Source organism: Gracilinanus agilis, chromosome 4 (assembly GCF_016433145.1).
Source record: "Gracilinanus agilis isolate LMUSP501 chromosome 4, AgileGrace, whole genome shotgun sequence".
Classification (NCBI taxonomy): domain Eukaryota; kingdom Metazoa; phylum Chordata; class Mammalia; order Didelphimorphia; family Didelphidae; genus Gracilinanus; species Gracilinanus agilis.
This window is the reverse complement of record NC_058133.1, coordinates 324,579,304-324,723,482: the sequence shown is the minus strand read 5'-3', so window position 1 is coordinate 324,723,482 and position 144,179 is coordinate 324,579,304. Positions and strand designations below refer to the sequence as shown.

At 35.1% G+C, this 144,179-nt stretch overlaps 1 protein-coding gene across 3 annotated transcripts; it reads left to right on the top strand.

Moving 5' to 3' along the window:
- The first annotated feature begins 40,722 nt into the window (after positions 1-40,722).
- On the top strand, positions 40,723-113,854 carry IBTK (inhibitor of Bruton tyrosine kinase). Of its 3 annotated transcripts, XM_044676289.1 has the most exons (29): positions 40,723-41,094; positions 45,699-45,795; positions 46,866-46,990; positions 47,937-48,047; positions 49,177-49,347; positions 50,004-50,121; positions 50,224-50,404; positions 54,997-55,120; positions 65,273-65,450; positions 70,714-70,888; positions 72,914-73,522; positions 75,954-76,040; positions 76,889-76,971; positions 77,056-77,093; positions 78,057-78,153; positions 80,062-80,163; positions 80,890-81,007; positions 82,344-82,404; positions 83,498-83,619; positions 84,883-84,995; positions 85,212-85,271; positions 85,995-86,143; positions 87,218-87,384; positions 91,119-91,211; positions 93,198-93,353; positions 102,635-102,781; positions 110,766-110,837; positions 111,995-112,127; positions 112,526-113,854. In XM_044676289.1, the coding sequence occupies exons 1-29, from the start codon at positions 40,771-40,773 to the stop codon at positions 112,655-112,657; spliced, it is 4,143 nt and encodes a 1,380-aa protein (XP_044532224.1). In that variant the 5' UTR covers positions 40,723-40,770; the 3' UTR covers positions 112,658-113,854. The 3 variants fall into 3 exon arrangements, with proteins under 3 accessions (XP_044532224.1, XP_044532226.1, XP_044532225.1); XM_044676291.1 differs by lacking the exon at positions 85,212-85,271 and having other exon boundaries at positions 86,040-86,143; XM_044676290.1 differs by lacking the exon at positions 85,212-85,271.
- Positions 113,855-144,179: the final 30,325 nt, after the last annotated feature.

The following is a 144,179-nucleotide window of genomic DNA, read 5'->3' as shown; positions in this document are numbered from 1 at the left end:
GAATATGATATTTGAATGTAATAGATTATATTGTTATTAGAAATGCTAAATATTGGAATTATAAAGAAAATTAGGGGAAAATATAAAGAGAAGAGAATTAGAATAACACACCCCATAACAGCCACGATCAAGAGAAAAAAGTATTCAAGTAAAAGAAATCAAAAAAGAACTCAAAAGCAGAGGATGTTTATAATGGTATAAGTATATATTTCACAATTTTTCTAAATTGTAAACAATGAGGAGTTTGTAGTTTTGCACAAATTTTTTTATGCATTTGTTTAGCTTAATGTTTTTGGTGGTGGTAGTTACTAATTATATAATAAAAATAAATTAAAATCAAAATTTCTAAAAATGAGTGTGCTATTAGGAATTATTTTGCTCACTCATATAAAACAAATTTAACAATATAAAGAAATGGAAGAATACTTATAAAAACAATAAACTGCCTAGCCTATCAGAGCAAGAAATAAAATATTTAAATAAATTTATTTTAGAAAAAGAATTGAACAAGCCATAAATAAACTTCCTAAGCAAAAAGCCTCAAGTCCAGATGTATTTACAAATGAATTCTACCAAAAGTTTAAAGATCAATTAATTCCTATATTTAATAAATTTTCTGAAATAATAGGTAAGAGTTTTACCAGACTCCTTTATGAAAAAAATATGATTCTGATACCTGAACCAGGAAGAGAAAAACAGAGAAAGAAAATTACAAACTAATCTCATTAATGAATATGGTTGCAAAAATTCTAAATAAAGTATTAGCTAGGAAACTACAATGATATGTCACAAAGACAACACATAGTGACCAAGAATTTATTTATACCAGGAATGCAAGGACGTTTTAATATAAGGAAAATCATCAACATAATTGATAATATCAATAACAAAAGTAACAAAAATCATATGATTATATCAGTAGATAAAAAAAAAAAACAGAAAAAGTCTCTGAAAAATACAATATCCATTCCTATTAAAAACACTGGAAAGCATAGGTATAAACGTATTTTTTTCTTAAAATGATAGGAAGCATATAAATAAAACCATTAACAAGTTTTCTTTGTAATGGGGAGAAGCTAGATACCTTCCCAGTAAGATTGGAGTGAAACAAGGATGCCCATTATCACAAATATCATTTATCATAGTATTAGAAATGCTAAAAAGAACAATGAGAAGAAAAAAAAATTGAAAAAATCAGAATAAGCAAAGAAGTAATAAAACTATCTCTATTTGCAGATGACATGAGGTATACTTGGAAAATCCTAGACATTCAACTAAAAATTTGTTGAAACTATCAATAATTTTAGCAAAGCAATAGGATATAAAATAAACCCACATAAATCATCAGCATTTTTATATTTTACTAACAAAATCCTGCAAAAAGAGATATAAAGAGATGCTCCACTTAAAATGACCACAGATAAATAAAATATCTGGGAGTATGCTTGTCAAAACATACCCAGAATCTACATGAACATAAATAAAAATTACTTTTTATACAAATAAAATCATATGTAAATAACTGAAGAAATAATAATTGTGCATGGATGGGCAAAGCTAATATAACTGAAATTACAATCCTACCTAAACTAATCTATTTATTTAATGCTATCCCAATCAAATTGTCAAAAATTATTCTATTGAGTTAGAAAAAATAATAACAAAATTCATTTGGAACAACAAAAGATCAAGAATATCAAAAGAATTAATGAAAAAAAACCACAAAGGATGGAGGGCAACAGCACCCGATTTTCAATTGTATTATAAAGCAGTCATTATCAAAACTATCTGGTATTGTCTAAGAAATAGAAAGGTAGATTAATAGAACAGAACAGACATATAACAAATAGAGGAAAAGATTATATTGACCTAGCATCTGACAAAAGCATAGATCCAGTTTTTTGGGATAAGAAATCACTATTTGGTTAAAATTGCCAGGGCAACTTGAAGGTAATCTGACAGAAACTAAGTATAGAACAATATCTTATCTCATTCATTAAGTTAAGATCAAAATAGATACAAGATCTAGACATGAAAGGAAATATAAGTAAAATAGAAGAAAATGAACATATCATCTATCAAATTTATGGATAAGAATTAATTTTTGAGTCATCAAGAGATGGAGAACATTATGAAATATAAAATTTATAACTGAGTATATTAAATTGAAAAGTTTTATGCAAATAAAACAATTGTTAAGATTAGAAGAAAAGCAGAAAATTGTGGGGAGAGGAGGGAATTTTATAGATAACCTTTCAGATAGAAGTCTCATATTTAAAATATATAAAAAACTTTCTCAAATTTATCAGAATAAGAGTCATACTCTAATTGATAAATGGGCAAAAGATATGAACAGACAATTTCTGGATAAAAAAATCAGTCATATATAGGTATTTGAAAAAATACTGTAAATCACTACTGAATAGGCAAATAAAAAACAAAATAATCTGGGCTACCATCCCACACCCATCAGGCTGGCTAAAATGACAAAAGAACAAATTGATAAATGTTGGAGGGGATGTAGAAAAATAAGTACACTAGTACACTGCTGATGGAGATGTGAATTGATCCAACCATTTTGGAGAGCACTTTGGAATTATATACCCAGTTATAAAACTCTGTGTACCATTTCCCAGGGAGATCAGAAAAGAACCCTTATGTTCCAAAAGATTTGTAATACCTCTTTGTGGTGCCAAATAATTTGAAACTTAGAAGATGTCAATCAATAGAAGACTATTTAAACAAATTGTGGTATATGATTGTAATGAATTATTACAGGTTATTGATGAGCAGGTTAATTAAAAACTTGGAAAGAATTTCATGGGATAATTAATAGTGAAATAAGTAGAACCAAGAGAACATTATACACAGCTATAGAATTAATACTGAAGAATAAATTGTATTACCTCCAGACAATGAATTGAGAGATGAAAACATGAAAGATTTCATTTGCATGAACATGTCTGTCTTCCAGATGATTCCTTCTGTGATATGGGGAGGATGGGGCTGGAATATTTGTGGAAGGGATTTATTATGTAGATATGAAGAAAAGTAAGTTAAACAAACAAAAGATTTGTATTTCACTTACATACAATCTTTTCCTTTGTATGTGGAAATGATTATTTCATTTGGTTTTTCAAAATTTGGGATTAAATATTAAAAAAAAAAAAAGAAACACACTTGAAATGGAAAGATACAAATAGAGTTAAAATAAGAGCCTGGAGCAGAATCTATTATATGTTAGCTGAAGTAAAAATAAAGGCAGAAGTAGCAATCATGATCTCAGACAAAGCAAAAGCAAAAATAGACCTATTTTAAAAAAGGTAAACAGGGAAACAACATTTTGTTAAAAGGTATCATAGACAATAAAGTAATATCTATTATATATATGTACCAAATAGCATAGTATGTAAATTACTAAAGGAAAATTTAAATGAAGAAGGAAATAGACAATACAACTCTAATAGTGAGGGCCTTCCATTTACTCCCTCTTTAACCTAAATTAATCTAACTATAAAATATACAAGAAAGAAGTTAAGGAGATATATTGAGTTTTAGAAACATTAGCTATAATAGACCTCTCTGGGCTACTGAATGGCAATTGAAAGCACTATACTTATTTCACATTTATGCAAGTCATCTTCACAAAAAACAGATTACCAGTATCAAAAATGAAAAAAAAGGGAATTTACAATGAATAAAAGCAATTATTATAAGCCATTTTGCCCAACTATATGCCAATAAGACTAACAATTTAAATAAAATGAATGAATATTTACAAGAATATAAATTGCCCAGATTAACAGAATAGGAAATAGAATACTTAAATGATTCTATTTTTTAAAATTAAATAAGTCATAAACTCCCTAAGTATAAAACACTAACTGTAATAATACAATTAAGTATTAACAAGTGAATCTAACTAAGCATAGAAAAGATAATTAATTCTAATAGTATATATATGTTATTTGAAAAAATAAGGATTCCTGCCAAATTCTTCCTATGATATAAATATCATCCTGATATCTAAACCAGAGAATCAAAATTGAAAAAGAAAATCATAAAACAATTTCCCATATTGATACTGATGCAACATTTAAATATATATATATATTATGAAGGACTTGATAGTTGTTATATGTCACAAAGATCTCATACTAATAACTAAGCTGAATTTATGTCAAAAATTCAGAGTTGGCTCAATATTAGGGAAACTATATACTTAATGGACCATATTAACAACAAAAACAACAATAATGTGATTTTTTTTCAATAAGTGCCTAAGAATTTTCAGATAAAATACAATATTAACTACTTAAAACCAAAACCAAGTTTAATAGTATTTGTAATGGGGATAAGGTAGAAGCCTTTCAAATGAGATCAGGGTAAAGGCAGGGATGTCTTTTATCCCCATTACTATAAATATTGTACTAAAATGCTAACATAGCAATAAAATAAGAAAAATTAATTGGAGTAACAAGCAATGAAAAAAAGAAAATTACCACTTTTGTAGATGATGTAACAACTTAGAAAATCTAGGAATTCAACAAAATAACTAATCGTGATGATTAAGTACTTCAGCAAAGGTTCAGGATATAAAATCAATTCATAAATATCATCAGCATTTCTATTACCAACAAAAGCCAGTAGGAAGCAATAAAAAGAGAAATTCAACTTAAAATAACTAGACAGTCTAAAATGGGAATTATATGAACATAATTTTAAAACTTCCAAAGAACAAATATTACTAGTGCCACAAAAATAATCTCAAAAATAGGAAAATAAACATCCTATGAGATTCCTTTCATTAGAAAAAATATATTCCTAATACCTATACCAAGAAAGGGCAAAGCATAGAAGGAGAACCAACATCATTCATGAATATTGATTGGAAATTTTTAAATAAAATCCTGTTCATCCAAGAAAGCATTCATCATAACCAAGTTATATTTATTCTAGGGATGCATAGGTAGCTCTATAGTAGGAATACAATCAACATAATTAATCGTGTTTTTTTAAAAGCAAGGAAAAATTCAATTCTAGTGGGGGTAGTGGTGGTGATAGAGTGAATGAGTACTGTTATAAACAAAAAAAGGGGTCCTAAGGAGATAAAGAGATATAATGATGTTGAATGTGTCTATCTGTATTCTCCTCAGCTGCAGATGATGGAGGAACACCAACTCCAATCACCCTTGATAGTTGTTATAGTTTTCCCTTTTCTCTCTAACAGTAGCCCAGGGAGGACCCTTGAGAGGTTAGATAGATGGATAACGTTTCCAGGTCCAACCTGGGGTTGGATAAATTAATATAGGGATGTTGATTTGTGTTGGATTTCGTTTGATATCTGACTGCGTTGACTCCCTCCCCAAGGGTCATGATATAAGGACCACTCAGGAAGGTACTTGTTAAACTCTCTCTATCTATAATCAGGTAAAGGTTATAAACAGGACAAGTATTGGGGATTGGAGACCCTATCAATCTATTATCTATAACTAGTTGACAAATAGGACTGGAGGCCATTGATCAAGTGGAAGCTGGAGATTTACTCTCTCCACTACCTCTGGCTCAGCCTGGCCACAGCCAAGCCAGAGAATAGGGAATGCTATTGATGCAGCTGTGTTGGTGATCTTATTCTCTCAGCTTTCTCACTACCAGTGTTTGGTGATGCACTAGCTCTCACAGTCTTTCAGGAAATATTCAGATCTATTCCTACCCTGTTCTTCATATACCTCCCTCCCTCCCTTCACCACCCACTCAGAGATTTCCCAGTCCAGAGTCTCTTGTCCAAAGACCTCCAGAGCCCAGAGAGACCTTGAGAGACCTCCTCCAAGTGGCTGTCAGGGGTATTTTTACTGTCAGGCCAACCAACGTTTGCCCTAGCTCATGGCACCTGGGAACATTCTCTGACTTCCAACTGCCTTCCCTGTCATTCAAGGTGGCATCCATCATTTCCCAGATTATGAATATAACAGTATATTCAGAAATGACTGCTATATAAATGTTACAAAAGTATCTGTAAAGGGGGCCATGCCATGAAACATGTAAGAGTTGCCTCTTTTCAGCAACCATATGTGATTCAGCATTAGGGAATACAGGAGATGATAAACTTCTTGGCTACTGCTAACCATGTGCTGAATCAGCACTGAGAGGACTTGGTCTTCTGGTATGATCTGGCAAACACTGAGGAGACCACTGAGTGGCCTTCCCTCTTCTCTATGTTAGTGGCAGGAAGAATGGGTAGATGATGGTGCTACATCCATTAGAAAGAAGATACAGCTTTAATTGTGCTCCTGCTTTGACTTTCTCTTGTGGCAAATGATTCTCTCTCACCACTAAATTCTCCATGACAAGATGGAAGGATGGAGAGTGCTCTTCCCTCCCACCCTTTGGCTCTTGCCAGGTGGAAAGTGGACTCAACTAAGTGAGCTTTAGCCTGGGTCCCTCGCTGTCTTTTTCACTTTGTTTCCTTGGATGAGCAGGTCATTTTGTTTATTATTCTGGAGGTCCAGACTTAGAAGTGACCAAATGAATTCAAGAAGTGGAGAAGGTTCTGGGGCCAAAGAATGGAGCTGACTGGTGGCAGGGTAAGCTGCTGCCTGTAAGACGTCAACCATCAACCAAAAGACAGTATTTTTCTGTTCCAGTTTGCCAAGAGACATGGAACATGTAGAGCATATTTCATGCTAGATTCCTCTAGGACTGAATCCTTTTGACCCACATGCAAGATTCCAAAGCAGGTTGATTCCTTAGGGAGAGGGAGTGGGTACAGCTTCCAGTCTCTTGAGCCTCAAAATGATGATGATGATTACTAGACAGCTAGGTGGTACAATAGAAAGATCTGAGTTCAAATACTGGATCAGATATTTACCAAGAATGTGACCCTAAGCACATCTCAGTCTCAGTTTCATTATCTCCAAAAAGTTATAGGGATAATAATTCAAAGCACTGTTGATGAGTCAAGGAATTAATACATATAAAAAGGCTTTGCAAACTTTCAAATTCTAGTTAATATTAAACATTTTCTTTTAAAGGAAAAGAAAACAGTTCATTCAAAGCAGTTTCCCCATCTACTTGAACTATATTTTTCCCCTTCTAGAGTAATAGAACTGTCAACTAGAGTTGGCTGCTGTTCTGTACCCAGGCTTGGCTTGGCTTTTTTAGAATTCTCTCTCAGTGGCTGCTTATCAGTCAGGAGAAGAAACTACCATATGGCATCTGAGCTCTGTGGAAAGTGCCTGACTGCATCTGGGAATGGGAGTCATGGACGTGCATCCCCTTTAAATTAGAAAGAGGCTCCTTGGGTAGAAGAGGCAGGTGACCTAGGTTACTTCTGTGCACCAGCAGTCACAAAGACTACATTTGGTCTGGATAAGACCAGATGTACTCTATTCCCCTAGTTTGAATATGCTTAAATTTGGTTCTTGAAACTCTGGCATTCCCTGCTCCCCTCCCCCATTATCTCTTCCCTTTTTTCTTTTTAATTTACAAAAACGATTCCACATGCAGCAATTACTACATCTCTTCATCCTAATTTTGCATCCCTTTTTTACTTATATATTTTTTCCCTTTCTCCTCACTTATTTTTCTTGTACATTTTGTGTGTGTGCAAATCCACCAAATATTTCTCTGTTACTTAATAGGAACATCCTAAGATAAAACCTCCTCCTGAGACACAAGACCTTCTTGGTTATTTGCGTATATAATCTCCTTCTGTGCTTGCCCAGCGTGGGTCTTCTCTCTTTTTAACACTCACAATGTCACAACAGAATAAATTACAGCGTTACTGAAAGAATCTTAAAATGGCATTCTATTGATTCACCAAGGGATTTAATGGAAATAAAAAGGTGACTTAAAAGAAAATTCATTTATTTCCTCTATCTGTCATTTATATATTACAAATACATCTTTCTCTGTCATCACTAAATTACTTGTACAAAACAAGACAGCTATTGCTAACAGTTTTGCATTATCCCTTTTGGACTTTGTCTGTACAACCATAAGGATAACAACATAACATAACCTGTGTTGATACCCACATTGTGACAACACTTTAGCAAACCCAGTTCTTGACAGAATCTAGGTCCTTTGATCTAAGGATAGGAGACATTTCAAAGTGACAACAGCAACAGAAATGTACCAAATCAGCCTCTTTACCTAATACTTTCTTCCTAGATAATTTCTTTGGAGAAACTTTGGAAAAGTGAAGATAACTGTTTATATAGTGTCATCTAGTGGCAAAAGCTTTTAAAAGCTGGACCAGCAGAGAAAATGTTCATGACCGTACAAGTGCAATTGTTAATGAGGCCCAACTTTGAAAGCCGAGTTAACACTCCTTCTGTTTTGACCCCTGCAGTGTTTATCTGAGTCCAGAGCTGCTTTTGATGTCAGCAAGATTTTTATGCTTCGATGAGCTCTGTGGGGAGTGAAGAAAGATGAAAAACTAACTCCTTCAATATAGAGGGATTACAGACTTGGAACCATGTTTTAATTTTCTTTGGACTTTCCTCTCCTTCCCCCAACCACCTGCCTCTCTAAAACAAAACACAATTTAAAAAAACAAGTTCCTAGTTTTGTTAACATGAGTAAGATATATTAATAATCAAAATGAACTGGACTGTACATTGTTGTTGTTCAGTTGTGTCCAACTCTTTGTGACTCCATTTGGGATTTTCTTGGCAAAGAAATTGGAGTGTTTTGTCATTTCCTTCTCCAGTTCATTTTTACAGATGAGGAAATTGAGGCAAATAGGATTAAGTGATTTGCTCGGTCACATTATTAGTAAGTATCTGAAGCTGGATTTAAAATCACATCTTTCTGACTCTAGGCCTAGCATCCTAACCTCTGTGCCACCTACCTGCCATGATTGGGCATACTACTATAAATATAACCAAGTCTTAAACCAAATTTCTTCTAAATCTGTCCATTAAATTATCAAGGAATGTTTTAAACTCAATAGTTTAACTACAATTATATGTTAGAACTATAAATGCAGGCATTTGGCTAATAGCCAGAGTTTTAGTAGGTGGCCCATATTCAGTAAAGACAAGAAAAGGTAATTAAATAAATCAGAAAACATTGATTTGCTTTAATTATAAAATTTCCCAGGAGCTAGTCTCCAAACTGGCTGCTGCTTACCAACTGGTTTCTGTCCCCCATGGCCTTCATTGTTTCTTTGTAGCATTCTTATCCTATAAGTGTTGAAAAGCAATAACCGAATTGATTTAGTAATTCTGCTCACTAACTTGCATTTGAGGTTGGTCCTTAAAATCTTAGTCCTCTTTGCTTAGCACTTCTTTCTAACCTTCAGTTCCCTATCCTGTTATGATTTTGAAAAAAAAAATTAACATGATAGTATTTTGAAAGTTTAAAAGCACTATGCAAGAGAAAGTTATTATGATTCCTAAAAAATATTTTTAAAAACCCATAGTCTACTGGTGTTGTTGAAAGATTTTAAGTCATGGACCATTATAATCTTTAATGAATTAAAAGAAGTAAAGCTTATCATCCAGAAGACAACTGAGAGGCCCATGGTAGATGGGCAAGGTGCCACATATAACCCAAAAAAGGGTATAGAACTAGAATGAAGGGTATAAAAAGCCATGTGTGAGTGAACATGAAGAAGAGCTGGTCATGTTTTAAAGCTGAGGGACAGACATTGGTTTCTTCTCAATGCAGGAAGAAACTAAATAGTTCTCCAAGCATTCTGAGTGAAGCTCCCTCTTGTTAAGACCTTTATTGGAGAACTTGGATAAAAGTTTCCTAGAAAGCATAGGCCAGAGTGAATCGTAATCATCATCAGTTGAGGAGAATGCCACAGATCCATTTGAGTATTAAAGGTAAACGATGATGAAGGATATAGAACGTCTCATTTCAATTATGTTTCATGAAGTATCAATTTTCTATTAAAGATTAGTCACAATCCTGAATTCTAGGCCTATTTCATTGATCTCTGAATACAAAAACAACCAAAAAAACCCCACTAAATTAAGTATTTATTAAGTATCTCCTATGGGCTGGGGACACTCTGATACTTTCGAGGAATGCCAGAATCCGACCTCAAGAACCATGCTTCAATCAATTGATAAATCTATATGTATTAAATGCTTATATGCAAAAGGGGTATTCAGGGAAAACTAATATCTTGGGTGTCAGGACCTGCTAAGCTCTTTTCAGGGTTACTTTCCTCCTTTGGTGTCCACCTACCACCCAGGATTTCCCTGTGGCTCCAAGAAGCTATAGCATAAACAGTGGCCACATCCCAGTAAGCTGTCTTGCAGGCAGTTTACACCAGGTTGAAGGTAACCAATGGCTCTCAAATCTGTTGTTGAGGTAGAGCGGTGTCTACTGTAGGCATTCAAAGACCTCCCCTGGTGGAAGGTGTAAGAGTTAAATTAATGTCCAATACTTAATCTCCTCACAGAACTTCTTGCCTCTTTTTAAAGACCATTCCTTTCATCACTTCCTGTGCCTTTCTCCCACTTTACATGGACCAATTACAGCTAAAGTTTTGCTTAGGTCTGCCCAAAGGGCAGTCAGTCAATTCTGATTCATCATCCACTATCACACATGTGGGTCACAGACCTCCCCATACTTAAAGATAAGTGGGGTGTATATGCTTCTGGTGATTAAATCTAAAAATGGGCAGAGGAGAGTTAATCCCATCTTCACAATGGGGTGGATAAGAACAATTGCTTCAATGACCAGAAAGGTAGATGAAGCAGGAGTGCTTAGAGCAGTGATTCCCAAAGTGGGCGCTACCACCCCCCCGGTGGGTGCTGCAGTGATCCAGGGGAGGTGATGGCCACAGGTGCATCTATCTTTCCTATTAATTACTATTAAAATTGTTTAAAAATTAATTTCCAGGGCACTAAGTAATATTTTTTCTGGAAAGGGGGCAGTAGGCCAAAAAAGTTTGAGAACCACTGGCTTAGAGCTTGGCCAGATTTCAAAGAAGCCACAGTAATTTACTGCATCCTGAGCCCTCACCAGCCATTTGGACGTTTATCTTGCCATTGGACTTACATGACTCTGGAAGAGAAAGTGAGGCTGATGACCTCGTGTAACTCTGCCTCACTTAAATCCAATTTATGCTTGTCCAAAGACATCAGGGATGCAACTTTGGTTTTCTTTGAGTATGAAGGACAACAAACAAACAACCATTAAGTGCTCACTGATGCTAAGCACTATGCTTGAGCTGAGAAAATAAAGGTAAAAACTCTAAAACAGTCCCTGTCCTCAAGGAGCTTACATTCTAATGGGAGTATATGTTGTAGAAAGTATCCCTTGATTCTCTTTCTTTGGGGTCAGAATACCTAAGGATATAACCCAGGCTATTCTAGTCTAAAGATGGAGAAACATTTTAGGACAAAGGTTACACGGCTCTTGGACCATAAATGATATTTTAAAGATACTTTCTCATTTTTCTTGAAATCTCCTGCCTGCCTTGGCTTACTCTGTGTTGTTAATACTCCCATTTTTACAAGATCATCATAGTATATTATGTAGTAGAGTGGATAAAGGAATCAGAATAGCCAAGGACAACAGTCCCTCATTCCCTATTGGAAAAACAGTATTTGGTGAAGTGGAGATTGTACTTATTATACATTATAAAGGGCTGTCTGAATATTATTGATTAAATATTGGGGATTCTTCATTTTAAAATTTCCTGGGTCTTTTGTATAAACCACTCATGGAGAAGTCAGCATTCTTTCTTCTGAGGAAACATCCAACATCAAGGGTTGACATTTTTTCTTCTAAAGCTTTCAATTGGGAAGTAATGAAAATGTTACCTACATCCCTAAGGTCTTTATTTTCCTGCCTAGGACTTTATAATCCCTAGAAATAATTTCTATGTTCCTTCTAGTGGTATCATTTATCCTCACAAAAATCAGCAGAAGTAGTTTGACAAGTTCTTGAGAGGTCATCCGTTATAGCTGAAGCACAGTACTACTTTAGTAAGGAATCATTAACCACCAGGACTTGGCTTCTCTTCAGTGGCCAATAATAGTGACATTTGTATATACTCATCATTATTCCATGGAGGACAAGAAAATATTTTTTTCTCTTAGAGCATCTACTACTATCCTCTCTCAGAATTTCAAATATACTCTAAAGGTTTAAGGTTCCTTCTTTTCCCCTTCCCTTCCTATGTTGCATTCCTATAACCTCTCAACATAGATTTGGACTCCCTTTTTCTTCTCTAGGTTCTTCTTGTTCTTTTTTCTTAAATGACTTCTTCTAATGTTTAAAGGAATATTGGTTCTCTCTGTTAAACATCAAGAGGCACTCTCCCAACTTTTCCCTCTAAAACAGGAGTCCTTAATATTTTTTGTGTCCTGGTTCCCTTTGGCAGTCTGGTAAAGCCTCAGAATAATGCTCTTACATAAATAAAATACATACGATTAAAACGGAAACCAATTATAGTCAAAATAAAGTGGTAATTTTTTCCTACCCAAGTTCCTGGGCCTTCTGAAGTATTTCCACAGATTCATGGGCCCTAGGCTTAAAACTCTTAATCTAGAAAGAAAACTGCCATCTGATTCATATGTACATATTTTAAAATGGGTGCTAGAAGTAACACAATAATAGAATCTTTGCAGGTCATTGCAACATTTCCCTTATTCTCTGAGCCTGATTAAATAGGGATCCTTGGTTCTCTATAGCTCTTGCTTCTAACTCACGAAACTATTTTTTTGCAGTACCCTTACCAGAGCACCAGGGGCTCCTAATCAAGGATTTATTTTATGGAAGAATTTTTGTCTTTTCTTCTCATCTTTTCCTGGATGCTGCTTAATGAGATTCTTTAGATCTGCAATAAACAAATTCCTGCCAACACCCTGATTCAAATAGTATTTGCATATTATTATCTACAAGAACATCTGAAAGGAATCAAACTTCTCTCATCACTGGTGAGAAGCTATTTTATCTTTGTCTTCTGTGAAAGTTGCAAGCTTGATTAAAGATGGGAAGAGCTGATGACTTTTTGAGGTATAAGTAGGTGGGAGAGGGAAGGGGGTCAGAGGTAGGATGAAACCTATATTTAAATTACGACCCTCATGGATCCAAAATTCCAATAAAAGCTTTGTTAGGATTGCCATACTATTATTCATTTCTCATTAAAAGATCAACATGATTTTTTCAGGATGTTAGATATTATCCTTTGACCACTGAAAAATGAGACATATCTGCTGAAATGAACAATTATAACAGATTCAAAATGTCAGTTCTTAAATTCAGTGAAGCTATTACAGAATGATCCATTTTGGGGTGATGAGTGGAAGCTTTAGGATTTGCGGATCCCTATTATTTAAAAACAATCCTATCAAATCTTCTCACTTTATTAAATATGATAATTTAATAATTAGTAAAGTATTGATTTTAACATTTGGTAGTCAGTTTGCACTGCAGCAATATTGATTAAAATTACTTTAATTAAATCCCAGTTTAATATCCAGTGTTCTTTGTAAGTAACAGTCCTCCTCAGCATGAATTTTAATGGAAGAATCCAGGCAACAACAGAGCTCTATGTTTTACTTGCAGCTGTCTCCAATGAGGTTGAGCCTACGACAGAGCCAGAACTTGTTTGAGAGGTTGCTACACTCATGTAATTATTTAATTTACTATAATTTCCTGTAGATAATATTTACCAGTTTAATTATTTGGTAATTGCATAATGGGAAGATGGATACAGAGCAAAGGCTAGATGAATATCTGATTTGGTAAGCTAACATAGGACACATAATCTTAAACTAATCACATATAACTGCACAGCTAAAATAATAAACATGTTTAATGCCAGCCTTCCTTTCATGTTTTGGAAGCCCAAACCTGTGGTTTTTCCTAGGAATGGAGGAGGAGAAAACCTTTTTTTTTTTTTTTTTTTTTTTTTTTTTTTTTTTTTTTTTAGTGGATTTGGCTTCTTCCCTTTTCCTCTTCAGATTCTTGCTTCTGTGACTATTAACCCAGCACCTATGTGACTGCCACCCAAAAGCTTTTTTTTATCTGGTGTTTTAAAAGTTATGTTTAACAGATCTCTGGTGGGGAATCTGAATACATGAGAAAAATCTCCCACTGTATGGTCATGGCTATACCCTTTTCTATGCTATTCTTCTAGTCATATTATAGCTCATATTCGAGGTTTAGAATCATCAGCCTACAGAGCATTTGAGTTGGAAGAATACTTAGAAATCATCTATTACAATCATCCCTTTTCAAGAAACTATAAGAGGTGAATCAGTGTCCAAAATAACAGAGATAGGGAGGGGACTGGAACATAAACCTGAATTCTGGAACAGGGCTCTTTTATTGCATCATAAGGGGCCAAAGAGAGAAATAGAAAGAGGTGAGGGAGATAAGAGAAACAGTAAGAGGCAGACAGACAAATGGATAGACAGAAACAAAGACAGAGGTGGATGGAGACAAAGAGAGAGAGAAAAAAATTTCTTATGCATGTCTCCTGGATTATCTCAATTCTTTCCCTATAACCAACAAGCAATTTCCCATACATGTATGGGAAACCTTGGTTTTAGTAGAGTGGATAAAGGAATCAGAATAGCCAAGGACAACAGTCCCTCATTCCCTATTGGAAAAACAGTATTTGGTGAAGTGGAGATTGTACTTATTATACATTATAAAGGGCTGTCTGAATATTATTGATTAAATATTGGGGATTCTTCATTTTAAAATTTCCTGGGTCTTTTGTATAAACCACTCATGGAGAAGTCAGCATTCTTTCTTCTGAGGAAACATCCAACATCAAGGGTTGACATTTATTAATAAGTTGTAAAAGAGATATTACCAGGGGAACTAGTGCTGTGGATTTCCTTTAATTTTTTTTTCCTGTTTTTTTGTTTCTGGGTTGAATAAGGGAAAAAATAATTTACTTTTCTCAGAATTCTCATGTAGGATTTTTGTTTCCTTTGGACCTTTTCTGTCTGGCAGGCTGCTGCTTACAAATGTGTTATGAAGCTTCTCTTCCAGCAGACTGTGTGTAAAATAGAGATTCTTGTCCAGGAATTAGGTTTGGACATGTTTTTCACTGTAAATATAACTTTTTGTATTTGGAATTCTATTTGTTTTATAAAACTATAATTCTCCTTTTGCCTAGTTATTCTTTTTTCAGTGTTTCAATTTATTATTTATTTTTTTTGCATTCTTCTTAAATTTTGAGTTAAAATTTTCTCCCATCCTCCAATCCCTGTGGAGACAAAGTGATATCAATTATATAGGTAAAATTGTACAATACATATTTCCATTTTTAAAAAACAAGAAAAAGAAAATTATGACTCAATTTACACTGAGTTCAACAGTTCACCCTCTGAATGTAATGACATTTTTTTTTTCATCATTTGGAATCATCTTGGAAACTGCATCGATCAGAATAGCCAAGTCTTTCATATTATAACATTGCTGTTCCTGTGTATGATGATCTCTGGGTTTTTCTCATTTCACTTTGCATCAGTTCATATAGGCTTTGCCATATTTTTCTGAAACCACCCCCCTCATCATTTCTTATAATATAATAATATTTGATCACAGTCATATGCCACAATTTGTTCTGCCATTCTCCGATGGATGAACATCCCCTGGATTTTCAATTCTTTGCCACCACAAAAAAAGCTATCATAAACTTTTTATACATATATGTCTTTTTCTTTTTTCTTTTATCTCTTTGGGATACAGACCTAGTAATGGTATCACTGGGTCAAAGGGCATGCACAGTTTTATAATCCTTTGGGCATAGCTCCAAATTGTTCTACTGAATTTGGACCTATTCATTACTTCATAAATAGTTCCTTAGTGTACCTATTTTTCCCTCATCCCCTCTAGCATTTTTCATTTCTGATAGATATGAGGTGGTAGCTCAAAGTAATGATTTAGAGCATTTTTCATATGATTAAAACTAGCTTTGATTTTCTTCTTTTCAAAACTGTTTATATTCTTTGACCATTTATCAGTTGGGGAATGGCTCTTATTTTTATAAATTTGATTCAGTTCAATCCTCAGCACGTTTGATAAACGAAGTCTTTGTCAGAGAAACTTTATATAAAAATTTTATATTCCTTCATTGTCTATGGTAGCCTTTAGCATAATGCATTTTCCCTGGTTAACTCTTTTTAATTAGGTCTGTTCTTAAGTTGATTTGAATTTTGATTATAGAATGTCTTTAGTCATGAAATAAATCTTAGTTATGTAGGTATAGATTCCATTCTAAATTTAATTCACAAGTTGTTTGATGACTTCAAAGCCTTATATTCATTTTGCTAAAGATAAGTTGTCTGGGGTGGGGGTAGGAGGCAGATAGTGACTTAGTGGATAGAGAGCCAATCCTGGAGACTGGAGGTGCTGAGTACCCATCTGGTCTTAGGCTCTTCTTAGTTGTGTGATCCTGGGCAAGTCACTTAACCCCAATTGCCTAATCCTTACCATCTTTTGTCTTGGAACCAGTACTTAATATTGATTCTAAGACCAAAGGTAAGAGTATTTTTTTAAGTAAACAAATAAAGACAGGTTGTGGCTTGTTGAGATTTGAAATGGTCCGTGAAAGCCCCCAGATGTCTCTTTGTGATTAAAACATGTTCCTAAAATTATGCCATTAGAGCTATTGCTGCATTAAGGCATTCATTGTCCTTAGTCCTTGTCATTGTCTTTGTCACATAACTAATAAGGTTAAGACAGTTACATTTAAGGAAATAGTTGGATTGATTTATCAAGGTAGCTAGCTGTCATCTAATGGGTCTTGAGGGGAAAATCCATCCCAAAGCAGATATATTTTTATTAGGAAGAGTTGGTAGAGGAAGGGTTTAAAAAGACCAGAGACACTTGACAATGCCTAAGGAAGATGTTGCATGGTGAGGAGGGGGCATGGAAAGCTAGGACATTGCTCCATTAAGCCCAAGGGCACTCAGAAACTCAGGTGTAAAAAGAGTTAACATTTATGGACAAAGGAAAAAAAACTTTTCAAGATCATATGGAAGATATTTTGCTGCAATCTTCCAATGAAAGGAATCGGGGGACATACTATAAGGTTTTATAGCTTAGAAAATGTTTTCCCGAGAAATATAAACAAAATATTTTAAATGCTTTTGGAAAGAGTCCTTATTTGTTGAGTGGTAGGCCTTTAAATTATTATTATTATTATTTTTTTAACCCTTAACTTCTTGTGTATTGGCTCCTTGGTGGAAGAGTGGTAAAAGGTGGGCAATGGGGGGGTCAAGTGACTTGCCCAGGGTCACACAGCTGGGAAGTGTCTGAGGCTGGATTTGAACCTAGGACCTCCCATCTCTAGACCTGACTCTCAATCCACTGAGCTACCCAGCTGCCCCCTTTAAATTATTTTGAAATCATAATAGTTGATATATATATTTGGGATGATTCTACAACAAAGACTTCTTTGAATGATTGGATATGTTAACAGGAAAATGAAGTCATTTCAAGTACTATATTTAAAACTAGAAATGATTGCCTAGAGATACTAAAGCATTTGGTATCCTTGGGGGGAAAAACATTTGGCACCAATTATTCATACACTAAATAGATCTAGTACCTCACAATTAAATTATCCATAGTTTTGATTTAATTAGGTTTTGATTCAGTGCCTCCATACTTCATGACAAAGTTATATGGAGGAAAAGCTGAACATTAGAAAAGTCTTACCTAACTTTAAGATTGCCCTGAAGGGAAGCTGTGAGTCATACAGTACTTTCAATTAGCAAATAAAACTACAGTGCATATCTGCTCCCCATGGATTTTAATTTTCAGCAGTCATAAACAGCAAGTAATGAGAATTCAGGTAAATGGACAACTATAAAGTTAAAGTCAGGGCTGGCATTGCCTTAGGAGAAAAGTTGTGAATGGCATTGGTCTTATGACCTGAGGAACCCAAGAGGTACCAGAAACTTACCATTAAAAAGCCTAATTTGCCCCCCTTCCCCCAGCTATCAGTGGAGAATCTATACCTGTGTGAATCATTTACTTTGTAACTATAAACAGAATGGAATCTATCTTACTGTTGTGTCACTGGTTTAGGGAAAGGATAAAAGGATAATATTAATCAAAATTGCAAAGAAAATTTTATCTTTACCCAAGAACTTTCCTTTTTTTTGTATTTTTCCCTGCCAAACACACACTTTCTCTGCCTCCCTCCCCCTAGAAACCCAGTTCTATCATGTGACTCTCTTATATGTTCTTCCTCTTTTCCAAGGAAAAATGGCCTTTCTGCTTGAGCTTCTTAAGCTATCCCCTCTTGCTCCTTGCTTCTTTGATGATCTCTCATTTTTTATATATTCAGTTTCTCTTTTTCCACTGGCTCTTTCACCTTTGCCTACAAATTTAGTCCTTTCCTCTCTTCCCCCCCCCCCAAAAAAAAACTTTCCATAGATCTTCCCATACTAAGTTACCATCTTTCTATCAAGCAATCAGCACACTGACATGATTACCACTCTATTGTAGACTCTCATCACCTCACACCTTGATTATTGCAATAGTAATTTTCTTTTTGTGGATCTACCTTCACCCAGTCTCTCTCCATTCCAATCAAACCTCTATTCAGGCATTAATGTTCCTAAAGCACAAGTCTGACTATGTCACCACCCAACTCAAAAAAACTCCAGGAACTATATTGCCTTCATGATCACATGTACAAAATTCTCTGACACTCAAAGACCTTCAGAACCTAGCTCTATCCTCCTGCCTCATGTTTCTAATCTTCTAACACCTTATTCTAAAACAAAGGCATCCTGGCTGTTCCAGACACCAGACATTCCTTCTCTCAACTCTGGGCATCTTCTCTGGCTCCTCCAGATGTCCTCTCTCCTTCTTCTCAAGTCTTCCAGGCTTGGAATGCTCTCCCTCCTTCACTCAGCCTACTGACTTCGCAGGCTTCCTTTGTTCCCAACTAAATCTCATCTTTTACAGGAAGACTTTGCCAACACCTCAATTCTATTGCCTTCCCTCTATAATCATATTCTTGTTCATCGTGTACATAGCTTGACTATACATGTTTCCATGTTGTCATTCCTATTAGGATTGTAAGTTCCTTGTGCACAGGGACTGTTTTTTGCTTATTTTTGTAACTCTAGAACATAGTCCCTGGTACATAGTAGAAGCTCAATGTTTTACTTTGCAATAGTCACTGGACTGAGCCCCGGCACAGTACAAAGGTGAGACAAGCCTTGACATGGAGTAGCTTATTTTTTGCTTGGGAAATATAACACATCCAAGATAAGTATAAGATTTTTTTCCCCTGTAAATCAGACTTGTGATTTCCTTGGTATAAGGAGCTCATGGTGATGACCATTTTTAGATACTAATGCAGATAGGCACCTCAGCATAGACTTTAAAAATTGTCTCAAAACTTCTTTAGGGTCACACAAGTAGTATATTTCAGAGGCAGGACTTGAACTCAGGTCTTTATAACTGAATGAAGCCTGCTTCTAACTCACATTACTGCCTCTCCTGGGCCATAAATAGACAATAATGGGGGCGGAGTAATCAGGAAGGAAAGGCATTAACAACTAAAGGAATCAGGAAAGGTTGCCTGATGTGATTCTTCAGCTAATCTTTGAGGGAAGCAAATGCTTCTAAAGGAGGCAGTTAGGTGTGTTAGTGAACAGAGCCTAGAATCAAGAAGACCTGAGATGAATTCTGAATTCAGAGATACAACAGCGGTGTGACCTTGGGCAAGTCGCAACTCTGTGTGCCTTAATCCACTGGAGAAATTGCAAACCATTCCAGTATCTTTGCCAAGAAAAAGAAAGTATTGGTGTATTATGATCCATAGGATCATACAGAATCAGAATTGACTGAATAACAATGACAAGGGTGAGGAAGAAGTATAGACATTCTCTTCCTTCATCATTAAGTTTCTCAAAAGAATAATGTACATTAGCTATTTTAATTCCTCACATGGCATCCTAAAGTCTAAAGTATGAATTGCTTTTGGAACTAGTTTATAAATTCCTTAAAGGCAGAGACTCTGTTTCTTTGAGGTCCTCACAGATTCTCTTAACGTGATTGCAGAAAGTAAGCATTTCACATTTATTTTGGTTATTAGATGCAATAGTAGCAACTATAAGTGAGGGGCATATGTCTGCTTCAGGTTCTCTTTGGGAACTATATCTCCCAAAAACACATGGTTCAAAAGGTTTTAGAATGGTCAGCCAAAATCAAGGACTAGAATTTTATGGGAGGAAAACACCATAGATGATTGAAGAATGTTTGCAGACATTTGAAGAATATGAAGCCATAGTTGCTGGGGATGATGGAGGAAAGGATGGCCAGGACATGGTCCTATTATTCTGTTTGTGTTTGCTATGCCAAAGTTTAGTGCTCTCTCAAAGGTTTATGGTTTTAAGGTTCATCCAGTTCCCATGTTGCAGGTAAACAATAATCTCTCATATTGCCACTGACACCCTGCCTTGAATGTCCTAAACCTGAAGTGCCATGCTGAAAAATTCAATGAACCCCCAAACTATTTCTGTGGACACCAACCAAATATCCAATTGTAAGTGACTTGATATTTGTTTCTCCTGGAGTCAAGAAGATACGGCAATTGTGAATCCAATCCAATCCAATCCAATTGAAAAATGTTTGTTAAGTACTACAATGTTCCAGTCACTATGCCAAACACAGTGGCAGAAAAACAGTCCTTTGCCTTCAAAGATTTTACAACCTAAAAGAGAAGATAGCACACAAAAGGAAGCAGGAAAGGGGTTGGGGAGGAGGAGGGATGGGACCTCTGGAGAGTATCTTATTCTATGGAACTAAAAGGAGGGTGGCAGATGCAGGGTGGAGTCATCTGAGAGTCCAATTTCTGACCTCTATAAAGGTAGGTATTGGGAGGAGTTTGATACTTCACCTTCCAAGCCTTTCAGAGGGAAGAGGAAGCTATGGAAGATGGATTCATCCAAAGTTTGACTTAGCAGCATAATGGTGAGTTTAGAAAGTAACAAGCTTAGCCTGGAAATTATGTTTCTTGGAACTGAAACTAGGCAGGGAAACTGATGCAGAATAGGGAATAACAGAAAGTGAGAGCAGTGTATTTAAGGAAATATTTGGGGGAAGTGATTGAGGAACTTTGGAAAATGGGGGTTCAAAATAGGATCACAGGGTTTAAAGGAACCTCAGTTTATACACAGTCCAATTGCATCATTTTACAGATGAGGAACCAAAGCCCAGGGAGTTATCCAAGACCAAAAGGTGTTTAATAATAGAGTTGGAGCCCCAAACTTGTCCTATAATCCCAAATCCAGCATTTCTCCCTATTTTGTATTTAATTTAACTCCTCGTATTTTAACTTTCATTCTAACTTAAGAAAATTCCTCTTATTTTAATATGATGCCACGTAATTTGTTCTGGTTTGGTCAAGGAAGACATTAGAAATGGTGGTTCTTTAGCTATGGATTCAATAAATGATTACCTCTTCAGCACCAAGAATTTGGGAGTAGTGGGTTTAGGGTAAGTGTAGATGGGATGTTAAGAGGCCCAAATAAAACAGTAAAGAGGTTATCCTCCCTTTTTTCTTGTTTGATGGTGAGATTTACCTTTCCTAATGAATATCTTTCCTAGTAAAGCTCACTTCTAAACTTTCCTTAGCCATAATCACTTTGTGCATTTTCAAATCTACCTCCACATCGCTTTTATTTCTGCTCTTTCCCCCACTTGCACTGCCATTACCATAGTTCTGGGCCTCAGAACTTCTCACCTAGACTATTACAATAATCTCATATATCATCTCTCAGCCTCAAGTCTCTCCCTTCTGCAATTCATTCTCAAAATTGTCTATTTTCCTACCCAAGAAAGTTCAGTGGTTCCCTATTACCTCTGAAAGAAAAAAATACATCTCTGTTTGGCCCTTCATAATCTAATTCTAGCTTACATTTCTCTCTTAATGTCCTCTATGTTCCAGCCAAATTGGACTACATGCTGTTCTGGGTATAGACCTTTCTATCTCTCATCTTTGTGCTTTTGTACATGTTGTCCTCCATGCTTGAAATGCACTGCCTTTATCTCTGCCTCAAAGAATTCCTATTTTTTTTAAAAGCTCAATTCAAATGTTACTACTAAGAGAGAGGGAGTAATGGTATTGGGAGTTTGAGGAAAGACATGATTTAGAAGAGCCACTTGGTGAGTTATGATGGTCAGAGATTAAAAAAAAAGAGAGAGAGATGGCCATGCAGTCTTAAAATTCCAATTGAGTTACAACAGCATGAACGTGTAGGGTACCCTGTCTGCATTGTCTTAGAATTTGCAACCAGGAATTCTTAGCAGCTTAGGAATCAGAGCAGACAGTGATGTGAGCCAGGGTTAAGGATAAGCAGAAAATATGGTGGAGGGGAAAAGGGGCAAGTGATTTAAGGCAAGAGAGCAGTCCTTTATTGAGCTGCTCAATTATAGGGTCAACACTGTGAATGCTGGACAACCAAAGCCACAAAAGGGGCTATAGATTCAGAGAATAAAGAGAGACTGAGGGATGAGAGGATGTGATGAGGACAAAGAATACTTTTAGGCAACACAAGGCAATGGAGGAAGTCAAAGTTTAGAAGGTATTGATCAGAGAGAAGAATTTTTATAGTTCAAGATCTGAGAAGCAGAACTGCTTTATTGTTTTATTGGTGAGGCCCAAAGTGTGACTGTCTCTATTTGGGTGGCTGTTAGAATGGAGATTTTAATTGTTATACAAGTCTTCTTGCAAAGATGGTTACTACTTGTAGCCCTTGTTCCAAAGATCTAATTATATAAGACTCTCCTCATTGGTGGAGATTGGTTCCTGAATGTCCTATGCCTGCCTAAAAGGACAGATGGAATTGATAAGAGCAGGAGGAAAGACAGATCCAGGTGTAACAACTTTGTTCTTACATTTTGTTCTTCCAGCTTCAAGGGAATAAATGTATTATTTAAGTATCTCTTCAGGTTACTGAAGAAAGAAAAAGACTATGGAAAGAGGCTGGAATGTAGAAGAGTTGGCAGTCTCTATGATGACCCTATTTTCAGCTTGATACACTAGAGACGGGAATTTTTTCTTTTAGGGAAAGAGAGAGAATCTCTCTGGGATTCTCTATTAGTTGAACTGTTATCTTGCTCCCAGAGACAAAGCTTATTCACTGGTTGTGATCTCTAGTATAGAGTCTCATTTGTATACTTTCTCTGATTTGTTTTGCTACTGCCTTGGATAAATAGGCTCATTTGTTATGGTTGTGTTCATTGTAGAACTGGCATTTGGTGGGAAGGGAGTAAAGCTTTGAATACATAGAGTGGGACCTTCCTTTCCCAGTAAGGAAAAGTGATCAGGAATACAGCTTGAACCTAAAAATTACTTTCCCTACAATATTTAAGGGAGCAAATATAATTCTAACCCAGTGTCCCTTCTCAGAGAGGAATAGCCTACTTCTGATCCCAACATTTTTCTTCCCTTCCTGACAGGAATCAAAGTGTCCTTTAGAAAAGAGTCAGAGGACTAGAAGTTAGAAGTATCCATTATTACCTCTCTATCTGCTGTATCTAGACAGACCCACATGAACATTCATAACCTATATGAATCAAACAACTCTACACACTACCCCCTACGTTTTCCTTTCAGAATGTCAATCTATGAAGAAATTGTTTCATTCATATGACAAAGTATAGTGAAATTTTAGGATAAGCAAAGTAAATTTTGCTTTGATAGTTTTCTTACAACTTATTTTTACAACCTTATGTCATTTTAATCACTATATGCTCTATACAAATTAAAATTATTTTTGAAACAGACTACTAATGTATTTTCCACTACTGTTTTGTTCTTTGAAAGCTACATTTATTATTTTAGCAACTCCATAACGAGTATGTATCTACACTCTATTAGAAATCACAACTAACTCTCCCTATGCCCACTCTTCAGCCCCAAAACTACTTTGTAAATGTGGTTTACTTCTTTGAAGCTGTGGCTCAGTGGTTAAGAACACTGAGCCTGGAGTCAGGAAGTTTAAATCCAGTTTCAGACACTTTCTACCTCTATGACCATGAATAAGTCACTTAACCTCTTTATGCCTATAAGGCATCTAGATGTCTCAATGGATAGAGTGCTAGGCTTGGAGTCAGGAAGTCCTGAGTTCAAATGCAGCTTCAGACACTTCCTAACCATGTGACCCTGGGCAAGTCACTTAACCACTGATTGCCTGATGAAAGGATCCTTTGGGGAAGGAAATAGCAAACCACTCCAGTAGCCTTGCCAAGAAAACTCCATGGACAACTGTGGTCTCTGGGGCCATAAAGTCATAAACAATTGAACAACCAAAACTCTATGGAACAGTATATTCCAGCCAAATAGTGGAGTTTTTTTGCACCTAAGATTTCATCTTATGCTCATTCATTTCTACATTTATGTTGGCTGTTGTTCAGACCAATTTTCCATATTCCTCCCTGACTGTTGAAATTATTCTTCTCTTTGAAAAGAAGTATCATCTATTCCATCATGTTTTCCTGATTGCCTCCTAGCTGTGCTGTGGATTGCCTCCTAGCTGTGCTGTGCCTTCTTCTTGATCTTTCTGTCCTTATCCTATGAATACCATAGGACCCAGTACCAGACTATAGGACTTTTACCTGTGGACCAATCTAAATTCGCTCCTTCAATGGCTCATCACTGAAATCACTGATCTTTGAGGTATTTAAGTGTATAATTATCACATTTTTATTTGTATTATCATATTTAAATATAAGTCTCATTCTCTATTAGACTGTAATCCCTTGGAGAGTAGAATTTATATCCTTTTTCACCTTTATAGCACCAACTATACTGTAGCTGCACGTAGTAGGTATTTAAATACATTTTGCCAAATTAAATTGAATAATTTAGACCTATATTGGACTAGACATCAAAATATATATATATATATATATATATATATATAAATATATCAAACAGAAGAACATTTGCTGACTTGAAAATAATTATCTAAGAAGGGATGAGTAGTGGTGCTTGGACTCTCTGCTGAAAAGGAAAAGCAGTAGGATAACTTACCTGTTGTCTTTCAGGGTCATATATGCAGCCTATGATCCCGTCTCTAGTTCTTTTGTTCCATCAATGATTACTTTTGTCATATTCATAGCCACACTCTTTGTGGTGGCAACAAATTAGAAAATGAGGGGGTGTCCATCGATTAGGGAATGGCTGAACAAATTGTGGTATCTGATGGTGATGGAATACTATTGTGCTGTAAGGAATGGTGAATTGGAGGAATTCCATGTAAACTGGAACGACCTCCAGGAACTGATGCAGAGTGAAAGGAACAGAACCAGGAGAACATTGTACACAGAGACTGATACACTGTGGCACAATTGAATGTAATGGATTCCTCTACTAGCAGTAATGCAATGACCCAGGAAAATTCTGAGGGGACTTATGAGAAAGAACGCTATCCACATTCAGAGGAAGAACTATGGGAGTAGAAACCCAGATGAAAAATATATCACTGATCACATGGTTCAATGGGAATATGATTGAGGATGTTGACTTTAAATGATCACTCTATTACAACTATTAATAATATGGAAATAGGTTTTGAACAATGATACATGTAAAACTCAGTGGAACTGCTCATTGGCTTTGGAAGAGGGGAGGAATGAGGGGAGAGAAAGAATATGAATCATGTAACCATGGAAAAATATTCTAAATTCAGTAATTAAATAAAACATGAAAAATGAAAAAAAGATTACTTTTGTCTTTGAACTGATTTCTTCCTTTCTACCTAAAATATATATTCAGGTCTTCCTTCTCATTTTTAAATACATATACATATTTTTCTTTTCTCTATAATCTCAATCTTTTCATAAAATTATGGATTTACATCTCAGAGCCCACCCACGGCTAAATGTTTCAAAAGTTTGTATTCTCTACCTGTTTACTCTTCAATTATCTGCATCCTTGCCACTTTGCTAGAATTATTCTCTCAAAGGACAACAGTATCTTCTAAATGATGGAATCCATTTTTTTTCTTCTTCTTTTTAGTCCCTCCTCTTCATTTAACATTGTTAACCTTAACATAGTTTTTTTTTATGGGTTTCCATGATGCAACATTCTCATGTTTTGTCTCTTCTATCATTTTCCTTTTTTCTTGCTGGGTCTCCTTTTCCCTCCCACTCATTCCCAAAGTGTTGGCATTAAGTAGGGTTATGTGTTCTCTTTTACATTCTTCATATCTATTTTAATAGCTTGGCTATCACCTCTATTCTTAGACTTTTGAATATTTTCCAGAGTGCCTAATCCAGACCATCATACTATAGGATCTTAATAAATGTTTGTTGAGTCGAATTGAGACTATTCTTGAAAGTGTACTTTCCTCAGTTTTCCAGTATCTATAAAGAAACTATATAAAGTCAGATCTATATAACTGGAGAAATATTAATTGTTCACAGATAAACAGAACCAATATAATTAAAATGACAATTTTACCCAATCTTTCCAATGCCATCACTATCAAATTACCAAAAAATAATCTTACTGAACTAGAAAAAATAATAACAAAATTCATTTTGAAGAACAACATTTTTATCAAGAAAATCAAATGAATTAATGAAAAAATGTAAAGGAAGGAGGTTTAGCAGTACTAAATTTTAAACTGTATCATAAAGTAGTAATTATCTAAATAAACTAGTAGTGGCTAAGAAATTGGAAGGTACATCAGTGGAACAGAACAGACATACAACAAACGATAGCTAAAGATTATAGTAACTTCATATTTGACAAAGTATGGATCCAGTCTATTGGGATAAGAAATCACTATTTGGTAAAAATTGCTGGAACAACTGGAAAATAGTTTGGCAGAAACTAGGTATAGACCAATATCTTACACATTCACTAAGATAGGATCAAAATGGATAAAAGATCTAGGCAAAAAAAAGTGCTATCATGGGGCAGCTGGGTAGCTCAGTGGAGTGAGAGTCAGGCCTAGAGACAGGAGGTCCTAGGTTCAAAGCCGGCCTCAGCCACTTCCCAGCTGTGTGACCCTGGACAAGTCACTTGACCCCCATTGCCCACCCTTACCAATCTTCCACCTATGAGACAATACACCGAAGTACAAGGGTTAAAAAAAAAAAAAAAGTGCTATCATAAGCAAATTAGAAAGACAGGGTACATGTTACCTATTAGATTTATGGATATGAGAGGAATTTATGAATAAACAAGGTATGGAGAGCATTATGAGATATAAAATGGACAATTCTGAATATATTAAATTGAAAAAGTCTTGTACAAATGAAAAAATGTTGCCAAGATATGAAGGAAAGCAGAAAATTGGTAAAAAAAAAACTCATAGTCTCTCAGAGGTCTCATACCTAAAATTTATAGGGAACTTTCCCAAATTTATGGGTATAGGAGCCACTCTCCTGATAAATGGCAAAAAAAAATATGAAGTCAGTTTTTGGATGAAGAAATGCTCTAAATCACTACTGATTTGGGAAATACAAACCAAAACAATTCTGAGATATCATCTTACACTCATTGGATTAACTAAAATGACCAAAGGTCAAAATGACAAATGTTGGAAGGGATGTGGAAAGGTGGTGGGACACTAACATACTGTTGATAGAACTGTGAACTGATACGGCCATTTTAAAGAGCACTTTAGGATTATACCCAGAGAAATATAAAACTGTGTATATTCTTAGACCCAGCAATATCATTCCTGGATCAATTTTCCAAGGAGATTGAGAGGAAAAGGAAAAGAACCTATAAGTTCTAAATAATTGATAGTAGCTCTCTTTGTGGTGGCAAGGAACTTGAGATTGAGGAGATGTCTATCAATTATGGAATGGTTAAACAAATTGTGGTAAATGATTGTGATGGAATACTACTGCACAGAAAGAAATGATGAGACTAACTTTTTAAAAACTTGGAAAAACATCAGACAGTGAAAAGTGAAATGAGTAGAACTAAGACAACATTTATATACAGCTATAGAATTAGAATTTGAAGAATAACTATTGATTCTAAGACACAAAATAAAGGTTTAAAAAAAAGGTAAGTGGGAATGGCCTGGGATGTAGTGGATGACCTTGGCATCTTTGATGTCTGGCCAAGCTCTAGAGGGTCCCCAGCACCTGCTTCTGCCACCTACATAACCTAGAACAAACTGTTTTCATCCACCTTCTGTTAAGGGAGGTCTTCACATATTTGGGATAGATATCCTTCTAGGTCACTGATGATTTTGAGGCCTGTCAGTTACCTTTCACTTGATTTAGTCTGTCTGCCACTGAGATTACTTTAAGGAGGTGTGGTCCTGCACATGCTATAGCTTTTTGGAGCCACAAGGAAGAGTTGGGTGACAGCTAGACCACAAAGGTGGATAAGCAGCCCTGAAAAGGTCTTGGCAAGTCCTCAAACCAGAGATGCCAGTCTTCTCTGCACAACCCCTACAATCCAAATAGAAGAGTCAAGATTTGTTGTTGTTATAGTCATGTTTGTTTCATTATGATCTCATTTGGGGTTTTTTGGCAAAGTTACTAGAGTGGTTTGCCATTTCCTTCTCCAGCTCATTTTATAGATAAGGAAATTGAGGAAATTGAGTATCTGAGGGTAGGTTTGAATTAACTCCAGGCCTGGCACTCTTATCTACTCTTACCTCCTGACAGTTGTGGAGAAACAAAATACTAGGTCTGTTAAAAGGAAACTTAGTTTCTGGCTTTTTCTTCTTCCTTCGACCCTCCAAGTGGAATCATGTAACAGATTTCCAATTTAGGGGTGGCCTGACCCTTCTATGCCTTGGCATGAATGTAACTGTTTTTACAGAGCAACTAGAATAGTTGGACTCCACTGGGCAAGCTAGCCTTTGGGCCTTTTTATTATCCATTTTTCTCTTCTTTTCTGGGTAGGTAACTGAGCAGTAACTTCCATATGGACATGCCTATGCCTAAAGATGATGATAATGGTTTTGAGTAGTTTGAAGGTCTAGTTGACTGGTGGTAAGGGGAGTTTCTTCATCAGAGATGATTATTAGCAGTAGGAGGATGACTGGACAAGGATAAGGCAAAATGTGTTCCACAGATTGCTTTTATGTTCTAATGAGGATTAAATATCAGCCTTTTATGAGAAGGTAGGGATAGATTAAGTTATTGAATTCTTTTTTAAGTAGTTTTGCCAATGTGCAATCTTTTGTCACTTTCAGTATTTTTGTGTGTGTATAGAAAATAAATATCTCTCATACCTGATTCATATTATACATTGAGTTATCTTTTACATTCCCTGCTTTTTGAGATATAGTCTTGAATTAAAACCAAAGTTTTAAATAATTTATCCTGGAGTGTTTGGGCTGGTCAGGCTCGCCTAGGACTGAACTCAGTTGGATTGGATGTCTTTGACCAGAATTGAGAGCCCATTCCTTTGGGTATGGAGTATGAATACTGTTTCTCATTTGTTTAGGCCCATCAATAATTGCGTATTGTTACAATTATATATCCTGTATTTACATATCTGTAAATATATGTTATTCTTTCCTTTGTTATTGTCCCTCCCCCAAAAAAAGGGCTTGAGAAAGGGATTATCTCACTTTTATAACTATATACTCACTATCTCTATTATTTGATGTAATGATAGTTTCTACATCTTTTTAAAATTATATTATTTCCTCTCCCTGGAGTCCTCTATTCCTTTCTATTTCCCATGGAAGTCCAATCAGTCAAGATCCATTTCAAGTCCCATCTCCTTCCAAGTATAAATTGATAGTTCTATTTATTATACACAATTCCCCCTTCTTGACCACTTAGTTGCTTTTACCATGCATTTTGAGCTTGTGATTATCCTGAATTAGGTACTATGCTATTATTGTGAATTATATACTGTGTTGTTCTCAAGTATTTAAAATATACAAATTTTATCTCATCTAGAATAATTCAAAGAAGGAAATTTCTCCTGTAGAGCCACTTACTACTTCTGTATCATCCTTTAAACTAGTCAAGGGCTAGAAATTCAGTGAATATTTGTTGAGTTGGAATGTAATGCATATAATTTTGCTAGTCCTGCAGAATTTTTTAAAAGTAGTTACTGCATTTATCATAGTATTGTAGATTTAAGGTTAGAGTGGATAATAGGGGTTATAAGAAGGATGTACACTTCCTGAGGGTAGTAACTTAAAAAAAATTTCTAATATCTAATATGGTACCCATACATAGAAGGCACTTGAATATTTGGTTACAGTCAATAAGCTGAGTTCAAATCCAACCTCACTTTCTAATTGTACGACCTTTGAAAAAGGGTATTGAGGGAAAATATAATGAATTCTGTTCTGAACTTGAGTTTGAGATGACCAAAAGACAGTTGGTAATTTAGGACCAGAATTCAGAAGAAACACTAGTTCTGGATATAATGATCTTGGAATCATTTCCACAGGGATAATATTTAAGTCACAGGAACTGATGAGATCAGTAGGAGAGAGAGTATAGAATAGAAAGTAAAAAGAAGAATCTAAGACAGTGTAGGGGAATATTGAAGAAAGTTCCTATAGTAGGAGTTAAAACTAGGAGAGAATAATATTACAAAAAAAACCTAGAGGAAATACCTTAAAAGGAGGTGATCAACAGCACAGCAGAGATAAAAAAAAAAGGATGAGGAAAGAAAAGGCCATTGGATTTGGCAGGTGAGATTATTGGTAATTTTTGGGAAAGCAGTTTCAGTTGAATGATGAGATGAGGTTGGAAATTGATTGCAGAGGGCTTAACAGAGCGAATAACTATTCCAAACCTCTCATTTTACAGTTGAAGCATCTGAAACCTGGAAAGGTCAAGTGATTTTCCAAGGATGGTAATTAATCAGTCATATTTTCAGGTGTCTATGTGCCAGTCAACTCATAAAGTTTTCCTTTAATATCAAATTACTATTCTTAAGTCTTTCATTTCATTTCATCTCTTTCCCTAACTTAACACTCGTCCTTAACTCATTTATACATTTCTCATATATACAAATTATATATATGTATGTATGTATGTATGTGTGTATATATGTGTATGTCCCTTTCTCTTAGTCCACATGGTTACCACCCCAGCTCAGACTCTGAAATGAACAAGACAATTAGAAAAAAAGGGGCAACCAAAAAAAGGTAAGAAATGGGTGGAGGCCAGTACCATTAGCCCTAGAAGTGGAAACTAATGTTCCCAGTCATTTTCCTTCTTATCTCAAATCCTTAATATTAGATGGCATTTAGATGAAATGGAAACAAAACCCTGAATGGCAGGTGACATGACAAAATCCCATCTCTGGACGCTGGAGCTGGAGGATCTGGATTCAAATCCCACCTCTGATTTATTCTGTGTGACCTTCCGAAATTATTAAACCAACAGCCAGAAGACATTCTATATTAAGTATTATGGACAAGTCAATTAACTTCACACGGTCTCAGTTTCCTCATCTGTAAAATATGAGGGCGTTTGGCCCACATGGCTTCTGAAGTGCCTTCCAGTTCTAAGTCTAAGTTCTTATGACAGGGCACCGCAGCCAGCCAGCCCTAACGTGGCAATAGACTGGGCAGGGACGTGTCCAAAACCCGCCTTCTCGGAGGCGGTCACCACTCCAGAGAGGTCAAACCAGGGAATGACACATAGCTTAAACGGGTGGTGTTCCACAGTTCCAGGACAGGCACGGTGACAGTGCAGGAAGAGGATGTCTCTGACCCTAGGGTGACCCGAGCGCTTCTGGCCGGAGGGCTCAGGTGGTGGGACTGCCCCCGCGGGGGAGGAAGTAAAGCCCCCGCCACGTGGGCACCCGCTCCTCCCCATCCCGGGCCCGGATTCGGTTCCCCGGGACCACTCTTTGGGGTGCGGGGTGACCGACCTCGGGGGTCTGGACAACCTGGGCCGTGCAACCCCGAGTGAGCCGGTCCCTCGTGGGCAGCTTCAGCCTCGATTTCTTTGCATTACGTTCCTCTAAGTCCTTTCCACCAGCCGAGCAAAAGCTGCGTTGGGGTCAGGATCAGGGTCAGGGTCAATCAGAGGCAGCTGGGAGTCCTGCGGGGGAGGGGCGCGAGGGGGACCTGGAGGAGGCGCGGGGTAAAGGAAACGGCCGCGGCCCGGGGAACCTTGGCCTCCGTTCAGCCAATCCCCAAGAGGCATTCGCGAGCAGCAGCCAATCGGCGCCCGCCTTGTTCCAGGGTGCGGCCCCTCCCCCTTTTACACTGTCTCTCCTTTCCTCCGGTCCAGCTCCTCGTCGGCTCCGGTTGCTGTTTGAGGGTCATCGCTGTTGGCCGCAGCCGGAGTCTCCGGACAGGGCACTGGGATCTAGCTCCGCTGGCGCTCTTCAGGTTTCCTTGTTGTAGTCACTGAGGATGAGTGCCCGGTCCACTGAGTGCAGACCCCGTGGAGACCGCCGGCGCTGTTTCATCTAGCGACTGGTGAGGGGCGGCCAGGGAGCTGCTTGGGGGACGAGCCCGCCAGGGCAGGGAGGTCCACCCCGCCCCGCCAGGCCGAGCTGTGGGTGAGGGGTGTGTGGGCCTGCCTGAGAGTGTCGATCTGAGAACCTGGAGGGGTGAGGCTAGGGCTAGGCCCTCCGCAGATATATAATCGGTTGGCTTACGTGGTGGCACCACCTGCCTTCAAGGATGCTGCGCCCAGAGTCCCTGACTTTGGCCTGGGCAACCCTTCCTTTTCCCCTTCCCCGCCCTTTCCTTTTATAAGGCTCCTGTGTCCCCACAGACCCAGAAAATGATTGTCACATGATGTGGCTCTACATATTTGTTATGGTTGGGGTCCTGTAGAGTAGGTCTCTAACTTTGAAACTGGAGAATTGTTGTAATTTTTTTTTTTAAGTGACCAAGCGAACTCGGTCAGCTTGTGTTTGAATCGAGCAGATGAAATGCGGAAACGCGAACTTTACTCAAAGCTTATTTTCACACTAATCTTGTTTTAAAGTTTTTTGCTCCTTCAGCAGGGGGACAAACCTTTTTTTTCCCCTTAGGGAGCAGAGATTAAGGAATGATTTAGGTATCAATCTTTTTTTAATCCACAAATTAATGCTTTTAAAAATATAAGTGGCTTGAAAAAAGCAGGATGTGCACCAGACCACAAATCACGACTACCTTGGGATAATTCCCCTGCTCCCTGCTCGACCCCCTTCCCCTTCCCCTCTCCCCCAGCCCTCCAGTTGCTTTGTTAATTTCTTAACTTTGTTAAGTTCCCTACAGTGGAATGGAGTGCAAATTCGAATATCAAAATATTTCCTATTCTTTTCTTTTGAGGTTGAAGCCTAAATGTCTTATATTTTAATTTTAGTTATTTTAGACGACTTGGCAACTAGATCTACTTTGGGCTTTGCACTTCATTCCATAGAAGAGTAGAGAAGCTTATCACATTTATCAAGCAATTTGAAAGAAGTGTTGGTTGAAATTACTGATCTCCTGAGGCAGCTATGTGGATAGAGAGCCAGGCCTGGAGTTAGGAGGACCTGAGTTCTAATATAGCCTCAGACACTTTATAGCACTGTGATCCTAGGCCAGTCACTTAACTCTGATTGCCCAGCTATTGCTGCTTTTCTTCAACTTAGAATTAATACTAATACAAGAGATAAACATTTTAGAGGAATTACTGATTGTGTGTATATAACCATTTACATAGAGTTGTTGAAATAATTATTTTAAAAGGGGTAAGAAACTCTTAGGTTCAAAACAAATAGAATATTAGAAAATGTCAGTGTTCTCTTTTGAAAATGATTTGAATAAATGTCAAATTTTATTGCTGCTTATATGGAAGAAATTACCTGCCATAGCCAGTGAAGTTTTCCCCAAAAGTAACTTGGGAAAAATTATCCAAATTATGGCATAAATTTTCAGAGTAGTGATTATCTCATTAAATCTTAGTGAAATCTGTTTCTTTTGGGCCAATATAGTATAGTAATCAGTTAGTGCATAGGGCCTGGAGTCAGGAAGGCCCATCTTTCTGAGTTCAAATCTGACCTCAGACACATTCTGGTTATGTGACCTTAATCCTATTTGCCTCAGTTTTCTCTTTTGTAAAAGGAACTGGAGAAAGAAATAGTAAACCACTCCAGTATCTGCCAAGAAAACCCCAAATGGGGTTAATAGAAGTTGGATATGTCTGAATAACAACATTGTTCTGGTAAAGGATTGGAATAAATTTGTTACCTACAGCGCAATGAAACTTTTGATAAAATATCAGTGAAAAATCTCAGTGGCTTTTAAAAAATATAATAAAGGATTTATTTTATAACCTTATGTAAAATTAGTTTTAGTGATGGAAAAGTTATTTTGATTCTGGCTAGTTATTAAAAATCATTCAAGTATTTCATCCATGATGTGATTTTACTTAAAGAATAGAATGTTAGAACTGAAATGCTCCTTAGAAATTGTTAACTCATTTTGATTTAGAACTTGAATGGACTCTAAAAGATCATTTATTTAATCCCTTTCATTTTACATATGAGGAAATGGAAATCCTAAGAAGTTAAATGGCTTGTTTTGAGGTCACTGAGGGTGGTAATAAGTCAGAGTAGAAGTCCTCTGATTCTAAACCAAACCTTTTCCCCCAACTCCATGTTGCCTCTGTTGCAAACCTATATAACATTTTTGTAATCATTTTATCAGTTACCTAGTACCTGCTATTCATAATATATAGTCTTAGAGGCTGTTGGGGTTGAGGGAAAAACTCATGAGAGTTTCTGATCCTAAGATATTAATTTAATGTTTAAGTAGAAGGAGGGGAAAAACACATAAAACAGATACCAATGCAATTAGAACACTGGGAAGAAATAACTAATTGAACTTGGTACTGGATATGAAAATTGACAAAGTACTGACTGGTGTGGAGGGTGAGAGATGATTTTGCTGATAAAAAGCTGACTTCAGAAATTTTGAATTTTAAGTAATGGGACTAACACATGGAAATGTGTAGGCAATTTAAGAAATGGGACTGTAGTTTGAAATAGAGGACAAGGCTAAAGAAAAAGATTTATTTTCCTTATTAGTAGATGAGAGGTATCCACAGAGGAGTGTATAGAGACTATAGTAGAAGACTGTTGACTGAGCTTTGAGAGAGTTCCAGATTTAGAATATGGGAAGAAGAAGAACCAACCAAATAGAGAAGAGGATGGATCAGAAATAAGAGAACCAGAATATGTAGGGATTGACAGTAATTTGATACTCCATTACATCGATTAAACTCCATTAATTAGAGTAGGTTGACCAACTGTGGCAATTGCTGCAGAGGAATTGTAGAGAGGGAAAACCAAGGAAAAGTTCTTAATTTAGCAAATAGGAAGTTATAGCAATAATGTCACATTCAAATAGAAGATTCCCTTCTGACTTAGAAAATCACAAATTAGCATAATCTATGTAGTATTGCATTTTTATTCATTTGGTTAAATGTTTCCCAATTACATAGAACCAGACTAAGATCTGGTTCCAGCAATACTTAGGAGTTTTGCTGGCCAGGGAATTTGACACATTGACACATATTCTAGAGCAGTGATTCCCAAAGTGGGCACCACTGCCCCCTGGTGGGTGCTGTAGCGATCCAGGGAAGTGGTGATGGCCACAGATGCATTTATCTTTCCTATTAATTGCTATTAAAATTTAAAAATATTAATTTGCAGGGGGCTAAGTGATATTTTTTTCTGGAAAGGGGGTGGTAGGCCAAAAAAGTTTGGGAATCACTGTTCTAGAAAGTAGTTTCAGTAAGGCGAGTATATAGGTAGAATCTGTATTGAAAGAGTGTCAGAAAAAAAGGATCATTCAGATAAAAGCAGACCAATTTAAACACTGAGTCATGACAAGAAGATAAATAGGGTAATAGTTATACAAGACAACAGGTTAAAAAAAATTTTTTTTTCTTTAAAGACACAAGAGACAACTTAAAAGGCAAAGTAGAAAAACCTATTAAGATCTAAAAACAGATTGCTCGTGATCTAGAACTTCTTTTTATCTTCAGGGTACTAGATCTCTTTCAGTATTGCTGTTCTTTGAATCTGTGTCCAGACATTGGGACCAAGATCTATTCATTGTACCTCTAGAATTTCTCACATCTCTCACATTTACTTTCTCTTTATTTTTTTTTTTAATAATTTTTAATTTCTAGAAAAGTTATCATGGCCACATGATTCATGTTCTTACTTTCCCCTTCCCCCTGCCCCCCCCTCAACTTACTTTCAGTCAGCAAACATTTTTAAATTTGCTTCCTATGTACCAGTTTCCATGTTAGGCACTGTAAGATATAAAAACAACATAAACCACCACCAACAAAAAAACCTTACTCTTGAATTTAGATCTTGATGGGGGAGTAAATAGATATAAGTATGTAGACATTAAATATAAAGAGAATAAATACAAAGCAAAATAGTTAAATAGCAGGTTGTTTGGGTAGGAGAGTGTTGGCCTTTGAAGAAAAGGCATGTAGATAGTGATGTATGAACTGTGCCTTGAAGGAAGAGAAGTATTTGATGAGTCAGATATGAGGAGGAAATGCAATCCAAGCATAGGAAATGACCAGTAAAAAGACATGGAGTTGAGTGATAGAATATGCAAAGAATAGCAAGTAGGCCAGTATTACTAGATAATGGAGTATGTAGAAAGATCCGAAGGGTAGAAGGAGATCAGGTTGTAAAGTGCTCAAAAGATAAAGAAATTTATCTGAGGGTTCATAGGGAGCCACTAGAATTTGGGAAAGGGGAGTAATATAGTCAATCTGTGCTTAAGGAGAATTACTTTGGCAGCTATGTGGAGGATGGATTGGAATGGACTGACTTGAAGTAAAGAGTTTATCTGGGAGGCTGTTTTACTAATCTACTCCAGAAGTGATGAAAGCTTTAATGTGGTGACTGTGTGAAAAGATGTATAATTAGATATGAGAGATGTTGTAGAGACAGAAATGTCAAGATTGGGCAACTTATTGGATATATGAAGTTAAGGAGAATGAGGAGACAATAAAAATAAATATTAAAGTTACCAACCTGGGATACTGAAATGCTAATGCTTTCAACAAAAATAGGGAAATTTGGAAGGGGTAGCAGGTTAGTAGAGAAAGATAATGAGTTCTGTTTGGACCTGTTGAATTTTAGATGTTTATTGGATATCCAGTTCAATATATCCAAAAGGCTGTTTGGGATGTAGGACTGAAGCTCAGAGATTAGGGCTGTATCTGTAGATCTTTGAGTCACTTCATAGAGATGATAATTAAACCCATGGGAACTGAACAGACATTGAGATACAGTATAGAATAAGGATTTCTTAATCTAGGCTCTGTGAATTCACTAAAAAATATTTTCAAGCATAATTGGTTTTGTAATCTTATGTAGTTTATTTTATGCATTTAAAAAATTCTGAAAATGGATTCATAGCCTTCATCAGACAACCAAGAAGGGTCCATGACACAAAAAAGATTGGGAGCCATTCATGTAGAGAAAGAAAACTAAGGCCTAGAACCTTGGGGGAACACCCACAGTTGAAAGTTATCCGGATGATGCTCAAGAATAGGAGACTGACAAAGAAATCAGTTGGAATGAGAACCAAGAAAGGATAATGTCATAAAAAAAAAACAGAGAAGGTAAAGTATCTAGGAGGAAGGAGTAGCCAGCAGTATTAAATAGAGAAGAAAAGGAAAAAAAAAATCAGATTTGGAAATTAAGAGAGCATGGTCATTCACAGTCATACTACTTTAGGCCTCTATCACCTTTACCTAGACTTATTTTAGTAGCTTCCTAGTTGATCTTCCTGTCTCAAGTCTTTGATTTCCTCTATTCCTTCTTCTATATAAGTTCCCAATTGATATTCTTAGAGTACAGAGTTCATGGTACTCTTCTGCTTAAGAATTTCAGTGGTTTCCAGTTGCCTTTAGACTGAAACATAAAATCCTTTCTGGCATATAAAACATTTCAGAATATCAATTCAACCTGGCTTTCTGGAACAGCAGTTCTTAATCTGTGGTCTCCTAAGGATGCCATTTTCATCATTTTTTGTTTCTTTTGTAATATATAAACGTATTTTGTGCATTAAAAATAATTCTGAGAAATGGTCCATAGGCTTTACCATGTGCCAAAGGGGAATCATGACACAAAAAAATGTGAAATACTCCTGGTCTCATCTTGTTTACATTACTTTACTCCTCATGCATCCTATGTTTCTGCCAAACAGGCCTATATCTCCATCCTATATCCTATATGTACAATCTCCCCTAATCTCTTCTCCTTTTTGCCTCTTGGATGCCCTAGTGCCCATTTCAAGGTGAAATTTAAGTACTACCTTCTTCATAAGCACTTCTCAATTCCCTGAAACAACTTCCTCTTAACCCTGCTTTTTAGTGTTTCCTTCTGAAATTAGTTTGCATTTCCTTTGTATGTAGTTTGTATTTCTTATGTTCACATTTTTCCCTCCTTGTAGAAGGAATACACTTGGTGTGAATAGTTGTTGAACTTAATTAGAGACTAGTTAGTCTAAACTCCTTATTTTAAGAATGAGGAAACAAGGCTAAGAGAGGTTAAGGTCAGATTGGTAGTAAATAGCAGAATTGTGATTTACACCCAGGTTCTCTGACTCAGTATTTAGTGCAGTTTGTATTGCGGAGTGCTTTTGTTAATGATAAAACAGTAGTTGTTTAGGGAAGGAGGAGTTGATACAGGATTATTTAGCTTGGGTTCAAATTTGGCCTCAGACACTTCCTGGTTGTGTGACCCTGGACAAGTCACTTAACCCCCATTGCCTAGCCCTTAGAACTCTTCTGTTTTGGACTCAACACACAATATTGATTCTAAGACAAAAGATAAGGTTTTAAAAAATAAATTATGCTATCTAAATTATTCTTTTTAAAAAATTAATACTTCATTGATCTTGAAGCCTTACAAATAAAAAAAGGAAGGGCACTTATTATTGTATTGATAAATATTATCTTTCATCTATTATGTTTTTTCAACTTAATGCTTCATTATCTTTTGAATGTTTGTGTTCTCTATTAATGTAATAGGAAAATGTGCCCTGTTGGTTCTTATTACTGTAATTTACCAATGAAGCTGTAAGATTAAAATTCAATATTCAATATTGAATTTGAATTCAATATGATGAATATTCAATAACTCCAAGTATTATATTTTATAAAAATTTTTAATAATCACTTGAGGTAGGAGAAATAAAAGGACAAAAGTTAAAAGCCTAAGTAAAGAAAAGTTTTCCCAGCCAAGTTCATGGGAAAAGAGAGACAGGGACAGGGTCACACACAAATTTTTATATCCAAAATGTAAGGATGTTAAGGTGAGAACGAAAGTGGGATGCTGGGATTTAGAGCCTTGGGGAGCAGATTCTAATTACACAAAGTGATATATGAGTTAATATTAATAGTTGGAGAGTCTACACATTGAATCCACCAAAAAATTACTTTTGAAGCATTTTTTAACAACCAAAGAGAAATTAGTTTTATATGTATTTTCTAGCTAGTTACTTAAAAAATTTTAAATGGTAGTGTTAAAAATGTAACTCATTATCTGGTTACTGACACTTTTGCCACTGAAATCTACACTTTAAAGTTGAGATGAACTTTACAAATGTTTTATGCTCATAATATTAAGAAATATCCATTTCAGAAATTATACAATTATTGAATCACGGACTTAAAATTTTATCATTCAGTTATCAAGTAATTATTAAGTTTTTACTATGTGCCATATACTCCACTGGGTTTTGGAGATACAAGTACAATGAATGAAATAATCTTCACTTAAAATGAATTTGTATTCTTTTTTTTTTTTAAACCCATACCTTCTGTCTTAGAGTCAATACTGTGTATTGGCTCCAAGGCAGAAAAGTGGTAAGGGCAAGGCAATGGGGGTTAAGTGACTTGCCCAGGGCCACACAGCTGAGAAGTATCTGAGGCCAGATTTGAACCTAGGACCTCCCGTTTCTAGGCCTGGCACTCATTCCACTGAGCTACCCAGCTGCCCCCATGAATTTGTATTCTAATAGAGGAAATAGCAAGTTTTTATGTATATATATGCACAAGCATGTGTTTTGGGGTGTATATGTGTGTATGTGTAAAATTAAATACAAGATACTCTGGGAAGGAAGACATCCACACTTGGGAGTAGGATTTGACTTTGTAACAGTTCAGCTAATGAGAATTCAGCTACTAGAAGCAGGAGCACAAAAGTTTAAATTAGCAAAATGAAGGCTCCAACTCTGCATGTACTCTGGCTATTCACCTTCTACTTTGGATGAGAGCTTTCCTTATAGTAGGAGTGATCCCTTTTCTCTTTGTAAGACAAATAAACCATTAGAGAAAATAAATCTGTAACTTTCCTTGAAATTATTAACTTGAGGCTAATAATTTTATAATTTTTAACAATGCTTCTTTAATTGATAACTTAAATTTAATACCATTTAAAATTTTTATACTTTATTTCCTTATTCTTCTCTTACAGGTCACCCTTGCAATTATGGATATTTAAAGGATTTCAGGAAGTGTGGAGGGGGATTTCCCCTCCCCACTCCCCCTTGGTGCTTGACTCCTGGAATAATTTATGAACAGTGGAGAGTTTCTTTTTTATTTTAATAACATGCATTTGATATAAACTTTATAGATATTTATACTTAAAATTTTTTAAGTGCCAAAATAAATTGCACAAAGATTCATAGTTTTGTATTTTTGACCTGGGGAAATGAATTTTGAATTCTGGGAATACCATCAATCCCCAGCATAGTTCAGCCTAAATAGCATATTGGTGCTTTGGCTCATTCTTTTTAATTTAAATAAAAATAAATAAAATTAGTTTTAACAAATTGATCTTCTGAAGAAAGAATAAACAGTGTGAAAAAAAGTAGGATGAGTTCTTCCATGCCAGACTGTACTTTAAAATGTCGATCTCTGAAACATGCTTTGGATATCCTTTCTGTAGTAACAAGGGGGAATGAGGGCCAGATTAAGGCCTTTCTTTCTACTTATTGTTACAATGCTGCAACTATCAAGGATGCCTTTGGAAGGAATGTTCTTCACCTTGTTTCATCATGTGGAAAGAAAGGAGTGTTGGATTGGCTTGCAGAGACAAAAGGAGTGGATCTATTGGTGAGAGACAAGGAATCTGGATGGACAGCTTTGCATAGAAGCATTTTTTATGGACATATTGATTGTGTTTGGTCACTCTTGAAGGTTAGTGCCCTAATTTATACTAGAATTGTTTTTTAAATTGCTTGTGAGTTTATGTATCTTTGATTAATTTGCATTTTCATTAATTATAGTTCTGATATTTTAAATAACTTTTTACTTATAGGTCATTGGTTAAATGAAAAAGAATAATTATAAAATATGGAATGCATATTATTTTTGACTAGGACATTTTTATGTCAGAACAAATTATTTATGATTATATGTTAGAAAGATAACTGAAACCAGAATAGCTCTTAAATTTAAAAACTACTGTTTTTCCATAGTACTTGAGAGTAAGGCAATAAAAAGAATTGTTTAGGAATAAGACTCCATCATTTAACAGTAAACACAATTAAAGTTGGTAGTCAGAGTTTATAGGTCTTGATTGAGTGTAATACAGAAACTTTTTGCTTCTATAATTTCTAACGGTCACAAAAAGTCAGTTAAACATCTTAGAATCTTCAGAAAGTCAGTTAGAACTTGAAGCTATAAATAGAGGTGAAGTTCCAACTGACCTGGGCTTTTGCCTTCTGGCTTTCGCTGTGGCTGGAGGCTTTTGCTTTGACCTTTCCGCTTGGCTTTGCTTCAGCCTTGGCTTGTGCTTATCTTGTCTTGGGGAGATTTAAACCTATCTCATTTCTCTGGACCTCTCCCTGATCTCTCCATCTACATTCTCTTCCTATATTCTAAATTTATCTAAATAAATTTGAATTCCCTGAATTTCCTGTGGGTCCTGGTGGAAGGGAGTGCTTGGTGATTAAAAATTGTGGGTTTTAGTTTCTATAGACAAGTAGAATATCCTCAAATAAATTACCCCTAGTTTTAGTGATTTAATAAGGACTTTACTTAAAAGGCAGTCAAATCTTCCTGACTGGGAGAGCAGGCTCTCTCACTCTAAACCTCTCTGTGACCCATCCCCCACCCTCACCCCTCTCCCTAGCAGCAGTTAGAAAAATCCTAAACCCCTCTCCCCTTCTGATTGACCCTGGTATTAATAAATCCCCTTGTTACCTACACAAGCCTCTGGTGAATCATTGTATCGAAAATTGAGGCAAGGGCTAAAGAGGGAAGGAATAATTTTCTTTTATTTCTTGAGAGAACTGGGGGCATCCATCTTGGAAGGAAGTACCTTCCCAGGAGTCTTCCTCCAGCCATCAGTTTGACTGGCAGGGAGGGGCCCTCTCCACCCCTCCCTCAAGAGACTTTAGAAACTAACAAGAGAAACCCTCCAGCCAAACCTAAACATTTCTTACTGGCCCTAGTTTCCTCCCTGTATTCTCTGTCTCAAGCCTCTGGGAATAAACCTGTTTAAGCTGCCCTCTCCTACATACCCCATTTCCTTTATCTCCTGTATACCTTCCCATACCTTCTTTCCTCCTCCAATCACCTTATAATCACCTAATATCCCCTTTATCCTTCCTCACACCCAAATTGCCTTCATTGACTAACTCAGATTACCTTACTCTTGATAACATGAGTCACATTTATATAGCAGTAAAGGTATTTTAAGCTTAAAAAGATTTAGGCTATTAGTGTGTTCCTGTACTCACCTAAGTCCTTTTTTTACCTTGAAATAATTTTATTGGAATTAGCAACTGAAGAGAATTTTGTATTTTTATGTATAGCAATGTTATAGAAAAGGATGCCTCTGAATTCTAGATAGATTACAGTATATCTCCACCTGTGTGTCTCATCATTACTTAACACATCAAAAAGAGAACTCATTTTTATTAACACCCCTGCACCATAGCCACCTAAAAATGCCCCTCTTCCCAGTTTCCTAATTCTATTTGTGACATTACCTGTCACCCAGGCTTAAAAATCTTGAGTCATTTTTGACTTTTTCATGATCTTCCTTTATCTCTCATATCTTGCTTGCCAAAATCTTTTCAAGATACTTAGATTAGACCTAAAAATCATATTTGATGCTTTCGACCTTCCTTCCAATCCTGAGTATTTTAATCTTTTTCCTTCAAGGCTCAGTTCAGATTATCTTTTTTAGGTCTTCAGTTCCTCCAAAGAAACTTCTCTCACTTTTCAGAACTTTTGCTAGCTTCTGTCAATTTTGCCTCCATAGGATCTTTCCAGATCATCATCATCTTTTTACTTAAATTGCTACCACCCTATTTTATGCTTTTATCACTTCTCATCTGGTCTATTATAACATACCTAGCTTTCCTGTGCCCATGTTGTTTTCTTAGACTATGTCAAAAACTTTCACAGCTCCCTGTTGTCTCTGTTAAAAAGTAGACTCCTTAGTGGGGCATTTGAGGTCCTTCTCTTTTTTAGTTTTATTTTATACCACTTCCCTAATGAAATCTTTTGTTCCTACCAAAGTAGACTATTAAGGTGTTCACCATCTATTTTGCAAACTTTGCTCTTAATATGCATAGATTACCTCTCCCCCCATACCTGGAATGTTCATTCCACTTATCCTTGTAGAAATTTTTCTCTTTCCTTGAGGAAGTAGTATGATTGCGTCAATGAAGTCCTTCCTCATCTCCTTTTCCATCACTGTTCCTTTGGCTGAAATTGTTCTTTTCTTTAAGTTTTCTTACAGTAGTGATTTTATCTTGTTTTGGATCCACAAAACTCCAGAGTGAGGCTTTTTCCAGATTACAATGTAATTGGGGAAATATATAACTAAATAAATAAAACTGCAGTGCAATAAAGGTAATGTTAATTTGTGGTTTTCCAAGTCAGTATATGACCTTTAAGTATTCATTTATATTTGACTTTGGCACCACTGTCTTTGTCCTGTGTATTTCTCCCTTTCTCTTATCTAATTTATTTTCCACTAATTTTTTGTTCCTTTGTGCTCCCTTTCTCTGTACTCTGACTCTACCCAAGCCCCTTGAAGAAACTGTTTCATTTTTCAGCTTTTTATTTCCAATATCTTCTATATATACTTGCTTAACAAGTACTTGTTAAATTTTATTTTCAGTTTCCAACCTTTTACTTTTTTATGTTTCTGTAGTATTTATAGTTTCTTTTATACTTTTTAATAGACCAAACTTTGACTGAATTCAATAAATGGAAATTTAAAAAAACTCATAAGGTAAATCTTTTTTTAAAGCATTAACAGTGGCTATTAAATGAAATGTGTGAATTTTTGTTTACTGGTTAGACTTAAATTAAGATTAGTTAGCATTGAAAGTTGTTTTGTATAGTGTTCCATTCAATTATATCTTTATGCTAACTATTTAGGAATAGCTACTAATACTTTAGTTGATTGAGGTCAAATAGCAAACTTGATTTACAACTATACTTGGAACATTTAAATAGTAAAATAAAAAATATATTTTCAATTTGGTCTTTTTTTAAAAAAATCAGTACATTAGTCAATATATTTCTTGTCTGTCTACAAGAACATAAAATAAGTAAAAATGTGCCCATATTCTTTCTTGGGTTTTTTTTTTCTGCAGTGAAGATGTTGTATATTGCCTGTTCTTCACATTAAAGTCTGAGAGTTATCATGAACTGCAGTTAGTTTACTGTGTTGTATTATACTTATACCCTTGGGTCTTATTAGGATATGAAGAACTATTAGTACCTAAACTAAGTGATTTATTTTACTGTGCTTTCTGAATTCTTGCGTTTTTTGATTTTTAGAATTTTTTCAATATCTTCCCTTAACGTCTCCTATAGCTTCTTTTCTTTCTGCTTGCTTTCCTGGAGCAATTTTTCTAATGAGCTGATTTACTGCTTCTTATTTTTGGTGACTTCGAGCACTAGACAACTTTTGATCCTTGTTAGAATCTGTGCATATTAAGAATGAGTAGCTGCAAATTAATCGTCAGTAATCCAGGTTTCTTGAAGATTGTACTGTTTGAACTGAAGTTCTGGCAGCTTCCACCAAACTGAAAAGGCCAGTTCTGGTGATAGAGTATATGCCTATTGTAGAGAGGAGCAGCTTAGCTAAGTCATGAAATGCTCTTCACCGGGTTGGTTATTGGTGTTTCAGCTCCAGCAACTCTTCTGGTATTTAAAAGGTTGTACTTTGTAGCTGTGGTGAGAATACACTCGCTGAAAAAATTAGAGCTCCTTGGCGTATTAGCATATAGAAATTTCTGAAGCTTGATGAAGCCTCTAAGTGATGATGTACTTTTCCTTGAGTAAAGTGCATATATTTTAGGGCATGGACTTTATCAAATCTATTTTGACTAGTCAAAAGTCCTTATACTTGTGCTTTTTTACTAAGGACCAGATAGATTACTTTATATTATGCCTAGTTTTATAAATGTATTTTGAATTGTTATGTTTTATAGAAAAAATAATTGAATTTTTTTTGCTTAATAATGTATTAAATTTTGGAATAAATAACTCAATCTCTGAAAGCATGGGCTATTGTATTTTTGTTGTGTGAGCACTTACTCAAGGTAGGCACTCAATAAATTTGTATTGATTTAAGCAACTGATATTAATTACTTTAGTTTTTGTTAGGTCTTATAAATGTTACTTATTTTAAATGTGTCAAGTAGAGAATCATGCTTTATTTTATTATGTATTTTATGGACAATATTGCTTTTTCTGCTTTCTTTGCTATGTAAGGAATTAACAATTGATTATGCATAACCCTCTGATATAAGATTTTTACCCCCCTGTAGCATGGTGTTAGTTTGTATATCCAGGATAAAGAAGGTTTATCAGCTTTGGATCTTGTAATGAAGGACAGACCAGCTCATGTAGTATTCAAGAATACTGGTAAGATAATTATTCTCAACACATGTTCTTCATAGTTTCATAGATTTAGAGCTGGAAGAGATCCGAAAGGTCATCTAGTTGACTCTGTCCCCTTATTTTTCAGATGACCAGTTAAGATTCAGACATATATTATTGGGGACCTGTGTATGACTTTTATTCCTAGCATTATGCTTATGAAAATGTATTTTTTTCTAATACATTGGTTTTGATGTGAGAATTACTCGTTAGTGGTGATTTTTATGACACATTGTTCCATTCTGCCTTTGTTACCAAGTCCTACATTTAGAGATACTGGGGGACAGAGAGTGAGATTTGGCTTTGGAAAAAAGTGACAATTTAACATATGGCCAATAGTTTAGATTAAAGGGAAGAGGAGAGAAAGAGTGAACATGGCTCTCCACCTAACAATGTGGTCCAAAATGCCAGTCTTTAATTGTTTTCTTCTTGCTTTGGGAGTGATTTGAAGGGAAAGGAGAGACAATATACTTTTTTTCCTGACAAACAGGGAAAGGGATTGAATAAAAGCTGTGCAAAAGGAGTGAAAATAAGGATACTACGTCTTCCATTTTATCCCCTACCTTTAGCACTGAGCTACATGCTTTGATAGCTACCATTTATGATGCAAATTTTAACCCCTACAAATGAAACATAGATATAAAACCATACATAATTCTATTATGAAGCCTGGTTATCCCCATAAATTGTTACTAAAGATTTATATCAAAAATCCAGACTATAATGCTCTAGTATTAATCTTGGTGTAGATTCACATTAAAAAAACAAACAATACCCCCCAAAAAACCCAACCTTTTGAAAGTGAAGATTTCCTAGAATATTACATTGTCCAAGGTCCTTCTCTGTTTAGAAAAACATGATCACAGATGATCTTAATAGTTTCATAATTCAAATAAGTTGAGAGCATTGTCATAGTATTTTTCTCTATTTTTAGCTTTGTTTTACATGTTTAAATGGGTGAAGTTAAAATATGCCTGGTATTATCAATATTAATAAAAATAAGCTTTTATTGTTTGAAAATAGAAATATAAAATAAGTATTCATTTTCATCTTAGATCCTACAGATGTCTACACTTGGGGAAATAATGTAAATTTTACACTGGGTCATGGAAGCCAAAATAGTAAACATCATCCTGAGCTGGTGGATCTGTTCTCCAGAGCTGGGATTTATATCAAGCAGGTAGTTTGCAGTATTACATTTAGTACTTGTGGAGTCCTAAAAAACAATAGCTTGATCTGTTTGATAATTTAGATTTATGTTGAACATCTGAGTAATATGTTTTCTAGGAAGAAATCAGTTCTTTATTCATAATACAGGTATCGCTTCCACATCATGGGGATTAGGGGAATATCACCCCTGTGAGAGAGAATGGGGAGTCTTAAATTACACTTAGTTCTGAGCTTGGCTGACAGGGATTAGGGTTGGTACCTTTGACAGTAAAAGGGATATTTTTGTCAAATAGTGAGTTATCCCCAAAGCTAGGATCTTTGGGTTTATCAAACATTAGATTGCTTAGGTCATTTACTACTAGTGTATTCTTTTGATCCACCTTTCTATCTCTTAGTCAGTACCAGCTTGTTTTGATAGGAGTTAAAAATTCTTATTCAACAGACACTTAACCTTTCTGTTCTTCACATAGTGTACCTTGTCTTATATATCCGTGAATGAATGAAAAAGGATTTATTAAGCCCACATTATGTACTTTTGCTTAAAGTACCCCCAAAGCCTCGAAAAGCATCCTTACTGCTGCCTTTTAAATTCTCAACTCCTTCCAAAGCTTAGCTTGTGACACATCCTATAGGAGGCCTTTCCTTATCCCCTTAGGTTCTGTATTTTGTATGTATTTATACCTATATAACTTGTTTTACCTTTTAGAATATAATGTCCTTGGAGGCAGGTACTATCTTACTTTTTTCTTTGTTTGCCCAGTCCCTGACAAATAATAGGTAGTTATTAGATGTTTGTCGATTGAGAATTTTAAGGTCCCTTCACTCAGTCTCTTTTGTAAGCTAGTGCCTAGTTCTTTATCTTTTCTTTAATATTTTAAAATTTAAATATAGTTGTAACTAAGAAGCATATTATATTTGGAGGATCTTTAATAAAATTCTTTTTTTCCTTCCTGTAGGTGGTACTTTGTACATTTCATTCAGTTTTTCTGTCACAGAAAGGGCAAGTTTATACCTGTGGTCATGGTCAAGGAGGACGCTTAGGCCATGGAGATGAACAAACATGCCTGGTATTTTGAAATCAATTTTAATGCATAATTTGTTCAGTATTATAAGGCCTTTATTAACTGAAATTTTAATTTTGAAGATATTTTCACTTGGGTCTTTATGATTAGGAAAGTTACATGGAAATAATATCAGGAATATACTAAATTACATTCTTTTACAAAATCCTTATTCAAGAAATTTATGTTTATTATGATTTATGTACTTATCCAGCAAACAAAATGGTATGCAACTTAAATTTTTAGGAAGAATTTGAAACAAAAATTAGTTTTTGTTTAATCCAAAGTTAACCAGAGCCCCCTAACTCTTAAATATTTCAGTTAAATAAGGTTTTATTTTACAGTATTAAAATTCTTTCTAAAGGTTTGTCATTTAAGAATTTAGGCCACCGTTTTCTTATAAAACCTCAAATTTTATTCTTTTTGCTGCCTAATTTCATGGCCAATGGGGCTAAGTCAGTGGGATTGCATAAAATTTAATTTTATTTTTTTAAAGTCAAATTCTGCTTCCCTAAGAGTCATTTGGAAAAATCTTTCCTTTGGGATATTTGCCATTTATTATAAGATATTGTAAAAGGAGAGGGAAGGTAACATAAAAATAAATTGTCCATAGTCTTTCAAGAGTTTACGGTGCTTCTTTTTATATCTTCTTGGGTCAGGGTTTTCATGGAAATGTCAGTCCAGGGTCAATAAGCATGCCATTATTTATTTATTTGTTTGCTTTATTTTATTTTATTTTATTTATTATTTATTTTTTTTAGTTCTAACTGGTGACTTTGCTTGAAAAGGTAATTTATAAAAAGTAATGTACTGTCATTTTCATGTACTAATGAACACTTTGGCTAGAGATCTCCCTTTGTTGTTAGCAAAATAACTAATAGAGATAATATTAGGCACATACTAAGTGCTTAGTAAATATTGGTTGAATTGCTTAAGTAGCTTGTATAATTTTATTCTAAATAAACAAGTAGCCATTCTTTTATAAACTGATACCTTCTTTGAAGAAATATAGCATTTGCTTTGTGTAGACATGACCAATTGTGGATTTTATTTTGGACTATAGCACCTAGAGTTATTTCATTTTTACCCTAGAATAAATGCATGATAATAAATTTAATAATATTTTGCATTTTAGGTCCCTAGGCTGGTAGAAGGACTAATTGGTCATAACTGCTCTCAAGTGGCAGCTGCTAAGGATCATACTATTGTTTTAACTGAAGAAGGAGCTGTTTATACTTTTGGTCTAAATACTTTTCATCAACTGGGTATTAGTCCTCCACCAGCTAGGTGCAATGTACCAAGACAGGTAAAATTATCCTTAGTTTTCAAACTTATTTTTCTTTTCAGCATTGATAATCAGTTTATCAATTACATACATAAACAAATACTGTAAATTTTTGCAAATAATAATATATTTCACATATGAAATTTGTGTACTAGTCTTTTCCTGAGGTAGGTTTCAAGGTTGGTGCTACATATAACATTTTAAAAAATTTTAAGTGCTAGATAAATGTCATTAGCATTATTAGTGGTAATAAATAGAGGAGTAAATTATAGCTTAGTATTCTGTTAGGCATTTAGTATTTTGCTGCTTTTGAATAGCCTCTATTACCAAAGGAAATTCAGGACACAGATCAGTTGACCATTTTGTAGATACTGTATATTAATTTTATTAATAAAATGTTACTACATCTTAGTTCATATGGTGATATAAGCCTTTATAAATATGTTGAATAAAATGAAAGTTTAGGAGATTGATTAGCAGATGACTAAATCAGACAAATACTAATGAAAGGGAATCAAATTTTGAGAGACTTCTTTTTCTTGTTACATATTGGTTAATTAATTTTTAAACAAACCAGTCATGGAACTCCACACCTTGAACACATTTTATCTACTCTAAAATGCTGGAAAATAATGGAACTATATACTTATCACATATATATTTGTTTTTATGTGTAGATTCAGGCAAAAACTCTGAAAGGGAGAATAATCATTGGAGTGGCTGCAGGTAGATTCCATACAGTGCTGTGGACTAAGGAAGCTGTTTATACAATGGGACTAAATGGAGGACAACTAGGTGAGATACTTTTAGTAGTAATATGTGAAATGTAAATTTGAGTAATTCCAAAACATTCTCAAATGATATTTTGTAACACGTGGTTTGTTCAATCCTCTGTAGGCTATTTGCTGGATCCCAATGGAGAAAAATGTGTTACAGCTCCCCGGCAAGTCTCAGCTCTACATCATAAGGATGTCACTGTGTCTTTGGTTGCTGCAAGTGATGGTGCCACAGTGTGTGTTACAAAGAAAGGAGATATTTATTTACTTGCAGATTATCAATGCAAGAAAATGGCTTCAAAGTATGTGTTTACCTATTTAAAGAATGGTTTTTCATTTGTCTCTGTGGCTTAAGGGATTGGGATTTTAAATTTTGATTTTGAAGGAAAACTATTTTTAAGGATATTTGTACATTTATGAATAATATTAATGATATTCATAGGAACATAGAATTTAAAAACATTAGAGATCATTTTAACTCAATATCTCTTTTTCCAGAATGGCATATTTAAGTTTTAGGGCCCTAACTGATTCCCTTTCTCCTTCAGCAGCAAATTCAAGTCTGTTTTGTCTCTGACTCTACTTTTTCCTTAAAGTGGTTTATGTTTTTTTTTTTTGCAAATTCCATTCCCCTCCACTACTAATCCCACACAATCCCTTTACTCCTTAACTTGTTTCTAGCTATTTAGAACCTGCTATCCCAGGCATAACTTCTTCTTTTCTTATGTGGTGTGTGGATCTTTCTGGGTTTTGTTTCTCCCAAGATGATAAGTCAGATATCCAGCTACTGTTTTTTGTAATTTTTAGTGGTTTGATGTGAACAATGGGATTCTTAAGAATAGGAAGGTGTTAGAAAGCCAGACCTGAAGTCAAGAGGAGTTGGGTTCAAATTTGGTCTCAGACACTTTCTAGCTATGTAACCCTGAGCAAGTCACTTAACCCTGTTTCCTAGCCCTTGTCCTTCTATCTTAAAATTGTTACTAAGACAGAACATAAGGTTTAAAAAATAGGAAGGTGAAAATTGTCAATGGGGATAATCTTTGCCTTTGATATTCTGGTTTTTGGCTGCAGCTTTTGGAGTGCTGCATTGTTTTTCCTATTTATGCATTTCCATACTATCCTTAATTTTTTATGATAGAGCTATACTATTTGTTGACTTATGTTCAACAGAAAATAAAACCACTGATTTTTGAATCAAAAGATCTGTATTTAAAATGTAAATCTGATACTTGCTAAATGACCTTGGGCAAGTTATTTAACCTTCCTGGGCCTTAGTTTCCTTATCTGCAAAATGGGAAGATTGGACTAGATGTCCTCTTTAAGTCTCTTCTAGTTCTATATTATGGTCTTATATGATTAATATGTATAATTAGTTTTACCCCCATAATTCCTGGTCTATGTTAACAAGAAAATGTTAAAGAGTATATTTAGGATGAAGGGAAGTTTTATCAACAGTAGAATGGAAGTTTAAGAGGATAAAATAGAATCAGATAGTATAGGGGAGATATATAAGTATAAAGCTATATGGCTGAGATAGAGATGAGAGTATTGGCAAAGTTATGAGTAAGAAAAAATGTTTACTTTAGCAGATTTCAACTCTGAATCAGAGATGAGGGATTCAGAAACTGGAAATTTGTTTTTCATAGAAGGTAGGGGGAGAAGAACCAATAGAACAGAGCCCCTATGTTCTCCATCCCTCAAAAAAAAAGTCCTATTGCGTGATAAAAATGGAATTAGTGTTGTGTAGTGATGCATTTCCTGGTTAGATTACACTCATGATTGATGAGTTCAAGAAGGCGGGGAATGTGGCACATTCAAAAGATACCTGGAACACAAAAAAGTATGCAACGCCCAACTTTTGCTCTTATTTTTACACTCTGGGGACAAGCAGAATAAGTTTCTTCCTACGTCTGTCTTTCAGATATTTGGCAAGTATCATGTCTTCCTTAAGTCTTCTCCAAGCTGATCATCTTAACTCAGTTTTGAGATTCTCATATAGTATGAGCTTAAGATCCTTTGTCATCCTGATTGTTGTTCTTTGGACTTGCTCTAACTTACCATCGTCCTTCCCAAACCACTGTGCATAGGACTGAATACAACACTTCAGATGTGATCTGACCAATGCAGTACAGAAGCATTCTCACTTCCTTATTCCTGGAAGTGATGCCTCTCTTGGTGTGTCCTAATGCCATATCACATTATTGCCTCATATTATGCTTGTAGTTCATTAAAATCCCTATATATTTTTCACGTTTTTTTCTTGATAAAGTTGGGTTTTTTGAACATAGGAATAAAATTTTACATTTATCCCTATTGAATTCTATCTCACTAGAATTGGCCCAGTGTTCTAATAAACAAAATCTTAAATTCTTAAATTCTGCCTCTTTTAACTTTATTAGCTGTCTTAGCATATTTTTGATATACATGCTATCATTTTAAAAATCTTTTATTTTTTCTCCAATTACATAAAAATTTTTTTGAGTTCCAAATTCTCTCTCTACCTCTCCCCTTGTTCCCCCTGCACTGAGACAAGTAAGCAATCTGATATAGATTTTACATGTACACTCAATTATGTATGCTTTCCTTAAATGACAACATTTTAAAAATGTTACGTGCCCTAGGGGCCATTTTGGCAAAACTATGGTACATGTGCTCTGCTCCCTTTCTCGTCTCTACTGTGCCTGAATATATTTCTCCCATCACCCGCCCCTCTGCCTAGCAGCCCAATGGGAGCACTTCCTTCCTCTCCCTTCTGGGGTAAGGCAGGGGACTCATATGAGGCATGAGGGTTACCATTTGGGCACTCGATCTCTAAAAGGTTCACCATCACTGCCCTAAGGCAAACCAAGAAGGGAGTCCTGGGGCACTACATTGGATATCTTTCAAGTTAATATTGAATCTTTAATGACTACTCCTTGGGTTATTAAGTTCAGAATCCACCAAACTGTACTGTTGTCTAGCTAACATCTCTGCATTTACTTTTCCATAAGAATATCAGCCAGAATCCAGAGCCCTTTTCAGTGGTCTCCCTATAGCCTTGATGCCCTCTGAAGCTCTTACCTCTGTGATAGATTCGAATGCTCTTTGGAACTAGGCATCTTCTGCTTAGTCCTTCCTGAGACTCAGTATCCCTTACATCAGTGACTAATGTGGTGAATGCATCCCTAGGAGCTCAAAGAAGCTCATATTAGGTGCCAGCCTTAAAATTCCCAAGATGACAAAGAATGAAGCACATCCAGAAAACATTTCACATGTGCAGCAACCCCACATGTCTACCAAACTTTGAGTTCCTGGAATCATGGCTCCTTAGTACTTTTGATGTCCTGAGGCTCAGAATCTGTGCTAAGTGTTACTTTATCTTCTTCCCCTCAAAGAAAGGGTGGAACTAATGAATAAGATGAAGGTTACAGTACTTGTGTCAGAAATTATTACAAATTATTCCCATTTTCCTCCCATGTGCTTACCACTTCAATCTGTAAATGTAGGCCTGTGGTATCCATTGTGTCCTTCTTGGGTCTGTGCCATTTTCACTTCCCTCAGATATGTAAGCTTATTAATTGTATTTCCTGAATTCTTTATGGGTATAAAATATATACTAGACTAATGTAGGCTTTTTGGTTTTGTGTTGGTCTGGACCTTTGATTTCACTGTGGTAAGACAATCTGTATAAATGCCTCCTAATGAAAATTGGCTCAACTTTTGTTTTAAAAGTCTTTAGTGAGTTGCCTAGGTATGGGTAGGGTAGATTTTTTTTTTATGATCATGTAGTTAATATATATTGAAGATAGGACTCTGACGTGGGGATACTAGACTGAGGCTAACCTTCTATCCACTAACATGCTGCCTTTTTAATGTATATGTTTTCATATTTCTACTATTGTATGTTTAAAAATGGCAATAAAATTGTGAAGTAAAAGATTTTTTCTTTTGCTACTTTCCTACTTCTCTTCCAAGGTGCTTAATAATTTGGTCTGTGTTGTCATAAAGTTTTTGTAAAATATCTTCATAGGATATTTACCCTTCTATAGGCATCTCTATAGATGTCTTTAAGAAATGGATCATTAATTTTTGGATTTTGGGCACTAACTGATGGGGAGACATTTTGGGATTAGGAATCTGATCTTTATCCCTTAATAGGTCACTACTTACGTAAAAGAATATTCCAGTTTTTCTTTGCTTCCTAAATATAGGTTGTATCTAGATCTTTAATATGGAAGATTCCTTTCTTATGTAGTAAAAGTTTCAGTTAGCAAAAAAATTTTCGTGGTTGGACTGATCATTTTATCTCTTTTGAGCCTAAAAATTCAAAGTTGCTCGTGACACTGAGGTAGTGTGTAACTGGAAAAATATAGGCGTATAAAGATAATAGTTGGGTTCTTAAGTTAGAGATGTTTTATTTTAGTTAGCCATTTTCAAAAATAACCATATGAAGAAGTGCATATGATATAAAAAGTACCAGGATAGTTCTAGGTATTAAAAAAATACCCCTTATGGAATGAGACTAGTAAATCAAGTAGTTCATAGTTTCATTAATTTGGCTTTTTCTTTGTGGAAATTTGGCAAATTATTCTTAGAGAATGATTACTTTAAACTTTATCAGGCTTTTATACATTAGTGTGAATGAATTTATTAGTTTTGATAGAGGATTAGGGAAAAAAAGAATAGGAAAACATTTTCTACTTGTTGAGGGCCCAAGTAAAGTGGGTGAGAGCATAATAGTGAGAGGATCAAACTTAGAAAGGGGAGGCTGGATATAACTAAACCAAGTTTTGGTAACTTCACAATTTTGTGTAGTTTCAGTTTGCTTCTACTGATTGGTATGCTAGACAATTCTTTAAAATTAAGCATTTACTTTTGTGGAAAGTGCTAATCTGTTACTCTTCTATTCACATAGGCAACTCAACTTAAAAAAGGTTCTTGTATCTGGGGGACATATGGAATACAAGGTTGATCCTCAACATCTGAAAGAAAATGGGGGTCAAAAAATTTGTATTCTTGCCCTGGATGAAGCTGGGAGAGTAAGTATATATAAGTAGTTTGTTTCATAACTAGACATATATAAGGATAAAGATATCTAGTTGTGGATGTATTTGCAAGGGTTTTAAAAAATATTTTGTTTCCCTAAATAACTTTGGAATTCAGTATTGCATAATTAAGGAACCATTTGAAGGGGAAACAAGATTACATCTAGATAAAACTTGTACTGCTCTATTACTCAGACAGTACTGCTTTGTTAAATCCTAATTTAAAATAGAACGTTTTGCTGGTTGTAGAATGGAAATAATCACAGACATTTTGAGTGGTTCTCTGAAAACCATATTGAAGAATTTCATAAATCAGAATGAATTTCATAAATGTAAAATAGCATTAAACATGCCTTTTTAAATGCAAAAATTATAAATTGGTGGTTCTGAAAAAAAAATTGGAGGCAGTTTGTTGCAGTAAAAAGAATACCAGATTTCGAGTTAGGGACCTGGATTCAATTTTTGGCTTTTTTGCTTTCTACTAGTGTAAATTTGACTAAATCTCTTAGCCTTCTTGGGACTCTACTTCCTAATCCAGAAAATGAGGGAGTTGGACTATGTCAGATTTAAGGTCCTTTCCAGCCCTATGTTTATGTTGCTATTTTTCTCTCTCCTTTTTTTATTCTTGATTTAGTAAATATGTTTATTTTAATAGTTCAGAAGTTGCTCGATTTCATTTACATGAGTAATTCTTCTATCACTGTTCATTGTAACCTTTCGGTAGTTTAACAGAAGGGTTGCACTGGCCTACAGATGCATCACTTGGTGACTAACCTTTTGCTGAATCTTGTTGAGCTAAACTAAACTAAGTTGGTCTTCTGATGAAGATTTTTACTCTAGAGTTACCAGGTTGGTAAGGCCTGCCTAAGGAGCATGTGCACATGGACACATACATAAACCTACATATATAGGTACAATATGTCCATAGGAAATTAGGATAGAGACTAGATCTATAAGTTCCTTGATTTAAAGAACCTTCAGATGAAGAAACTACACATTCAGACTGGGACCTTCTAAGACTTCTGTTTTAGAGTTATTTAGAGTAGTAATGTCAAATTCAAATAGAAACAGTAATTACTAATCTGTACAAAATGTTTTTGAAGGCTACTTGTTGACTTAGTTTTAAAATGAAATGTTATATATGTTTTAGGGTAGCGAGGTAGAACAGTAAATAGAGCACTGGGCTTAAAATCAGAAGACTTATCTTTCAGAGAGGACATCTCGCCCTAGACATATACTAGTTGTATTACCCTGGGCAAGCCACTTAACCCCATTTTCTCATCTGTAAAATGAACTGGAGAAGGAAATGGCAACCACTCAAGAAAACCCTGAATTAGGGTCATGAAGAGTCAGACCCAACTGAAAAAACTGAATAACAAAAGCAATACATGTTTTATTGTAAATTTATTTTGTTACATATTTCCTAACTACTTTTTAATCTGGGTCAGACACATTCAAGCTGAGCGTTTGACATCTCTAATCTAGAGCATGGAGTAATTAAGTTACAGAGGAAGGACCTAAAGCCATCTCTTTTTCATTTTAACATATTCCCAATATGTGTATCTATATCTATATATATTTTGAGAAAGAGAGAATTCAAGTTAGTTCCTTAGAATTAGTACAAGGAAAGTAAGAAATGTAATTTAAAAAATAGTATTTTCTTTAAATAGACAGAATATTGACTTTTGTTTTCTGGGTTAAAATGTTCTTGAACTAGTACCAGGAATGCTATAAATAAACTACTTCCCCTCCTCCTTCCAATATTCATACATGTATAGTATATTTAATAGTAGTGACACAGAGAAAGTTGTAGTTATTGCAGAATGATTTGTTCTGTAATTTCACATAGCTATTTCTTCTCCATTGATGGAACAAGAGCACATTTTAGGATTGTCATTTATTTTCATAGTCTGAAGTTGAAATACTAATCTAATGGCTCCATCTACTGGTATATTTTAGGTGTGCGTGCAACTTGTTTTTTGGTTTTGCAGTCAAGTGAATCTTAAGGGGTCAAAGTTCAAAATACTTTTTAATGAATGTTCTATATTATTTTATTAATAATAGGAGGTAAGAGAGGAATTAGAAAAAGCCAAAACAGTATGTAAATTAGAAGTCTTTTATATTTGGCTTTGGAATTACATTTGGATTATATATGCTTAGAGCAATGATGGGCAAACTTTTTAAAGAGGGGGCCAAAGGAAAGGAGATGCTCATCTGTCAGTCTGTTTCTGAGGCAACTCTTTTGAAGTTTCATTGTATTGTATCCTACTCATTGTATTCGTCAGATTAGGAATAATGTCGCATGGCCTGATAGAACATTTCAGGGTGCCTCATCTGGCCCACGAGCCATAGTTTGCCCATCACTGGTTTAGAGTATATCTGGAGACCTAACTTAAGAAGAATGAGTTCAGTTAGCAAATGTTTATTGATTATCTACCTCTGGGTAAGCTCTATTGAATATACCTTGGAATTATATTGTAATCACTATGGAATATAAAAATACCCATTTTCTTTATGCTGATTCCTGGCATTCCTTTCTTTATAGTCTTCTAGGAATAGAAAGACCCTCTGATGTAAACCAACAGCAAAATGCTTCCTGTTGAACCTTACCTGAATCCAAGATCTGGGTTTCAAAGGTTTTCTTTTTACATAAGAGAGTTCTTTCTTACATATGAGAGTAGTCAGTCAATGTCAGTCAACAAAAATTGCCTTCTGTGTCAGCCAAACACTGTATTAACTGCTGAGAGAAAAGCTGAAATTACCAAAAGATCTAAAGAAGATATCTGAATAAAAACCTGGCCTGTAAGCAGATAAGCCAGTGCAGAGGAATATAAAAATCAAAAGGAAGAATGAATGCAACCTCAAAAAAGAAAAAAAAAGGCACTTTGATTATTCATTATAATATGAAGAAAAATTAACCAATATTACCCCCAAAATGTTATTGTTAAAATAATGTGTAGTACATGTTTGTACTGGTTTTGCAAAGAATATTCTTAGACTTGATGTAAAAGAAAACTGTTAGAGCATCTGGAAGAACCTTGGATGACCATTTATACATAATGGTAATAATAATAATGATAACTTGAGTCTATATGATACTTTAAGGTTTTCAAAGGTTTACATACAACTCTTGATCATCACAATAACCTGGGAGGTAGATGTTTTTATTATGATTATTTTATAGATGAGGAAACTGAATCACAGAGAGGTTAAATGACTTGCAGGTCACACTTCCTGGTAAGTATCTGAGGTGGAATTTGAACTCAGATCTTCTAAGTCCTGCACTGTATCTGCTGTGTCATCTCCCCATCATGGTAGGAGATTCTTGTATTGAAGTCCTGAGTGCATTAGATGAACTCAGAATTCTCTTCCAACTTTGAATTCCTATGGCTTTGTGAATAGATAGTTTTATAATTACTTTTTGTTAGTAAACATTTTGTTAAAATCATGGCTGAAATCAACTTTTAGAGGCTTTTCTCATCCTTAAACACCTTAACCCAATGAATCCTAAAGTCACAGAGCTAGACATATGACTCTTTTTCTGAAAGATTACTAGTAAAGCCGACTCTTCTGTTGGTAATTTATCGCCATTTTTATCCCCTTATAATAGGATTTTTTTCTGTATGTCCAAAGTACAATGTATGGGTGGATAGCAAATTGTCTGAAGTTAAAATACTCAGTATGAGTCAAAAGTCATATAGCAACTTCAAAAGTTGTCACAATCTTAGGATTCATTGGGAGAGACATTATATCCAGGATTAGAAAGATAATGATCCAGCCAGAATTGGTATCATAATTTAAGAAGGACATTATAAACTGGAGAATTGGTTGAAAGAATTATTGGAGATATTTTTCTTGGAAAAAAGAAGGTTCAGAAAATATGATAATTCTATATGTGGAAGAAAGACTTCTATTTATCTTCAGAAAGTAGAGCTAGGAGTGTAGTTAGGTTTTATACCTGGTAAGAATTCTTAATAATTAGTTATCAAAAAGTGGAATGGGGCTGCCTCAGGTAGTTGTAAGTTCCCTCTCACCGTTCATATTCAAGCAGAGACTGAATGACTACTTGCCCAATATGTTGTGGTAAGGATTGCCCTTTGGATGTGAAGTTGGTCTAGAAGGCTTCCAACTGGGAATCTGTAACCGATTTTATATAATTCTTCTTGTATTATCATAATTAGAAACAGAACAAATAGTAATTAGCAGATTATTTGTGTAACATCACTTGTGCTTAGTTTCTAATGATAGAAACAAAAAGATGTATTTATATACCAAAACAACCATTAACTGGAAGTCCCTGACTCTGATGGCACCTTTAGGAGGCAGTATTGTCTAATAATACAGATATGTGTATATTTTCCTAATAACCTGAATACTCTTGAGTAGAATGTGTAAATACCCTGGCTTGTCATGGAAGCTGTGTCTATCTGGAGACCTAACTTGAGAGTAATGAACTCAGTTAGCAGTGTTTAATGTTTATTGAACATCTGACTCTCATTATATAATAATCATGATGGGGAGCATAACTTGAAAATATCTCTTCTCTTTAGATTAATTCTTGGCATGTTTCTTTCTTATGGTCTTCCATTCTATGAATATTCAAATCTCTTTGATGAAAACCAACAATGCAATTAACCCTATTGAACCATACCTGGATCTTAGACCCGGATTTGGAAGTTTTTCTTTTTGTGTAATATTGTAAGAGAACAGCAAATCAATATCAGTCAACAAACATTAAGTACCTTTTATGTCTGCTAAGAAAAAGCAGAAAATTATCAGAAGAGCTAGATTGAATGTCTGAATGAAAACCTTGCCTATAAGCAGATAAACCAACCTAACTCTTAGCTCTTCCATGTAATATGCAGGAAAAAAGTTGGGGAACACTTTTATTTTTGGAGTAGAGTTCTGAGGGCCTCACCACAGCTCAGAAAAATTACTAGCCCTTGTGCAGCTCTGTATAGGTCAGGTATAATAATAAACATTTATTGTACAAATGATATGTACAAAACACTGTTTTAAGTACCTTATAATTATTATCTTGTTTGATGCTATCAATATTCATGGGAGGCTGATACTAGTATTATCCCCATTTTCATAGATGAGGAAACTGAGGCAAATAGTGATTAAATGACTTTATTAGGGTCACATAGTAAGTGTCTGAGGCAGGATTTGAACTCTGGTCTTCCTAAGTAGGTCTAGCACTCTAATCACTGTGCTAGTTGGATATTTTGTTTAAAAGTTGAATTTTTTTAAAGTAGCTTCTTTTATCTCTTGGGCTTAGATTAATTTTTTTCTATAATAGTTTTGTGGACAATAGTTTGTAAGCTATAACTTTTCCTTTTCATCATTATTTTTCAGAATTTAGACTAAAATTCTGCAAATTGCCCTTCTCAAGTAATCTAGGGCTTCAACCAAGTATAACTTCATGCATATATTAAAGGATCACTGATTGCATTCTCCCTCTATGCCACCCCCCCATTTGCTTATTACATTAAAGTTTCTGGGTCTCTCCTTCCTTCTCATTTCTTTGCACTTGAGATGGCATCATTTGACTATATCTATATCTATCTATCTATCTATCTATCTATCTATCTATCTATCTATATATATATATAGTCATACATACACATGTCATATATAGTCATGCATACACATATGTTTGTATTTCTGTATATTGTAATAATTAGATATTAGATATTATATAGATATATATTTAAGGTGTGGTCGCCAGGAATCAATAATTTAGATTGATTCCATAATTAAAATAGATCCAAGTCAGGATGGGTTTTATGGTAGTTTATTTACAATTAGGAAAGGTAGAAGGCTAGGGAAACAGGGAGGGAGAGGCTAGTCTGAGCCTGCAGAGGCCCGGAGGGAGAGAGGATTAAAAGGCTAATTAAACTAGGCTACACCCCACTAGGCCTTAACAATCTGAGAGGCAAGACGCCTACTTAAGATAGAGAGTCTGGAAACTCCAAGGTAGGCCAAGGAAGTCAGCCTAACTTACCCACGTGACAATTCAGAAGGGAAGCTGCCTGAGGTCTCAGCTGAGATCCTTCAGCACCAAGTTCAAAGCAGGAACTTCCCCAACAGGAAGTTATCATCATACTTGAAGGATAGCATCTTTTGTTACTTCCTGGAGGTCCACCTCTAATTCAAGTGGACAAATGGCAGCCACAACACTGTTTTGGACTGCCCAAAGGGCAGTCCCTTGTTCTTGATTTGTTACTGTCACGTGTGGGTAATTCATCTCCCCTCCCCACTAAGGGAGGTGGGGATGACATTATTTCTGGTGGCTAGAGTTTTGACTATGAATGGGCTTGAGCTAATTCCATTTACACAATATAATGTATTCCTGGTTCTCTTCATTTTGTTCTTCATATTTTCACATAGGTCTTTCCATGTTTAAAAAAAATAACCTGCTTTTTATTTCATATGGTGCCATATTATTACATTCCATAGATAAAAGAAAATAACATCATCTCAATTCCTCATTATTTGGTTTGTAGCTCCCTGTTAATCTAGAAATTGCAATAAGGTTTCACAAAAAGTGAAGTGTTAAGATTAGCTTTATTTTACACATTCATATGAAATGATAAACTTCAAAAATGAAACAGGTTTCTTGCAGATGTCATTTTAATTGCTATTTTTAAATCTATTAGGTGTCCACTTTGGACAATAGGTGGCACTCTAATTCTTTATGTCTAGTGTATGCTATTTCTGAAGTTTGTTTGTTTTTTCATGAATTTAAGGGAAGGTATTCTCCAAGTAGTACTCCTTGTATAACTGCCCTTTTGAATGTAGAATTAGCCATACTTTCCCTTCCTTTTTCCCATTAGCACAAATAAGTTGATTGTTTCTCTTGAGATCTCTACAGATTATGTTTTAAAAAGTGACTGATATGGAGAGTAGAATTCCTATTATCTATGCATACTTATCTTTTTAACTCTCCATTTCTTTTTTCTTTTGGCATATGGTCTACTCTAACCCATGGGTATTTAAAAAAAAAATTATACCTAATTATACCAAGAGTTCTTAACCCTTTTTTTTGTGATATGGTTCCTTTCAACAGTGGTAAAACCAAGAATCTTCTCAGTATCCTCTTTTTAAATGGATAAAATACATAGAATTATAAAGAAAATAATTTATATTAAAATCATTATTAAAATATATTTTTTTAAAAATCAAGTTTGCTATTCCAGCTAATTGTGTTCTGCTATAGTAAAACTTTATTATCTTAAAGTGGGATACAAAAGAGGGTATAAAGTCAATCCAAACATAAATATAGTCCTATTAGATCAGGATTCTGGTATGTCATTTTTTTTTAAAGACATGATAAATTAGTCTTTTGTTCCATTCACTTTTTAAATGATGCATTTATATTTTGGGTTGTTTACATCATAGGCATTTGTCAGTATAACCCTCTCCCCCATAGAACTCTCTCTTTTATGAAGAAAAACAGTTAAACAAAATCAACTGACAAAATAACGTGCCAGATAGTGCATGCAACATCCTACTACCATTGTTTCCCTTGTTTCCCTTACCAATGTACTAGCAGATGAGAAATGAATGCATTTCATTGTTTATTTTCTGGGACCACGACTGGCAAGTTTGACTACCCTTTCATAGTGTTTTTGTTCCTTTACCCAGCCCATCTTCTATGCCTGTAATGTATTCCATTCTTTTAGAATCCCTAGTTTCCTTCAAAGCTCAGGTCAAGTGCTACATCAAGTATTTTCTGAACACCCTGCCTAGCTCCCAGTGCTTCTCTACACCCACAGACTACATTGAATATATATATATGTATGTATATATGTATATATATGTATGTATGTATGTATGTATTGTTGTATCTCCCAAGAAAATGTCTTCTTTTTGAGGGCAGAGACTATTTCTTTTTTGTATTATATCTAATGTACCTAGCAGTGCCTGAACATAGTAGGTACATAAAGCTCATTAAATGGATTATTATAGGCATTATGTCCATTGTCCTCCTATTTCTGATTTTCTTACCTCAATTTATTGTCTTATATTTGAATTCCTCCTAGCCATTGTTTCTTATTATTCACTAGTATTCCATTACATTAACATACCATTGTTCACCTATTTAGTGGGTACCCACTTTCTTTACAATTATTTTTATTACAAAAAATGCTATAATGAATATTTGGTGATACTTAGGACCTTTGTTTCAGTCTTTGACCTCCTCGTGGCATAGGGCCAGGAGTGGAATCACTAGGCCAGGGTTATGAACAATTTAATAACTATTTTTCCATAATTCCACTTTGTTTTCCAGAGTTGCTGGACCACTAAAGTGTTCTGCCAACAATACTTTAGTGTTCCTGTCTTCCCACAGCTCTTTCAGCATTGACAATGTAACCATAGAGGGAAACCTTTCCAGATTTTGCTGCTAAATAAATGTACCTAATAAAGGCTGGGATGAGGACTAGGTGGTTGGAGAATCTTACCTTGACTTATTTTTGGTGCTGGCTTAAAATCTTTCAGGTGCTGAGGCAAAAATAATCTTTGGCATTTCTAATGCCCTGATAATTTTCTGGGCCAGTGGGCTATGATCTCTTTCCAGACATAAGTGTCACAGAGAAAATATTTTATCTTAGTCTAAGGGCACACTTCTTGACTTTTGTTAGCTGGTTGTGGTGGTATGGCTCTTAGCCTTCCTTTTTACACAAAGTCATCACAACTATGGTCACTAAAGCTGACATTGATGGCAGTTGACGACAATGGGTTGAAGCCCAGAAGATGGTAGTAGGGAGCTTTGCCAACCAAAGTCTTGAGCCCTTTAGAGTTACTCATCCATGGAGAAAATGGAAGCCCAAGAATAAGAGAGAACTAAACTAAAGAGAAAAGATATGATACCCAAGTGTATGTGTGCATACTTTTTCCATTGGTGGAGTCTATATTTGTGGAAGAAATGTATCTCAGGTTTATAGGAGAGAGAGTTGTACTATAACTACTTTTCTTATGCATAAACTAACTTTTCTTTAAACTACTTGGATCCTCTGAAGAAAAAAAATAAACACAAGTTCCTTTGTATTATGAAGCATTATTTATTATTTATAATGGTTTTAAATTTGATAATTCTATACCCCTTTCACTTCTAACTTTAGATATTTTTTTCTTGAGAACTTAGTGCTTTTATTCCTTCATAAAAACTCTTAAAAACATTTTTATTGACACTTTTTAAAGCACATTTTATTCTCAGCTTCTCAAAACTAACTTTTGTAATTTGATTGTCAGAGCACTAATGTCTATTAATTTAGACAGCATAGTGAAATTTATCATTTATATGACCTGATGATGAATAATGAATTTCTCTACACTTTTTAAAGTTTTAAAAAATTTGTCTATAATGAGTAATTTGTGGCTGCAGTTATCAAAGTTTTGAGTGTATGAGGAACTCTCAATTAGGAAACGCTCTTTACCAATGCAGATTAACAACTGTTCTACAATATACAACCATAGAGAGTTACCTGGAGACTGAATGGATAAACTTGCCCAAGATCATATGGTAGTGTCAGAAAGCAGGAATGGAAGTCAAACATTACACCTTTATTTAGTCAACCTTTTATAAATCTATCATTATATACTATCTTTCATATATTTTTATGTATTTATGTATTTAAAAACTAAAACCATGCTACTTGCTCTTTAGCTATCATCATCTCCCCTCCACTCTCCATTCCTAACATTGGACTGTGCCATTGGGTCTTGGGGCTTTGATAAGGTGAACAGTGCCTCATCTTACCCTTAACTAGGCCGTCACAATACCTTCTGACCATCTCTATCTCATTTATCACATTCTTCCAACTTCTTACCGTGTATCATCTTTCCACATTACAATGTAAGCTTCTTGAGTTTAGGGTCTATCTTGCTTGATTACATCTGTTTTTCCAGCACAGTGCTCAATGTTTGGCACATTGTAAGTAAGCAGTTAATAATGCTCCCTTCTTTCCCTTTTCCTCTTTCCTTCCTTCCATATATTCCTTCTATGTTAAAATGAAAATCCAAATACTCTAGTTTCTGACTAGAATTTTTCAAATGTTTTCTTTAATTCCCAGAAAATTTAGGTTTTGTTTGATCAGATGTATTTCTTTGTTTTCCAATTGAATTTTGGTTTGATTCTAGGTGTTTTGCTGGAAATCAGCCAGCAGCTACATGAAACAGTGTCGATGGGCTTATGGTCGCCAGGTCTTCATGTCTGATATTGCTTTAAACAGGAATGAAATACTTTTTGTCACACAAGATGGTGAAGGATTTACAGGGAAATGGCTTGAAGAAGGAAAAAAGAATACTGAAAAGAAAGGTCAGTTTATGTTTAAAGAGTATTTTACATAAATATATTTGTTTTACAAGTGGTCTTAATTTCTCAACCCTTATTTTCCTCTTTTATTGAAACTATTCATCTCCTTACCTTTGTGTCTATGCAGAGGGTTTTCATTTTCTCAAGCAATTTGCTGACTTATTCTAATTTGCCTGAAGCTTAGGAAGCTATAATTTTGCTATATTGTCCTATGGCTAGAGGGAAAGTTTAAGGGAGACTAGATTTTACTAGTATGTAGATAAAATTAAATTCTATGTATCAGAAACATAACATTGCCTTCTGTTTTCATAGTGCCCTTCAAGGACAGATTATGCTTTAAGAATAGTTTTTTAAAAAAAAATCAAACAATTGCTTGTAAGAATTTTTTTCAGTGCTTAGTTTATTATGGAAAAACTAGGGATGGGTTTTGTTTATCCCTTTTGGGAAAGAAATACAATGAAATGCGATAATAAAATAATTTATGTTTTCAATAACATCAATTTGCACTTGTTAGTAAATTAGCAACTTTAATGATTATCCATGGAATGCTTTTAATTAGCTATATGCTAAGTACTTTGTAGTAGTTAAGTTACTAAATATATTTAACAGTTAGGTTTGACATGCCAGTATTGATTTATACATCTATTTTGACCCATCAGATTGTGAATGTTAGGAAATAAAAACTCATTTCAAGATTATCCACAAAATGTAAAATCAAATTTAACACCCTGAAAAAAGTCATATAGCAGCCACATGATCTTTAAAAAAATTGGGTTGTGTCTGACAAGTTGATTTTTAAATTGTTTAGTAATTGGACCTCATTTTCCCACAGAAATAGTTTTATACCATGGAAGTTAGTTTCCCAAGCTGGCTACCACAAAAATTCTTTATTAACAAATAATACCCCTAAAGCATGTACCTAACTATGTTGTATTACAGTGTTTCTGTGGGGTGGGGAGGAATGCATTCAGAATGTCAGCTATACATCTTCCTTTTTCTCCAATGAAATAAAGGATTCATTCTTCCTTTAGCTCTGTCCAACAGTGGGAGCAGGGATTCTGCTAGCACCAAGTTATTGGTGCTGGCTCCTGAGTCTAGGTAAAGTGTCAAATGGTGAAAGATCTGGGGTATGGTCAGATAGAGATGGGGTAATAATGAACAGGAACAGGGATGTCAGTCTGCAGGAGAAAGGGCTTTGGGCTTCCCATTAGATGAAATCCTTGGTATTCTGGCACTTTGTTTCTGTTTTCTACAAGCCTTAGAAACTGGTCTTCACTTTTACCCAGATGACATTAGGAAGTATCACATACTGTGTCACATATTGCACTTTAACATTTTCTAATGACTTTATTTGGATTGTAAATGAGGAAATTAATAAAACTCTAAAAGCAACCATAGCAAATAAGCTGTAAAAGGTTTGTTGCTTTTAACATAAAAGATTGGAGGAAGATTAGTTTCTGAGTTATGCAGACACATAGTGTTATTGCATTTGGATAGAGGTGGTGGGGGAAATCCCAAATGGTGCCATTAGAGAAAGATAAGGAATTGCTATGATCACCACCTTCCTTTGGTGGTTTTTAAAAAAACTTAACAGACATAGTAAATAGGGCATTCCTTAGATTTCAAAACTAAATATGAATTATATATTGTTATAAGTTGCCTGGATTTTCTGTAGCTTTCTACAATTTATGATTATGCATAATTAATTCACCAAAATGCCATATATATTTTGTTATTATTTTGTATTGTTCTACTAAAGTCTTGGTTGCATGGAGGTGACTCTGGTTTCTCAAGGATCATTTATAACAGTGTTTGCATTCAAGATGGTGAAGTAAGAGAAAGTGGTACAGCTAAGCTCTCCCACAACCACATCAGCAGTGATCTAAGAAGAATACTAAGCCAAATAATGATTGGAAAATTAAAGGAAAAAATAATAGTGGGTCATCCTCACATCCCAGGATCACAAACTGGATCTACGATGCATGTAACCAAGAGAAAGAGATCCCTGGGATCATTGACTCATTGCCGTGAATCTTTATATAGTTGGACAGCCTTCTGATTTTATATTCTGCCCTCTGTCCAAGCCAGCAGCTTGGGGCCTGGAGCATGGGATTTAGAACTTCACACATCACTCAGAACATACTGTGTACCTGCTTTTGTTAGGCATGCAAGGGGGTCTCTTAAATGGATCAGAATCATAGAATTAGCTTCCAGAACTCTGTCAGGTCAGCAATACTGAGTTTCCCAGAGCCATTTACTGGAAGAGTGACTAAACAAACAAAAAACAAAACAAACAAAAAAAAGAAACTTTTATCAGACCAGGGATCCCCAGACACAAACTTGGAAGAGGGATTATTCTAAAACTATTACAAACCCATCCTTCAAGCAAAAACAGTTTTTTTCCAAAAGATCAATTAGAATTCTTAGAAGAAATTATAGAAGAGTTAAAAACATGTTTAAAATTGTATTTCAAATGAAAGAGGAAAGATGGTAAAGAAATGAGAATTATGATTGAGTCTTGGAAAAAGAACTAACAGCTTAGCACAAGAGATATAAAACCTAATCCAAGTAATAGTCTCCCTGAAAATCAGAATGGATCAAAGAAAAGTTAATTATTCAAGAAATATTAAAGCAAAAAAAATTGAGAAAATAGGAGAAAATGTAAGGTGCCGCATATAAAAAATAACTGACATGGAAAACATATCAGAGAGAGAGAATTTAAGAATTATTGGACTATCTTAAAGTTATGACCAAAATAAAGAGCCTGGCTATCATATTTCAAGAAATTATGAAAGATAAGTTTTCTGAGAACCAGAGAACAAAGTAAGAATATAAAGTATCCGTTGGTTACTTCCTGAAAGAAACCCTGAAATGAAACCTCCTAGGATACATCATAGCAAAACCCCAGAATTTTCAAGTCAGAGAAAAAAATAATATTGCAAATAGCCAGTATGAAAAAGTTCAAGTACTTAAGAGCCACAATTGCATAGGATTTACAGATTTAGCAGCTTCTACTCCATAGGAGTGAGGAGCATGGCATACAAAGTTCCAAAAGGCAAAAGAGACAAAGCCTTAAAACAAAGAATAGCTTACTGAGCAAAGTTGAGTATAATCTTATGGGAGGAGAAATGGATTTTTAATAAAATATAGGCTTTCAAGCATTCTTGATGAAAATACTGGAACTGAGTAGAAACTTTGAACTTCAAATACAAGAGTAAAGAAAAACATAAAAAGGTAAATATAAACAAGTGATTGAGGAAAAAGACTTTGAAAGAATGAAGTTTTTGCATTCTAATGGAGGGAATGATGTTAGCAGCTGTTCATAGGAGGAAGTTGAAGGGCTGTGAATGATTTTTGTTCTTTTGTTGATCTTAGAAGAAAAGAAAAGCAGGGAGAATGTGATGCATTAGGGAAAATATGGGGAAGAATGAGACAGAGATAGTTTATCTTATACAAGTTGGGACAGAAATAGAAATCTCCAGTAAGTCCAGGAAGTGATAGGTAAGGTGGACACTGCTCAAATTTTGCTTTGAATTGATGCAGATTGAAGTGCGAAGATAAAGGAGAACAATTTTTACTATAACAATAATGTAAAATGAACAGTTTTGAAAGACAAGAACTGATTAATGCAGAGATCAACCATGATTCTAGAGGACCAATTTAGTATTCTTCTCACGTCTTGACTAGTAATGGACTAGTTCTGCAGAATGAGATGTAAATTTTTGGACAAGGCCAATGTGGGAAAGTGTGGTGGTTTTGTTTTTTTTTTTAAACTGTGTATTGTTTATAGGAGTTTTCTTTTTATTTTTTCTCAGCAGTGGGGTAGGAGGGAGAGATTGAGAACAGATACTTGTTACTTGAGGGGGTGTGAAATTTAAAATTTAAGAAAAAGCAGAAGAAAATTATTCGTTTTTTTTTTTTTTCATTTAACTCCCTGAAGTGGAGATGTTCAGAGACTAAACTAAATGTGTATGTATTTTTTAACTTTAAAATGTAATGTAAGAAAAATATACCCATGGATTACAAGGTCTAGCAGTTCCTGATTGGCTTTATAAGATATCAGTGTGGACCTTAAAGTAGACTAAGAACTACCAAAGTTCCAAGAACCTTATTCCTATGAAGATTGGCCACTGCCCTATTAATGTTTTTTGTTGTAGCAACTAATGAACATAATCTTCTAAGGCATGGAGAGAATGATCTTTTGGTTTCCCACATTGGTGTAATTTCTAACTATTTACTGTTTCTTGTCCTACATATCCAATAAGTTGCCAAGTTTTGTTTTTTCTAACTCCATAATGATCTCTCATTTGTTCCCTTTGCTATACATACAGCTAGCTATCACTCTTGTTCAGGTCCTTAACTCTTGCCCACCTATTAGGATAGCCTCCTAAATGATTTACTTTGCTTAGGTCTGTCTCCACTCCATATTCCTCACAACTGCCAACTTAAGTACAAACTAGACATATCCCTTCCTTCCTTAAGAAATTTCAGTGATTTCCTTTTACCTCTGCATAGATATGTTTGGCCATCATAGCTGGCCTCAACCTATCTTTCTACCCATATTACATATTGCTCTTCCACACAGTCTACATTCTAGCCAAAGTGAATTTTAAACTATTTCTCACACACAAGATTCGATTATTTTTCTCTCTGTCTTTATGCTGATTTTCCCTGATGTCTGGAATAACACTTCCTGATTACTTAGGAGTTCTAATTTCCTTCAAGTCTCACCTCAGATATTGTATTTGGCATGAAGCATTTCCAGATTCCTTCAACTAGCAGAGTTGTTCCCCTAAACTGATCAGTTCATATATCTATTTTCTATTTACATATATATGATCATATTGCCTATAACAAAAAATTAAGTTCCCCAAGAGCCAGGACTGTTTCATTATTGTTATTATTATTCTTCGCTTTCATATCTCTATTATTTAGCACAAGGCCTGGCATCTAAGAAGTGCTTAATAAATGCTTGTTGATTTATTAAATGGAGTACCCATAGAAATGAATCCATAGATGTTTGCAGTGTCATGTTTAGTTCAACTTACTGAACTTTTATTAAGCATCTCCTATGTGTCTGGCATCATTTTTAGTGCTAGGTAAAGACAAAAGTAAAATTATCAGCAAAATGCTTTATATGTTATGATATGACTGGCAGATAGCTCTCTTTTTCTAAAAAACATTTTTCTGTTCTACTTATAATTTTGTTTTATTGAGTCACTTATTAATCAGTGGATATTTAATTTTGTTGTTTTTGTTTTGACAGAAGTTATATCAAACCTCCATAATTCCTCATCAGATGGATCTTGTGTCTGTGACACAAGTAGTGTGTATGAGAGAATTCGGCTTATGAAACTTACTTTTGTCCACAGAGCTGTTAGTATCAGCACGGATCCAAGCGGAAGTAACTTTGCAGTTTTGCAATCAGACCCTAAGACAAGGTAGACTGGATATTTAAAGTTTTTTCTTTTGTTTTCTTTCTGGAGAGGAAAATGATATTTTCCCCCTTTAGTACTTTTTTATTCAAATTGAATTGAATTTCCAGAATGACTATATATCTATAGAGGTCAAAGAGAAAACAGAATTTTATTGGCCATAAAGATATAGAGAAAAGACTTATGGATGGATTTTGCTTGCTGTTGAATAGAAAATATGGTTCTAGGACAGGTTTATTTACAGTCTAAGAGGAAAGTTATTTTTTAAAACATTGTACTAGAATTTTAATGCCTGTGACATTTATATGTCTTTGGTACTTTAAATTTATAATGATTTAATTTAAGTACTTGATATATACTTTCTCATTGGGTTTCTGTTTGGAAGACTTGAATTTAAACCCTAAATCTCCTTACTAGCACTGTGACCTTGATAAGTCACTTAACATCCCTGGATTCTGGTTTCCTTATCTGTAAAATGAAAATGTCTGCTACAGGTGACCTTAAAACTTTCTTCCTACTTGAAGTCTTTTGATCCCCTGGGACAACACTGTGAAATAGAAAATAAGTATTAGTATCCTCATTATAGAAATGAGGGAATAGATTCAAAGAGGGTAAGTCACTTGTTCAAAAATCACATCATCATGAACAAAAGCACTGGCTTCTGATATCCATTGTGCTTTTCTTAAACTATAGCTATATTTGGTTCCAAAAATCTGAGCATAAATATAAAATGCGCAAAAAGTTCTTGGCACTTAGGTCTTCCAGATAGTAAGATTTCAGTGCTTAAAATGGTAAGGCAATCAAGTCATTCCTAGGAAAAGTGATTCACAGTCATTCTCTTTTCTGTGTACTGTTAATTTTGATGTCAATGCCATCAAGTTAAAATGAACATCGTAGGCAACCTTAAATGGTTGTTATGCTGCTTGTAAAGGAGGATAGATTAGGGTAGGATTTGGACTGAATTGAGGGAAAGTCAGTGAGTAGTATAGTGATAGGGTTGCAGGGTAATTTTTTGTGTGTGCATATGTGCGTGTGTATACACATGTACATATCTATACCGATACACATAAATGCATATGTATATTCGATCTGCAACAAATATGTATATGTGTGAGTACATATGTATGTTTGTATGTATGTATACATGTATATTATATATTTATGGTATGTTATGAGCATTTATATCCATGTGCATTCTATATTATACATAAACATATATATCCATATGCAACAGTACCACTCTACCACCGACTTTTCCATATACATACATACATACACACACACACACATACACACACACTTAGTCATACACATACCTTAGGTCTGATTTTAGTAGTCCTTGATAGAATCATTTCTACTGGCTACTTTCCCAAGTTACTGCTTAATGCTTACAGTAACCCACATTAAAGAACTCCAATCTTTTACACCCCTAACAACCTTTGAAGGCAGAATTTTTTTTTCTTTTCATATAAAATTTAAAAATCTGGGAGAATGCATAGGTCATGTGACATATAGATTGTCCTATGCTTTTTGTGATGTTTAAAGTATATTTTAAATTATTTTTTTTTTGTGGCAGCATGGTTATATGAATAGAAAACCAGCCTTGAAAATGGGAAGATCTAACATACTAGTTTTTCCTAGTTCAAAATAAACCCTCAGTGCCCAATCAAGACTAAACTGCTTTTGTTGCTGTAGACTAGTATAAAGAGTTTTCTCACCCGGAGAACCTTATACCAATGGAGATATTGGAGAAAAATATCACTTACTTTTTATTTTGCTTTTTTTCTGGGGGAAACATGTCAAATACTTTCAGAAATTGCGGATAAAAGCTGTGAGAAAACAATAAAATAGAACATTAAAAAAAAGAAAGTGAGTGTTATAGTGTTCAAAATTGGGCACCCTAGTATTCTAGGAAGTGATGAGTTGAAAGTTTCCACCATTTAATATAATAAATATAAAATTTCTGATATAAAAAGTGCTAGAATTTTGTTTATCATATTCTTATAAAGTTTGCTTTCTTTTGTTTAATAGCCTGTATGAAATTCCAACTGTATCCTCATCGTCTTTTGCGGAAGACTTTGGCACACTGTTGGAAGAAACAGATGAAATGGACAATACTCATGATGTGACATTTCAAGTTGGCAATAGAACTTTCCCTATGCACAAGTATATTTTGGCTATGAGATCAGAATTTTTCAGGAAGTTATTCACTTCAGATGGAATTTCTGTTGATTGCCCAGATGTTTATCGCAAAGATGAAGATGCTGTAGGGTGTGATCTCTTTGTTATAGAGAAGGTTCACCCTGATTTATTTGCATACCTTCTACAATTCATCTACACGGACACTTGTGATTTTTTAACTCATGGCTATAAACCAAGAATGGTGTATAAGGAAAAACCAGAAGAATATCAAGACACTCTAATTTCCAATTTCGATAAAATGAGTTTTCTTGAAGATATTAATAAGAAATCAGCACTGGAGGTTTACCGAAGTAATAATCAAGGCCACACAGTCAATGAAAGACAAAAAAATAAAATAAAGTCTTCTAAAAAGGGGAAAAGTCTGGGTGAAGATGTGAATCCCGTAAAGATGTTGCAAAGTGTTGCAAAGAAATTTGATGTCAACACTTTGAGTAGTAGGTATGGTAATTTTTGTTATTTCTAACTCCCATTCTCTTCCCATAGAATCTTTTCCTTTCTTTGATTCTCCTCTCCTCCCATTTTGTTTTCCTTTTGAGACTGTGTACTAACTTTTCTATTATTGTTTTTTAAAAATCCAGTAAGTATTTTTGTTCCTTTTACCCTTTCCATTTCTGTTTCTTTAATGTTTTATAGATAGATCTGTGGTACTCATGCATAACTAAAGGAAGAGCAGGTGGGTGAGGTAATTTGCATTTTTCCTGAACCTTTCTATGATCATGAAACTTAATTGTGTGCTGAGTTTATTTATGAAATTGAGTCTTTTTAAATTAGCATCATAGTAATGTAAATTCTAGGGTTTTTAGTGTATAGGAAATGGTCATTTAAATGATTTGATTGCTCCTCCCCTCATCCCCAGACAATCCTTGACTTTGATGAGAGGTGGTAATATTCCTGGGAAAAGGTGCAACAGTAAAAAAACCTGTGTATTGATACATTGAACTCATGGGAAATAGAGTTAGGTTCTCATGACCACCAGAAACTGTAATCTTTCACTCTGCTAAAAATAACTTTTTTGCATTCAGTTCTTCATTATGAAACATTAATTTGAGTAATGTATTTTTGAAATAACCCGTAAAGTGCAATAGACATCCAAAACTTTTTTTGTAAATGAAATCTTAACTTCAGTTGTGTCAGATGGTGGTATGAAGTACTATACTGCTGGGACGTCAGTTCCTACTCTCAGAAGATGCTGACACTGGCGAGGTCTTAACATTACCTCAGATACTCAGTCCTTCAGGTCTGGTGGATGGTGTTAAAGATGACGAAGGGTGCATCATCTTGGAATAATCAGTTGTGCGCTATTTGAGATCCTTAAGGGTTTCAGTATGGGAGCATAGCAGAGGCTAGTAGACATTTAACCTCGAGGCTGTGACTGATGCTGGGGTTGACATCCTTGATGTCTATAGCCAACTCTGGTTGATCATACCAAGACATCCTAGTAGTATACTAGCTGATCTTACAATCTTGCATGCATCATGCCACAAATATGTATGGTTGCCAATGCAATGAGATTACTAATGGTTGCTAATGAGATTACTAATAAAATCATATAAATGCTTCAAACTGCAAAAATCACTCATGTAGATGTTGAGGATTAACTGTATATAAATAACATTTGCGAATAATTACAATAAAATAATATTTCATGGTAAAACGATATTAAGCCAAATAGAGCTTTTGTTTCAAAAGGATCCTTAAGGTCTTGTTAGTGTTTCAGGTATGACCAGCAGTTCATAACAAGCTCTAATTATGGAAATTGTGGTCATAAATTGTTTCATTTTCTTAATAATGGGTCCCAAACTAGACTATTTGAGAGAACTTAAAATTTTGTGTTTCTGTTTTGTGCATGTAAAATGATTGGTTTGTAAGTCATAGTTTACAGAGCTGGAATAAACCCATATAGTTTTTCCAGGTTAGCCTTCTTATTTTATAGATAAAGAACTTGAGAGATTGGGCTCTGTGAATTTCAATGGCATTGTTAGGCCTAGAACCCAGGCTTTTTAATTTTTAATGTTAGAATTGTTTTTAACTTTCATCTTGGAATCAATACTGTGTGTTAATTCCAAGGCAGAAGAGTGGTAAGAGCTAGGCAGTGGGGGTCAAATGACTTGCCCAGGGTCACACAGCTGGGAAGTGTCTGAGGCCACATTTGAACCTAGGACCTCCCTTCTCTAGGCCTAGCTCTCAATCCACTGAGTCACCCAGCTGCCCCCAATCCATTACAACTTTAAAAGAACTTTATACATTAATAATAATGTAAGCTTATAAATAATGTAAGTTTATAAATGTTCTGAAATTGAAATTGTTAGTCTGATAATAGCTAGAGATGTGAAATTATTTGTTGGCAGAGAAACAATTTTGTGTGTTCTATTTGTTCCTTATACAGTGTTAGATTTCAGTTTTCAATTTCAAATCACATAATATGCTAAATAGCTAAGATGTTCTGTGATTTCAGATTTAGAAAAGAATCAGATGAACAAAACTACAGATTTGGGGTTGATGAGAAAAATTATGTTCGATGATTTTTATTTTCTCTGTCGTCCCTCTTTGGTGACTTTGGATTAGAATTTTTATATCATATGGCCCTGTGACATTGAGACCTCAGACTTTTGACAGTTTTATTGATGAGGAAATAAAGGTGTAAAAAAATTGTGACTTTCTTAGGATCCTATGGAATAGAACTGTAGCACTAGAACTGATTATCCTTAAGTTTCACTAAGAAACTAGATCATATTATTCAAACCTCTAATGCAAAATACTCCTGAGACTTTTATGATACAACATATATCTTATCTTTGCTATCTAGAGATTTTTTTAGGTGGCACAATGGAATTTTTATACTAAGTAGCCTTTTTTCTTTATTTTGTAGACTGAATGGAGTGAAATTTGAAAATGAAATGATCAATGTTGTTACAGCAGAAACTGGAAATAAACCAAAACTAAATCGGAAACAATGGTAAGTTGAAAATTAAGGTTTTTTCCTCTACTCTTTATTTTGTTCCAATTAAAAATGACCTTAGAATTCACTTTTCTTAGGGTACCTTGCTTATCCTATCCTCCTGCCTAATATCATTCACCTTTTTTTAGGGATTTGAGGGAGATATGCAGCAATTGGCCCAGTATAGGACAGTATACTAAGACATCAGAAGAATTCCACTTTATTGATGGAGGATATCCTCCTTTACTTTTTGAATCATGGATCCTGTTGCTTTGTAAATTAATTATTTTGCTTCTACTTTTAGAATATAATTTTAGTAGTAAGAGATTTGATCTTTACTTTTCTCGGTAATGACATTTATTAAACACTGAGAATGTGGCATAGTTTAGCCAACAAATAGAATGTATGTAGAGTAGGTACAGAAATATTTGGAGCAGCTTCTTTTATAGTGCCAAACAACTTAAAAGTAAGCGGGTGCCTCTCAAATGGGAATAGCTAGACAAAGCATGGCACACACACAAAAAAAACAATAAAAGGGTAGTTTCAAAGAAATCTGGATAGACTCTTTTAAATAATACAATGTGAGGTGAGCAAAACCAGAAAAACTGTATACATTAACAATAATATAAAAACAAACAAATTTTGAAAAACTTCAGAACTTTATTCAATGCAATGACTAACTATGATTCACAGAGGACTGATGAGAACTATACATCTGAGAGATAGGCAATGGATTTGATATAGAATGAAGCAACATTTTTAGATGTGGACAGTATAGCAATTTGTTTTGCTTGACTATGCATATCTGTTACAAGGATTTTATTTTATCAAGCAATTACTTCAGAAATCTATTTTGTTTTTTATAGTTCATTTCTTTGTGATGTGACCATGAAGTCAGTGGATGGAAAAGAATTCCCCTGTCACAGATGTGTACTTTGTGCTAGGCTTGGTATGTGTGTATACAATTTCATAATTTATTATTTGCATACTTTTACTGCCTTTATTAAATTAAATTTTAATTTTTCTCTCCCAGAATATTTTCACAGCATGCTGAGTAGCTCTTGGATTGAGGTATGTTGTTTTTTTTTAATACCTTATCTTCTGTCTTAGAATCAATAATACCGTGTATTGGTTCCAAGGCAGAAGAGCAAGAGCCGTAAGGGCTAGGCAATGGGGGGGTGAAGTGACTTGCCCAGGGTCACATAGCTAGGAAGTGTCTGAGGCCATATTTGAACCTAGGACCTCCCGTTGAATAGGCCTGACTTTCAATCCACTGAGCCACCTAAATGCCTCTGAAGTCTGTTTTAAATAGAAGCATGTTAATATTCATTATTTAATCATGCCTAGAAATTATTTTATATCTATGCCTATATCTATCTCTATATAAACAAAACATCAAAATCATCCCTGATGAATTAAACCTTTAAGAAACTAGACTTTTGAGATGTGTAACAATATATGTATCCTCTTAAGTATCCAGTCCCTTATAACTCCTGTGTTATTTTATTCTTAATTTATTGACTTCTAGTTTGGTATATGTTTTTGTTAATCTCATAAAAAATATGGCTTTATTTTAAAAGATTAATTTTAAAATATTTTGAAATTTTATTTTTTTAATATGAACTGTGTATGTGATCTATTGAAAATACTTGGCATACTGACTTTTAAAATATTTCTCAGCTATATCACTCAACTGTTTTACTTTTGCATGTCTTTATTATAAGTTTTTGTTGAATTCCACCTACGAAATAAACATGAAAAATAGTAATATTTTGAAGTTAGAACTGGTAACAAAAACATTGCATTTAAAATTTGCTAACTATTTGAGTATACTCAGTTCTTTATCAATATCAACCTGTTTGTGGATAATACATTATTATTTCTTTTTCATGGTGTTTTCCAATTTATAAAAGTAATATTTTCTTATTCTTTGGTGGTTTTGAATATGTTTAGAAATAATTTCTAGAGTGTTAAATTTAAAATTTCTAGAGTGTTAAATGTAAAAGTTCATGTTTTATATTAAATTTTATTTAGGCTTCCAGTTGTGCTGCTCTGGAAATGCCAATACATTCTGATGTACTACAAGTTATCTTGGATTACCTTTATACTGATGAAGCTCCTGCAATAAAAGGTATTAAAAAAAGATAGAATTTTTGTAATGTTTTATGTATTTTGACCTAATTGTAAACAATTTGCTGAAATTAGTATACATGTAAATTTTACCTGAATTACAGCAAAATAAACTTATATGTTAGAGAAGCCAAATATTTATTAAACTTCTCTGTGTGCAAGGCACTGTGCTAAGTAAGCACTGATGATATCAATATGAAACAGATTTATAATCTTTCTCCAAGATGGAAGGTAATGGTTTAAAAAAAAGTCCCTTCCTCATCTGTAAAATAAAATTGACTAATTAGATGACTTCTAAGTTTCTATCCACATTGAAATCTATAATCTTATAACAGTTTCCTAAATGGATTGTATACATCCCTTTTACAACAGAAGTGTCAAACTTTCAGCAGGCTCCCCAAACCAGATTAAAATGTGATTGAGTATTTAACAAAAGAAATAAAAATACAACGTAGATAATGCTAACTTATGGTCAATATGTGACCCACAGAAATCTCTCTGAGTTGGACAGTGTTGATTTACCACATCACGGGGATAGTGTTTTAAAAACCTACTGGTTTTTAGTGCCTTGTAGATATATGTAGAATACTTTGGCCCTAACTACATAGAATTTTTTTAAGTGCAGGAATTAGCAAATATAATAAAACTTTCATATTTTGAGATAAAATTGTCTGATTTTGAATTATAGACAATATTAAAAGACATGTAAAGTTATCGTATCTTGTATTTCTTGGCAGGATTCTGAAAAAAAAGGTAATTTGATAAAGTGGAAATATCATTGAATAGACCTACACTTAGGTCCTACTCTCCAGTTAAAACCACTGAAAATTTTTGAGTATTTTCCTCATTTGTAAATTTTTTAGTCTTAAAGACAACTTATTTTAATAGTGATATATACTCAGACCTCCTTCCTTTCCATCTTCCCACCCTCTCCCACCTCAAAATAAAATGACCAGTTATGTACTTAGGAAATGTAAATGTACCTTAACCAAAATTTGAACAAGGCCTGCTGTAAAATGTTTATATGATGTGTCCCAAAGTTGATTCTTGAATATAGATTTTTTCATTGTTTTATATAGATACAGATGTTTTTGAAGGTTGATTTAGAAAGAATTATAGACCACTATGTTCTAATGAAAAAATGAATAAAAAGCATTAGATACATGTAGTGGTGCATGTTTTTACAATATTTCCTATGTCAAAAAACAAGGAGTAAGCCATAGGTATTGTGTGCTAGCATGTCTCCTGTGGTCCTGGAATAGTTAAAGATGTTTTGAACAACTTTTTACCTATAGAGACCTTATTATATTTTACCTGTATGAGAGATGTCTGATATCACGAGGTTAAGTCTGTGGGAAAATAACTAATTCATCATATCAATAGCCAGCTGAACTACTGGTATCAGCTGGAATTAGATTTCTATAAAAACTTTAGGTATCATTTTTATAAGCCACAGGCATTTGGTATTTTTGTAGTATTCATTAAAATGTTAACCTAGAATAAGATGTCCCTTACTTTAAAACTTATAAACAAATAGCATTCTTCTTATTTTTTTAGAAATTTTTTTTTCTTGGGGGCAGGTAGGTGGCTCATTGGATAGAGAACCAAGTTTGGAGATGGGAGGTCCTGGGTTCAAATCTGACCTCAATCACTTCCTAGCTATGACCTTAGGCAAGTCACTTAATCCCTATTGCCTAGCCCTAACTGCTCTTCTGCCTTGGAACCAATACTCAGTAATGTTTCTAAGACAGAAGGTATGGGTTTAAAAAAAAAATAATTTTTTTTCTTAGATAGAATAACATTCTAATTTTCTATAGTTGGTGACAATATTTAAACTTTCAGTTTGTTTTTTCTTTAGCTTAAAATATTTTAATAATAGGACCAAAATATTTTTTTCTTTAATATTCAGACTCTCAAAGTGTGGAATTTGTTTGTAATGTTCTTGTGGTGGCTGATCAACTTCTAATAATGCGATTGAAAGAAATCTGTGAGGTAGCAATAACAGAAAAACGTAAGTATTTTTCTGAATAATTTTCAAGTTAATTTCGGTTATTATTTAACTTCTAGTGAAATAATTCTCACTGTAGAAGCATGTGGAATAGTGGATAACAAAAGGTTGTTTTGGAGTCAAAAAACCTGGGTTTGAATTCTGTCTTTGATAAATATTTTTGATTCTGGCCACTTTCTCTTAGTCACAAGATGGCTTTGCTGTTATTACAAATGGCTGAGCAAGTGCTTATCTGCTTTGGTTAGTAGAAGAAGTTTCCTCACTCTAAGTTCCCTGTAACAGTAAAATCAGAGGCCTGATTTTAAAAAAAAAAGAAAGAGATATTGATAATTCACAAGTTAAGTGGATCTTTAAGGTTTGCATAGTGTGTGAAACTTAAAACAGTCCTATGCAGTATAAATATTATAACCATTTGTTTGTTAAGTGATTTGTCCATTTTCATACCAGATTTGAAGGTAGGTCTTCTAACTCCAAATAAAGGATTCAGTCCACTGAGATATAGTCTAAAAATGGGTTAAGTATGATTTCTACCTGATTTGGAAACTTAAAGTGTGAGAATTTGAAAGTAAACCCTTTACCCGTGGTAACATTTTTATATACACTAAAATGGGCTGTTTCAACTTTATTTCCTTTTCGTGGAGGTTTGGGTCTTTTTTTGAAATCCATGAAATTAAGTATATTTTGTTCTCTGAAATGGCAATTTACTTTTAACAATGTCTTCCTTTGCAGTTACTCTAAAGAATGCTGCTATGACATTGGAGTTTGCAGTAATGTATAATGCTGAACAGTTGAAACTGTCTTGTTTACAGTTTATGGGGCTAAATATGGCGGCTTTACTTGAAGCAAGGTAGGTTTGGTGAATGAATTCTCTAACTTGTTACTAACATAAATTTTTGCTTATAATGAAGAGTAATTCAAAAATTTTTGACCTCAAGGTTTGGTTAATTTGTAAGTTAAAATAAATAATACCTGATGCTTTAGGTGCTCTACAAAATCTTTTTATATAATTTCTCATTACTAATGTCTCAGAACCACCTGGTAAAGTTCAGAGTAGCAAGGAACATTTAACCTTTTTTGATTCAAATCTATAATTTCATTAGTATGGGAAAGTTGTGTCATGGAAATATTTTCACCAGTAAAGATTGGAAAATCATCTCTAATTTATATATTCTTAGAGGGATGACAGGTACATTGAGAAAATCAAAAGGTAATAAGCATTTATTAAGAATTTACTATGTACCAGAGATTGTGTTAAGAGCTAAGGATGCAAGGAAAGACAAAAATCTCAGTCTTTTCCACTCAAAGTGCTGTGGGGAAGACAACATTTAAAAAACTGTACATATAAGATACATACCCTGTGGAAGGCACTAGCAATATGTGTGTATGTTTAGGGGGTAGAAAGGGGGAAAGAGTGACCAAGGGAAAGGTGGAATTCATGCAAAACACAGGATTTCAGTTGAGTTTTCAAGGTAGCCAGGAGGTAGAGCTTAAAAGGGAGCAAGCAAATTATAGAGGCAAAAGGTATCCTCAGAAATATTATTCCCAGTTTACACTTTGCCTCAACAGTGAGACACTGGAACTATGCCTCTGTAAGAAGGAAAAAAAAAAAAAGACCAGTCAGAATTTTTAAAAAATCCTTACCATGTTTTAGAATTGATACTCAGTATCAGTCTTAAGGCAGAAGAGTGGTAGGGGCTAGGCAGTTGGGTAAATTTGACTTGCCCAGGGTCCCATAGCTAGGAAGTATTTGAGATCAGTTTTGAACTCGGGACCTCTTATCTCCAGGCCTGGCTTTCTATCCACTGAGCCACCTAGCTCCTCCCAGTCAGAATTTTTGTTCTTAGTTTGGTCTATATGAAGTCATATAGCTTTAGTCTCTATTTCTTTAATATTCCATTGTTATGTTTAATTTCACCCAGATGGGGATAGAATTCTTTAATTGACACTAGATTTTAAGTATGTTATATTTTAAGTATATTAAAGTCACATTTTCTAGCTTTCTAGTTGTCACTTGCCTAACAGATAATGAATGTACTTTTCAACTTTGTAGTAAGAGCTATCTTATTTTTGATTCGGGATCATTGCCTGCATGAAAATAACAAGTTGCGTAGATTTGTTTTGCATGACCAGAGGGATGACATGGTAAATGAGGTCAAAGATAAATTGTCCATCTTATTTTATAGGACTCTGGATGTTTTAAGTGATGATGTTTTGAAGGATCTTTCTGTGTTCTACAGAAAAATGGTAAGTTTTATGTTGTAACAAAGATGAGGAGTAATAACAACTAACACAGTCTTATCAGTGAGGTTTTTTTTTTTTTAAACCCTTGTACTTCGGTGTATTGTCTCATAGGTGGAAGATTGGTAAGTGTGGGCAATGGGGGTCAAGTGACTTGCCCAGGGTCACACAGCTGGGAAGTGGCTGAGGCCGGGTTTGAACCTAGGCCCTCCTGTCTCTAGGCCTGATTCTCACTCCACTGAGCTACCCAGCTGCCCCCTTATCAGTGAGTTTTTAATGGAATAGTTTTCTAAATAATTCCAGTAATTAAGACACTTTCATATGAAGAAACAACTTTTTTTCACTGACAATATTCTCTCACTAGAATTGTATCAGAATATATCTAAAGAAAATATGAAGATATGACATTACAGGGTGAAAATAAATTGTACTGTTTTTTAAATGAGTGGAAGTTAATAGTCTCAGATAATATCCTTTGTTATTACAAGAAAATAATGAAATTAAAATTCAGCCAACCTGTAAGAATTGAGTAAAAACATTATTTTACCTCAACTAAAGAATAAGTACATCAGGAAAGTAGAAGTTACATTCTTTCTTATGGAATGTTAGGTATATACATTGGTAAGATGACTAGTATTTAATTATACTTTTGGTTGAAACTTGGAATCTACTTGTGGCATCCCAGAATTTTCCTGTTAAGTTTTAGCACATTAATAAATATATAATTTGATAAAACTTAAACATCTGTCTGTATATAGCTCTTAAGAGCTCTTCTTAAGAGCAAGGTTCTTTTTTCAAAACTATTTCATTTTCCAAATGTATGTGGAAAATTGTTATTACATATATTTTCTGAAATTATAAGATCCAAGTTGTCTACCTCCTTTCCTTCCCTCCCTCTCAGAGTTAGAAAGCAATTTAATTTGGATTACATATGTATTATCATACAAAGCATACTTCCTTATTGGTCATTGTTGTAAGAGTATACTCATATAAAACCAAAACCCCAAAATAAAACCATGAATAAACTAATGTTAAAGATAGTATGCTATGATTGTGAAGTGCTCTTAAAAAATTCTGTAATATCTTTCAAATGCTGCAGATACCAGCAATGGATAGAAGGGTAATAACACCTTATCAAGATGGTCCAGATATCAGCTACTTGGAGGCAGAAGATGCTGATGTGTTTTTGAAAGGAGAAATGAATATAGAACACAATTACCAGTATGTCTTATTATTTTTATTCTTTTATTCCTAGAACTTTGTTCCTTTTGTATTACTTTTCTTTTGCTTTGTATCATTTTACTATTTATTTGTTGGAAAATAACTTTTTCTCTTAACATATTTCCCATTAGCGCACTCTCTCTCTTCTCTCTTTTTCTCTTTCTCTCTCCCCCGTATATATACACATTGGTATCCCTTATCACAGATATTTAATATAATGATTTTTCCCCAGTTAATTGCACTCTTTTCATAAATACATCAGTTTTACACTGAAGCAATTCAATTTCCATAAAATAAAGGTGAGGAAAAGATATTGATGGTCAATATAACTAACTGGAACTTTTTCCAGAATAATTTCTGTTTTAAAAAATCTACAGAAATGTTCTGAAGTTTTATGATTTGTAGATTGCCTTATTTTTTAAACAGATATTTCTGACCTTTTCATATGATGGCATTTTGTAACAAATGATAGAAAAAATATATGGCTCAGTAGTTGTACTGCTTATCAGTAGTTTTCCCTTTTTTCACTAGGGATTGACCAGAGATAGCATTTCTCTCTGATTTTACATTGAGAAACAAGTGACATAAAATACTGTGTGCTCTCTGATTTAGTTGTTTGTGTGATGTAGTGGTTCTAAACAGTATTATTTTTCTCTGTATACAAAAGTGGGCAAATACATCTTGCATCTGGGTGGTATATATATATATATATATATATATATTTTTTTTTTTTTTATTAAACTCTTACCTTCTGTCTTAGAATCAATATTGTCTGTTGGTTCTAAGGCAGAAGAATGGTAAAGGCTAGGCAGTGGGGGTTAAGTGACTTGACCAGGGTCACATAGCTAGGAAGTGTCTGAGGCTGGATTTGACCCTAGGACCTCCCATCTCTGGGCCTGGCTCTCAATCCACTGAGCTATCTAGCTGCCCCCTTGTATTTTTAACTTTTCAAAATATTTTTTTTCATGAGTTTTCTTAGTTTTTATACTCAAAAAGTCTGAAGTTATGTATATGGTAATTTTTATCCTCATTCCACAAATAGAGTAACTGTTAGACACAAAGTAATTAGCCCAGGATCACATAGCCAATGGGGACTAAAAGTTTGGTCATCATGGTTATTTCACATTTGCTTAAATTTTATGACATGATTAGATACATTGCATCAATAAAACCGTAGAATCAGAACTATTGTAGCTAGTCTAGAGTTCTTTGGCTTAAGCTCTCTTGAATACTTAAAAACATTTGATGTTTGTTTTTTCTTAGCGAAGCTTTCTTCAAAAAGGCCAAAACAAAAGCAAAAAAAAAGCCGCGAAGACGTTCAGACAGCTCTGGGGGTTATAACCTTTCAGATATTATTCAGAGTCCACCCTCTACAGGTTAGTGGCAAGCTTTTTATCATGATCTTTATAAATTCTCTTGTCATTATTATGGAGTAAGATATGTTTTTAATATATGACATGATGCCTCTGTGAGCAATAGAAGTGATTATATAGAACAACTTTCAAAGCTGTTAAAAATATAAAAAAATATTTAAAAAACTCAATAGATTTAAAAAAGATAATACCTTTATTGTATATCTTCTGGACATATAGGAACAGAAGTGTTGCAACATGGTTCAAATTGTAGCAGTGATGCTTTCAAGGTTACTATAGGTAAGTCTAAAGCTTTTATGGACAGAATTTATTATTCTCAGGTTATTTAGTGCAATAATATTAAATTTTACTTCTTCGGTATGTTAAGTATCTGTGATTTTGTAGTTGTCTTTCTTCTCCTATCATAACCCTCCCACGACTTACTTAGTAGATTAGATTGGCTTCAAGAATAGCTGTAACTCCAAAACTCATTGCCATGTGGTCAATCTAGTGATAAACCTCCTTGAACATCACCAGGCCCTCATTCAAAGCATTACCAGCTCGGTAGAACTAACTTGAGCTTGTGTTCTACTGCTAAAGCTGAGAAAAGCTAACAGCTCTTATTTTGACAGATGCCTCCATGGTATGATGAAAAAACTCCAGTGGAGGGAAAGCTCTCTCTTTTATGTGAATTAAATTAAATTTAAACAAATTCACAAATCATGTCACTGAGCTAACATTTGTTCTGAACTTACAAGGACACTGGATAAAATAACATATTTCAAAGGGAAATAGCATCTGGTGGTAAAAGTTGGTTATTTCTCATATGACTCAAAAACAAAGCATTTCTAATCCTATTGTCTGAATCTCATGTAACAGTGAAATTCAGAAAATATGTGATTTTTATTATAACTAATTGGGGTTAAAAATTATTACTATGGTCAAGTAGAACTTCATGTCTGAATGCTTTATATATAATATAATTTTATGTATTTTTCCCTTTTAAAAAATTTTAAACTATAGGTTTGGTAAAATTGGATAAAACCAACTCTGCAGAATCTCTTCCAGAACTACTGACATCAGATTCTGAAGGTAGCTATGCTGGAATAGGTAGCCCTAGAGACTTGCAATCTCCTGATTTTACAACAGGAATTCATCCAGATAAGATTGAGGTTTGTTTTTTATCTACACATTTGTTTTTTTGGTGGTTGTTCCGTTTCCTACAAAATATTTGTGGATATGTAATTTAGATGTCTTTTAGCTATCCCATTATCCTAATAGTTTTATAGCCAACTCTTAGGTTATTTAAATCAAGTTGTAAATAATAGCAAGAATGGTTTATATATTTTTATGTATACAGTATTTTACTTATGCTATTACTGCTTTTACATTTTTCAGTGATTACTGTTTTGGGACTTTGTGAATATAAAATTCGCTCCATATTTCAAAATAAAACATTGATTACAACATTCTTGCACTGAGTAACCCATAATTTCCTTAGCTATTTTGGAAAAAAATATTAATAATTCAGCTAGTTAACATTTTATTTTGAGAAAAATTATGCAGATCTGGACATTTTTCCAAGTGGCACACTTATAATAAAAATAATAAAAATCAATTCAACATTCAACAGGGGACAGATATAAAATAGAGCTGTTGGGGTAGCTCTGGATTTTTGCTGTCTCTTTGATTTGATTTATTTCCGAGTTGGATCATGAACATCTCTACAGTGGTCTGAAATAATTTTGATGTTTAGAAAGCAATTAAGAGTATCCAGAGGTTGCCATGCAAAATAGAAATATTTTTCAGAATCATAGCTAATTTGATAACAAGTATCTGGTAATTGTAGGATTTGTATTGGATCATCAGTGTGTTATTATAATATGATCTTAGGAACTTTTAATTCTTAATTAGTAAACATTATTAGAAAATTTACATATAGCAGTTTGTGTTCTAATGCTAAATCATTCATATTTTGTATTTCTAGAATTTATCTTAAAAAACTCCTTTTGTAATCAGTTTTATTTAATGTTTCCATTGAAAGTTTTACACACAAGTATACTTATTTACCTAATGGTATTGAATACTGTAGAGAAATGTGCTAAACTAGGTTTGAGAAGTAATTGGATGTCTTGAGTTAAAATCAGCCAGCTTTTCTAGAAATTATAATGATATAAAGAACATATATCTAAAGATATAAACATTATTTTGGAGACTTTCACTCTTTCATTTTTTAAAAATTTTAGGTGATGAAAATTAAAACATATGTTAATGGGGCATACCCTGTGCATTCAAGTGAATATGTAAAACCATATGAAGAATCTCCAGCACTTAAAATATCTGTTCCACAGTCCATTCCCAGTAATCGAAACAACTGTACAAGCTCTCCCAATTGGGTTGCCAGTTCTTTCAGGTGGGAAACCTTTGATGTATGCTAATCTTTGGCAGGTACAACTTATTGGAAATCTTCCAGAGTAGTCAGTTTCTAAAATTCTCTGTAAGAGCCTCTTGTTTATTTCCTGATGTACAGTAAATTCTTTTAATAGGTTTGTATTGTTATCTCTGAAACTTTTTTTTAACATTATGGCTTCCCCTCCATGTACCATGGAGAACCAGGTACAGAGTAAAGGCAGCAAGCACCTGTAGGTATTTATTGACAGAACAAAATTCCAGCAAGTGATTGCAATTTAGCATCCGAACACATTTTATATATACTTGCATGCATGCACATACGGGTGTGTGTATATAGATGTTTGTAGACATTCCTACATATAAAGTACACATTATAATGCGTTTATATTGAATCTGTGATTTCACCTATGTAGGAAGTTCCTAATGAAGAAGTTCCTCTATCAGGTAAATTGGCCCCTACACAGAAACTTATAGTTTTAGACAGTTGCCTAATGATACATGTTTTTAAGCTGTTTTCTTTCTACTCTCTCATTCCTGTGATTCCCATGGGTACCCTACTACCTCTCCTTGTTTGTCATTCAGTTTTTAGGCCTGAATGCTCTACTTTACAATTATTTTTTGCTGCCTTTACGTACTTATTAACTTGCATCTTCCTAGTCCTTACCTCAGGACAAAAGATAACTTCCTATAGGTACTCTTCATCTTTGAATTCATATCTAGCTACTGCTACCATTTATCTCTTGGGTAGTATTTATAATTCTTAGTTGTCCTTTTATTCTTCCCTTTTCTAGGCTGTTCTACTTCCCAGACAATCTGCCATCAATTTTTAGACTATAGTCACAGCTCCTTCTAAAGAAAGAAGGATTAGAGAGGGCAAGGAGGAATAATGTGCTTTAATGCACTTATTAGATTTTCTGTTAAAAGTTTTGAATTGATTGTTGTTCAGGCATACCTCTTCATATTTTAACACCTTACTCATAATTTATAGATAAATAGATTCCAAAAAATGCACATATAAACACATGTATCATTTTTTTGATATTTTATTTTTATATCACTTCATTTTTCTCCTTGTATATCTCACCATAACTTGTCCCAGAGAGAAACCTTTATAACAAAAAGAAATTTTTTTAAGGAAAAAAAGTCAAGAAAACCAATCAACACATAAAAAATCTTGGATTATATTAATTATTCTCTACCTATGGATCCTGACTTTTACTATGAAAGAGAAGGTAGTGTCTTCTCATATCTGTTCGTTGGGGCCAAGTTCATTCTTTATAATTTTGAAACATCGTGTTTTGATTTTTTTGATGTGGTGGTTTTTTTCATTCATGCTTTCGTAGTCATTTCCCCCACCCCCCGGCTTTGTTTAGTTCCCTTTGCTTCAGTTCATTTAGATCTTTCTATGATTCTCTATATTCATTATGCTTGTTATTTCTTATAGTAAAGTAATGTTTTGTTACATTTATATAAAACAAAAATAGTTGCCTTTACGTTTTCATTCATGGTTTTCCAAATCAATTGTTTTTAACTTTCTTTTATGTCATGTAAGCTTTCTGTAGTATGAAGCCTTTGTTCTTCTCAGAATTATGTTTTTAAATGCACAAAATACATAGGATTGCAAAGGAAATAAATTATATTAGAACATAGGTATTAAAATATTAAACAAATTCATAGGTCCTCAGGTTATGATATTATATAGTTTAGCAATATAAATTTAGTTGTGTCTGACTTTTCATGACTCCATTTGAGGTTTTCTTGGCAAAGATTCTGGAATGCTTTGCCATTTCCTTCTCTAGTTCATTTTATTGATGAGGGAAAACTGAGACCAACGGGAGTAAGTGACTTGCTCAGAGTCACAAAGCAATGAAGTGTCTGAGATCAGATCTGAGCCCAGGTTTTCCTCACTACTTTTGGTGCTCTATCCATTGTGCCGCCTAGTTGCCCTTAATAGATAATATAATATTAAAAATTAAATCTTTAATAATGTAAGCCAATGTAGAAATCCTTTATCTTTTTACAATAATGTCTTGATGAGAATTAATCAAGCATTTTATTAAGATGATTGAATTGTTAAAATAGGTTGAAATTTAGCATCCCCTTTTATATTTGGTTTTTGGGATTTCGTTTTCATTTTGAAATAAAGAGATTTTTTTTTTCATTTGAAATAAAGATTAGTAATGGCTTTCCATCAGATTTTGTGATATTTTAAAAGCCTTTTCATGCACTCATTCACAAGATTCATGAAGAGTTTGAGAAGCTGATGGTACATTTTTTGTTTTATCCTCATAAAAGAATTGTAATTTGAACAAAATTTGCTTGTTAGAACAAAGAACAAAATGAAAAGAGTTTTGGTATGGGCACTAAGAAAGGCTGTTGGTTAATGCTTGAAATTCATTGTAGTCCTGAGAAATTAATAGAGGTATGCACAATATGTAGACAATTTTTATAAAAACATGTTCTAATCCCAAATGCCTTAATTTAAGAAAATCTTTATAATAGTGTCTTGAAGTAAAGAATGCAAGCAAGGCTGAGACGAGTTTTTTTGTTTTTCAAAGCTTTTAAGGCCAAATGCCTTGAAATCCACTGTGTCATAGATAACAAAATTTCTTATCTCTGAAGTAAATATTTCTTGGAATTAAGTGTAGATGCTTTTGCAAAAGGGGATGATAATAATAATTGTGCCTAAAATTTATAAAACACTTAAAAGTTTATAACATACTTTCCCTAAGCTTTGCAAGCTAGGTAATGCAAATATTATTATCTCCATTTTGCAGATAAGGAAACGGACCCAAAGAAGTTAATGACTCTTCCAGTATGCAGAAGTTAGTGATTTGAACCCAGTTTTTTTTTTTTAAAGCCTTTAACTTCTGTGTATTGGCTCATAGGTGAAAGAGTGATAAGGGCGGGCAATGGGAGTCAAATGACTTGCCCAGGGTCACACAGCTGGGAAGTGTAACCCAGTTCTTTTTATTCCAAGTCTCATACACTTCCTGCCATAACATGCTGCTCTTTGGAGACATATGTAGCTTATATGTAGTTTTTAAGTCTTTATAGGAATCTGAGCTAACACTAACAGTTTGAATTTTTTTAAACCAGAAAGAAAATCAAGCCAAATAAAAATATAGTAGTTGAGTTATATTACTTGCCAAGAGATACATAGGGGATTTTATCAGGTCCCAATTTCTGAATCTGTAACTCAGATAGTTTTCAATTATATAACAGTCCCCTCTTTTGACTACCATTGAGAGAACATTGTAGTTTATTTAAGGTTATATTTTTATGTAATATTGCTAAGAGTTCCCCATTAGTAGAAATAATTCTGCTTATTAAAAGTTAAAATGGAAAAGAAATGTTCTATAAGGCCCTCTTTTATCATAACCAATAAAAATTTAATGTGAATTCTTGTGTAATCTTCCATTTGACTAAGAAAACTTAGGAACCTTTTCTTTCCTTAATTACTTTTTTAAAAAAAAAGAGTTACATTTTAATTATGTCATTTAGCATAGTAATGACTTTGAAAGTATTTTTGTTATGTTATTCATATATACACATATAAAGAAAAGTTTTCTCTGAAACATTCTATTTGAGGTTTCTCATAATTGAGGAAGTAGACATAAATTTTACATCTGATTATCAATCTTATATATGATTTAGATTTTTTTTTTAAAAGGTTAGGAACTGGAATGTAAGTGAAAATGAATGTCTTGAAAAGGTAACTTTTTTGTCACTCAGCCCTGTTAGTCCTCCTGCCATGGATCTTCGAACCATCATGGAAATTGAAGAAAACATGCAAAAGTGTGGAACTACACCAAAGACAAATTCAAGGTCAGTTAGGAAACTGTAAAAAAAAAAAATAGAGAATGTGGGGGAAAGAAAATATTTTTGATTTATATAATGGTAAACAAGTTTTAATAATTTTATTTATTTTAAAATAGTATTTTGAATTTTTTAAGGAAACATGGTACTATGGCTTTTTTAAACATCCCTGATTAACCACTATTAGACAAATGTACAAAAAATTAGATGGCCTTTAATGCCCCTTCTAACTTTTGAAGTCTATGAACCAATCAATGTATGATATGTTTTTCATTCACGTAAAATGTAGGAACTTGTTAATTAGGTTAGATTACAGTCCATCTGTAACTTAAAGGGTAAGTTCTAGAAGCTTTCTTGAAACACATGGAGGTCAAGTGATTTGCCTGGCATCAATACAATTAGCAAGGGTCAGGAAGGATTTGAAACCAGATATTTCTGACTGCAAACCCAAAACTCTAACCGTTATGCATTGTTGCCTCTTTAAGAGAAGAAAATCCAATTTTTTTTTTAATGGGGTCATGATATTAATGTAATTGATTACATCTAGTTACCATGTGATCTTTAGCCTTCTTTATTTAATAATTTGATTCACTAACAATTCAGCTTATTTTCCTTTATCTGCTTTATAGTGCAGAAAATGAGATCTCTAGTACCAGTGTACAGTTCTACTTGAAACAAGGAAGATGTACTAACTGGTCTCTTCCTTTTTCTGACATTTATTCTACTGCAGTTTATCCTAAGTTGTTCAGTATACATAAAATGATTTTCTGATGGGCATTTTTATATGCTGTCTTGAGTGAATTGAGTTGATGGTTTGAGTTTAGTTTCTGATAAATGTTAACATATTCCTTTCCTTCAAAATCAGCATTTTGATTTGCTTTAATGAGATACTAAGGATTCAGTGACTGTTAATAGTGAATCACATTGCATTCTTTGTGGTGGCAAAAAATTGGAAAACAAGGGGATGCCCTAGATTGGGGTATGGCTGAACAAATTGTGGTATCTGTTGGTGATGGAATACTATTGTGCTAAAAGTAATAATGAACTGGAGGAATTCCATGTAAACTGGAACAACCTCCAGGAATTGATGCAGAGTGAAAGGAGCAGAACCAAGAGAACATTATACACAGAGACTGATACACTGTGGCACAATCGAATGTAATGGACTTTTCTTCTAGCAGCAATAATCCAAGACAATTCTGAGGGACTTAGGAGAAAGAAAGCTATCCACATCCAGAGAAAGAACTGTGGGAGTAGAAACACAGAAGAAAAACAATTGCTTGATTACATGGGTCGATGGGGATATGATTGCAGATGTAAACTCTGAATGATCACCCTAATGCAAATATCAATAATATGGAAATAGGTCTTGATCAATGACACATGTGAAACCCAGTGGAATTGCTCATTGGCTGTAGGAGGGGGGAGGGAGGAGCGGAGGAAAAGAACATGAATCATGTAACCATGGAAAAATATTCTAAATTAATTAAGTTACTACTATAAAAAGGGGGGGGGGACAGCTGGGTGGCTCAGTGGATTGAGAGCCAGGCCTAGAGACGGGAGGTCCTAAGTTCAAATAAGGCCTCAGACACTTCCCAGCTGTGTGACCCTGGGCAAGTCACTTGACCCCCATTGCCTACTCTTACCACTCTTCTGCTTTGGAGTCAATAAACAGTATTGACTCCAAGATGGAAGGTAAGGGTTTAAAAAAATAAAGAAAGAAATAAACAATACTACTACAATAAATTAATTAAATAAGATTTTTCAGATCACAAAAAAATAGTGAATCACATTCATAACTAAAATTATGGAAGTATTAGCAATAGAGATCCTATATAGTTACTTTTTAATTCTATAAAATATTTTTATCTTCCCTGTTGTTAACTTGGGCATTTTAATCTTATAATCAGTAAAATCTTTCCAAAGTAGACTATAATTCTGGTGACCATGTTCAGCCTCCATAAACATTTTTCTGGTGTTTGATTTAATTTGCAGCAAAACCACTTCTCATGGGATTAAGCTTTCTCAAAAAAAAAGAAAATTGATTGCCATGGCTGCCAAGGAGAACAACCCAGGATTGAATAGTGGGGAAACTACAGTCGTAACCACTCCTTCTATATCTACAAAAGCCACAAAACCAGGGAATGCCTGGTATGTTCTTTTTCATTAAAATGAATATATATAATTTTTTGCAAAGTAGTTTTCACATTCCATTTATTTAGCATTTATTAAGATATCTTTTTGTTCTTTCACTCGTTTGTATGTCACTGAGATTGAAATTCATCCTCTATTTTTTAGGTTTCAAAAACCAGACAAATAGGGAGATTAATAAATTCAGATATTTTTTGTCAGAGATTTGAAAACTACAATAGTCTATATTTTGTATTCTGTTTAATTTCCATTATTAATATGACTTAGTAATGAAAGATATTCTTTTGCAAATAATAACGACTTTAAATCTGCTATTAAGTCTGTAAAAAAGTAGCAGATCTGTGTTATGAAGAAGTGGGTAATCTTGGTTAAGGGAGGGGTAAAGGTGATGAGGTGATTGGAGGAGGAATGAAAGGGGATAGCTGAGTGTAGGGATGAATGAGCTAGGTGGTATTTAGGAAGGTAAGGGAATGAATGGGAGTATACAGGAGGGCAGCTCAAACAGGCTTATTCACTGAAGTTAGAGACAGAGGGTACTAGGAAGAAATAGGCTGGGTTCTTCAGGCAGGGAAGTAATCTCTGAGATACAAAAGGAGTTGGGCCAGTCAGAAATATTTAAATCTGGTTGGAGGGCTTCTCTTGTTAATTTCTAAAATCCCTTGAGGGAAGAGTCAAAGGGCTCTTCCCTGCTAGTGAAATTGATGGCTGCAGGAAGTCTCGGGTAGGTACTTCCTGCCAAGATGTATGCCTATGGTTCCCTCAAGAAATAAAAAGAAAATAATTCCTTCCCTCTTCAGCCCTTGCCTTAATCTTTGATACAGTGATTCACCAGAGGCTTTGAGTAGGTAACAAAGGGGATTTATTAATGTCAGGGATAATCAGAAGGAGAGAGGGGTTTAGGGTTTTTTAACAGCCGCTAGGGAGAAAGCTGATGGCGGAGGAAGGGTCACAGGAGGGGGTTAGACTGAGAGAGGCCGGCTCTCCCAGACAAGAAGGTTTGACTGTCTTTTGAAATAAAGTATTTATCAAATCGCTAAATTTGGAGTGGCTTGTTTTAGGATGCCCTATTTGCCTACAGAAACTAAGCCCATGATGTCCAACCACCAAGCCCACCCTTCCTCCCAGGGCCCAAAGGGAAATTCAGGGAAAATAGCAGGGATGTAGTATGGAGAGATCAGGGAGAGAACCAGAGAAATCAGATAGGTCCAAATGTCCCAAAGACAGAAACACAGGCCAAGGCAGAGCCAAAAGCAAAGCCAACAAGCAAAGCCAAAGCCAGAAGGCAAAAAATCCTGTCAGTTGGAACTTCACTGACTTTCTGAAAATTCTAAAATCCTAACTGCCAGGACTGCTTACAGTTGAATTTGCAAGAGCCAAAGGCTTCTGATAGCAACCCTGCATTACATCTATAATTAGTGTTTCTGTGGGGAAAAAATCAGTCAAATAGCATTGGTTTATTCTTTGTTAATAGTGCCTTTGAGACTCCAACTTCCTGGCTTTTTTAAATAATTTTCAGTATTAGAATTTTTAATTAAGGAAAATAGTATCAGAAAAGTAAGTTTATATTAGTTTATGTATATTTATATAAAGTTTACTATACTTTATATTAGTTTAAAATTACACATTTTTTCTAGTCTACAATTTGATCACAAATGCTATAGTTGTGGGATGAATAAAATATTAAAGTGAATTCTCTTAAGGAGCATTTAACATAATGATGTTTGTTTTCATCTCATAATGAATGATCCACTGCAAAGTGCAGTATTAATCTACTTGCAATAAGTTACCTAAAGCACAATCTGTTCTTCAAGTGATTTCTTATTTTTATGCTAATGTAAGAATAATTCTCTATAATAAAGGTATTCTACTGTGTTTTTCATAATTTTTTATGCTACCAAAATGCAATTATTTGACAACTCCTTTTTTATCTCTTAATCTTGGTTCCAGAACAGCATAACACAGAAAAGATCCAGAAATTAGGTAGAGGAAAGGAGTGAAAGTGAAAATATGTTTTGGATTACTTGCCTATCTTAATTGTTTAGAACCTTATCTGTTCTTTTACAGATGGACTTTGTAGAGGTCAGATATTAACAATGTCATGCTATAATGAAGTAAAGTTTATTACCACATGAAGTACATGGTGATGGGAGTTGAACTCCATTTAGTAAGCATCTACTATGTATTAGTGATTTTATTAGATTCTAGGGGAATTAAGACAAAAATGAAGCAGTCCCTGCCTTCAAAGAACTAATAATGTTTTAAAGGAAGAGATAAATTAAAAAATAGATACAAAATAATGTGGTTGAAGAGGAGAACAGTAGCTACTGGTTGGGATCAAGAAGGACCTCAAAGAGGTGGTGTTGAGCTGGCCTTTGAAGGAAATGAAAGATCCAAGAGTTATAAATGAAGAGGCATTCCAGTCATGGAGGACAGCTTTTATAGTTTCAGAGAGGGGAGATGATATGTCATTGAATTCCTTGGTTATATGCTTTATAATGGAATCTGTGGGTCAAAGGATATGGAGATCTTAGTCACTTTATTTGCAAAATTCCAGATTGCTCTCCAGAATGGTGTATCAGTATATACTTTCTTTCCACAAAACCTCCAACACTGACTACTCTCATCTTTCATCATCTTTTCCAGTTTGCTAGTTGTGCAGTGAAACCTAATGCAGCTGTTTTAATTTACATTTCTCTTCTTAGTAATTTGGAGCATTCTTTCACATAGAACTGTTCATATCTCCTGACCAGTTAACGTATTGGGAAATGTTTTTTGTTCTTAGATATTTTGGTTACCTGTTTATGTATTTAGGGTATCAAAAAAATTTTTTTCCCAGTTCACTGTTTTCTTTATGTTTGATATGTTTATTTTGTGCAAAAGCTTTTCAGTTTCATGTAGTCAAACTTAACTATTTTATCTTTTGTAAATTACCTCTATCCATTATTTGGCTAAGAATTCATCTCCTACTCATAATTACAAAAGATGTATGATCAGTTTCTCGTCTTAAGTTTTTTATGATCTTTCATACTCACGTGACATCCATTTTGAATTTATTGTGGAATATGGTATCAGATGCTAATTGGTCTCAGCCTAATTTTTGCCAGGCTGCTTTCCAGTTTTTCCAGTAGTATATAAATTTGAGAATTCTTTCCTATTCAGTTTATATTTGTGAGTTTATCAAAAATTTGGTTATTAAATTTAATTCTTTCAAATTCTCCCTTGTCTATTCTGTTCCGTTAATATCCTTTTCTAATCACTACCAAATATTATTGATGATTGTTGCTTCAGCACCTGACTTTAAGTTAATAAATGAATGATCATATACTAAGTATCAGTGTGTGCTGGGTACTGTGCCTTGGAAGAAAATTTTAAAGTTCCACACTGAAGAGTTCTGAGTTTTCCTGTATCTATTTAAAGGACAAATGTCTTAATATTTTGATCTTTTAGCTTAAAAAATAATGTGCCTTGTAATATGTACTGAGAAAGGTCTTTACTTTATGGTAGTTGTAATGGGTTTCCAATCTAGAAGAATAGATTTAGACCTGCTTGCTCTTGTAACTAGTAGTATGAATTTGGAAGGCCACTGGTTGGAGGTGTGGGTGAAGTTTTGGTAAAATTAACTAGTATATATCTTCATCATCACAGTGTTCTAACCAGTTGAACCTTGGGACCTCTTTCAAGCACATTACAAAGTAAGGATGTTGGATTAGATATTCTCTGTGACCTGACCATTGAGGGATTATATTGTCTTTAATTAGTAAGTAATTGAGAAAGAAAAGTCTTAAAGTCACTTTTAAATAAAAAAAGCATTAGGTAACCCATCGTTAATAGGATAATGAATTTTATATATGTATGTGTGTCTGTATAGATATGTATATGTATATGCCATATAATAAATACATATGTGTATGGATTTTTTATTTCGAAAAACCCTTAACCTTCTATCTTAGTATCAATTCTAAGACAGAAGAGTGGCAAGAGGTAGGCCATCAGGATTAAGTGACTTGCCTAGGATCATAAATCTAGGAAATGCTTAAGGCCAGATTTGAACCTGGACCTCCTGACTCCAGGCCTGATCCTCTATCCACTCTACTACTAGCTGCCGTGTAATAGATTATATATTGCTTAACGATTTCTACATATATGACCATACTTATCACAAAAAAACCCCAACAGAATAAAAATTTAAAAAAACTCACTTGATAGTCATCTGTGTGGACAGATACACAATCTTTTGAAGACTGGATACCCTTGAAGCTTGATCCTTTTAGTCCAGTAGCGTCAAACTAAATTATAAACAGATCTCTCTAGGCTACTTATAAAACTGCAAATCAACATCTATATTATGTTATATTTATATTTCAATTTAAATAGGATGTACAGGGGGCAGTATGAAAGCCTCTAATGGTAAACTTGACACCTCTCTTATTCTTATAAGTTGATATTTAAGATTTGAAACCTTAAAGAAGAAACTGTTCTTTTAAAATGTTCTTCTGTATTATCTAAAATTCTTGAATTTGACTTTTTTTTTTTTTATATCTAGCCTTTTTCTCTTAAGTGAACATTCCAGTGCCACTTTTGCTAAGGAATAGAGAGCTCTGTTTAATTTTTGTGTGGTTACAGATGCCTATAAATGTTCCTCCATAAAGTTCCTTTGGCTGCTAAGATGGAAAATAGTGGTAGCCCAAGAGTACTTTACTTTCGAAAAGTAAAGTATTAGTGAGAATTCTTTCATGATTGATGGAAAAAAATTGAACTAATTTAACTTTTATTTCTTAAATCGACAAGCATTACTAAGCACCTACTATGTTCCAGACATTGTGCTAAATGCTGGGAGTACAAAAAAAAAAGGCAAATTCAATCCCTAATTTCAAAGACCACACAATCTAATGGAGAAAATAACATACAAACAAATATATGCAAATAATACGCTTACACACATGTGCGACTACCCAATTATTTGGAGATAATTTCAGGAGAAAGACCCTAAAACAAAGGGAGATTAGGAAAAGCTTTTTAAATATGGCATAATTTTTAGCTGAGAGGTGAAATGTCAGGGAAACTGGGAGACAGATGAGGAGAGAATTCTAGGCATGAGGGGCAGCCAGTGAAATGCCCAGATTTAGGAGATGGAATGTCTTGTGTGAAGAAAAACAAGGTCAATGATACTGGATTTCAGTGTATATTAAAGAGTAACACATAAGAAACCTGAAAAATTAGGAGAGTACCAGATTATTGAAGGGCTTTTAAAAGTCAAATAGGATCTTATTTTTGGTCCTGCAGGCAATAGAGAACCCCTGGAATGTTTTGAATTAAGAGAATGACATGGTCAGACCTGTCCTTTAGGAAGATTACTTTGACAGCTGAATGCAGGATTGCTTAGAGTAATTTATAAATAACATTTGCAGACCATTAGTGAGATTTGAGGCATTTTGTGAGTGTTAGAAAACATGTATTGGGTTCATTTATTAAATTGAGATTACTCATAGTAGTCCTGGGTAAAAATAAAGAGTATATCATCATTGACCACAAGCCCCCAAAATACTGTTAGGAAAAATTTGGCAATAGAGTGCTTTTATGCACACAACTATGAAGTTTTTGTACTCCATGGAAATGAGATACTTGTCTTGGAAATTTAGCAGCTTTACTGGCAGTGATATTTGCCAAAAGGGTGGGGAAACTAATGGCACTTATTCCTGGTTAACTAAAGACAGTATACCTTACACCATACTCCTCTTTTTTTTTTGTCAAAAGAAACTTCAAGGTTTTTGTTTTTGTTTGTCTATCTCTGAAGATCTTAGGACAGGGTAAAAGTCAAATTAGGTTCTTGAAGCAGATGAATATCCCCACAATATTCATCAGGATAGTATTTTATATTTTCTGTGTAGTTTTTAGTTAATTTTTTTTAACAAAGACTTAAAGCATGGACAAATTTCACGTTGCTTTTTAGGATACTCAGATTTCACAATAGAAAAAGAAATGCACAGGAAAAATTATGTGTTCAAAAATAAATTGGGGGCAACTAGATGGCTCAGTGGAAAGAGATATGGGAGGTTCTGGGTTCAAATGTGGTCTCAGATACTTCCTAGCTGTGTGATCTAGGAAAGTCATTTACCCTTCATTGCCTAGATTTTACAATTCTTCTGCCTTATAACTGGTATTGGTAAGGGTCTGAAAATACCTTACCTTGACAGAAGGTTAGGGCCTGGAAATAAATAAATAAATAACAAATAAACAAAACAAACAAACAAATAAATAAATAACCTGATTCATACTCTGGCAGCAGTTTGCTCCCTTCTGTTAATAGCAAAGAAAAAGAGTAGTAACAAAAACAAAGTAGTAAGAGTAAGAACTATTGCTATTTAAAGGAAGAGTTTGGACATATATAATCCATTAGTATCTATAATTTTGGAGATCAGACCTAGATTGGGTCAGAAGCTGGCACACATATCTTCTATGTCTATATCTATGGTTGAATTGTTGGACTTGGCTTTTGACTACCATACCTTATTCATTTTGAGGTAAAACTTTTTTTTTGTCAGAAACTAGGACATCTAGTGACTACTTAATCACATATCTACACTTGTGCCTTTAACTCATTATTAGAAAAATCAGTATAGTTTGGATGTCTCAGGCGAGACATAATTTTGTAAGGTTGTTTTTGGACACTAGAAAAAAAGACTTTAGAAATAGGACAGATAAGTCTTAGATGTCAGCCTACATTTTACTTAAGGTATATTATTCTCTTTTTAAATTAACTTTGTTATGCCTTCACTTAGACAATACTTCATCAGTCTAACAATCACTAAAACTTGGTTCTTCAAAGTATTTCCTGTCTCATCTCTCAATAATAGCAATAATATTCCCTATACTGGGGTGGTTTTGGGGAATCAAAGGAGGTGATATATGTAAAATGCTTTATAAATCACAAAGTTCTGTATAAATGTAAATTCATAGCTTAAGAGCTATTGTTCACTGTTTTAGGCTACTTAAGAATGACAATTTGAGAAACCTGAAAGGATCAAACACATTTTTGCATTAGTTGATAAGCCTAATTGTTCTTCATTATTTAAACACTTGAGTTTTCTAGATTTCATTCTCTGTTCACTGTGTATAGGACCACCTACTTAGTACTTTTTACTCTAGGCTTGTTTTTTTGTTTTTTCCTTTGGAAGAGCTCCTGAAATCCCATAATTCTTTAGAGGTTTTATTAAATGAAAGTGTGTGAATTTCTAGTTCATCACCAATTGGTTCTATGGACTTAAATTATAATATAGTCAAGATATGCATAGAACATTATCATTTTCATTATTTTCTTCTACATCTTTTGTGTTTTCTCTTAAGCAGGATTGTGGTTTGGTAATTATGTTGGAATTAGGTGAAAATCCATACCTCATTTACAAAAACCCAACTGGAGTTGGTACTTCAGAGAACTTCTTGCATAGTTTTCCAAGTAATTTGTGCGTTTAACCTTAGCACACAATTACCGGTTTTTTCAAAGTATGAATTTCACATTTAAGAGATTTGTGTGGTTAACATTGAGGTCCTTCAGGTAACTGCCACTGTCTAAAGAAAAATTCTAGTCAAAAAACTGATATCAGTATCACAGAACACATTCTGGATTTGTAGTCTTCATTTTTGACTATATGAAATGTCCCTAAAATCTTAGTATCTCTTTAGGCTTTTGCAAAGATTCTAAGAGAGGGTTCTAAGGTAGATAGTGCCAAGAAAGTTTTTCCAAATATAGAGAATAGGGAAAGTGAATATTAAGTCATACAGAATAGCAATCAGCCACATGTGCAGAACAATAAAGATTACTTTCCTGAATTTCCTTAGTTTAGGTCTGAGGAAATGAGAGGGTAAGCTGGTTGTAATCAGTTCTTTTCATCGCTTCAGATTTCCCTGTAAATACATGGTAGCCTTCTCTCCTGTCAGTCAGAATTAGGTTTTTTGTTTTGTTTTGTTTAAATGCTGTTTAAGGGGCAGCTGAGTAGCTCAGAAGATTGAAAGCCAGGCCTAGAGATGGGAGGTCTTAGGTTCAAATCTGGCCCACAGACACTTTTAGCTGTGTGTCCCTGGGCAAGTCACTTAACCCCCATTGCCTAGCCCTTATCTCTCTTCTGCCTTAGAACCATAAGAGTTTAAAAATACATAAAAATAAATAATGAATTCTTTTTTTTTAGTGAGCTAAGAACTTTTTCTGCCCTAGTTAATAAAATGAATTACTTGTAGAGAAATAGAAATTGATACTTTGTATGTATGGCAAGTACAGTAAAACTGTCTATGTGGAATTCTCAGAGTGATTCCTTTTTTAAAGTGTAGTTACCTAAATTATAACTGCTTTTGGTGAAAATCTTCCTTAAATGTATATATCTAATTTCTTACACAGAATATACCAAATATAAGTTGACTCTTGAGGACTCATCATTATAAACATCACTTAAAAAGTGTTCTATGTAGTAATTGCTTTTCAGACCTCAGACTTCTGAACTGTACTCATTGCTATATATTCCATAAGGCACGCTGATGCTTTTAAAAACGATTGAAGATAGGGGAAGCGAGGTGATGCAGTGGCTAGAGATGCAGGCCTGGAGACAGGAAGTCCTGGCTTCAAGTGTGGCCTTAGACACTAATTAACCATGTGACCCTGGACAAGTCATTTATCCTGCATGGCCTTGCCTTTACTGCTCTTCTGCCTTAGAACTGATACTTAGTATTAATTCCAAGATAGCAGATAAGGGTTAAAAAAAAAAAAGAGCTTACTATGTGTTTATCAAAACATACCTGTTGTAGTCTTTGGCTCTTGCTTTGTATACATTTGTTCCTGTGTTTAGCCATAAGCTTTTTTCCCATCTTCTTCCAAAGACAGTTATATTAGCATATTGAATTCAGGATTACTGGAGGTTTTATTGAATTGCTTTACTTTTGCTTTCCTTTTATATCCATAAATATGATGTGTGTCTCTCTTGCTTGCTTTTTAGGCCTCCCCAACACCCCTTAATTATTTGTATCCCTGGTGCTTAGCATAGTACCTGGAGCATAGTAGATTATTTAATAAATGCTTATTTACTTACTGACTTTTGGGAAGTTGTGATATTCCTTTGACTTCATTATTGAAAGCAAGATCACCAGTCACTTTTAAAAATCCACATAACTGAAATGTGAATATTAACATTATGAATTTTGACATTGTACATATTGTTAAAATGTAATACCCTATGTCTTAACCAAAGTAGTTTAAAAAATAATACTTCAACTTTTTGTTTTGCCTTCTCTTATAGGACATCTCTCAATTCAACTTCATCCAAGTCATTCCGGGATCTCTTAATGGAAGAAAAAAAATCTGTTACAAACAATACTCCAAGAAATCATGTCAAAAAAGTTTGCTTTAAAGGAATCGAAGATTCTCAGGCATTTAAGTCTGTAAGGTAATAGGATAATAATTTGCATTTTCTATTCAAGAATTCTATTTTTTAAAATGTTCTGAAATAATTTTGAAAATTTTCCCATCTTTGTATTTTGGAAATGTTATATTCAGGAGTAAGATAAACCTATTCTTTTAAAATGAACATTTTCATGCTAATTTTTAAGAAAATTCTCTCTGAAAACAATTCTTGAATGTTTTCTCTTCTTTCCCTTTCATTCTCACTGTTGAATTTTGTCTCCAGACATTCATGTGTGAAGTTTTAAGGAATGAATATGTGTACAAGGATAACTTATTTATACTCAGAAGTAACATTGTTAGGCAAGTTTTCCCATAAGAGAATACAATAGAATATAGCTTCATTCTGAGAAGTAGGTAACATTTATAACAAATTGAAGTTATTTTAGTAAGTCAGTGTTAGTTATTTTTATAATATTTCAAACTAGCAAAGGCAATTATTAAACTGAATTCCACAGAAGCTCTGACTTGACTGGTCAGAGCACACCTACCTAGTTAATACAAATTTGTTGAAGGCTATATTGGTAGTCTAAATAAATGAAGCATTTAATATTTGTCTTTCAAATTATACCTTCCAAAATCATATTCAAACAAACATAATGAAGACTCCTCTATTTGGTATTTCAAAATCCTTTAGAACCCAACTCTAACCTACCTTTCTACTTGTTTTATGCTTTACTTCGAACTCTCACCTACTTTGCTTTCCAAACTGGACTTGCTATTTCTCACCCAGGACACTTCATCTCCCTTCTCTGTGCTTTTGCATAAATTGTCTGCTATGCCTTGAGGGAACTTCATCTTTATCTGTTTTTAGAATCTTCTGTTTCCTTTAAAGCATGGCTTAACTACCACCTCCTATATGAGGTCTCTAGTTGCTATTTCTTCCCCCTCATATTATCTTGTGCTTATTTTGTATATGATTAGGTTTGCAGAGGGACTGAGACTTTTATTTTTGTCTTTATATCCCAAGTGCTTTAACAGAAACTCTTAATAAATGATTGTTGATTAAATTCACAAAAATATCTTGAGCAATAATTTTTACCTATTGTTGAAATTTGAGGTACCCTCCATTGAATATTTGTCTCTGCATTATATGCCCCTTATCTGATAACATGTCCATTTCATTCTATGGAGAAGTGGGTTTTTTTAAAACAGTGACTTGTAAAATTGAGAGTTCTTGAGCTTGTTAATAAAATATGTGCATTTATTGGCTTCAAGATCTAGGGATCTTAGAGGTCACCTCAATCTTTATGACACTGAGGCCCAAAGAAGTCAAGTTACTTGCCTAAGGTTACACAACTGGCAGAGGTGGTTGCATGCCCAATTCATTGCTCTGATTTTTCTCTATTTTATTGATATAAGTATTCAAGGATATAAATTTTCCCCTTAATACTGCTTTGACTGTATCCCACAAATTTTGATATGTTGCCTACTCCTTGTCATTCTCTTCATTGAAATCAGTGATTGTTTCTATGATTGTTCTTTGACCCACCCATTTTAGAGAATTAGATTATTTCGTTTCCAATTTATTTTTAATATTTCTTCCCATGAACCCTTATTGAATATAATTTTATTGAATTATAATCTGAAAAAGTTGTATTTGTTCTGCTTTTCTGCATTTGGTTGTAAAATTTTTATGCCCTAAGTACATAGTCAATTTTTGTATATCTGCTACATGCTGCTGAAAAGAAGGTATATTCCTTTTTATCCCTATCCAATTTTCTCCAGATATCTATTAAGTCTAACTTTCCTAAAATTTCATTCACTTCCCTTCTTAATTACTTTTTGGTTAAATTTATCTAGTTCTGATAGGAGAAGGTTGAGGTCCCCTACTAGCATAGTTTTACTATTTCCTCTTTAAGATCCTTTAGTTTCTCTTTTAAAAATCTGGATGCTATACCATTTGGTACATCTATGTTAAGTGCTGATATTTCTTCATTGTCTTTACTACTTTTTATCAAGGTGTGTAATTCCCTTCCTCATTTCTTGATTAGATTTATTTTTGCTTTAGCTTTGTCTGAGATCATGATGGTTTCTGTGTGTTGTATTGTTTATACACCAAAAATTCATACTTTGTTAATGGTAGAATTAAATTGCCAATAGAAGGAACAAAATTTCATAATATCTTTTAATATAATGCATAATTGGATTTCTAAGAACAGATTTTAATATGGCATGTAAACTATTATTTATATTTTACTTTGGCTTAAACTTTTATATTGCTCTGAATGCTATCCCTAGAAGTTTTGTTAATTTTAGAATAATATTACATCTAAGGACTTTCATTTAAATGGAACTGGGACAAACATTTTGTTATCTAATTGATCATTAGAATATATCATAGCGTTAAGGCTGCTACTTATTTACTTTTATCCGACTAGTTAATTACAAATAACTGAGTGTTTCCCAACTTTAGAAAATAAACTTCTATTCTATTGCGGCAGAACCTAATAATAGTGTCGTGTATCTATTGGATATTCAATAACTATTAATTGTTTCAAATAGCATGTGAATTTTTTGGTAATTTATGCATACTATTTGGTATGCATAGATATAGGAATAGTAGGAAGAATATTATTAAAATATAGTTTGAGAAGGTTTTTTTTGGGTTTCTTTTATCTAATCAAATATGTTGACATGGGGTAGCTAGGTATCCAAGTAGATAAAATACAGAACCTGGAATCGGGAAGACTTATCTCCCTGAATTCAAATCTGGCCTCAGAAACTTACTTAGTGGTGTGATCCTGGACAAGACACTAAATGCTGTTTGCTTTGGTTTCCTCATCTGTAAAATGAGCTAGAAAAAGAATCATAAACCATTTTAGTATCTTTGCCAAGAAAACTCCAAAGGTCATAGAATCAGACATGACTGAAAATGACTGAATGACATGTTGGCATAAATTAATCTAATTAAAATTTAGCATCCTGACCTTAATTTCTGAAATAGCAAACTCATTTAAGAAATACTTTTTCAACATCTACTGTGTGCAGAATATTGTGCTAGAACCCTATAAAGGATTTTAAAAAGTATAATCAAGGATTCCTGGTCTAAAAGAAAACACAAGTAACAAATTAAATCACAATGTTTAAATCACAAGGACTCAAATATAAATTCAGTAAACATTAAGTATAAAATTTAATATTAATATAAAAGCAAATCAAAAAGTAGCACAAAGATCATGTGTAAGTGCCAGATGAGAGGTTCAGAGGGAGAGATCATTGCAGGTAGGTCTTTTGAGCTGAAAAGAAATAATAGGACATAGAGAAATAGAGAAGAGGGTGGAAAGTGTTCCAGGTCAGCAAAGGAATGGATAAAGGAATGTGCTTATGGCATATTTGGCTGACTGAGTAAATCATTCAGGCTGAAGTACAGGGTTTTAGTAGGGAAATAATGAATAATTAGGTTGGAGATGAGGTAACAATAGTATTTTTTTTCCTTCTACAAAGGAATCTCAGGAAATTCCACAAATGACATGAATTCCCAGTCTCACTGTAAAAGGCATGATTTTTCAAAACTAGTAAATAGTCTTAAGAATAGCACTGTGTTCTTGTGTGTGTTAGAGAAACCTGTAATTTTTGTTTATTCTTATAAATTTTTATCGATGGACACTTAAAATTCTTCAGCACTATTTTTTGCATGTTTTTCTGACATGTGTGCTAAGATATTCGTTAGCTCAGAATCTACGTATAGTTGTAGTGTAGATCTTAATTTTTCTTATCTATAAAATGCAAAAGCCTGCTTAAACTTTTAGTGAAAACAGTTGTGCATTTCTGTTTCTGGCAAGTTACTTGCATGAACTCCCTCCATATATTGAGAGCTTTTTTTAAAATCTCTGAGAGGAAAATTGAGTTTCTAATTGGTAATGGAAACCACTAGTGAGAAGACTAGTTTCTTTATGTTTAATTTAGTTGATAATTCCCAAAATTTAGACCTCAAATTGTACTACAATGTGAATGAATTTGAAGAAAAACTAGGTGATATATTTTAAAATGTTAACCTTTAACCTTTTTTAATATTTGTTTTTTAAGTTTAGAATTTTAAGGAGACTATCAATATTGAAAAAACTGTTTTTATTAGTTTTAGATCCTAAATGATTCCTATTACTTCAGCATTTTAAAAATCCCATGGTTTAATCAATGTTGATTTCAAAATCTCTGTGCCTGAGTGGACAGTTTCCAAGGGATTCTAGTTGTGAAAAAATTCTTCAAATGTGTAGATTTCTTGAAATGAACTTTTCTAACTTTCGCTAAGCTAGCTGTTGGACTACAGTTTGTTGTTAGTCTTATCCCTTGAAGCCCTTTCAGTTTGATAGGATGTGCTCCTTCAAAGGTGGAACTTATTCTCTACTTGTAGAGCCTCTAAGAACACTGGGGCACAGTACAAGGAGTTATAGCAGTTTAATGGAAGAATAATATATAGTTACATATTTATTAAGTGTAAGCACATTTAAAAGTTTATTTAATTATATATCAAAACCCTTTAATATCCATATTTAAATTTTAGATGATTAAATAGACTGTAACATATGATAAGTTTGTTATACATAAAAATCTTAGAAATTTGCTTTAGATTTCATTGTTTGTCCCTTCCAAATTTAGTTGAAAATTAGTCAACTGACTTAATTTCATTCACAGTAGTACACATCCTATTGGTTAATTTGTGGTTGCTACTACTGACTTTTTAGGTAGTTTTAAGTGATTTGGTAACATTCTGGTAACCCTTTGCGAGTGATAGGCCATTTTGACAAATTAACTAATAATCACAAGGTTATCAAGTACAGAGAAAGAAATGTACAAGTTAAATATTCAGATATGTTGTTTACATCACTGGTATTGCCAAGCCAAAAAATGCCTTACATTTTCATCCTCAGATTGTCTTTTTTATTCAGTCATGTCCAACTCTTTATGGTCCCATTTGGGATTTTCTTGGCAAAGATAACTAAACTAATTTGCTATTCCTTCTCTAGTTCATTTTACAGATGAGGAAACTGAGACAAACAGAGTTAAGTGATTTGCTCAGCATAAACACAGAGCTAGTAAGTGTCAGGTCAGATTTGAACTCAGGAAGAAGAATCTTCCTGACCCTACACCTGTGCCACCTAGTTGTCCTCAGAGTGACTTTAGGGTCATTTAAATGAACTGAATTATATAGTGGACCAGGAGTTGCAGTAAAAGAACAATAGGTTCCCTTCTGTAGGGGTGAGGGTAGAAAGTCATCATCAGAAGGAGGAAATGGGAAAAAGGATCATGGCCATGAAGGAGAGATTTTCCTTTGGTGTCTGCCTCTGTTGGGCCCACTAAGTAGGATCTGGTCCAAGTTAATTGTGGGAAACAAGGAGGGGTACAAGGAGGAACCCTTAGGTACTACTAATGAGCTTGACGGAGACATGACAGTAAGCAGTCATATAAGTCTTCCATGCTCCTGGCAACTAACTAAAATTGTAAGATTGCCACCCCCCCCTTCATTTGCAGGAAATTTCCTCCCTTGGGAATTTTCACATCAGTAAACTGGCCCAAGACCTCTTCTTCTTCCTTCCCCCCACCACCCTCCCCCCAAAAAACAAACAAACCCAAAAAATCCCTTCTTAATTACTTATCTTTTGGTGTACTTGGATGGGAAGTTATTAGTAGAATTTGTTCAGAAACAGATATGATAGCGCAATATAATGGCTGTGTATATCAGAAAGGATTTATTCCTAACCCATGAACCTGAAAGTGAAAATAGAATAGAGATTACATGTTCTTTCCCAACTACATTAGAATGTAAACTCCTTGAATACAAGAACTTTTTTGTTTTTGTGTCTTGTGCCTAACCCTTTTTTGATACATAATAGGTACTTAATAAATGTTTGCTTGAGTTGAAACAAATATTGTCACTGGAAATCACATTACATATCAATCTACCAATTAGAAAATGTGAATGGTGCTTTCATAAACCAAATCATTAAATTGATCATAACAAATATTCCTCTGAGAAAAGGTAGAACATTTCATATATTCTTGACTTTCCTTTCTGAAAATCTTCCCTCTTATTTATAGCTACTGAGAAGGAACTGCTATTTAGCAATTAATTTTGATCAAATAAGATGACTTGGCAAATTTGAAGTAATAGGAACTTTGGAGGAGAAGTGACTAGCCAAGGGAAAGCATTGAATTAGGAATACTTGTATTTTCTACTTCAAAAAATTAGTGACAGGGGCCTGTTGGGTGGCTCAGTGGAGTGAGAGCTAGGCCTAGAGATAGGAGATTGTAAGTTCAAATTTGGCTTTAGATACTTCTTAGCTGAGTGACCCTGGGCAAATCACTTAACCCCCATTGCCTCGTCCTTACTGCTCTTCTGCCTTGGAACCAATAAACAATACTGATCCTAAGATGGAAAGTAAGGGCTTAAAAAAAAATCAGTGATGGCAGTGGTACCATGTAGTAGAAAAGGGACTCAATAGCATTTTATTAAAAAAAAAAAAAACTATGGTTTTAGTTGATGCCTTGTTCTATGGGTCCAAACTGTGATCTAGCTGTGTGTGTGTGTGTATGCGCTGCATTAATAGAAATATAGTATCCATAGGAAGGGAAAAGGCAGTCTGTCCTGCTTCTGCACTGGTCATATCACTTCTGGAGTACTGAGCTAATTTCTATTCACTGTATTTTAGTGACATTTAGGACATGACAGGTGGAGCATGACTAAAAAGTGAATAGTTTGGTGAGCCATCCTATTTAAAGTATACTGTATTGTGAACATAATACTATTGAAACCATACTATCTAGAGAATTTAGGGAATGTGGACAACACCAGATGAGAAGGCATGAAAGGACTGTGAGCTGAGTTAGTGGAGAGCATAGGATTACTGAACTAAAAGTAAGCTTTGAATAATTCTATTGCTTTTAATGACTTGTGATTTCATCAGGGTGCATGCTTTATGAACTATAGCTTCACTTTAGAATTAGTAGATGGCAAAAAAAAATATATTTGATGGCTAACCTTCTATTAATGAGTTTTTCTGAACTTATTTAGGTTGGTTCTCAAAAAATAGAGTCTGTTTGTACTGTAAATATTTGCACTTTGAAGCATTTCTAGCTGGAAGCAGCTAGGTGGCATAGTGGATGGGGAGGGCTGGACCTAGAGTTGAGTAGAGTTCAAATTCATCTTTGGACAGTAGCTAAAGCCCTGAGCATGTAACTTCGCTTCTGTCTGCTTCAATTTTCTCAACTGCAAAAGGAGGATAATAGTTAACACCCACCTCCCAGGACTACTGTGATCATTGTTGGAGGACCTGCCATACCTTTCATTTCTTTGATTATAATCTCAGAGATAGCTTGTTGCAACTATTTGGAATCAAAAGATTTGGATCATGTTTCCAACACTACTACTTACTACCTTCGTGACTTTTAAACAAGTGATTTAACCTTTTGGGGCTTTAATTTCATTATCTGTAAAATAAAGAAGTTGGGCCAGATGACTTCCAAGTCCTGTTTCCAGCCTCATATTTGTATGATACTAAGAACTTAGTGTCATCTTCATGCCCTTGTGCCATGATGAGATGATGAAACAGAAACCTAGTGTATTACTGTGCATAATGAATTTTATTGGGGGAATATAAAAAATTTTCTGTTTATTAGTTCCTTACAATACTTTTAAAACTATAGCCATTTTCTACATGGCCTTCAAAAACATTTTTACATTTATGGGAGATATGAATGTATGTGTGTTCCTTTGATGACTTTCTCAATCTGCCCTACATAACTTTGTATATTAGACTTGTCATTTCATATGACTGTTTTGGGCCTCAGTTTTTTCATTTGTAAAATGAGAAGATTCTGTTACATGATCCTCTTAACTTTTTAGATCTTTGACTCTAGAGCTTATTCTAGTGATTTGCTCCCTTTCTCATTAACTGAGAATTTTTACTATATTTTTGTTAGTATTCAGGGATAGGTTATTTTTATAACTGCTTTTGGTATTTGTTTTGCAGGTACTCTACTCGAAGTAACCCAGGACCTGAAGGTGACCATGCTTCAGATTTGCCACTACTAGACAGTCCCAAGTAAGATTGAATTAACTGGTTCTAACTGCTTCTTTGATCCTTCAAAATTGGGATGCTAACCATCCATAGCAAAGGCATTTTAAGGGGATTAAAGGAGAGGATGAAAAAAAGCAGTTGTATGACTAGAGGAATGTTGTCTATTTTCATGGTTTCTCTTAAATTCCTACCACTGACTAATATCCTTATATTCCACTCCTGTCTAGTCTCCTACCTTATCACCTTTGAAACCTTAAAAAAAATAACCCCCAAAACTTCCGTGCCAATTTGTTCATTTTGTGAAAATAGCTAAAATATTAGTATTGATAAAACATTGATAAAGAATAGTATGGAACATGAGGCTAGGGACTATGAACCTGTTTGCTTTTGCAAACCTTAGTTTAGTCTTTTTTCAGTTGTATCCAAATCTTTGTGCCCCTATTTGGGCTTTTCTTGGCATGGATACTATAGTGATTTTCCATTTCCTTCTCCAGCTCATTTTACAGATGAGGAAACAAGCAAACAGGATTAAGTGATTTTTTCCCAGGGCCACACAGATAGTAAATGTCTGAGGCCAGATTTGAACTCAGGATATATCATCCTGACTCCAGGCTGGGTGCTCTATCCACTGAAGTACCTGGCTGCCCGGCAAACCTTAGAGTGCTATATGATATTAGTTGCTATCATCATTGATCATGACCTATGATTTCATTTGTATTGGGAAATTATGGATTTGAAAACATCTTCCAGTTAAGGTTATTAGCAATTGCTTTGCAGTTAAGAGATTTAGAATTTTCAAATGCACTGAAAGGAGGGGGCAGCTGGGTGGCTCAGTGGATTGAGAGCCAGGCCTAGAGACGGGAGGTCCTAGGTTCAAATCAGGCCTCAGACACTTCCCAGCTGTGTGACCCTAGGCAAGTCACTTTACCCCCATTGCCTACCCTTACCACTCTTCCACCTATAAGTCAATACACAGAAGTTAAGGGTTTAAAATTAAAAAAACAAAAAACAAAAAACAAATGCACTGAAAGGTTAAATGAATTCCCCCTATGGTCATGTAACCAGGTTGTGTCAGGTTTCTCTGGCCCTAATGCCTACCTCAGGCTGCCTATCTCCATAGAACATATTTTGTGACATTGCTTCCAGATAAACGATAATTAACAATGATTTTTCTCTTGCAGTCCTTGGCTGTCTTCATCACTGACTGCCCCTCCTATGAATGCTCCTGTCACTTTTGCAGCTATTGTGGAGGAAGAGCTGCAGCAAGAGGCAGCTCTTAACCGGATTCGAGAAAAACCATTGGCCTTGATTCAAGTAAGGGAACAACTCGGAACTTACTGTTAACTCTTTGGGAAATTATTTTTTTGTAGACAGAAGCAATGCCTCATATATGTCTACCAAATTAAAGTGTTAACACATAAAATCAAAACTAAATGGTACTCTAGTTTAAATATTAGTAGGAGGACATTTGGGATATATAACTTAGAAACATTAAATTGTGGTTTTTTTTCTCTCTAATGAAAGCACTTTAAAATGAATTCATTAAGTGATTATTATGTGCATGGTTCTGTGCAGAAAGGAGACAAACTAGATACAACCTGTCCTCAAGCTTTTGTGACCATTACAGAGTTGGCAATATTTATCTTTCCACTTGATCTCTACAAATTTTAATTTAAAAAGAGTTTAATTTTTCCTCTTTTTTCCCCCTTCAGGTTGAGGAACGTGCAATACAAGATTTGTTGATCCACTATGAGGCATATGGCAACCCCGATGAGTTTGTAATTGTCGAAAGGGCATCTCAGGGACCTATTGCCATACCTATGTGGAACAAGCATGGATACTAATCTCTTACAGATTAGATATGCATACTTCATTCTCTTAATCTTTATAGTAGAAAATAGGCTGAGGGGAAGAATTCTTAAAATATCAACAGTTCATTCTGGAATAAGAAGAATTTCATTTGTCCATAGCAGTTATTTTAAGTATAATGTATAATCAAAAGGACATTTCAGAATTGTGTTTTTAGTAATTTTTTAAAAATCTGTGATAAACATTTAACCATGTTAAGTTTAAGTAGAATTCTTTAAGTTACATTTGCAAGTAAGGAGGGGGGCAGTAATAAGTGATGGAAATATAAAAGTGACACATTGAAAAAGATATCTTCCATTTGAAAATTTGTGGTTAATAGTTTAGAAAAAATTGCCAAATATTTCTTGGTATCTTATTTTTAATGCAAAATTGATATGTTTGAAATAGGGATCCTATTGCTTTTTCAATCTATGGTTGATGTCCAGAGTTTGATGATAGCCACATATAGGAGTTCATTAAGTAAGGGGTCTGAGGTTTTAGATACTAATGCTTAACTTTAGCATCTGTTTTCTGTGCAACTAAGAATGTTCTAGGTTCCCTTGGGGTAGCTTTTTCTTTACTATGATCTTGGCCTTGGAACATACTGGAAAGGAGAAAAAAAACTACTGTCTTGCACAGCTAATGTTAAAATAATTAGAGTTCCCTAATGCAGTTTTGGGAGCCTCACTGTCTTTTAAGCCTTTTCGAATTCTGGTTGGGAGATTTTCAGTTTCTCTAAGTGTTAAAATTCCAGAATGAATGTTTAATTATGGATGTATAAAATGACTAGTTTCAAAGAGGGTTGATAAATGGCTTTGCAGTATTGTGTATACAAAGTTTTCTGTGCCTGGTTTATCTGAATAAATTTATATTTAAAAAAAAGTTTGTTAGCCTTATGGTAGGCTGTTTTGTTTGTCTGCATTTGAATAGGTTTAACTTTAAAGCTTTGCCATTTCAGTCAAGATTCTGGACAGAGTAAAAGGAAAAAACCACAGATGTCACACATCCATGAAAGAATGGACTAAATAACACACTTTGTTAGAATTAGCTTATTTTGGAAAGAAATGTAGCTGCAGCTCACTAATAATTTCATGTTCTGCTATACCAAAAACAAAAATAATCTACCCTCAAACACACAGACACAGTAAATATGTAAAGCAGAAGTTCAATAAAAAGTTAAATCTTGATTCATACCAATGTGCTGAGTATTTTTATTAAGTTTGTTCTCTGAGTCATATTAATTATATTTATAAGTTGATATCTACCATGTATTAAGAATAATAAATAAGGCAGTTTTTCAGGTGATCACTTATCCAAAGGATCATTTCCTATACTTGCAGATAAGTTATAAAAGATAAAATTAATTGTATTTCCTCTTAATGGAATTTATACTTAAAAAATATATACTTAAAATCTATAGAATAATGTGAACATAAATGTGTTCATCAAATAGTAGGAGTCCCTGAAAGCTTGAAAAAAATTAGCCTGAACACAATTTAAAGAAAGTAAAACTTTTATCAAGAAACAGCTTAAACAAGTACAAAAATAGGTAAGCAAATTATTGCTTGTTTCCTATGTGAAAAGGTTGGAAGTTTGAAGTTGCCATATGTACCAGTGTAAATAAAGATTATCATCATTTCTCTTATAAATATTCCTAGCTTTTTGGTAGAGATGCAGATAGAAGAGGACAGGATTAAGTTAAAGCAATGCTTCTCCAGGAGAAACCACAAAATAGGCATTGTACCTGGGTGATTTTTTTTTGTAGGGATTTGTGGGGGTATGGTATGGGGGAGTAGGGAAGGAATGCTGCCACAAAAACTTAGTTCATTTTGTAAAGAGTACTGGGAATATTAAAAGGTTTGTTTTTTTCATGTTTAAGTTGTGGGAGTATGCCTTATATTTCAAAATGCAAATTTCTTTTAGCTAAAGGGGATGAAATAAGCTTAAGATACTATAATAATAACATAGTTTATAAGAAGCAGTGTATTGTAGCAGATAGGAAGTCAGCATTTGAGTCCCACCTCTGACACGTATATTGGTTTTATGACCTTGAGCAAGTCACTTGACCATTCAGTGCCTTAAATAATTTTCCTTTAGATTTTAAGTTTCAAAAAAATTGCACAGTGGTAATAAGTTTTTATTATAATAAAGTTTTTATTATAATAAGTATTTAATTTTATTTTTTAAGCTCTTTTCAGTAACAACTGACAGAAGGGTGAAGACTAGGCAAACGGGCTTACATGACTTGCCCAGGGTCAAATAGTGTTATGGTAGAAATTATAGAAATATAAATGAATGTAAGTATAAGTAAAAGTGGGTTTGAAGAAGCTAACATGACCATGTACTAGAAATTCTCAAGACAGAAAATTCTGGAATGTGGAAGGGAGAGAGTTTGAAGGAGCAAATATCAATGGGTGCTCTTCCTGTCTTGGAGCTGAGAGAAGAAGGAGGTTTTCTCTACTGATCCTATTTCTACCAGCCTGTGAGTGAAAGAAGGGAAACCTTTAGATTTCTCTAGGAATACCTTTCCTCACCAGAAGAACCATCCTACAGACTCTCAAACCCTGACTTTTAAATCATCGTGGTCCAGAGGCAGTTGTTGGTGTGAGGCTGAAGGTCAAACCTCAGACCCAGCTCAGCTAGGGTTGAACTCCAACATCCAGAGTTCATCCTTTCCATCCCAAACCTGTCATATCTTGATAAGTCAACAAAGGGAGGATTTATAGTGTCAGGTAGAATAGAGAGAGATTTTTGGGTTATTTGCCAGAAATAGGAAGGGCTTTAGGGAGCCTCAAGAAACAGAAGAATCCTCTTTGCAGAGGACTTAGATGGGGTTGGGAAAGAGAATTAGTGATTAGGGCATTCTCAATCCTAAATCCTCCCTCCCTAACCTTATTCATCAATAAACCTGTTAATTTTTCTACAACTGCCTGGAACACTTTGTTGCGGCTGGCCCAGTGGAGTAAGGTACAGACTGCTTTACTGCACTAAAAAGGGGACTGAGGTATAATCTACACACTTCAGTGTGCCCTCTAGTCTATTCACTATTTCAATAGTCAGGTAATGTCTGAGACTAGATTTGACCCTAGGTCTTCCTGACTCCAAATCTGGTTCTCTCTCCAGAAAGCCACTTGGCTGTCCTTGATAGTTTATCAAGTAGTTATAGTGTTACAGGTTTTGTGATAAATGTTGAAGCAAAGACTTTCAAGCAAAAAGATTTTCCCTGCCCTCAAGGAGATTACATTCAGAGAAGAGAAAACGGCTTTTAAAACGTTTCAGCAGACATCTGCACCAGGACATGGTGAAGTCAAGTTAGAACTGGACCTGAGAGGGGACTGAAGGAGTGAGCACGGCTGACTTGAGTACTTGCTCCAGTGGAAATTCCAGAGAGGAACCTGCCTGTCAGAGGAAAGAACTGCCTAGGTGGTGGGATCTTCCAGGATGAGAAGGAGCAGAGCTAGGAGAGGAATAACCTTCCCCATCCAGCGTGGCTCATACAACCCTCCCCACCAGCTTTGGATCTGAGACCAGCTCAGCCATTTCCCAACTGCTACTTTTGCCCTCACCCTGGTACTGTTTTGCAATAAGCAGCCCATCTTGCGGGGCGCCTATGAGGAAAGGGAAGGTATGGCAGGGCAGAGCCTCATTCTGCCTGAGATGGATGGCTATGCCCAACCTTTGTGGGCATAGCCATCTCGGGGACACCAAAGGTGGCAGAAACTGCTGAGGACACCCCAAAACCTCTGGAGAAAGGCAGCCGTGGATTCAACCCAGCTAAACGAGTGGTCTATGGAGGTTACTGGGGGAGAGGGCTAGCGAATGGACCAATGCATACAGATCTTGAAGGCAAGGGGACCAGTATACCAGTGAGGTCAACCCTGTCCACTCAGAAATTAATCGAAGCAGGGATCAAGACTGAAGAAAAGTGAATTCTCCAGTGCAAAAAGAAGTGAAGGCAGCTTTGAGGTCTCACCGCAAGGAGTAAACCCACTAACAATGGAGGTGTCATACAGTGAGTGATGGAACTATAAAGCAAATGTAAAAAGTACCAACTATCTGAAGGGGAAGAAAATTCAGTTAGGAACATAGAGAACAAGTAATAAATCAATAGGGAATGTACTTAAAAGAGTTGACAACCAGAACATTGAAAAGATTGCAAATATTTCTAAGATATTGCAGGATGAAATTGAATAAAAACAATGCTCTAAATTTCCAAGTGATCATGGAACCATAGCAGGATGCTCCAGAATAGTTTAAGAGACAAACAAGAGCTTTGAGAGAACAATTTAGTTGAGAATAAATAGGATTTATGCTCTGCACAGCAGACATAAAAATAATTAGTTAATGGAATAACTAGAATCTACAGTGGTGAAACTAGAAAACAGATTAGGAACTCAAATAAAAGTATAGGCCAATATGGAAGAAGAAAAGCAAAAAGTGATGATAAAAGAACACATGATTTCTAGGGAGGCAAACATAAATCACCAAGATAATATGTGTAAAGACAACTTAAGTGTCATAGAGCTAGAATATTGCCCAGAACTTCTGAATATAGAAAACATAAAATGTTGGAGGAGATGTGGCAAAATTGGGACGCTTGTGCATTGCTGGTGGAATTGTGAACATTTTGGAGGGTGATGTGGAACTATACCCAAAGGGCTATAAAACAATACATTCCCTTTAATTTAGTAATACCACTACTAGGTCTGTATCCTAGAGAGATCAAAAAAAAGGGGAAAGGACCTACTTATGCAAAAATATTTATAGCTGCTCTTTGTGCAAAAGATTAAAAATTGAGGGGATATCCATCAGTTGGAGAATGGCTAAACAAACTGGTATAAGATGGTGATGGAATACTATTGTGCTATGAGGAATGATGAACAGGATGATTTCAGAAAGAGTTAGAAAGACCTTCATGGACTGATGCAGAGTGAAATAAGCAGAACCAGGGAAACATACACAGTAACTGCAATACTGAGGAATCTGTGATAAACTTAGCTATTATCGGCAATAAAATGATCCAGGACAATCTGAGGGACTTATGACAAAGAATGCCATTCACCTTGAGAGAAGGAACTGGTGGAGTTGGAATACAGATGAAAGCATATGCTTTTTCAATTGTTTATTTGGGTTTATGTTTTGAGGTTTTGGTTTTTGTAAGATTACTCACAAAAATGACTAATATGGAAATATGTTTTGTATGATACCACATGTATAACCCAGATCGAATCACCTGCTAGTACCAGGAAGAGGAAGGAAAAGGAGAAAGGGAGATAAGTTTAATCATACAACTTAGGAAAACTTGTGTGGAAATTTATTAATTAATGTAATTGGTAAAAAAAGTTATAGTTATATAAAAAAATTTAAAAATCACAATCTACAGGCTTCATGAGGGTCAAAACAAAAACAAAACAATGTTTTAATTTCTGAGAAACAGTGGGTAAATTTAACAATTCCAATGACAACAAATTGTGCAATCAACCTTCAAATATAAAGCAAATTCAATTAAAATAAATTTATTCTGTACCAACCAGCTACTACAGAAGTCAAAGAAGCTTAAAAAGCAAACCAAAATAGCATACTCTACAATTCTGGGGCTAATCATCAGTGAAAATAATGGACTTCCTTAAAAGACAGGCAGTTAAAGTATTCTTGCAAAAAAAAAAAAAAGACTCCACAGATAAATCAATGTGCAAATACCCAAAACCAAAGAAACACACACAAAAAAATACAGCTGCTCACACAAGACAAGTGCTTATATGGAAATCAGAAGTGATATAAGGACACTCAAAAACTCTCAGAAGAACTGTAGTATTGATTGGAATCATGGGAGCCACTGGCACAGGACCTTCCAGCTCAATGAGCAAAGCAGAATTTTGCAGGAACTCAAAAGAAACATTAGTTGGCACAAATTTAGAGGTAATATTCATCCCAAATATTTGTATGGGCTATTTGTGCTCGACTTGTGGTAGAGCCTCCTGAGCTGGAGCTTTTTTATTGGTCTCATAAACCACAGTCAGACACACTGAATAGTAACTCCAACATAGAGATGTCATTTTGAAACTCTGAGTACAAAGTACATGTACTCCTCAGAATAATATTTTAAATGCATAAAATATGCAAAGAATTACAAAGAAAACCCATTATACTGAAAATCAGTTATTAAAAAATAAAAAATACATATACAAGTTAATCGACCTTAAGGTTAAGAACCCTTAGAATCTGCAAAGAACCATTGAAAATTTTTTGTTATTAGCATATGTGTACCTTATTTTTATTTTATTTTTTAGCTTAAAATTTTATTTTTAGATCCAAATTCTTTCCCTCTATTCTTCCTCTATCCATTAAGACAAATAAAATTTCTCTTATATAAATGAAGTTATGCAAAACATTTCCATATTTTCCACGTTGAGAAAAACAAAGCAATAAAAATAAAGGGGAAAAATATGCTTCATTTAGTTCTCTCTCTGGAAGACGAAAGGATTTTTTAAAATCCATGAATCCTTTGGAATTATCATATATCGTTATATTGATCAGAGCAGCAAAGTCATTCACAGCTGATTATTGTTGCAATGTTGCTATTATTGTGTATTAACAATTACTAAATTGTTTTCCTACATCTGCTCACTTCACTTTTAACAAATTCATATGTCTTCCCAGGTTTGTTTTTTTTCTTCCCTGAAACCATCCCTTTCATCATTTCTTACAGCACAACAGAACTGTTCTTTAGGTAGATTATTTTTGGCAGCTGTGTGGAGATACTGTAAGAAGGTAGACTGATTAGGAAGCTATTATAAGCTACAGGTGAAAAGATGATTGTCACCACATGAGTAGAGAAAAGAAATTGCAAACAATGTAGTGTGTAGGTAGAACTGATCTGATGACACATAGAACAAAGAAAAGTCTATAGAGGAAGAAAGAGAAAGGAGGGATCGAGAAACAGAAAAGGATCAATGGGTAAAGCTCAGACAGGAAGAGAAGGTAAGAAGGGATACAGGGAAAAAACAGAGGGGTTTGCCTTTGCAAGGTGAATATTGCCCTTTTGTTCAATGACGAGTAAAGGAGAGGCATCAGCATGAAGATTAGAGTGGAGATGCTGGGAAGGTGATTTGCTGGATTTAAATTTTATAGGGGTTTCAAGGAGTAAGAGAGATGAGCAATCATGTTGAATAGTCTTCATAAATTAGCAGAAACTATTATGCCTCATTATATGCCAGCAAACTTGAACATTTAAATGAAATTTCTGAATATTAATAAATAGAATACTTAAATTGTTAAAATAGGAGATCATGTAAATAATTTTGTAAAAAAATTATAAAAATGTAAATACTATAATAAAACTAATGAAATGCCAAATTCAGGACAAGAAAATTGAATAGATAATGAACAGCCACATAATACATTAACAAAAAATTTTGCAAAGTCCAGATTTGCATGTGAATTCCACAACAAAATTCATAAAACAATCCCTACACTACATAAACTTATTTCAAAAATAGAGTATGGTAATACTCTCCTCTATTCTTTCTAAAGAACAAATTTGACCTACTCAAAGAAGAAAATATAAGAAACTATAGATCAATTTCATTAAAGAACATTGATGCAAAAATACTGTTAAATAGACTATAATAAGATTAAAATATATTCATTGTGCCTCAATTGGACTTCAACCAGAAATTCATTCACAAACCAGATCATTTAACATTGGGAAAAAAAATTCACATAATTTCATCAGTAAGAAAATGAAATACATTTGATTATTTCAACAGATAACAGAAAAAACCCATCTGTAAAATATAAACCAATTTTGGAACAAAAGTACACTCTCACCATTATTCAGCATAATTCACAAATATCACCTGTAGTAATGTCAAGAAAATGAAATGAAAGGAATCAGCACTGGCAAATTTGAAACTAAAGTATTTTTGACAGTCTTTGAAAAGACAAGAAACAAAAAAAAATTTGAAAACATATTTATGCTACCTAATTTCAACTGGATCCTCACTTCAGAAAGGCAATCATGATATAGCATATAGATTGAGAACTCAAAGGGACCTAACTGGACATGGATTCAACCCTCTTGTTTTATAGATGAGGAAATTAAGGCACCGAAAGGTAATACTCATTCCTAATTTGTTCACAGCCCCACTCACTACAACAGCTATTCCATACCTTTTTTTCTTGCACCTAGCCCCCTGTCTTCACCCCGTATTCTCAATCTCTTAGCTGAGGACCTTGTCTCATGACACTGAAAAAAATTGAGGCCATTTGACATAGGCTCTTTTCTCCTCTCTCTTATCACACATTCCTCTGACACCAATCTTTATTATCTCTTCCTTCTCTCCAATCTCTGATGGTAAAGTAGCCTTTCTCCTTAGTCTTCATCTCATCCCCACCTCCCATCTTCTCCAGGATATCACCATCCCAACATCTCCACCCACAAAAATTCTGATTGTTTTGTGTTCACTCAGAAAAGGATCATAGATGTCAACTTGGGAGGCTCCTTGGAGGTCATAGAATCTACTCCCCTCCCCCTTATTTTAAAAATGAGGAAACTGAGGCATAGAAAAGAGAAATGACTTGCATACCACTATCAAGTAGCAGAGGTAGGATATGAATCAGATCTTCCTTTAATTCCAGCACTATCCACTCTATCAGATTGTTTTCCCAAAGCCTTCACTTCTTTTTCTTTTGGTTATGGTAACATCATCAGTTACTGTCTTTTTTAAAGTGTCTCCTATTCCTCTTGAGCATCTCTTCCGAGAAATAGAGAAATACCAGAGACACGGTATATCTTGATTTCACTAAGATATTTATATAATTATCTCATATTCATGTGGCCTACATTGATAAATATGAGTGATCCTGAATAGTAAGGTGATTTTCCTACTGATTGAAAAACTGTATTTAAGGGTGATCTTGACTCTTTCCAGTTCAACATTTTGATCAGTGACTTGGCTGAAAGTAAGCTTACCAAATTTGCTGATTATACAAAACTGACAAAATTAGGTAATTATTGGATCAGAAAAATCAAGATTTGAAATTATATTGTCTCGGCATATGTTGGACTGAGACCAATGACATGCATTTTAATAGTTCATTTTAATTTAAAAAAATTATATGAACATAAGATAAAATTGACCTAACCCAACAGGATTACAATTTGAAATAGGAATTTTGGTTAACCACAAGATCAGTATGAAAAGGGGAAGGAGGATAATGTATAGAACAAAGTGTTAAATAGGTAGAGTTTTATGATTACTTCTGTGCATCCCCTTTTAGAATGATGTGTGGTGTGGTAGCTTTGGAGTACTGTTTTTATCCACGTAGGTTTTGTGTGTCCACTTGCATTTGTCTAGAAATGGCTCACAGGGAGTAAGAATAAATATCTCCAGTCTTCTTCAGCTCTATGCCAAGGAAGACTTTGAGAACTGTTAAGAAGGGAAGGAGAAAATTGGGGCCAGAGGCTGACTCCTGACTTAAATTTTATTTATCTGATCCCTTAAATATTGTTAGTGTAGAGGAAGTAATTTTTAAGATTCAAGCTAAGCTCCTGATCACTATTCTTTAACAGGAAGGAATATTCCAATCTGCATTTTGGTTTTATAAGATTATTCACTTACAAAAATGAATAATAACCAGCCTGAATTGCTTTCCAGCTCTGGGAGTGGGGAAGGAAGAAGGGAGGGAGACAATATGGATCAGATAACTTTGGAAACATGACAAAGGTGACAACTCAGAAACATGTGAATCCTAGGAGGAGAGTTAACACCTTTAGAGGTGAGAAGTCAATCCCACAGACACTGCCCCTGGGCAGGGATGGACAATTTGGAAACTGTGATTGGCCCCTGTGAAAAGGAGTAGGGACAGGAAACCACCATAAAAGCCACAAAATCCTTTGGCTGGGGGATGTAAGAGGGAGATTTTAGATAGTTATATATATACATATATATAAATATACGTATATTTATATATATATATATGTGTATATATATAAATATACGTATATTTATTTATTTAAAGTGTGGCCACCAGGAATCAACAATTCAGATTGATTCCATAATTAAAATGGACCCAAGTCAGGATCCGGTTTAAGGTAGTTTATTTACAATTAGAAAGGTAAAACGTAGGGAAATAGAGAGAGGGAGCGGCTAGTCCAGGCCTGCAGAGGCCTGGAAGGAGAGAGAGGGTTAAAAGGCTAATTAAACTAGGCTACAAGCCATAAGAACTTAGAAATCAGAGAGGGTATANAGAGAGAGAGAGAGAGAGAGAGAGGGGCTAGTCCAGGCCTGGAGAGGCCTGGATGGAGAGAGAGGGTTAAAAGGCTAATTAAACTAGGTTACAAGCCACAAGACCTTAGAAATCAGAGAGGCTATAAGCCTACTTAAGGCAGAGTTTGGAAACACCAAGGTAGGCCAAGGAAGTCAGCCTAACTTACCCACGTGACAATTCAGAGTAGAAGCTTTCTGAGGTCTCAGCCAAGAACCTTCAGCACCAAGTCCAAAGCCAGAACTCCTTCACCAGCTTGTAACCCACGTATTTAAAGAGATAGTGTCTCTTGTCATTTCCTGTGGGCCACCTCTAATTCAAGTGGACCAATGGCAGCCTCTACACTGATTTGGACTGCCCAAAGGGCAGCCCCTTGTTCTTAATTTGATACTTATTGTCCCGTGTGATTAAATTATCTCCCCTCCCCTTTTGAGGGAGGTGGGGATGATATAATCTAGATGCCTAGGGTAAGTAGATTTTTGACTATGAATGGGCTAGAGCTAATTCCATTTACACAGGGAGTCTTGTGAGTTGAATCTTGTGGAGAGTATCTCTTTTGTGTGAAACCTGGCTTCAACTTAGATTCTGACTCCTGGACTACTTTGTTGGGTAAGGGAAAAGGACTGACTACTTTCTTAGTTTTCCTAAGAGACTAGCTTCCATCTTGGAGGAGGGCTGGTAGTTACTCAATACTGGCCCTCCTGGCTGAGGACTAGTATAGGTATTTTCTCTAACCTCTCTCACATTTATCTACTTCATCGTTTCCCCTCTAATTTGGTAAATAAATTTCTGACTTGAGATATAATAACTTCAGCTACCACGTTATTTCATATAATTTAAGTCCAAGCACTAAATTTAACCTTTATAATCCTGAGCCATCAATAGTCACCCTGAGGGGGGCAGCTGGGTAGTTTAGTGGATTGAGAGTCAGGCCTAGAGATGGTAGGTCCTAGGTTCAAATCCGGCCTCAGACACTTCCCAGCTGTGTGACCCTGGGCAAGTCACTTGACCCCCATTGCCCACCCTTACCACTCTTCCACCTATGAGCCAATACACAGAAGTTAAGGGTTTTAAAAAAATAGTCACCCTGACATTTGTCTTAGACTTGGATGTCTCTGGAAGAGAAAGTGAGACCGAAAATTTTGCTTAAATCCAATTCTCACACAGGTCAAGACATTACCCTGTGATTTTACTGATTCTCTTCTAAAACAAAAGATGAAGAAGAACGCCTACTAAATATTTATTTATTGAAGTGATTTGAACTAAACCTAAATAATCAATGTGAGGAAGAATACGTAATGTCCAGTCTATCATACTAGATGTATGGACAACCCATAGTTTGTCTGCATGCATCCATGGGACAAAAGCTATAAATGGACCATGAGTTGTGTCAAGAATTGAATAGGGGAAGAGTGGGCAAATTGTCTTTAGAAAATTACATTGTCTTGCAGGAGGTCTTTCCAGGTTCCTTTTACCACTGATGCCTCCAACTCAGAGATTTCCTTCTGCTTACTATATAAAAATCTTGTCAAATGTGTCAAACGTTTTGCGTATTAGCTAGACTGTGACTAGCTTAAAGGCAGAGACTATGTTTTGGTTTTTCTTTGTATTCACAGAGCTTGGGTACAATATCTGGTACATATTATAATAATGATAGCAATAATAAGTTATTAATATATGCTATTAATATAGGATACTTAATGTGATTTAATTTAATTATATTTATTATAGTAAATCATGTTAATGTGATTTATTATGTCAATATAATTTAATAATCTAATTAATTATACAACTAATAAAGTCATCTTTCATGTTGACTGCCTAACCCAAACTTCTCCTAGTCATGAAGGCCCATATTTTTAACATCAGTATTCTTTCAGTGGTACTGTAAGGCTCTTAGTCATGGAATAGTATAGACTTCAAAAAAAATTTAAAAATCAAATGTTACTGGAGAAGCACATGGTGGAGGGGCATGAACAGGTTGCAACCCATTATAAGTGGAAAAATGAAATTGATACTGAAGCAACCTGATGACACTAAGAGAAGGGAAAGGATGTTGGGGTCTGTGACAATTAGATTAAGTCTACACTGCCCATCTTTAGATTTAATCACCAAAGGTAAGAGCACCTTCCAATTCTGGGAGGTCTTAACCCATGTGTGCTAGAGTGGGTGATGAATCAGAATCAACTGACTGCCTCCTAGGCAGTCCTATGAGAAGTGTCTATTGTGATTGGACACGCAAACTAGGGGGAAGGCACAGGAAGTGACACATTAGTGACCCCTTTAAAAGGAGAAGGTCTTCTGCTGGAGAGGGTCTTCTGGTGAAGAGGGCTGCTGCTGAAGGAGCTCTTCTGGTCCATGGAGGAGTGCTGGCTGGAATGCTGAGACCTTGGTGAGACTGCTTTCAATATCTTCTTTTGAATTTCACGTGGTAAGTTTAAAGACTGAATCTTCCTGAACTTCTCTTAAGGAATTTCCCTTTGATAGACTCTGTGAATTTGCTTCATTCACCTCCGGGCCTCTGACCCTCTGACTCTTGGCTGAGCATTAATTAGATCTACCTGGATTAATTAGAGGATTGTAGTAATTTACCTACTGTATTAGATTCTTATTTCCTTATTTCCTCTCTTCTCAATTGTAAATAAACTTCCATAAAAGTCAATTTTGACTTGAGATTATTCTTACTTGAAGACTGATAATTATTCAATCCTCTGGTGATCAATCTTAAATATATTAAAACCAAAAAAAACCTTTTCCCCCCTTACAGGTCCCCCAGCAATGGAAGTATGAGAGCCTTGAGCACATGTATCGCCCCAAGTATAGACCAATGGAAGAGTGTGTGCCTGGTCTTTCCAATGATGCTGTGAGTAATTATAGGAGAGTGACTCAGGCTTATAAGGGAAATGTTTTATTACGATTGTTCTTGCAATACCTTCTGAGTAAATGCTTTTGTTTTGAGTTAATTGTGTCCATTAAAGGGATTGTGCCAGTGGGAGCTTGTGAACTGTAGTTTTAGGAGTATGAACCTTGAGCCCCTGGGTAGCCCCTTCCCTAAGGATTGAACCCAAGTGTGTGAAGTCAGGGAGGTGGTCACTGGAGATTATACCATAGCTAGATATCTATATGCCATGAACTTTACTAGATTTAAGCTTCCTCAAGGCCAGGACATTCATCTTTGAATCCTTAGCAACAAAGAAAGTTAAAAGACAGAGCATGCAAACTCTCAAGTAGCTTGCAATCTGATGGGAGAAATAACATGCAAGTAACTATTGTATAATCAGGCTAAATGTATGATGAATTTAAATAATCAACAAGGGCAGGGTACTAGAATTAAGGGGTTCAGGAAAGGCTTCTTGTAGAAGGAGGGATATTAACTGGAACTGGAAGGAAATCAGAGAATCCAATGTCTACTTTATTATAAAAAAAAAAAAAATTAAACCCTTACTTTCTGTTTTAGAATTGTAAAAGGGAATTCTTAACCCCTTTCTTCTAATTTAACTGGGGACCTGGAGGTGCTTTTACCATAGAGATGTATAAAGATATACCAGCCCACAGTGAAAGGAAATAGAAACCAGAGAGAAAGGAAGTGGGGTAAGAAGGGGTTATAGAAGGCCAGTATGAGGACTGAGAGGGGCTTTTTGACCTTTTTTGAGTTGGGAGGTGGATGATCATTGGTAGTTGGTTGTTGGGAGTTGGTCATTGGTTGGGATTGGTTGCTGGTAGTATGGGTTGGTGATTAGTTGTTAGTTGGGATATATATATATTCTGCCTGGTGAGCTGAGCTGAACGGTGATGAGCTGGACTTCCTCTAATGGCAGTTATAGATAGTTATAGGGTAGCTACTTAGGCAGTTTCTCTCTCTATCTCTTTCCTATTTTTCCATCCTTTTACTATATTCTCATTAAAATTAAAACTGTTAAAAGTTGTCTCTTATTTTGTCAAACTCCTAATTTAACCCTTACAGAATCAATACTGAGTATTGGTTCCAAGGTAGAAGAGAGTTTGACTTGCCCAGGATCACACAGCTAGGCAAGTGTCCGAGACCAGCTTTGAATCCAAGACCTCCTATCTCTAGGCCTGGCTCTCTATCCACTGAACCATCTAGCTATCACCATTAGAGATGCTTAATAAATATTTGTGCTTGATTGGCAGAGGAACTATGGATAGCATCAGTGGAAGGAGAGCCCATACTGATAAAACCAGTGATCCTTCAGAATTGCACTGAAGTACAACTTGGAGCTAAAAGGGACCTTAAGGGTCATCTTGGTCAGCTCATAGGAAAACTGAAGTCCAGACAGGCTACACAACTTGCCTAAAATCTCACAGTAATTGGCAGAGCCAGGATTTGAACCTGAGTCTTATAACTCTCTCCCAATGTAATAGATTATCTACTTACAGAAGAAATATTTTGAATTTTGTCCTTGGTCTTATAGTACAAACTAACCATTCAAATTGGTTAACTTGATGAAAATTTCTAACATAGTTTTGAGGACAGATTGGACCCTCTCTTGAGTATGGACATCTTTGCTTCCTATTCTGCAGTAAAGAATAAGTCTGAAGAATCTGGGTGTAGTTCTCTCAGAAAGCAACTATTTTTTTTTGTGTCCCGGGAACATAGAACTGGATGAAATAGTGCCTAGTTTAAAAAATTAAATTAAAATTAACCTTAAATGGAATAATATTGGCTGTGAGAAGTTGACCTTGGCTTCGGAAGTGAGCAAAATGAACTCTGCTTTGTTTGCTTTTAGAATATGTACTAATAAAGATAAGGATTTTTCAACTGACTTCTATTCTGTTTTTCTATTGGGTATAAATGTCTTGGAATAAAGATTTTGTAACATATGAAGTAAAGTACATTATCAATGTGCTCAGAAATCTATATTAAAAAGCAAAATTATTGGGTGTTAAATATGAATACAAAGTCTTAATATTCTTGCACTTATACATATGAATGCCAGATTCTACACGAGGCAACGCCTCATTGTTTAGAGTCATATCAACAGGTGGCATATTGGTTTATAATTTTAAGACTTGCATGGAGTCATGATTGTTAGCTCGAGAACTGGAAACTTAACAAAAGGCTTTTGTACAGAGCATAAAAACATCTGAAGTTGCTAGGTGGATAAGTGTTTGAATTACACAAAGTGCTTTTGTCAATTAATTCTTTCCCTTTTCATTCATTTTATTATGACCTGTGTAAACCTCAAAGTTACTTGGCAGGGTGAGGAACAGGTTTGAAAAAGCAGCCAACACTTCTTTAGAGAACTAATTCTGGACCATAGTCTTTTGAAATGTACTGAATTAATCTTACTGCCTAATATATGTTCCAAAAAGTTTGAGAATGAGACTTGAGGTGCTTTAGTTTATGGTAAACTGGGTCGATAATGCCATTCTCATTAAAAAAAAAAATTTAGTGAGTGGGAAAACTTCTATGTATAGGCATAGTCTTTCAAGTCATTTATTAAACATCATTGTCTTTAATGATAGTCGCATGTTTTGTTTTTTTTTTAATTTCACAGATGCGCAAGATAGATCTGATACTAGGAAAACAGCGTCTATACTCTATGGACTATTTGGAGAACTACTTTTTTTTTGTCCTCTCAACCTGGTATTGAGAATGCCCAGTGTGGAAAGTCTTTCCATTAATGTAGATCAATAATTGTCTTAAAAGTTGCCTAGGACACTGAGAGATTAAATGATTTGCCCAAGGTCATGCAGCTAGTATGTCTTAGAGGCAAGACAGGAAGCCACTTTCCTCCTACAGGGTTGTACATCTATCCACTATGTTGGACTGACTTTCAGAGAATTTTATATCATATTCAATTATTGAAATATCTTCATTTATTTCTGTTTTCCATCTTGTTTGTTAATTTTTCAATTTGAAAGAAATTATGTGCCTAATGTTTAAATAAGGGTTTGGAGGCTGAGAAAGATACTCACAATTGATTTTTGATATATTGGTTAAGAACATCCTTAGCAAATCTGATATAATTATTTGAATGTTTCAGTTTTGTTTTGTTGTTATTTTAGTTAACAACAGCAATTTCTAATTATGTAGTGTGGCAGCTAGGTGGCAAAATAGAGAAAGCATTGGACTTGGAGTCAAGAAGACCTGAGTTTAAATCCTGGCTCAAATATTTTCTTAGCTTCGTGACCTTGGGCAAATCATTTAACCTCTTAATTTCCTCATCTGTAAAATGGAGATAATAACAGTACCTACTTCACAGGATTGCTATAAAGATGAAATGGAATGGCATGTAAAGAGATTCGTAAGTGCTACATAAACAAAAGACTGGTATTTCATGATGGTGTTGTGTTTCTAAGCTAATGACCATGGAAAATATTAGTGAGTTGTAATGGGAAAAGTTCCACAATAGGTTACATGAAGGACACTTTTCTCCCAGGTACAGTATTTACATAGATTAGCCAAGAGGCTGCCAGTTTAATCGACACATCTTCTGAAGCAGACAACAGTGGCTCTGACTCACTCTGTAGACCCATTAAAAAGGGAATATTTTTAGAAGAGGAAGCCAGCAAATTTCCATGTGAGCTAGACAGTCCTAACTAGAAATGTCCAGAAAGAACACAGTCAGAAGCAAACATTGAACATAGATAGATTTCAAGCCAGAAGTGACCTCAGAAATCATCTAACTCTACTCCTTCATTTTAGAGATGAACAAACTGAGGGTTCTTAACTAGAGTCTACAAACTTGTTTTTAAATGTATATTTGGATTTTTTTTTTCATAGAATTGGTTCCTTTGTAATCCTATGCATTTAAAGCCATGATTCTGAGAAGAAATCAGAGAGGTTTCACCAGACTGCCGAAGGGGACCAAGACATGAAAAAGGTTTAAGAACCCCTTATTAAAAGACTTCACTTTTAGAAATGGAGAGGGACCTTGGGGAGTCAGTCTAACCTTCTCATTTTACAGCTGATTATTTGTCTAAGGTCTCTTCCTATCCCCAGCTAGTATGCAGTGGAGTCGGGACTGGAGTCTTGTCATCTGACTTCACATCCTGAACAATTTCCACTTTAGAATGTAATCTCTCAGCAAGTTTTACTGTATCCCTTCTGTCAAAGGGCTTATATTCTAGATTAGGAGATTGGATAGATGTATAAAAAGATAAATCAAGCAATCAGTCAAAATTTATTAAACATCTATTGCATTCCAGGCCCTGTGCTAATTGCGTAGGGATGCAAAAAAGGCAAAAAAATAGTCCCTGCCTTCAAGGAGCATTGGACCAGGAATCAGGATATTTGGATTCCAGTTATGACTTTTCCATTTACTGTCTGTGTGCATTTGGCCAAGCAATTTCAGCCTCTTTGAGATTTAGTTTACCCATCTATAGCATGAGGTTTGCAATACTTGTACAAATATCTCATAGGGTTGTTGTTGAGATTCTAAAGTGAGTTGTGCATTATAGACATACTTTCTCATAAGAAAGTCTCATATAAAGGATAAGTGTTGTATAAAGAGAAAAAGAGGCAATGTGGTACAGTGGATAGAATGCTAAACTTGGAGCCAAGAATTCAAGTCTTTCCTCTGATGCTTACTTGTCCTTTTTCCTTGGACAAATCATTTAAATACATAAGAAAGATCTACTAAGTCATCAGTTGGCTGTGTTCTGCTAGGTAGAGGATGTTCCCAGCCCATGGGTTCCTTATGCTAACAAAATCACAGATCTTTCTTTATTTGTATGATCATGAAGAGTACAAAGAAACATAGGCAGTGAGTACTGCAATTGGGGGCAACTAGGTGGCACATTGGATAAAGGCTTGGAATCAGGAGGACTCATCTTAGTGAGTTCAAATCTGGCTTGAGACATTTACTAGCTGTGTGACCCTTGAGTAAGTTACTTAACTCTGTTTGCCTCAATTTTCTCATCTATAAAATAAACTGGAGAAGGAAGTTGCAAACCATTCAATAGCTTTGCCAAGAAAATCCCAAATGAGGTCATGAAGAATTGGATATGACTGCAGAATGACTGAAAAACAACTATAGTTAAAGGACAGTGGCTATAAAGTCATCATTAAATATTTTCAAATCTATGTTGCATATTTTACTTTGCATTAGTTTCGTAACTGTCAAAGACTATGATCCAGCAATACCACTACTAAGTCTGTATCTCAATAATATTTTTTAAAAAGGCAGGGGGTGGACCTATTTGTACAAAAATATTTATAGCAGTTCTTTTTCTGGTGTCATAGAATTGGAAATTGAGATTATGTCCAACAGTTGGAGAATGGCTGAACAAGTTGTGATATATGGTTGTAATGGAACAATACTTTGCTGTAAGAAATGATGAACAGGATGATTTTGGAAAAATCTGTACTTACATGAACTGATGCAAAGTGAAGTGAGCAGAACCAGGATAGCATCGAACATACAAACAGCAATACTCTATGATAAACAATTGTGAATGATAGCTCTTCTTAGTAATACAGTGATCCAAGACAATCCCAAAGGACAATTCACATGATGAAAAATGCCATCCACCTCCAGAGAAAGAACTGATAGAGTCTGAATACAGATTAAAATAGACCGGTGATTCCCAAAGTGGGCGCTACTTCCTCCTGGTGGGTGCTGCAGTGATCGGGGGGGGGGGAGGCGGGGAGAGCGGTGATGGCCACAGGTGCATTTATCTTTCCTATTAATTGCTATTAAAATTAATTTTACATTATTGCACATGTGAAATCTATATCAGATTGCTTGCTGTCTAATAAGGGAGGGATTAGTAGAGGGAGAAAAGGAAGAGGAGAATTTGGCTCAGATGAAAAAAGGAAGGGTAAAAATTGTTTTTACATGTAATTGAGGAAGAAAATAAAATATTATTTAAAAAAGACAAAGGTACTTGTTTGTACAACTTTCCATGGAGGAGGCTTATAAGGTGAGATACTTGTGTTTCCCTAAGTAATAGGTATTAACTTTTTACTCATACTTGATTACCTTCAGGGCCAAGAGTGGCCATCTATGAATGATGTTTGTTATTGCCCAAGTTTATTTAGTGAATATCATTTTTATTAGTAGAGACAAGGTTAGGAACTAGCCCTGTGATTCCATTTATATGAGGAATTTCCAGATGAGGACACTCCCTTTACTAATTCAGGTAGACACCTTCTTTACAACCTTCATAACAAAATATAGAGGCAAGGTGCTGGGTATTCAATCAGAAAGACCTAGGTTCAAATACTACTTCTGATCTAAGCTGTGTGATCTTAAGGAAATCAAAATTTCAAAATGGACAACGTAGGTTCACAATGTGCTGTAGTGGAGGGGGTTCCCATTTCTCTCCCTAACAAAAACCTCAGATCCTACAAGTATGCCAAAATACTGTGTAAACAAATTGCTTATAGTGTCCTTGTGAAACTTTATTAACTCCATTAAATAGATGATAAAAACATTCTTTAAAAATCATTGCCTTGGGGGGCAGCTGGGTAGCTCAGTGGAATGAGAGTCAGGCCTAGAGATGGGAGGTCCTGGGTTCAAATCTGGCCTCAGACATTTCCCAGCTTTGTGACCTGGGCAAGTCACTTGACCCCCATTGTCCACCCTTACCACTCTTCCACCTAGGAGCCAATACACAGAAGTTAAGGGTTTAAAAAAAAATCATTGCCTTCTTATCAGAATTACATTATGCAGAAGATCTAAGGGATTGTCAAGATCATGAATACAGCTTATAAAATCATTCTGTAGCACATGACACACATTTGAAAGAAGAATCTGATGATGATCCCAAAAGATGGTGATGATAGTGAGGCACAGAAATTTAAAGCACATATGAATTTTGCTTTCATATAAGACTTATAAATTACTTCTCTTACATGTCAAACTACAATTGGTATGTCTCCTTTACATAAGAACATAGGTCTATCTAGACCTGAAAGGGATCTTAAAGGCATCTAATTTAATCCCTTCATTTTACAGATGAGAAACTGAGTTCTAGCAAGGTTAAAAGAAAAAGTTGGAAGTTGAACTCAAGTCTTCTGACTCTAGGTCTAGGTCCTTTCTAATCTACCGATGATCTCTATATTTGTTTTGTCAAATTTTCCTTTTTTTAATAAAAACTTTTGAGACATTAATGATGTTATAGGCCTAGAAAAAAAGATATCAACTTAAATTACTCTAGTTTTAGAATTCTACTTAGAATTCTACTCTCCAGACTTCAGTGTCAAATTTCTATTATCTTTCCACCCCCTGCAAATTTCAGGTTTAAAACAAAAGGATCTTTGAGTCCTTTGAGCAGTGTACACCTTTATTTCTTGAGATTTTTATATTTTATTTGTGCACATGATAGAGGATATTAAAAGAGAATCCATTCCATCTTGAAGAATGAGAATAGGAATTGAGGAAATCAACACAGAGTTGATCTAGAAATCATGTCTCCAGTATGCTAACCTTTCATATCTTCTCATTTTTTTCCTTACCCTTCTCATAGTTGATGCAGGAAAAGAGGCAGATGTTTTCCCTTCCCCAAGGAGCCTTATTTTTTTAACCACCTTCCATTTTACCACTGCATCCTTCCCATAAGTTTTTAATTGGGAACATTCATTGGCATGCAGAGTACTACATCTCCCTTTATAGAACTTATAGGAGATGCTGATTCACTAAGAGCTCAAATCACTAAGAAATGAAAGGCTATACTTAGAATCAAAACCATACATACTAACTGAAGTTACTCTGTTTCTTTGGATAGTGTGCTGAATGATGGAGAGTTTCCTGGGCACTTTCTTGGCTTACTCTTTGAACAGCTCAAGAATACCAATTGATCAGTGAAATGAACTACTTGTGTAGCCTTGGACAAGACACAGCTTCATTTGAGGGCCTTAGTTTCCCAATTTAAAAAGTGAGGGGATTGGACTAGTTGATCTCTTCTGGCTATCCTGTCCTAGAATTTTCATTCCCAATATGGGTCAGGGAATCATATTTTGGTATTTGGATTTATCCCATGAATTTGCTTTTATGATTGTGCTTCTCTTGTTCACATTGTATCAACAAGAAGACAATTTTCTTCTTTTCCTTCTTTGAAGCACCTTAGGATTGAATGTACAGGCTGGATCAGTAGTGCTAAGGATTTTGAAGGGCATGTTATTTATTAACACTAAAGGAACTACTCACACAAAGCATGTCCTAAGAATGAAATACATTTTTAAAAGTTCATGGCTCATTTCCTTTTGCCATGCTATTAGATGCTAATGGTTGGGAATGAAGGAGAGGATTCAGGGGGAAGGAAGGACCAGGAGATGAAGGAAGGTACCTTCCACATAGCCTACTCTTCCAGTCTTACTATATGTTACTCCCACTCATCATCACTCCGTGGTCCAGCCAATTTGGTCTTCTTGCTGTTCTTCACATGTGAAATTCCATTTCCCATCTCTATGCCTTTGCTCAGACTGTATTCCATGCTAAAAATGCTATCTGAGCCTTTAGTGAGACAATCTTTTTGATAATAGATGCTTTTGCCTCATTGTTGATGGCTTCTGACTGAGCAGGGTGGTATTCAATGAAGGTTGGGGTGGCTGTTGGCAATTTCTTAAAATAAGACAATAAAATTTGGCATATTGATTGACTCTTCCTTTCACTTGGACCCTTAGAGGTCATTGTAGGGCTTATTAACTGACACAATTTGGCATAATTTTAATTCTTATCTCCACCTTTTAGGATCCTTAGTTTCCTTCAAAACTCATTTTTAAACCTCACCTTTTATAAGAAGCCTTTTCTGATCCCCATACTTGCTATTGCTTCCCCTTCCCCTTCCCTGGTTCCCTTGCAATACTTTTCTTTTTATGTTGTATATAGTTGTGAGTTATCTTGGTTACTTGTGCTCCCCATATTTGTTTCTCCCTACTATTAACCACTCTTCCCATAAATGCTATGTGTTTTCAAGGGAGATTATACTCCAGGTTTCCAAGGGGGAATATTTCATAGTTATTATTTTTTACTATGCCACCTCAGTAAATACCTTTGCTATGAGAGAACTGACTCTCCTGACTGACTATTAAGGGGAAGTCCACTGGTGGGAACTTGCCAAGTATAGTCTGAAAAAAGTGACTGCAGACAGAATACCCTTGAAAGCACAAAATATACTGGGGGATCCAACTTGTAAACCCAAGAGTGCTGAGTTGGGAAGGTAGCCCAGAGAGAGATGGGGAACGAGGGCAAGGGGGTGAAAGGGGCATGTCGTCTTGAGGGCCTTTTATTCTTTTTGTCTGTCTCCAGTGCCAGCCACAATGCCTGAAACATAGTAGATGCTTATAAAATTTTATTTTTGATTGATTGGTAGGGATCACAGCTGCTTTTACCATCAAAGAGATTTTTTTAAATGGGCAGCTTTGCTCCTCACAAGCGCATCTTGGCATAACCGTGAAATCCCTAAAGCGGGCTCAACTCACAATTTGAAAGAAATCTATATTATAAGGTCACTGTCCCTTGAGATAGAGGGAATGTGCTAGTGTGGTTTCTCTGATTGAAAAACCCCACCATGGAACCAGAAGGACATATATCAACTTTGTTAGCAAGCCTCTTGGAAGCAGCCAGCATCCTTTATTAGAACCATACCTGACCCCACATGTTCAGAATGCCTCGCTTTGCATAGAACACGTTTTAAAGCAATTTAATGTCCAATTACTTCACCAAGGTGAGATGCATGTTTTCATTGGCTGCTGAATAAACAGAATATCTGAGCCTGGGATTAGCTGAGGGTACCATTGAAATGTGTTTCCTCAAGTCAAACAAGGCACTTGGAAGAACAAAACCTACAGTAATTATGAAACACGGTTTTTACAGATGAATATACTTGTTCTGAACTGTGCTCCGGGGATTAGAGCTTTAAACTTGGCACTTAGTCCAGCGGAGGATTTCCAGGAGAATTATTCGAAACTGTAGCCGAAAGAGCTGCTGTATGCAGTTGTTACAGTTACCAGGCAAAGTTCAAAGCATCTGGAGGGCTCGGGATCTGAAGATTGGTTACTTTACATGCGATAGGACTGAAATGATTTAGAATTCCAATGGACACATGAAAGATGTGGCTCGCGTGAGAAACATAGAGTGCATTAGGAGGCTTCGGAGGGAACATGGACTTTTGGAGAACACATTGAACAAGACATCAGGAGCTTTTCTTTCCTGTAGCTATTAGGGTAGACAGACCACCTGAATTCTCTGCTTCTCAGTTTGCATTGCCATCTTCCAGTGGAGATATTTTAGTACTCTTTGCTTATTAATGACAAAGCTATTAAAAAAAAAAGAAGCCAAAATATTTAGAATTCCTTCTCATAAATGGAATGACTTTTAATTTTCTATCCCATGTTGTTCATAGTTTGTGTAGAAATAGGTATATAGATTTAGAACTAAGAAATCCTTAATTTTACAGATGGGGAAACTGGGACCCAAAGAGACAGAGTGATTTTATCTATACATCCAATTAAAATGGCAGAACCCAGATTTAAACACTGACTTGCAGTCATAAGCTGTAAATCCATCCCTTCCCCCCCCCCTCCCCACTGTTTCTTAAAGCCAAGATGTGAGCCGTTGGGAGGGGTAGAAAAAAGGTATGTAAAATCCTCCAAGCAAAATTGGCTTGTGCAAATTCCTGCTAGTAGAGCATCTTGCCAACAGATTTTTTAAAAATCCTTACCTTCTATCTTACTATCAATTCTAAGACATAATAGCAGCAATGCACTTGAGGTTAAGTGACTTATCCAGGGTCACATAGCTAGGAAGTATCTGAGGCCATATTTGAACCCAAGTTCTCTTAACTCTTGGCCTGGAGCCCTATCTACTATACTATTTAGCCGTCTCACTAATAGAATTTGTGCTGCATTGAATGCTATCTAGAAAGTTAGGGTCAAAGCATATGAATATTTCAAAACTTTAAGGGTCTGGTGTCAGGAGTCTGACAAGAAAAAGATAATGACTTAGAGAACAAAGTGTGTCTGAGCCAACAGTCTGAGCAGCAGTCTCACTGATGTGATGGATTCATTCAGGGGATATGTCAGTTATAATCATAGGTCCTCCATTGTCACACATTGGAGATAAATGGGAGTAGAAAATGTATGCTGCTTCCCTAAAAAGTAAAAACATCTCAGGAAATTTCAGAAATGCAAAAATACATGAGAAAAACTAGTATAGTACTTATAATTCTGGTTGCATGCTTCTTGATTTCTATATAGTCTAAAATACTTGTTCTAGCCTCCATTTCTCTAACCTTTTCCTGCTTTCTCAGTTTGCTGGTTCAGCCTCCATCCCTTGGATTTTTGTGTTCCTGAAAAACTCCAGTTCCTACAAATTGTAGTACATGTTGATGATGGAATATTATTGTGCTAGAAGAAATGACAAGCAAAACAATTTCAGAAAAAGCTAGAAAGATCTCCAGGAACTGATGCAGAGTGAAACGAGCAGAATTGGGAGAATATTGCACATAATAACAGTAATATTGTACAATGATTATCTGTGAAAACCTGGCTATTCTCAGCAATGCAATGATCCTGGACAATCCTGAAAGACTTATGACAGGGAAGGCTTTCTACCTCCAGATAAAGAACTGTTGGAGTCATCTTTGACATCAATATATTTATGGTTTTATTTGGGGGTTTGGGTTATATATGACTTTGCTCTTACAATGACCAATAAGGAAGTGAGCTTTGCATGACAACAACAACAACAACAAAATAAAAAATATCCTTCAACTCCTAACATAATCTGGTTTCTGATTTACAATTCCAGTTTGGAATCTGCCCCTCTTTCCTCAGTTCCTCTGGGGTTTTCCTTAAGTCAGCAGATTGCTCTAAACTCCTGAAGTTTGGGATGGGGAATGTATTGGTATTATCCAATGGATGTGCATACTCCTTCCCCCAAGCCTTTGACAAATGAGGAAGCTGTTTTCTAACTCATGAACCACCTTCATCCCCAGCAGAGGGCTCCAAAGACTTCAGAGCTACTACAAGAGCAACTCTGTACCTGAAGAGATTCTACCTCACTGGCAGCACCGTGATCCTGGGGGTTCTTTCACCTTCAGGTTTCCTGGTTCAGAAGTAGCTGTCCATGGACTTCCACTCTTGGGTATTCCACATGGAATGGGTCAAGGTGGCCTTTGTTGTGTATCTTCTTAGTTTGAAAATCTGCTTTTTACTTCATAGAAAATGACCATTAGAAGTGTGTAAAGAGATGTTTTAGGAGTTCAAGACTTTTGATCCAAGATGATCAGGCAATGGATTTGATAGCTCCACTGGAGTTGTTAGAGGATCCAAAAATCAAGATTTGGAATTGAATGAATAACCTTACCCTGATGAATTGTTTTTTGGATGAGATGGTACCACTCATCCAATTGGATGAAGTTATCAATTTTCCTAAACTCTTGCAGTAATGTGACATATTTTCTTGTCTTTGCTTATGACCACCATTGTGGTAGAATCTGCCAAGAGCCCATTGAACAGTGGGGGAAAAAAAGGCAATGTAATCTAAAAAGGTGCCCCCTACCACCCAGGAAGAGTGTTCCACTCAGGTAGAGAGCCACCCACAAATAAATCTAATTGCCACCTTTGCCAGAAGTATGACAAGAGTCCTCCTTTGCCACTATCACAAACCCACCAAACCTCAAATGCTGTACCATAACTTATTTATGACATCTAAGATGCTATTGTCAGACACAGGGATATAGCACATCTTAGCTATGATTGACAAGGGCTTTTTTTGTCATCTTTATGGACTCATATCTAGTCCAGAGAGAGTATTCAATAAAATCTGTGATGCCCTAATGTTATCTGAAATAATTGATGAGCACTCACTTTGGCATAGATCAGTGAAGCCATCCAAGAGATCAAACTTATATGAGGTTTGAATGGGAAAATATTATGAAATACCCATCCTGAATATAACCTACTATTCCCAATAATTCTGGGAACTGGCTTAGAGGGCAATGAACATAATCATACTCTTATGTGAGATTTGGAAAAGATACCAATACTGCTATTAAAAAAATAAAAGATCAAAGCACAGTGGAAAGAGCACCAGGCTTGGAGTTAGGAGGACCAGGGCTCAAATCTGGCCTTAGACACTTCCTAGCTGTGTGACCTTGGGCAAGTAACTTAACCTCAGTTACCTAGTCCTTAATTACTTAGTATTAATTCTAAGACAGACGATAAAGGCCATTAAAAAAAGTTCTGCATCACAAACAGAGATAACACCTAAATGGAAGCTGAATCAGAGTGGTTCCCTCTTATCTCCTTCCACCTTCATTCTTCAACATTAGGAGTATAATGATATTTTTGTCATGGTTGAGGTAGAGAAATAACTTCACTGGTTATCCTTCCTACTAAAAGAGGACCAAAATGATATTACTGGTGATGTCTTTTAACTTGTCCATAAATTAGATTTAAGTGAGGCAAAGTTACTTATGCAAGCTAACTTTCTCTTCTAGTGTCATTCAAGACCAGTGGCAAGACAAAAATCAAGATGGCTAGTGATGGCGTGGAATGCAGTGGATGACCTTGGCTTCTTCGATGTCTAACCAAGCTCTAAGTGCTCTTCATCTACCTTCATTACCAGTGGAACAAATCTTTCTCATCTGCTCCTTCCACTATAGAAAGTCTTCACGTGCCTGTAATAGACATCTCCTTAACAGACCTATTTAACCTCAACATGGTTTAGCCTGTCTACTAAGATGATTTTATTGGAGTGTGGCCACTCTGCCATGCTACTGCTTCTTGAAAATGGTTTCACTAGGTAGCAGGTAGACATCAAAGGAGGAAAGTAGCCCTGAAAAGGGGTCATCAAGCCTTCACCCCACAGGTATTAGTTTTCCCTGAATATCCTATATAGGTTATACGATGGCATGATCAATCTAGTTCTTTGGTGGGGCCTTAATTCCAACAGGCCAAATGTATTTGTTGGCTAGATAAATCAAGCCAGAGAACTGAATTTTCACCACAATTATAGAATTCTTAATGCCATTGCCTTTGTGTGCTGTTATCCCCTACCTAAACTGATGGACCAATCAGTATTGGGGTTGATAGTCATCTGGTGATATAATTTGGTCAAGATATGGAAAGGTGACAAATGGAAAATGATCTTCTCTATAAGGTGTGGCCAATGTGACTATTGGGTTATGTTGGGGGCAGTGATCTTGTAGTTTTTCAAGAATTGTGAATTTTTTTATTTAAAAATATACCTAAACTGATGGCCTGTTCTTATCTTTACATACACATATATGGCATATATCCTTATCTAAGGATGCTAAGATGGAATATGGGGGAGGGAGGAAGAGATCAAAACATAACAGAATTAGAACAGAAATTGACAGGCATGGGCAACAGATTAGACATGTGATTGAGAGATAATGAAGAACTGAGGATGAATCCTAGGTTGTGAAGCCTGAGGGACTAAGATGATGGTGTTGACCTCTATAGTACTAGGGAAGGACTTAGGGGGAAAGATAATGAGTTCAGTTTTGAACATGTTGAGTTTAATATGTCTACTAGGCATCCAGTTTGAGATATTTGAAAGGTAGTTGGAGATGGAAGATTATATGCTATTAGAGAAAGTAGGGCAGTATCAGTAGATTTGAGAATCATGAGTATATTGATAATATGTGATGATGATAATTATATCCATGGTAGCTGACGAGAATCTTATTTGAAGTGGTATAGAAGGAAAAGCGAAGAGACCTAAGATAGAACCCTGAAGGACATCTGTGGCTAGAGGTTGAAAGCTAAGAAGATCCAGCAAAGGAATCTAAGAAGAAATGGTCAAAAAGACAAGAGAACTAGAAAAAAGTGTCCTGAAAACCTAGACAGAGCAAAGGATCAAGAAGGAGAGAGTGAGCAGTAGTGTCAAAGGCTGCAGAGATGTTGAGAAGAATGAGGAGAGACCATTGGATTTTGAAATTAAGAGATCATTGGTGACTTTGGAGAGAGCAATTTTGGTGGAATGATAGGATTGGAAGCTGGATTATAAAGGATCAAGAAAAAATGAGAGAAGAGAAAGAAGTATCTATTGTACATAACTTCTAGGAGATTAGCCACAAAGAGAAGAAGAGATGAAGGATGATCATTATCTGGGATAGAAAAACTGAGTGAGTTTTTTCAGGATGGGACAGACATTGTCAGGCTTGTTTAGGGAAATAGGAAATTAGGGTATTCCTCATTATGGTATAAGCCAACAGACAATGAGAGACTGAAAAAAAGTGATAGAATAGGGATGACAGAGGAGGCAATCTGTTGGAGAAGACAGGAAGGAATGGGATCACTTGAGCAGGCAGAGGGGTTAGCCTTAGTAAGTAGTAAGGCTATCTCATCACATGAAACAGAAAATTGAAGAAAGAGATAATGCCAGAAGATATATGAAATTCAGAAAAGGGAAGAAGGATCTCTCAGAGAATGGCCTCATTTTTTTCTGTAAAATATGAGGCAAGGTTCTAACCTGAAAGGGTGAGGGAAGGAAGAACCCTGGGAAATTGGAGTAGGGATGAAAGGGTTGGGAAAGTCATTATGGAGAATGGGATGATTTGATAAGGCACATATAGGATTGCAAAGCAGCAGTGAGGTCTCTGTTGATGATGCATTACATAAATTTGTAGTCGACTTAGAATAGTTTTTTTTTCCCATTGTTGTTCAGTAGCACGTGTGTAGAGAGTAAGGTAAAGATAAAAAGAGTTTGAATTAGTGGGGATGGGGAGGCTGTGTGGGTAGAGAGAAGTATGAATATATGACACGTAGTGGAAACTGCAACTAATTGTCTATTTGGAATATGTGAGGAGTTAAGGACAGTTCTGTTTGCAAACTAGGGTAATTGGAAGAATAGTGTAAATGGAGTGAGGTGGACTAGGTAACCTCTAAGGCAATGGTCAGCAACCTTTTTGGCCATGAGAGCCATAAAAGCCTGCAGAAGGAAGAGGATGGAGGCAGAAGGTGCTGGAATATGGGGCGGGGCTGAAGGGCCCCCTGGGGCACATCCTGGGGCTCTGCCAGGACTGGCAGGTCAGGAGGTGGAGCCAGATATGGCTGGAGAGCCATGTTACCCACCCCTGCTCTAAGGTTTCTTCCAGCTCTTAAAAATGTGTTGTAGTGATCTCTACCCTTTTGAAGAAAGATTTTTTAAAAAGCAATTTTATCAATGAAGTAATAAAGCAGGCTTAAATAAATTTCCACAAAAGAAAAATCCTTATCTTTAAAAAAAATGCATTTTTGATGCTTTTTGTCTTTCAAATTGATTTAGACATTCATCCCTCTACATACAGCCTCCTTAGTGACAGGTAAGCAAAAACATCTACTACAGCAATCCCATCTGAGGGTGTAATATATATTAGACCCATACCTCCTTAGGAATCGACTAAGTGACACAGTGATTGGGTTAATGGGCTCAGACACAGAAAGATCTGAATTCAAATCCAACCTTAGACTCTTCCTTGCTCTGTGACTTTGGGCAAATCATCTATCTGACTCAGTTTCTTCAACTGCAAAATGGGAATAATTAATGGAAATATGTCTCAAAATTGTTTTAAGCATCAAGTGAGATAAGATTGTAAAGTGGTTAGCATGATGCCTGGCACAGAGTGAGTGATTAAAAATACTTGTTTATTTCCTTCCTTTCTACTTAGAGACACTATACTGAAGCCTCACTTGTAACAAAATATCTGACATAGTGATCAAAGCTGATGATGTGTACAATTATCCCTCCTAGTAATTCTCTTTTCTCTACTGTGAAAGATTCAGCATCTTATGATGTAAGGAAGATTCATAGCCACTTGTAAATACCAGGAAATCTATTCCTGGCACCAAGAGAAATGTTCTGTAGCATCTAGTGACGCACTCCTGGGAGTACAGAAGTCCTACGTAAACTTGAAAGATCAAATCATAGAATATTCTGTCTTTCTGGAGTCCAGGATATAACAAAATCAACCAAGATCTATCAAAGCCACCACCTCCTTCCCACTCCTTCTGATTGATTTCAGTAAAAATCATAGTGCTTCAAAAAACCCCAACTAGGGCAGATTTATCTGTGCTAGCGATTCAGGCAACATCAGGGGAGGGAAGAGGCAATCCACTCTGTGGGAAGGCTGTCTAGAAGGGAGAGGAATTATCATTCATGTGCAACAACCAGACCTGTGTTGCTAGATCATAGAATCCCCAAAGGGGAAAGGTATTTGTTTAGGAACTCCTGGGTTTCTTGGAACATTTTTTCATTTTCTGTGGGACGAACTAAAGCTTTCCCTCTTCCATATGCCCATTAGTTTTCTTGAGTGCTCATATGAGAGTTGGGGATTCTGTTATTTGTATTTGTGGAAATCTAGACCTAAGCATGATGCCTGGCACAGAGTAAGAATGAAACAGTCATTATTGTTGTCGACTGACAGCCTGAGAGTCATCTGCATAGAGTAGCTGAACACTTGAGAGTTGATGATATCTCCAAGGGTAAAGAACATGCACTTGTTTATTTATTTGCTTGTTTAGTTTTCTTAAACCCTTACTTACCTCCTATCTTAGAATCGATATTAAGTACTGGTTCCAAGGCAGAAGAGGAGTAAGGGCTAGGCAATGGGGATGAAGTGACTTGCCTAGGGTCACACAGCGAGGAAGTGTCTGAGGTCACATTTGAACCTAGGAATTTTTCATCTCCAGACTTGGCTTTCTATCCACTGAGCTACCCGGCTTCCCTGGAATAAGCATTTATTAAGTGTCTACTCTGTACCAGGCTCTATGCTAAGCACTTTGTGAATATTCTTTCATCTGAGCTACACAATAATCCTGGGAGATAAATGCTAATATTATCCTCATTTTATAGTTGAGAAAACTGGGGCACATAGAAGATAAATGACTGGATCAGGATCACACAGCTAGCAAGCTGTCATCCAGTTGTTTCAGTTGTATCGGGCTCTTTGTGACCCCATTTGGGATTTTCTTGCTGGAGTAGTTTGCCATTTCTTTTGTCAGCTCATTTTATGGATGAGGAAACTGAAACAAACAGCATTAAATGACTTGCCCAGGGCCCTACAGCTAATAAGTGTCTGAGGTCAGATTTGGGCTCAGAAAGATGAGTCTTCCCGACTCCAAACCCAGTACTCTGTCCACTGTATCACCTAGCTGACCAGTAAGGATATAAAACCCCTTCTGAACTCACCTTCCTAACTCCATGCTCAGCATTCTAGCCATTGTACCACCTGGTTGCCAAAGGAGAGCATATGGATAGAGAAAAGTATAGGTTCTAGGACAGAGCCTTGAGGTTATGTCTACCAGTAAAGGATGGAACATGGATGTTC

What these genes read in the sequence shown, in the direction of transcription:
- IBTK (XM_044676289.1), top strand. Translation starts at nt 40,771, where the DNA reads ATGAGTTCTTCCATGCCAGACTGTACTTTAAAATGTCGATCTCTGAAA. An exon ending in GTCAACACTTTGAGTAGTAG is followed by an intron (nt 73,523 to 75,953) that starts GTATGGTAATTT and finishes TTTATTTTGTAG; the next exon opens with ACTGAATGGAGTGAAATTTG. An exon ending in TGCTTTCAAGGTTACTATAG is followed by an intron (nt 85,272 to 85,994) that starts GTAAGTCTAAAG and finishes TTTAAACTATAG; the next exon opens with GTTTGGTAAAATTGGATAAA.